This window comes from Xenopus laevis, chromosome 9_10L (assembly GCF_017654675.1).
Source record: "Xenopus laevis strain J_2021 chromosome 9_10L, Xenopus_laevis_v10.1, whole genome shotgun sequence".
NCBI lineage: Eukaryota > Metazoa > Chordata > Amphibia > Anura > Pipidae > Xenopus > Xenopus laevis.
The window spans coordinates 47,645,698-47,783,708 of record NC_054387.1 but is presented as its reverse complement, the minus strand read 5'-3'; the positions used below and the strand labels follow the sequence as shown (position 1 = coordinate 47,783,708).

At 41.6% G+C, this 138,011-nt stretch overlaps 3 protein-coding genes across 4 annotated transcripts; 2 read left to right on the top strand and 1 right to left on the bottom strand.

Moving 5' to 3' along the window:
• Positions 1–16,443: 16,443 nt before the first annotated feature.
• ubald2.L (UBA-like domain containing 2 L homeolog) lies at positions 16,444–27,045 on the bottom strand. The gene is given in 3 exon segments (NM_001091759.1): positions 16,444–18,068; positions 20,278–20,340; positions 26,841–27,045. Coding segments are annotated over 3 exon segments (501 nt in total). The 5' UTR covers positions 26,961–27,045; the 3' UTR covers positions 16,444–17,750.
• Positions 27,046–43,444: 16,399 nt separating this feature from the next.
• On the top strand, positions 43,445–87,468 carry rnf157.L (ring finger protein 157 L homeolog). Of its 2 annotated transcripts, XM_018235350.2 has the most exons (20): positions 43,447–43,991; positions 44,755–44,915; positions 52,098–52,216; positions 61,333–61,421; positions 62,719–62,865; positions 64,576–64,693; positions 64,845–64,911; positions 67,385–67,428; positions 68,596–68,643; positions 68,726–68,797; positions 69,327–69,486; positions 72,737–72,849; positions 73,782–74,002; positions 75,281–75,386; positions 75,815–75,926; positions 78,431–78,624; positions 78,969–79,034; positions 80,149–80,194; positions 80,628–80,726; positions 84,929–87,468. In XM_018235350.2, the coding sequence occupies exons 2-20, from the start codon at positions 44,828–44,830 to the stop codon at positions 85,042–85,044; spliced, it is 2,025 nt and encodes a 674-aa protein (XP_018090839.1). In that variant the 5' UTR covers positions 43,447–43,991; positions 44,755–44,827; the 3' UTR covers positions 85,045–87,468. The 2 variants fall into 2 exon arrangements, with proteins under 2 accessions (XP_041432097.1, XP_018090839.1); XM_041576163.1 differs by lacking the exon at positions 80,628–80,726 and having other exon boundaries at positions 43,445–43,991.
• Positions 87,469–99,826: 12,358 nt separating this feature from the next.
• On the top strand, positions 99,827–105,020 carry foxj1.L (forkhead box J1 L homeolog). The gene is given in 3 exon segments (NM_001090175.1): positions 99,827–99,923; positions 101,321–101,858; positions 103,685–105,020. Coding segments are annotated over 2 exon segments (1,320 nt in total). The 5' UTR covers positions 99,827–99,923; positions 101,321–101,351; the 3' UTR covers positions 104,498–105,020.
• The last annotated feature ends 32,991 nt before the right edge of the window (positions 105,021–138,011 follow it).

Sequence of the window (138,011 nt, the reverse complement as noted above, 5' to 3'; positions counted from 1 at the left end):
CCCAACACTTCACCCAGGTAAAATGTAACAGACACATTGGGGGTCATTTATCAACACTGGGCACATTTGCCCATGGGCAGTAACCCATGGCAACCAATCAGATTGCTGCATTCATTGTTCTACTTGCAGCTGGCTTTTAAAAGCTAATCGCTGATTGGTTGCTATAGGTAACTGCCCGAGGGCAAATTTGCCCAGTGTTGATAAATGAGCCCCATTGTTTTTAATCAGATAATGCCCTACATAATGCAGGTCAGTTTATTTTCTTTAGGAATCAGTTTTCAATGAAACTGGGGTATTTATCACTTTATCCAAGAATTACATTCATCCAGATTACAATCCAGAGCCACCATCCAACAAGCTGTGCTGTATGGTTCACAGACAAACCTATGTTGGGCTTTGGTTAACCAATAGGGCTACTTAAAGTAACAGGAACACCAACAAATGAAAGAGTCTTAAAGTAATGAAAAGATAATGTACTGGTGTCCTGAAATGGTACAACGTGTGTGTTTGCTTCAAAAACACTAATATACTTTATATAAACAAGCGGCTCTGTAGCCATGGGGGCAGCTATTCAAAGCTGAAAAAAGGAGAAAAGCACAGGACACACAGCAGATAACAGAAAAGCTCTGTAGTATATCATGGCATTCTTCAGAACTTATGTTATCTACTGTGTATCCTGTGCTTGAATGGCTGCCCCCATGGTTACACAGCAGCTTGTTTATATAAACTATAGTTATGTTTCTATAGCAAACACACCTGTTGTACCAGCACAAAGCAACAGTACATTATATTTTCATTACTTTAAGACACTTTCATTTTTTGGTGTTACTGTTCCTTTAAAGGGGTGGTTCACCTTTAAATGAACTTTTAGTATGGCCAATTCTAAGCAACTTTTCAATTGGTCTTCATTATTTATTTTTTTATAGTTTTCTTCTTCTGATTCTTTCAAGCTTTCAAATGTCACTGACCTGAAGGCTACAAATGTACTGTTACTTTTTATTACTCCTCTTTCAATTCAGGCCTCTCCTTTTTATATTCCAGTCTCTTGTTCAACTCAATGCATGGTTGCTATCATAATTTGGAGCCTAGCAACCAGATTGCTTGAGTTGTAAACTGGAAAGCTGCTGCTAAAAAAGCAAAATCACTTAAAACCATAAATAATAGAAAATGAAAACCAATTGCAAATGATCTCAGAATATCACGCTCTACATCACACTAATAGTTAACTCAAAGATGAACAACCCCTTTAAGGACTGGCCTATGTTGGGAGTAACTCAATGATTAAGTTACAGTCTATCCTTTCCATCATTTGAATATTTACAGACCGAGCTCTGTGCAGCAGCCTCCTGATGAACAAAAAACTCCCTTCACTTTCTGGTAAGGCCCATTGGGTCTGTGATACAGGACATGCCTAAATCAGAACCATTGGGAGGTATGAAGTTGATGGTGTGATCCCTGAAATGATCTTGGAAATGTTCCAAAATCTTGTAAAACAAACACAAACCTAAGGTGGACATATATACGAGTTAATAAAAGCTGCTATGGGTATGGGATCTGTTATCAGGAAAACCACTATCCTGAAATGTCCAAACTACGGAAAGGCTATCTCTCCATTTTAGCCAAATAATCCAATTTGTTTAAAAATGATTTCCTTTTTCTCTGTAATAATAATAAAACAGTCCCTTGTACTTGACCCAAACTAAGATATAATTAATCCTCATTGGAAGCAAAACCAGCCTATTGGGTTTATTTCATGTTTACGTGATTTTCTAGTAGAATTAAGGTATGAAGAACCAAATTACAGAAAGATCCCTTATCCGGAAACCCCCAGGTCCCAAGCATGCTGGATATGGGTTCCATACCGCAGTCCTTCCAGACCGCTGCAACTTATTGGCCTGTATATGGGGCGCAGATGTGCCCCCCTGGATGATCAGCCTGATTTAGCCTAGCATATGGGCCGGCAGATCTGCTCAGTTGACAAGATTTTGCCATGAACAGCCCATTTAGTAATCTCTATAGAGAAACTTGCTGTAGAAATTGCATTGATGCATCTTAAAGACACACGTAAGCACCACAAATCCATTAGCTGATTGATTCATTATATTGTGACTGGTTGTGGATAGTGGGTGTCTTTGTTTTGCCAGGCGAATGTTGCTAGTGTAACGATTTAATACAGTATATCTCGGAGCCACCTGGCAAGCACTAGTCAGAAGTAGAAAACATAATGCCATATGCCTAGTGCCCAGTAGAAAAGCCCTCTTCCATTCACTGGGCACAGTGTAGTAGGTTGAACTCGTTTCTTGGTCAATCACCCACGGGATGAGTTTTTGTTTTATTTTGACACATTAAAGAGGAACAAGTGAATGACAGCAGGGGAAATGTGGGGGTGTTCTTCATCAGCAGTGAGAGTTTACATTTTGGCTCCTATTGAGAAAATATGAGATGAAAGGGATGCACCGAATCCACTATTTTGGATTCGGCCGAATTCCCGAATCCTTTGTGAAAGATTCGGCCGAATACCAAACCGAATCCGAACCCTAATTTGCATATTCAAATTAGGAGTGGGAAGGGGAAAAAAATTTACTTGCTTGTTTTGTGACGAAAAGTCCCGTGATTTCCCTCCCCACCCCTAATTTGCATATGCAAATTAGGATTCGGATTTGGTTCGGCCGGGCAGAAGGATTCGGATGTATATATGGTTATCTGCTCATTGCAGAATGAATTACACACTTTAAAGAGATACTGTACACCAGTGTCGGACTGGTATGCCAGGGGCCCACCAGAAAACCTAAGACCATGGGCCCACTTTACAAATGATTACTCCTCCTCTCCTTACACAACCTTTTATATTTATTATATTCTTCCATTATTATGCAGTATATTAGTATTTTTCCCATAAAGAAATAGGGAATGACCTTGAAATAGACTAAATGGTTAGAAGCAGGAGGGCCCACTGACACCTGGGCCCACCGGGAGTTTTCCTGGTATCCCTGTGGGCCAGTCCGACACTGCTGTACACCTGTTTCCAGCATATTTCTGTTTGGTACAAGGAGTTTGTCTATGCTGGCTCAAATTCATGGTATCTCTCTTCACTAGGTATGGGGAGCCCAGGGAATTATGCTCTCTGTAAAGCTTTGCCTTAAAGTGGACCTGTCACCCAAACACAAAAATCTGTATAATAAAAGTCCTTTTCAAATTAAACATGAAATCCAATTTCTAATTTTTTATTAAAGCATTCACAGCTGTTGTAAGCTCATTTATAAATCTCAGCTGTCAATCAAATATTGTCTGTCCCTCCTCTATGCCTGAGGTATAGAGGCGGGGCAGACAATTACTTTCACTTTCCATTCAGCCCTTACTAAATGTCACTGCTCTCCCCACATTCCCCCTTTCTCTTCACCACGTAATTATGTAATTATGGGGATGGACATCAGGTCCCCTATTCTGGTGCACAAACACGATTCTGAGATGATGCAAGTCTTGTCTTAAAGTGGACCTGTCACCGAAAAAAATTATTCAAAATCTTATTTTATCACATTAGTCAAGCAAAATGAACTTTAATTACACTATATAAATTATTTGAATCTTGTTTCCATCAGTCTGGGAAGTCATAATTATAACAAGCAATGTGGGGAGAGCAGTGACATGTAGGAAGTGCTGAATGGAAAGTGAAAGTAATTGTCTGCCCCGCCTCTATGCCTAGGCATAGAGGCGGGGCAGACAATATTTGATTGACAGCTAAGATGTTTAAATGAGTTTACAACAGCTATGAATGCTTTAATAAAAAATAGAAATTGGATTTCATGTTTAATTTGAAAAAGACTTTTATTATACAGATTTTTGTGTCTGGGTGACGGGTCCACTTTAATAACAGTGTCCACAAAATGGCTCCTGTCTGCTTGCTATAATTATGAATTCCCAGACTGAAGGAAACAAGATTCAAATAATTTATATAGTGTAATTAAAGTTTATTTTGATTGGCTAATGTGAATCATTTTTTTGAGTGACAGATCCCCTTTAAGTGATGCCATGTCTCTGATTTTGGGTCGAGTCCATGGCATATTGAAATAGGATTCTAAACAAAAGAGGATACTAGGAGGCCATTGGGTTCTATGGGGTGTTAAAGCAGTGCTAAATTCTAACACTAGACCAAATCACCAAGCACCAGGAATTTACCATCATTGTGTTAAAGGGGGGGAAGTGTAGCTTAGAATATCAGACAGTGTCAGACACAAAAAGGCCCTCTGCTCCCCCTTCCTGAGCCGCACCGCCACCCCCCCGGCCCCCCCACGACTATCTTCTTTTTCTTTCAGCTGCACTGGAGGCCAGGGAGGGAAGTTGGAAGTCACTTCTGGCTTCTGCGCAAGGACTGGGTCTAGGTCGTGGGGCCCACCAGGTTTTTTCCCAGTGTCCTGCCGGCCCAGTCTGACACTGATATCAGAACAGAGATATTTTTAAATCATGTAACAGTCTTTGTTAATTGTGCCTGTCTCTACCTACAACAGTCTTGTGGATTTACAGTTCTACATACCTCCCAACTGTCCCATTTTAGAGGGACAGTCCCTCTTTTGACAGCTCAACCTGCAGTTCCTCGTTTGTTCTGAAAAGTCCTGTTTTTCTCTGCGCTGAACAGCCAGAAAAAGAAACAAAGAGAGCCCAGAACAGCCAGAGCAGGAGATAAGAAACTTTTGTAACAATTTCGAGATAAGGAAATAAAGGAAATAAGGAAAAGTACGGTAATTGTAACAATATTAGATAACAGGTCCCATGGGAAATATTAGACTCACAGCTTAAAGGGCAATTCACCTTTATTAGCAAAACTGTAATAACTGAAAAAAAAACACAGAAATTTGCTCAAACTTTCATAACCTGGCAAAATTTTGTAAAATCAACATGGTTATTAGGGGGTGTGCCCACACAAATGGGCGTGGTCAAAATAAATGTTGCCGCGCTACGCATGCCAACTTTTTTGTCCCTCTTTTTTATCTACAAAATGTTGGGAGGTATGATATACAGTAACAGTGCATAGGCAAAAGAGTTGTTCTAAAGTTTGCCAAAGATCTGTGACTGTCTCTCTTCATGAAATCTTACATCATGGGGGTGACACAGCAAGAGGAAATTGTGATTGTGAAATGTGTGTGTCAGTTGTGCAAACAAGGCAAATCGATTGATAAACAAATGACGGTATAAAAACAAGAACGTTGCCATAGAGGGCTTTGTTGCCAATTTTTTATCTGCTTGTTGCGAGATGAGCCCCACAAAACAGTGAATTCATACTGTTAGCCTGTCTGTGTGTATGAGAAGCTATTTTCCCAAGGAGCGGCTGGGAACACATCAGACCTCTTATACAGATCCCTTCAAGCGTGAGCGTGTGTTTGCACCAGTATTATGTGCGTGTGATGCACATGTAGGACTTTATGTATCATGGTGCTGGTGGGGAACGTTGGAAGTTGTCGTTTTTTGTAACAAGTGGCATAACAACATTTTAAATGTCCTTAAAGGGGAACTATCATGAAAATTAAAATTTAATATAAGCGTCATCATTCTGAAATAAGAAACTTTCTTAATATAATCAATTAAAAATTCTGTACTGAAATAATCAAGTTTATCTTCACCATTCATCTTTCAGCATCTGTTTCTCTTCATTCTGTATTTTTGCAGGAGTTGGGTGTCAGATAATCATTGACAGTTAGATCCAATATATCTTATAGGGGGGCTCCTTTTGCCTAGAAGATGTATTAGAGCTCATTCTATTAAAATTCGCCAACATCATGGGGCAAATTTACTATCCTCCGAAGATTCGCCAGCGACAGCTTCGCTCACATCGCAACACTTCGCCAGGCGTAGATTCGCCAGGATAACGCTAATTCACTAAAATCCGAAGTTGTGTCCAGGGCACCGAACGCTAGCGAAATTGCAATAGCATTACTGCGCCAAGCGAATAAAACTTGCGCTAGTGTTGCCTAATTTGCATACAAAGGGAAGTTAAAGTTGAATGGACGTATATGTTGCAGCAAATACATTACACTACACAAGCCCAGGGAGCTTAATATAATAAAATAGAGTAGTTATATTGTACTACACATGAGCCCAGTGTATAGTTTATGTGCCATATGTTAGGAAATGTAGGGGGGAAGCCAGTTACCCCAAAAAAAAATGTATGCTCTTTTGCAGCCTATCACCCTGAAAAAAGGAAATTACGCTAGCGTTTTTTGGGACTTAGAAAAATTTTCAACTATTTTTTGAGGAAGTCCAATCTACCCTATTGCACTTCGCCTGGTCTGAGGTGGCGAAGGCAAGTCTGGCGCAAGAGGTAACGTTCAGTAAAATCCGCATCTAAGTGAAATTGCGTAGTTAAGTCCATTCACCAGAGCGCAAATTCGCTAGACTTAGGGAGCGAAGTACCGCTACAGTCTATCTCCTTTGCTAGCGAAGTTACGCCTGCGCCCGTTAGTAAATCGGCGAAGTACCGAAATGACGTCATGCTGGCGAATTTTCGCCCGCTTTAGTCACTTCGTCCTTTAGTAAATTTGCCACCCTGTCTCTCTACAAGCAGAATTTGTGCAAAAGGCAGTTATTTTGTTAGATTTGTTTGTACTGGAATCAGTTATTTGAAGTGAGCTCTAATTCATCTGCTAGGAAAGGAGCCCCCCCTATACGATATATTGGATCTAACTGTCAATGAACTCCAACGCTTGCATGAAGACAGAATTAAGAGAAACAGATGCTGAGAGAGGCATAGTGAATATAAATTTGATTATTTCAGAAATGATGCAGATTATTTAATTGATTGTATTTACAAAGTTTCTTATTTCAGTATGCCGAAGCTTATCTAAAATTTTCATTGTCGCGATAGTTCCCCTTTAATATAAAGATTTTGTCTATTAAAGGTATTATACAGTATTGTACAGTAACACCAAAAAATGTAAGTGTAAAGGAATGACAATATAATGCCCTGCACTGGTAAAACTGCTGTGTTTGCTTCAGAAACACTACTATTGTTTATAAAATCAAGCTGCTGTGTAGCAATGGGAGCAGCCATTCATTCATTTTTATATTTCAAAATTGAATATAAAAAAATCTGTTTGCTCTTTTGAGAAATGGATTTCAGTGCAGAAGTCTGCTGGAGCAGCACTATTAACTGATGCGTTTTGAAAAAAACATGTTTTCCGATGACAGGATCCCTTTAAGGAGTTGGCAAGAGCAAAGCTGTTATGCTGGGGGCAATATTGGCTACTGATTGGGCCACTCTTAAGGCTACAACTGATGGGCTATTATACAGGGTCAAAGCTTTTATTTCACCAACCGATTTACAAGGGCATTTTGTGCTATTGTATGAAAATCGCATGTACAATTCACTTTGTAATCTGTATTTAGGACAATTTTTTGTTAAATGTAAACGTATTTTCATGTACAAATTAAGACAGAGTCTGAGAATATTGTTTGAGATAGAGAGGAGCACACAAGGGCATGATAAGATCACGCTAAGAGCATACAAAGACTGTGTTCCCGTCACGTGAGCCTTTGATAGAAATTCTGCATCATGGACGAAATGTCGGTGTCCAGGAAGCAGCTGATTAATGACTTGCTGTCCTACCTGGTAACAGGCGGCTAATGCACGGATATGGCTGCAAGCAAGGCTCATATGGGCAAAACTAAATCTCTCTAAGAACTCATATTGCCTCCTCCACTCCACTCAATCACTTTGGGGTACATTTATCAAAGCGTGAAGTTAAAGATCGTCACAGTAAGATTCCGCCACTCTCCATTCATTTCTATGAGATTTTTAAAAGAGTATTTATCAATGGAGTGAAAACATGAACATGAAAGTGAAAGTTCATCCTTTGATAAATACGCCTTTCAAAGTCCCATAGAAATGAATGGAGAGTGGCGGAATCTCACTCTAGAAGACTGTGACGATCTCTATCTTCACTCTTTGATAAGTATTAGGGATGCACCAAATCCACTATTTTGGTTTTGGCCGAACCCCCGAATCCTTCACGAAAGATTCAGTAGAATAACTAACTGAATCCTAATTGTGACAATGAATCACCCAATTTCCCTCCCCGTCCCTAATTTGCATACGCAAATTAGGATTCGTATTCAGTTCAGCCAGGCAGAAGGATTCAGCCAAATCCTGCTGAAAAAGGCCGAATCCCGAACTGAATCCTGGATTCGGTACATCCCTAATAAATATACCCCATTGCCTTGCATAACGTAACCCCACAACAGTTAATATTCCTGGTATAAACTGGGTAATCCAGCCACCGGTAACATTTGACTGTGACCACAAATATACTAAAAAAGGAAATTCTATGTCAAAACTGTTCTTTTGGGACTAGGGATTAATCAAATCCAGGATTCGGGATTCGGCGCTTTTCAGCAGGATTCGGATTAGGCCAAGTGAACCGAATCCAAATCCTAATTTGCATATGCAAATTACGGTTGTCACAAAACAAGGAAGTAAAAAATGTTTTGCCCTTCCCACCCCTAATTTGCATATGCAAATTAGGATTTGGTTCAGTATTCGTCTGAATCTTTCGCAAAGGATTCGGGGGTTCGGCCAAATCCAAAATAGTGGATTCAGTGCATCCCTAGTATGAACGAACATTATGGCAGCTCCCTCCAAAATACATACATATAAATATACAGAGAAGGAATGTTCTTGGCACACATGATTATATGGCAGCACCCACAACCGAAACAAAACCCTGCAGTACTTTCCCTTGGAGCAGGGGTCCCCAACCTTTTTCACCCATGAGCGACATTCAGATTTAAAAAGAGTTGGGGAGCAACACAAGCACGGAAAATTTTCCTGGGTGGTGCCAAATATGGGCTGTGATTAGCTATTGGTAGCCCCTATGTGGACTGACAGTATACAGTAGTCTCTGTTTGGCAGTACATCTGGTTTTTAAGCATCCAAAACTTGCCTCCAAGCCTGGAATTTAAAAATAAGCAGCTGCTTTGAGGCTACTGAGAGCAACATCCAAGGGGTTGGAGCAGGGCCGCCATTAGAAATCACGGGGCCCCGTACAACAAAATTTTTGGGGCCCCCTGGGCCCCGCCCACACTGACGACCAAGCTCCACCCCATATCCCGCCCACTCCACATCGCAGTTAAAAGACCACACAGACATCAGCGCTAAAAAAGTAACCCCCCCACACAAGTTGTAAAAAGCTATTGATGGTCAGGGCCCCCTTATAAAAAATTGGGGCCCCAAAAAAAAAAAAATATTTTTTTTTTTTTTTTAAAAACATTGGTGGCAGGGGCCCCTTATAAGTTAAAAAAAACTTGGGGCCCCAACAAAATTTTTTTAAAAAAACTAAAAAATAAACAAACATTGGTGGCAGGGGCCCCCTTATAAGTTAAAAACAAATTGGGGCCCCAAAAAAAATTTGAAAAAAAAAAAAAATTTTTTTGAAAAAAAAACCATTGGCGGCAGGGGCCCCCTTATAAGTTAAAAACAAATTGGGGCCCCAAAAAAAATTTTGAAAAAAAAATTTTTTTTTGAAAAAAAAAAAAAAACTGGTGGCAGGGGCCCCCTTACAAGTTAAAAAAATTAAAAAAATTTTAAATTTAAAAAAAAAACAAAAAAAACAATGGTGGCAAGGGACCCCTTACGAGTTAAAAAAAAAAATTGGGGCCCCAAAAAAAAAGTTTTAAAAAAAAGATTGGAGGCAGGGGCCTATAGAATATTAAAATAATACATTGGTGGCCAGGGGATTAAAAAAAAAAAAAAACACAAACTGGTGTTCAGTAGAATTGAACTCATGGCTTCAGTACTTCCACTTCGCCTCCTTTCGTGACTTCGGGTCTTTTCACTGCTTCAGGACTTCAATTTCGGCTGTTTTCGTGATTTCGGGTCTTTGCGCTGCTTCAGGACTTCGGCTTCGGCTGTTTTCGTGACTTCGGTTCTTTTCGGCGCTTCGTGACATCGGCTTTTTCCGTGACTTCGGGTCTTTTCGGCGCATCGGCTTCGGCTTTTCGGCACTTCCACATTCGGCACGCAAGAGGCAAGACGTACGGCTCGGGCGCTCGTAAGGGGGGCCCGGATCTTCAAAAAATGCAGCGCTGCCGGGCCCCCCTTCATGCCCGGGCCCGGTACGCTTGTCCCCCCTGTCCCCCCCTGATGGCGGCCCTGGGTTGGAGAGCAACATGTTGCTCACGAGCTACTGGTTGGGGATCACTGCCTTAGAGTAACACTGGTCAGCTATCTCTTATCAGCAAGGATATGTTTACCAAGAAAGCAAGTGGTTTATTTGCACGTGTTTTCCAGGAAGGGTCGGAAGCCAAGCGAGTAATACCGTTGGCCTGAAATACACGTACAGGTGCTGAGCAGTGTTTGAAGGTTGAGGCCATCTGTCCCAGCCTGGCCAAATATTGAGAATCTGTTCCACACACACAGGGTTCAGCTCAGGTACAAGTACTGGAGTCTGCAAAGGCCACAGGGTTCACACTTAATATGTGTTTCTTCTACTATAGCTCCAGCCCTGATTATTTGTAATACATTTCTACTCAATACAGTTTCCAATAATTTTTTTATGAAACAGCTACAATAAGCCAAAGTCCTGCAAATTGTACTGTCTCAATGGATGAAATTTTTTGTTGAAATATGGTTTTAAGCGTTGTGCCTTTATGGTCACCGAGCCCCTCAGTGACTTCTAATATAGTTAGAATTTACATTAAGGGAGTATATTATCTCTTATAATACATGAGTGGTACTCAGTTCCCTGTATAACTCAGCCTGCAGCCTTGTGTCTTTATATAGTCACAGAACTACTCAGTGACTTCTAATATCCTTATAATTTACAGTAGGGGTACATTATCCCTTATAATACATGAGTGATACTCAGAGTTCCCTGTATAACTCAGCCTGCAGCCTTGTGCCTTTATATGGTCACAGAACCCCTCAGTGACTTCTAATATCCTTATAATTTACAGTAGGGGTACATTATCCCTTATAATACATGAGTGATACTCAGAGTTCCCTGTATAACTCAGCCTGCAGCCTTGTGCCTTTATATGGCCACAGAACCCCTCAGTGACTTCTAATATCCTTACACATATACATATTTTATAACAGGAGATTTCCTTTTTAAAGTTGTGAATTATGAAGATTTTATTAAACAATTGATTTTCTTATTGTAAGGAAATTACAACAATAATACCTGCTAGTTTATCATAAGTGCAATGAATAAGGCTTTTTGCCTCTTGTTTTAATCTTTATTACGTTTTTAGCTGAACAGCGAAACTGAATTAACTCCAAGCTTGGTCTTTGTGATTGCCAGTATACAAAACATTTCCCTCACCCTGTTCTAGTTTCATAGCAGAAAGTCCATTATGCAGGGTAAGCTCTGGTGACCTAATTATCTGCCTCACAAGGACCAACATGGACTAACTTGTATTTCCCTCTTTGTTCCGTTTAGCTCAAGAAATACAAATCATAGATTTTTTTGTGACCAAATCAATAGGCAAAAGTTATATTCAGCACAAGGCATAATTACTGCACTCATGTTGAACAAAGGGGTATATTGCCCCTTTAATATCTTTTATTACTAGGCAGGTGAATAATGTGTGTTCAGGTTGGACTGAAGGAGACATGTTGCTTTAAAGGAGAAGGAAAGCTACCGAAGCAATTTATTGCCAATAGATTAGCCGCAATAGTACAAGTTAGAACACTATATTTATGCTGCAGAACGCTTTACCATACCTGAGTAAACAGCTCTAGAAATGCTCTCTGTTTGTTTAGGATAGCAGCTGTCATATTAGCTTGGTGTGACATCACTTCCTGCCTGAGTCTCTCCCTGCTCACTCATAGCTCTGGGCTCAGAGGGAGAGAAGAGCAAAGGGAGCATGCTCAAGCCCATGCCCCGGAGGTTTCAGCTGAAAGAAGGAAGTCTGATAGAGAAGCCCATGTGTACACAATAGTAGGAAAGAAATGCTGTGGACTCAGAGCAGCATTATTTTGAAGGTTCACTGGTGTATTTATATAGACCTTTCTAATAAAGCTTACTTTGTTTTAACCTTTCCTTCTCCTTTAAGGCTGACAGAACACATGGCATACTGAAATACAGACACCCAAACCAGCTGCTGCTGCTTTCCATTCACTCAATAGGAAATGAGTATCAGTGCTGGTAAAGTCCATAGGGCATTTTTGGTCATTAACAGTGATTTTCCCATGTAAGTGAACAGGACCCAGCAGGGCAGAATTTGAGTGCTGCTCCACTGGCTGAGATATAAGGGCCAAGCATATACCACATAAATCCCATATCTTGAAAGGAGACAATAGAGGAAGATGACGGTGGTAGGACTGTGCAAAGGAAAGATTGCATCCTACAGATGCCCTCTGCATAGTAAGCTTGCAATGTGGCTGTGATTATAGTATTATGATTAAGAGTAAAAGAGCTTACAGGTAGCAGCAGAGTGTCCCTTAGGAACATTGTGAGCTCTCTCTCTCTCCCTGTTTATGTTTAGCTCTGTCAGCAAGACACACAGGAGCATATGGCTGACTTACTCGAGAGAGCAGGTGGAGAGGCCAGGATGAGTAGATCGAAGGACTGGACAATAGTGATGTGTGGGCCGGCCCAACACCCGTGGGACCCGCCAACCTCAGCACTTCCTTTGCGGGTGGGTTCAGGTTGAGACCTTACACTGCCAGCTTTCCGCTTCTATTTTTATAGGCGTACTCTAGCCATGACACACTCCTTTTTTTTAAAGTAATTGGTGGGAAGGGGGCTATAAATATATATGAGGAGGCAGGTGCGGGTGGTCGGGTGCGGGTCACAAAAATCCTGATCAGATTGCTGGCACTGAGATACTGCAAACTGTAGAACAACATCCAGAACCTCCATGTCTGACATAGGTACTACTAAAGGATAGGATATTCAGATTAGCACATGGGTATAGGGCCAATGGCACAATAAATGGGGCTGCACCCCACACATTGGTACTCGCTTGTAACAACCATTACAAACGTCCAGGAGCAAGAGAGAAAGCAGCCACTCTACCTTGAGGTGGGAAGATCATTGTGGTCATTTATGGAAAAGCAGAATTTGCCGACATCACATTTTGGAGATTTTGTAATCTCCAAAATGCTATCAGCCAATTGGAAACTATATTCTATGCTGGTGCATTTTAAGCCTTAGCATTGCAGGCCTGGGGCACGTTTTCTAATTACCAGATAACTTTGCTACCTTAGGATTCTTCTTTATTGGATAAGGGGCATCACTTTTACAAAGGAAGATCGCATAACTCTGAAGAGCAATATACAAAGTTGGCAGCAGTTCCCTTGATTAGGGACTCTGCCGATTCAAAGGTGAGTGAAGAGGATAGTGTAAGCTAATTGCAGAAATATCTTGCCTAGTTACAGAACAAATTGAGCAAATATAAAACACAGAATGGATGACCACAGATGGACCCTGCTCAGACAGAGGGGAAGTTGAGTATATATAGGGATTGCTTCATTCGGATTAAGTCACCACAGATATACCCAGTCCAAAAGGAGCAAGGTGGTTGGCACAACCAGAAACAAGTAACCACAGATGAATACCTCTCTAAATAGGAAACATTGGATAGAGAAGAAGTGTAGTTACCCATTCTGTATCTAAAGCTCATAAGAGGCCAAGGTGAATGGTACGGGGGCAGATCTTCCCTGATAAAGGCCTGTGGTTGCCTTGGGTTGGTATAGAAGCTCAAAACATAATGTACAACATTTCTAGCTACATCTTTAGTTAAGCTTTAATTCTCCTTTAAGATTGGTATGTATTAACAACTCAATATAACTCCACGGGGAGCTGTTTCCAGGGAATTTAAGGACAATCACAGACGGACATTTTGTTGCCCAGGATTAATCTCAGCTACAGCAGGCAACAAAATGTCCCTGGTTTCTTCCACCAGAAACATGTGCCAGGGGAACATACGTGGAATGGCTACTTTCGAAGTACCCACATTTCCCCATGAGGCAACTTTGCACTGCATACTGTAGGTTTCCTTGGTGGTGATTCGCAGGTTAGCCAGGAGTACGGAAACAAGGGATGTTTTGTCACCCACTGTAGCCAAGATTAATCTTGGGCAATAAATATCCCGTAGGTTCTGGGCTACTAAAAAACACAAAGCAACTAAACCTGAGTTCGTGTCACACAGGGTGATTTCAAGCACACAAGTGGTAACAAAATGCTCATCATCACCCACCCTTTTGGGGCAAAACCCCTCCCGGCCTACCTTCCCCCGGGCAAATGCCCCTAACTTGTTAGTCACCCCTCCATGCAGGTCCGCTCTTGCAGAGTTCACAGGCGCCATCTTCGTCCGAAAGCTCTTCTTCCTGTACTGATGTGATGGTGTTTGGCTGCGCATGCGCAGTAGGAGGCATTTGCCGGTTGGATCTACTGCGCATGCGCCCAAATTTCACAAAGTTTCCGATTTCTTTTTTTGGAAACTTCGTGACTTTCGGCGCATGCGCAGTAGATCCAACTGGCAAATGCCTCCTACTGCGCATGCGCCACCAAATACAGGAAGAAGAGCAATTGGAAAATGGTGCCCGTGAACTCAGCAAGAGAGGACCTGCATGGAGGGGTGACTAACAAGTTAGAGGCATTTGCCCGGGGGGGGGGGGAGGTAGGCCGGGGGAAGGAGGGCCTACCGGGGGAGGGGTTTTGCCGAAAGGGTTTCCTTCATCTTTAAAGTAAATGAGGGTTTGCCCTGATAGGAAAGCCCAGCTCTGGATGAGTCTGCAGCCACCCACTTGCGGTTACATTCTTGGAATCTCATGGATAGTGGAAGTTGTTGCTACACAAACAGTCCAAGACCTGCACCCCTCACTGTGTATTTTAAATGTCTACTGACTTCTTAACGCACTTTTTTGAACTTATAAATGTAGACGTGATAACTGGGTTAGAAAAGGGTTTTTTTTTTTATTATTTGTATTCCTTTAAATTAAAAACAACATGAACTTTTTCAGAAACTGGGCAATAAACCTGGTACTACCCTGAGGAGGAAGGGGCATAGGCTTCCTATAATTTTGTCCAATTGTTGCATGCTAAATTCCCTCCCAGGTGGCTGTTGCCCCCACAGGATAGTGGCTTTTTAATGGGTCTTGTACATTAACCGATTATAATCTTACAAAAGCTACCTCTGTGCCTAGGCTCTAGTTAAACTTGCCCTTGCCACTCAGATCACTAAACTTCTGACTAGAGCGCTTATGTCCTAGGCTCCCAATGCCCTTCTCTAAAGGAACAGCCTAGCCTCTAAAACGCTTTCTGTGGCTATTATGAAAGTCAGCGAGTGTCTATCTTAAATTACTGGATGAGCGGAGACACTGGCTTCCTATAATCTGAAACCAGACAGCCGATGCTTGCCCTACATACTGCAAATCCTCACTACTGACTGCATCCACAGCCAATCCTAATAATTAGGTTTGTACCTTTAATTAAAAGGTCATTGCCAGTTTGCTATTATCTGACTTACAGTATAAAAATACAAGCTCTAGTCACCCCTCTTTCCCTAGTTCAACTTCTGACTCTCCCCCCTGTGTCTCCCGTGAAGCACTTTCCTTTTCCAGAACACACAAGGCAGGTCAATACTGTCCCACAGCTCTTACTGCACTAAAACTACCAGCTTCCTGGATAACTCAAGAAAGATTCTGGGAATTGTAGTTTAACAAGCTGCAGAACTACAGCAGACATCTCAGATAAAGGCCTTGGCCAAACTGGATTTTAACATCAGTAGCATTTATATCAACAATGCGAACAAGGCCTTAAACCATAGACAGACAACCATCGGGCTTCAGCCAGGGATGGGATTGGTGGTTTTATATATACAGGTATGGGACCTGTTATCCAGAATGCTCAGGAACCGGGGGCTTTCCGGATAATGGATCTTTCCATAATTTGGATCTTCATACCTTAAGCCTGCTAGAAAATCATGTAAACATTAAATATTCCCAATAGACTGGGTTTGCTTCCAATGAGGATTAAATATAGCTTTGTTTGGATCAAGTACAAGGTATCGTTTTATTACTACAGAGAAAAAGGAAATCATTTTTCAAAATTGGGATTATTTGGATAAAATGGAGTCTATGGGAAATACCTTTCCGTAATTTAAAGCTTTCTGGATAACAGGTTTCCGGATAATGGATCCTATACCGGTTTATATATAAGTGTTGGTAAAACTGCAGGTTGCTGACTTCAAGGGACCCATAACGGACTAATGTAATAATCATTTTTAAGAACTCACAGCAGTCCCTCAATTGATTTCAGCCCAAATAACAATTGCAAAAAAGCTGTTTTTGACTCTTGCTTCCCATTCCTCTTCTCCAGCATGTTTATCTCAAGATCCTTCCAGAACTTCCTCAGTTAACAGAAAGTCCAGTTGTGGGTAATGCAAAGCTTAGTGTTAGGGATTAGAAGAATAAAAAAAAGAAAGAAAAAAAAGAAAAAACTGCTGGGGACAAATGAAATGTTTGTGAGTTTAATACAGGGGTCAAACAAGTTTGCGCGTTTTACAGCAGGTAAAGAAAACAGGTCAAGCAAATTCCCCCATCGGCTGTCATTTTGAATGATTTTGTACATTGTACAGTTCTTGCACAACAGACTGGTAGGGTCAGATGTGGGCAGCGTGATTAGAGACTCGGTCCAATGAAATACAAACCCAAACAAAGCTTGGCATATAAAAAGCCCACTGATTGGTGAAATGAACAAATGGCAATTTTATTGCTGTGAAACTCAGAAACACTGGTGTTGAAGGCAGAAGGAGTGACTGCCCAAGGTTGTGCCGCTTTACTAACACTTATCAGATGCTACCGAAGAGAGGTAGCCTATGTTATGGTTACATCTGAAAAGCATAGCCCCTTCAACACCAAGAAAAAGGCCTCTGTGTCCCCGGCCTCCATCCGCAGCATGGTCTTGGGGGCACAACCTCGACACAATATGAAGGATTTGCATTATGTCTGTCCTTGGTGTCCGATCACAGCTCCAAGTAGTTGGAGGTCCAAATGGACATTGGAGAGTGCATCCTTAGTAACAGTCCCAAGCCTTCATTTATTCTTACTGCGTTGGATTCCATTTTCATGCTCGAGAGAATCCATATTTGAACGCCCAATAAGCTTACAGGATTCCTCACTTGAAATAATTTCTTTTTGAAGCCAATGTCAGTCTTTCTTTCTGTAGGTCAACATGGTGGAATGGTGTAGCAAATATCTGGGTGCCCAATAAGTCTCTAAATTATAATTCTGATCTGCAAGACTGGAATATAATCAAATCGCTCCTCTATTAGAGGAAGGAGGTAGGGCATGTGAGAAGGCAGGAGGGATAAGCCAAGTGAGAGACATACCCCACCTCTTAAAGGTTTGACTAACTCCCTTCTGGAACTCCTTTAAGATACTGAACGTATTACATCCTCTAAGCCTGCAAAAGCTTAGGAAGAAAAAAACAAAACAAAAACAGGGTTTACCCTCCCATCTCCGGCACCTTACATAAATTCTTATCTTTATATATTATACTTATATATTAAAAAAAAGCCAAGGAAGAGAACAATCAAATCTCTTGCCCCTTCCCCTTTTTTCTCCGGCCTTGGAGAAAAGAAAAAAAAAATCAAACAACCTCTTGTTTATAAAATAAAACAAAAAGACTGTGGGGAAAAAAAAGAAAAAATGAAGTCAGTTCAGAAAACTGCAGGGGGAGTGGCACAAAAAGGAGGGATCAAAGCACAAGCTAATTCCCTCCTTTTGGCCCTCCATGTTGTTTCTGTGCCCAGTCTTATCTCTGCCCGTCCATAGCAGCCATGGCTTTTTGAGGACCCCCAGTGGGTTGGGAGTTGGGAGGCCACACAGGTTGAGGGTGGTGGTGGTGGTGATGGAGGTGTGTGGTGGGAGAGGCTGGAGGAAGCCAGACAGGTTGCTGGTTGGGTGGTGAGGAGGCCCAATAGGGATTGAAGTTGCCTGGTGGGGAGCAGGCGTTGGAGGCGGCAGGGCTGCTGCTGTTCTGCAGACTCTCTGAGGTGCGCAGTTTAGAAAACATGGCTAAAGCGTCTGGGAAATTGGGCGGAGTGGCTGGTGTGTTGCTTGGGGTACACATCTGAAAGCAGGTACAAAAGACACAGTTAAAGAAGTACTAGACTGATGAAGGTACAGAATAAGCTTATATTTTTCAACAGCAAACACACAAGAGCTTTGTAAGTCCCTTTAGCCCAATGTCAGGAGGTTGACACCCCATGGTGTATACAAACTGCATTATGCATGTCTATGGTTCCCACTAGAGAAAAGCATAACCCAGTCTTGCATGTGAACCCAGCTGCCAGTAGCTGCCTGCTTGCTGGTCACTAGGGAGACACTACATATCTGCAAGTCAATCAGTTGCATGAGCAACTGCCTGCAAATAAAGCTGCTCCCGATGAACCAATCACTGAAAGCTTGCAGTGACATCAGCAGCCAGCTATTCCAATTATTCAGACCCAATTTGCCTTAAGCCATTGCAACCTACTGTCTCACCGATGGCCATGTAATATATGGTACTTTGTGTGGACTTTCTAAGATTGAAGCAAATAACCACTGCAGCAAATTATCACCTTCTGCCAAAGGGCAGTATCTGTCAAACATCTTGTGCCAACAACCTCTTTAACAGGGTCCAGCTTCTTTGTTGGTAACTATGTTTTTGCATCTCAGCAGCACTGCTGTGAAGTGACAATACCCAAGCTATTTCAGTCTTTTGGTTTATTATAGGACAGGTGCAGCACCAAAACTGGATGCACCCCCAAGCTGCTTCTCGTCTGCACCTTCCCGACTTGTTTTTCAGATACTGTGAGGGAGCAAAGGTTGTTGTGAGGCAAATGTGGAAACACCAACAGGCGGAGCCAATCAAAGGTCAACAGAGGAAACAGAGAAACTGGACTAACATACTCCCTGCCATGCAGCCTGACCCCTACTTTTAAATATGCTATTTAAAGGACAAGGTAAAGCAAATGTTTTAGGCACCCCTTTACTAGCCATGGAAAAAATGCTGCAAGTGAACATACTGTGGGTGCCTAACGTATGGAAACAGCACCCATCCCTGGTAAATTTGTCTCATTGTCCTTTAACATATTGTTTTCTATCCTTTGGCAAAGTCTGCTCTAAATGAAACTATGAATAAAAGCTGAAGCATATTATCTATACTGCATTAAAATCCTGGGGTACAGGACACCATCTGCAAGAATTGTATGCATGCTCTCCAGGTACTTCAGTTTTCTCCCACCCTCCGAAAAACATACCCGCAGGTTAAATGGCTACTGATCACACCGAACCTTTGGTTTGTAAATGTGACAGGGACATTAGCTTGCAAGTTCCTTTGGGGCAGGGACTGATGGGAATGATGTACATACAAATGCAAAAGATTGGGCGCCAGCTGTCAAATTCCATATTTAGTTAACGAGTGAGAAGTAGAGCACAGTTCTACCATGTAATTTAGCAAGGGGTGCCCCAATCTTTGCATTGAGCTGAAAAATCTCTGTATAGCACTGTGGTAGCCACAATGGCTGTTACTTCTCCAAAAAGACAGATATGGTTGAAAGCTGGAGCTACAATTGCAGCTGGTGATAATAGAAAAATGCAGCTCGCCACTGGTTTAAACGTTGTAGTTGTAACCAGGAAACTGAGGCTCCGGCTGGTGTAAACTGGAAACCACAGTTTCAATAGCCGTTACACAAGGTTATGCAAGCAAAGCCATATTATAACAATAGCTAGAGATCTAAACATAGCCACTGAGTTAATACAGGGAAATAATGATGTTTAATTAGAACTTTAGGCATACGCAGACAGGTGGAGGGATGCTGCCTGTGTTATAAGGAATACTAAATGATGCTTAATGTTAGTTACAGGTTAATATCAAACTGAGATGGCACGATTACACAGTGTTGCGGTTATTCCTAGATGACAATTATCAAGGCTAGAATAAAGAAAAAACAGTGATATCTTGCACCTACACACAAACAAGCACATACGGTCTCCCGTACACTGCATCCCAGCCGCCCACCTTTCATCTTCCCCTCAGCTTCCTGGAAGCCATTTTATTGCTGTGGCTAAACACTCAGCCCCTGCTGTGTTTACAAGCGCTGCCTGGCCTCATGGTGTCACCCTCTTGCTGATCTGTATTACACATTCCTGCCAGTGGAGACAGTCACACAAACCACACCAGTGCACACTGAAGGCACTATTCAATTCTAAGCCTGGAAAATGTTTTAACCATTTCCACCCCTGCCATGGAATGTGAATGGATGCAGGAGTAAGAAAGCAGGCCAGATAGTACTCACCATGTGTGTGTGATGCTGGGCGCTTGGGACATTGGACTCCTGGAAAAAGGCGCTAAGAGCAGTCTGTGGAAAAAAAGAAAGTACATTGGTTGGTGGGTATTAAAACTCTTACTGCTTCTGGTCATACCCTAATTCAGTACTGTAAAACCTCTGTGGTATCGAGGGCCTGAATTTTTCTGGCCTATGTGGTGGAGGGCCGATAATGGTACCACACCCACTTTAAATCACACCCATGTTACCACAAGATGTTTTAAGACCATGTCCACATTAATGTTGTTAGCACACCAAAAAACCTAATGGTTGGTGCTCACTGCAGGAATATCAATCATCGTATGTGAAACAAGTTTATTTAGTCATATTTAGACAATACCATACCATATGCCTCATCCTCCTCCTCTGTGGATAACGCAGCAACTCATATCCCATGATTAAACACTTATCAAGTATTTCCAAATGCTATTAACCCCCCACCTGGTTCACCTCCCATAGGCAGAGTATGGCACAAGCAGGGAGCAAAGGGCAGGCAGAGTATGGCACACCCAAGTAGAATAGGGCAGGCAGAGTATGGTACTCATATGGAGCATAGGGAAGGCAGAGTATGGCACACCCAAGGAGAATAGGACAGGCAGAGTATGGCACACACAGGGAGCATAGGGCAGGCAGAATATGGCTCACACACAGAGCATAGGGCAGGAAGAATATGGCACACACAGGGAGCATAGAGCAGGCACAGTATGGCACACACAGAGAGCATAGGGCAGGCAGAATATGGCACACACAGGGAGCATAGGGCATTCACAGTATGGCACACACAGGGAGCATAGGGCAGGCAGAGTATGGCACACACAGGGAGCGTAGGGAAAGCGGAATACAGCAGGAGAGAGGGGAAACCTATCATGACCATTCTAAGGTGAACAGTTCATACTGAGCTACATACAGTGACACAGTGATGGTGCCCCTCCAGCAGTTTGTATGAGGTGTGAACAGGTGAACAATGTGGGCACTGTCACTCTCCGTCTTAGTGGTGAACAGTGCTGGGCTTTAGGGATGTGAATAATAGAGGTGTCACGGGTGTGAACATTAGAGGAGATTACTGTCTGAATTTGAGGTGTAAACAATGCAGGGGTCAGTTAATCTCAGCACTGATACCTTTTAAAGATTACATGTGGTAAACAGTCAGCAGGCAGACTAAGGGCACCACCTGGCTGACCACCGAGTGAATACCCTAGCATCATGTGCCATTGCCTAAGCTTGAACCAGCCAGTGTATTTATGTGGTGGTCGGCTTTCTTTAAAAAACACTGCATGGACTGTGCTGAAAAATGCGGCAAAGATCTGCGCGTGTGCCCGTGTCGTTACATGTGGGGGGGCCACAGGCCGGATGCAGCCCGCATTCATAGCACTGACCTAAATGGAAGATGGGGGCTAATTTACTAAAAGAGGGGCTAAATTGCCTCAAAGTTGACACTTGCAGCAACCAATTCGTTTTTATCAGAGTACATATGAGAGAAGCTGCCATATTGTTTTCCTTAGACAGTACAGTATGAGGGCATAGCTTATTGTGTGTCCAGAACATTCATTCTTTGTATATCTGTATGTATGCATGCAAGATGCAGCTGCCATCTTGTTTGCACTGTACAGTATCAGGGTATAGCTTACAATGTGCACAGAACATTCCGTCCCAGCATCTTTGTGCAGAGAACATTTTTGCTCAAAATGCATTCAAGCATTTACACAAAGGTGTGTCTGCTAGTCTGCTCACCTCAGCTCAAACATTGACATTCATAGCCTTTAGCAGAAAAGCTTCACTTATATCGGACTACTGGGGTCAAAGGTAAAACAATCAATATAGTGGCTCAAACATAGAATAAAAATAGATTATTCCAAGTACAGATTAAGCTATGCCTATGTAAAGAAATACAGTAACAATTAAAAAGGGTATGTTATACAGTGCTGCCAAGTCAGTTTTACGCAGCTAATTGAAGGTGACAATGCCTAGGTCTGCATGTAACAGCTGATTGCGCATAGAACGGGACACACACATACATGTAATAATGATACATTTGCCCCTCGGCACAGATTCAATTCTGTACATACACAGAGAATAAGAGACTGGAATATAAATAGGAGATGGACTGAATACAAGGATGAGTAATAAAAAGTAGCAATAACAATACATGTGTAGCCTTACAGATCATTTGTTTTTTTTAGATGGGGTCGGTGACCCCCATTTGAAAGCTAGAAAAAATCAGAAGGTGGCAAATAATTAAAAAAATAAAAAATAATGAAGACCAAATTAAAAATTACTTAGAATTGACCATTCTATAACATACTAAAATTTAACTCAAAGGTGAACCAACCCTTTAAAGAGAAAATAAGACCAATCAATGGAACTAAATAAGCAACAGCTTATCACAATTGTGTTACAACGGCTCTACTTAATATGTAAATACATCACTGTATCTAGGAATATTGCTGCAACATAAAGAGCCCTGAAACAACAGTAGGAGAGAAAGAGGAGCTGTGGGTTGGAGTGGGACCATGTATCTGGGTGCTGCAGAACAAGGCGGGGACTAATCTGTCAACAATAACAAAAGGGTGGTGTGTCTGCGGGCATGAGGAATAATGAAGGGGGGCAGGTTAACCTATACACTGCCAGATGGGGAGACAACATACTGCAGGAGGGGACAAAGACAAGCATGTGAAGTGTGTATGTTAACAGAGAGCAGCAGCAGAATGTGCCTCTCTGGATAATAGAGAGAGCTGCACTGCAGGGAACAACACAACATTTTTTATTTGAGCAAGGAATGGTTAGCCCACCCTAAACTGTAAGGGGTTTCACATTTATGTCAGCCTTTTAATCTGTGTTTGGTCTTAATTCCCTTGAAGGGCAGCTACTTAACTGAAATGATCAATATACTACACGCAGAATATATAAAAGATACTAATTCTCATAATATAAGATTATAGACCATAAAGTGGCACCTCTATTCTGCTATGACATAACCCCCACGATTGGCCTGGATGGTTATATTCTGGGCTCAGAACACTCTGCACATATACGTGGGAGATACAATTACTGTGTTTATAAATAGACACGTGGGCTTCATAACACTCACCCATCCCCCACACCCTCCTCTATAGGATCTTCAGAAAAGACACAGTCGGAACCTGCTGTACACCCCAAAACAAAGGGACCCCTTTACATCTCTAGGGAAAAAACACTGCTATTTGTCTAAAAAAAAAGGCCCTGATGTTATTATATAGAGACCCCTCCAGCTGGAAATCTGTTAATGTGCCTTCTGAGGAAAGAACTGGGGCCTGATACATACATGGCACACGCGTCACGCATACAAAGAATATGTAGAGACAAGTTCACTGGTCTGTCTCATGCACTCTGTATAATGCTACTGTTTGTATCAGCATTTCTGATCACGTGGGTCTGTATATCTGGCCCCCACCATGCAGCAAAGTCACCCAGTTTCTTTAAAAAATCCTATTGTTTCCTTCTTAATATGTTTAAGATATATGTTTTAATATGTTTGTTTGTGTTAGAGAAGATAAGATAAATAACATTGCTTAAATACATACTATGGCTGTATTCACACGTTATGGTACAGAGATGATGATCATATATACGTGTGTATATATATATATATATATATATATATATATATATATATATATATATATATATATATATATATATATATATATATATATATATATATATATATATATATATATATATATATATATATTATACCCAATTTAAAGGCTGAAAATACAGTGGCGTGTATGCAAAACAATGTTTCAGAAGAATGTTAAAAATGTTGCAAATATGGCAGGGTACACTACCATCTGTTGTCAGAGGTGGTCTTCAAAGCAGCTGTATTATCCCACCGCATCTCAAAGGAAAACATCAGATTTTTATTTATAGCCTAACAATTATATATGTTTTGGTTTTTTTTTTTTTTTATGACTTTAACATTTAAAAAAGTTGAATATAAATATATTTTTAACTGTACCATACAATACAAAACAGAGGGACTGAGGTGGCCCTGAACTGGATAGACGTTATAAAGGGGGGTCTAATTGAAACTAAACAAATCAGCTTGTTCTTAGGCATAGGGTGGTGTGCGCTTGCAAATCAGCTCTGAAATATCATAGATGCAAGAAGCAGCTTTACGTCTCTTTAAATCTGTGTTTGCAGTCTAAGCCTAAACAAAAGGACAGTGTGTCTAGATAGTTAATACCATGATAACTGTGTATTTACATAAACACTGTGCCATACAAAAAATGCGTGTGTGTGTATATCAACACACTGCTCTCAGGCTGGTTACACAGCTACTAGTGCGACAGTACAAGTACAGATATAGATGAGATATATATATATATATATATATATATATATATATATATATATATATATATATATATATATATATATAGATATATATTTACAGAAAATAAAATATCATACAGATATTATAGTGGAGGGGGAAGAAACATTGGGGAGTGTACAATACCGGCATGCCTAAAGGGGGGGGGACAACTCAAACTGCCTGCTGGTTAAACAAACAAAGGCAATCGCAAAAGAGCTTTATATATCTATAGCTCTTCCTATATATACAGACTCACACCAGAGCCATCACTATGCGTCTGTGTGTGTGTATATACAGCTATATTTATGCACACGCACTGATTTGTAAAGACAGCCATGTGTCTGTGTGTGTGCGCACACAATAAGCAATTATATTAAATGGATTGTAGCATATAATTAGTAGATACAAATAGCATTGCAACAAGAAATTACATAAGTCCGTGAGCAGACATTGAAAATAAAGTGGACTAGAACTGTGTGATGTGTTTGGGTTCAACCCTCCAAGCTGTATTTTTAGGTTTCACTGTGTATACCCTTCTTCTGCTGTACAGAACATCAAAATATAATGTATGAAGAGAGGAATACATTACCATTATTACCGTGTATTTATAAAGCACCAAAATATTCCAGGGCGCTGTACACTTAATGGGTGTATACATTGAATGCACAGATTTACATACAAAGCGATCAATAACTGATACAAGAATTGACCTGCCCAAAAGAGCTCTTAATTTAAAAACATTAGAAAGGCCATCATTTATAACTCCTATATAAGAGCAAACCCCTTTGTACTTATGTGCATGCCCTGCTATTATGGAAGAGGCATCAGAAGATGCACTACAAATACATATAAAGCACAGTGCATCAGTGCAGGATACAAGTTTCTGCAGGATAATGAAATATACGTATAAAATAGTATAATACTTGCAGTGCCACAAAGCCTTACATTGGAATTATTCAGTAGTGATGTGTATTGTAGGTGAGGCCTAGGTGTTGCCTCTGAGGAACAGTTGAGGCCTCACAAGGATAATATACGTAGGCACATTGTAAACACTCTATAAATACTAGCTATTACTGGGCCCCACAGCAAATTATTTTTCAGGTCCCCAAAATGTTTAGAGGTTGACAAATATTTATTGAAAGTGTAAATGAATTAGGGACTCATGGGGCTCCTGAGCCCCCCCTGCAACCACAGGGTCTGCTTCCTCTGTAGTTACTCCCCTGAAGTAGAGTATGCTATAGAGTCGGCCGTGCCTAACTGGAGTTCTGCTAAGAGGGGCGTGCAGAAGCAGTCTCTAAACGCTCTCTATTATTTCGCAATCTCTTATTGCCGAGACACCGTTATGGAACATGTGTTTAGTAAATAAAAGAAATATATTATTAAAGAGGATCTCCACCCAAAATCTGCTTTTTGCACAATGAAAGAAAAAGTAACCCGAAGCAGCAGTATACTATAGATTTGTTAAAAACCTTTTCTGGATTCGAAGTAATGTGTAAAATCTAATGGCAACTGAAACGTAAACAATGATGCACAAAACCAGAAGGAGAATGGACTTTTGATACACTGTTTCAAGCATCAGATCCAGGGAAGGGAAAGGGATAAACACATACTGTTTTAATAGCAATTATTGTAAAAAATAAAATAAAAAAAACACTGAAATTAATATATATTAGGAAGTTCTTCATAATCACATTTTCTTCTAGTTATACAAAGAGTATTTGGGTAGTGGTTGCCCTTTAGGAAGTGTGTGCTGTGGTTGAGGCCCAGTAGATGTTCTGGTGATTCTGGTGGGGATGAGCCAATAATAATGCTGTGTGCAGGCAGTAGGCAGATTGTAATGTACAGTAGAAATGTGCTCGTGTGTTTCTTGGGATCACTGAGCTGCACATTAAAGGGCAGGCAGGTTACAAAGAGAGGCAGGCGATGAACTGGAGCTAAATAAGAATCCAAGCAGGTTAAGCCTTATTAGGAATGAATAAAATTGCAAGCATGGCTTTTATAGTGAGTGTAGAGAGACTGCTGGGAATTGTAGTGCAAGTGCAGAAGACTATGGGCTCCTGAGTGACAGTGGTGCATTGCCATCCCACGCAGCACAGTGCGCCTGTGCCATGAGACAGTGTGTTTATATATATATGTTTCTACATCTCTAAATGGAACACTGTGAGTGTCTGTCTCTTACCTCGAACTGCCAGTGCGCCGCCTGTAGTAGCTGCTTTGCCTGGTCCGCCGCACAACCGGCCGCTAGTACGAACTGGTTAATCATAACCTGGTGCCGCAGATCCTCCATGTTCACCGACATCCCGGTTCACCCCGCGCCGCACTCCCCTCCCTCCAGACCGCCTGCCTGCCTGCCTCGCTATGTCCTCCGCCACCTGACCCAGTACGTCACTCACAGCAAGGGCAGGGCCTGGAAACACATCGCATGCTCCTATTCGACAAGTAAAACGCCGCTCATTCTTGCTATTCTCCGTCATCGGTCACCCCATTGGCCTTAGCGCCTTGTTTTGGCTGTAGGTGCGCTGTGATTGGTAGTTTGATTTAGCACGATTACTCCCGCCTACTTTGATGTTTTGGATGACGCTCGTTGGCTGAAAGCTTGTGTTGACGAGCGCAGACACCGGCAGAGCGATCGCTGATTGGCTTGGGAATGGAAAGTGTGCTTGAACGCAGCCGATTGGCCCCTTTCGGCGAGTTTGAACGCAAGTCTCTAAGGCTTCGTTATCTGTGATTGGTTACTAAGTACCCGTATGTAATAACAGGGAAATGTGGCCAAGTTCATTGAGGACTTTGTCAAGAGAGAGGCGTGAGCGCCTCATGTATACAAACAGGCAACTACAGAGACTACAAGGCCTGATTCAGGTTTATATTCGTATTTACAGAATTCTCTGCATGGCCGTGTGTTTGATATGCAGCAAGAGCAGGACCACAGATAGGCCTGTATATAAAGAGCAGGACCACACATAGGCCTGTACATAAAGAGCAGGACCACACATATGCCTGTTTATAAAGAGCAGGACCACACATAGGCCTGTATATAAAGAGCAGGACCACAGATAGAACCAACAGTGAACTAGTACTAGTGTACTAGTGTAAGACAGAGCTAGAGACCTGCACACGTTTATACAGAGAGCAGGGTCAGAGACAGGCATGCAGATACATAGGGGTATATTTATCAAAGAGTGAAGTTAATAGTGAAGTTCCACCACTAGAGTGAAATTCAGGCACTCTCCATTCATTTCTATGGGATTTTTATAGGTGTATTTATCAAAGGGTGAACTTTCACTTCACCCATTGATAAATACGCCTTTCAAAATCCCATAGAAATGAATTGAGAGCTGCGGAATTTCACTCTAGTGGCGGAACTTCAATCTTTGATAAATTTGCCCATAATGATCAGACCAAGAGACAGTCCTGTATAGATCAGACAAATTACATAGACAGCAGAACTACAGGCATGCGAGTATAGGGTTGTCTACATTCCAAACACTTGTTCAGTTCAGTTGTTTTCAGATTGTGCCCCTGAAATAAAGACTTTTTCCAATTACTTTCCATTATTTATTTTTTACTGTTTTTGCAAAATTTAAGTTTAAAGTTGAATGTTCGTGTCTCTGGTGTTTGAGTCTGGCAGCTCAGTAATTCAGGTGCAGACTCTGAACTGTTACAATTTTGCAGCATTTAGTTGATACATTTCTCAGCAGCATCTCTGCAGTATTAGCAAGTATTAGTATCAATTCTAACAGCTGCCTGTAATGAAACCCAGGGATTCTGCTCAGCAGGGACAAAGATAAGAAATGTATTAATTAAATGTATCAATTTAGAACAGTTTACAGGGGCAGCGACACCCCTCACAGAGCTGCTTTAGAAGGTGAAAAATTACACTTTACACTTCAATATTAGAAAAACGGTGACACATAGAAAATAGAAACTAATTGGTATATGTCCTAATTTCTATCTGAAAACAACTAGTTGTTTGAAGGTGAACAACCCCTTTAAGAGCAGGTCTAGAGGCAGGCCTGCAGATACATAGAGTGCTGGATCTGGTATAAGCATGTACATACAACCACTGGGAGACCTGTTCATGTACATACAGGCCTGCAGATACATAAAGAGCATGGCCAGAGACAAGCTTGTATGTACAGAGGGAGCATAGCCAGAGATAAGCATGTGTGTAGAGATGAAGCATGGCCAGAGACAAACCTGTGTGTAGAGAGGGAGCATGGGGAGAGACAAACCTGTGTGTAGAGAAGGAGCATGGGGAGAGACAAACCTGTGTGTAGAGAAGGAGCATGGGGAGAGACAAACCTGTGTGTAGAGAGCAGGCCCGGACTGGCAATCTGTGGGTTCTGGCAAATGCCAGAGGGGCTGCTGTATGGCTCCATAGATACAAGATACAAGCCTGTATGTATAGAGAGAGCATGGCCAGAGACAAACCTGTAGGTACAGAGGGAGCATGGGCAGAGACAAGCCTGTATGTACAGATGGAACGGGGCCAGAGACAAACCTGTATGTACAGAGGGAGGGGCCAGAGACAAGCCTAAATATACAAAGGGGACATTCATATATATATAGGCCTCTACATAGCAGGATTATAGACAGGTCTGTATATATATACAGAGCAGGGTCAGAGACATACATGTATGTTGTAGAGAGTACGGTCAGAGACAGGCATTAGATTAGAGACAGGTCTGTAAACACATAGAAAACAGGGCCATACACAGGCATGAATATATATATATATATATATATATATATATATATATATATATATATATATATATATATATATATTTATGAGAGAGAGAGAACAGAGTCTGAGACAGACATGTATATACATATAAACAGGGCCAGAGACAGGCCTCTACATAGCAGGATTAGAAACAGGTTGGTATATACATAGAGAACAAGGCTATAAATAGGCCTGTATATACATAGAGAGCAGGGTCCAAGACAGACTTGTATATATATATATATATATATATATATATATATATATATATAGAAAGCAGGGCCAGAGACAGGTTTGTATATACAGTGAGAACAAAGCCATAGACATACCTTTATTAACATAAATAGCAGGACTAGTGACAGGTCTGTATATAGACAGAGAGAACAGAAACAGAGATCCCCTACATAGCAAGAGAGCAGAACCAGAGACAGATGTATACACAGATGGAGCAGTGCCAAAGACACACCTGTATATAGAGAGGGAGGAGGTAGAGACAATTGTGTATATATAAAGAGAGCAGGGCCAGGTATACCATTGTATATACACTGAGACCAGAGGCAGAGAATGCTTGCATAAATGAATTAAAGAGAGAGAGAGAGAATTGCTTGGGACATGGAGATAGTCATGTATAAAATGTTCAACCAGGACGCATGATGCTGGGAAACAAAGATTATGATAATACTATTACTCAAGTAAACATGGATTTAAAAAGCAAAACACAGACACCATCTTATATATCATCAAATCACTTTGCCAATGGCACCAACTAAATGCTCTGTGTCTGATATAAAAACAGGGATGCTTTTCATGTTATAGACCGTTATAGACTGCAGGCAGGGGGAATGGAGGGCGGTAGATGGGAGTATTGTTTGTGGTGGTACATAGTTATTGTCATGTAACCACACACATATCAATAAACAGAACTAAACTAAGGAAGAATTACTAGAGGCAAAGGTTGAACTTGCTGGATGTGTCTTTATTTAACTTGACTGAATATGTAGATACACAAGACTCTATGCAGAACAACCAGTGTCGTATATAAAAATAAGGAAATTCTACTTATAAAAAGTTACATTTTCCCTTTAATGGCACCATACTGTATCTCCTCTTCTAAAAGCAGCATTTCCTTTGCTTCAATGGCTGTGGCTACTACTACTCTAGCCCCCTTCTCCACTTCCTATGCTCTATTAAACAGGAAGCCAATAGTGTGATAGCAAATAAGCACATATTTTTAAAATGTCCTCTGCTTTTTTTTATGAGACTTCTGCCAAGGGGCAGATTTATCAAAGGTGAAAATTAGAATATAAAATTTTTTTGTGTATTTCGACTAGAGAATAGTCCAAATTTGATTCAAATTTGAAAAAAATTTGAAAATTCGAATTTTGAAATTTATCATGTACTCTCTCTCTCTTTAAAAATTCAACCATTCGCCTTCTAAAATCTGTTGAATTGCTGTTTTAGCCTATGGGGGACCTCCTAGAACCAGTTTGGAGTCAGTGACCATCTGATGAACAATTGAAACAAACACAGTTTAGGTTAGGGAGTTCTTCACTAATTTCCAGTGGATGCTTTGGTTTATTATTAAATTTAATAACAGGATAAAGCCTGTTGTTGAATTGATTTTGCCTAGTCAGAGGTATACTCATTCCTTTTTATTAGGAAATATCCAAAAAGCACTTTATAATCAATATTTTCAGTAAAAATATAATCCGGTCAAATTTAGGTAAAGTGTAAAGTAAAGGAATGCCTAATTAGTTATTATAAACAGTCAAGGAGCAAGTTCACTCAACACTGCTTATTAACAATTGATTGATGGTTTGAGAAAAAAGGCAGCATCAAACTGGGGGGCCTACCAGGACTGCTGCCTCAGAGGCACCACACCCCCATGGGGCCCCAGCTGCAAAGCCCCCTCCATCCCATCCACAACCCCCTCCACCCCCTGGAACATAACTTTTTCAACTCACAACTGCAACTAGGGCCAGGAAGGAGTAGTAACAATGGTTAGCAACAAAGGCAGGGAGCAGGTCTGGGCCGGCGGGGCCCACTGGGTTTTTTCCCCTATGTCTTGCCAGCCCAGTCCGACCCTGAAGAAAGGTAAAGTCTTCAGCACATATAAATACAATAGTTGCTAATACTCTAGAGATGCTTCTGAGAAATGTATCAATAGCAGTTCAGAGTCTGCATTACAATTACTGAGCTGTCAAATTCAAACATTCAACTTTAAACTTCGTTTTTGGAAAAACAGTCAAAAAATAATAATGGAAAGTAATTAGAAAATGTCATTATTTCTGGGGAACAAACTAAAAACAACTGAATTGAAAATAGTGTTTTAAAGGTGAACAACCTTTAGTAACTTTGTAACTACTAAAATCCCCTGTTTTTGAAAGTATATCCACCTGTATAAAACTAAATTACAAGTGAAACTGGGGACCAGGGAATGTGCATTGATCAAACCCCTCTTTTTTGTATGTTTGTAGCTCATTTGGCCAGATCAGTCGCACTTCCACTGCATTTTATGTAACCTTGGAGTGCTCCCACAAGCCTTTCTTTTTGTGTCTACATCATTTTGGGCATCACATTGGGGATATTATATTATATATTATATTTTGACATGCCTCCTGACTACACATGATTTTTAGATGCAAAAAATAAATAAATAAATAACTAAGAACGCTATATATATGTGATCACTTGATGTCCCAGTGATAGGCTCAATGGCTGTACATGCTTAGTGCAAGGAATCCCAGTATCTACAATGTACAGGGATCAGCTGCCAGAGTGTAGGTTTCAGAATGCATGTGACAGCGAGGCTGTTAGAGACATTATCCAGTCTGCTGTGAGTTTAGTGGGTGGAGAGGAAAAGGGGCCATAGAAAGAGGTGGCTGCCGGAAGTTGGAAGTCACAATAGCTGGAGGGCTAACTGTTAAAATGCCTTTATTACAATAGCCACTGAGAGACAGAAAGAGACAAATTCACGCATGACAGTCATATCTTTGAGGCCAGAGGTCACAGTTGCTAAATCTTCAGCAATGCTCAGGTTTTCTTGTGTTCATTAAAGGGGAACTTCACCAAACACTTTTGTATAATGAAAATACATGTCATTTTTCCTATCAATATAACTGCCACTGAAAGCAGTTTGTTTCTGCTCCCCAGATTCTAACATTTGAAATCATGTAGTAGAAAGCAGTTCTATGCCAGGTTTGTTAAGCTGTTTCTATTATATTGTTTCAGAAGTCCAGAGTATATTCAATAAATTGTTTCAGGAGTCCAGTATACACATTCATTACACATTTTAATTGTCCCAGTGAAAATGTATAATAATTGTGGAAATACTGGAAAGTTGTTTGAAATTACATTTCTGGTTGTTTAAAACTTGTCCTTACTGAGAGAAGAAGGGCTCCTTGTAATTCTCATGACAAGGTTTCATTTGATTCCATGTCGCAAAACCAAGTGAAACACAAAATGTACCTAGCAGTTTATCATCTATTTACCCGAAAACGACACAGACCCTCTCTGACCAATCAGATTGCACCTTTGTGGCATTTATATTGTTTTAGCTCAATAAGGGGATCTATCATATGCTGTAGTAACATAAACAGAGCCTTACAGTCTTCCTGCTAAATTTTTACTACCAAATCCAAAAGGGAGTTGTTGTTTAAAGGAGTGATTCACCTTAACTTAACTTTATGTATAGTATATGGTTTTGAATTATTAGTCTTCTTCTTCTTCTGACTTTTTACAGCTTTCAAATGGGGGTCACTGACCCCATCTAAGAAACATATGCTCTGTAAGGCTAAAAATGTATTGTTATTGCTTTTTATTACTTATTTTTCAGAAACTCCCCTATTCATATTCCAGTCTCTAATCCAAAATAATGCATGGTTGCTGGGGTCAGCCAGATTGCTGCAATTGCAAACTGGAATGCCGATGAATAAAAAGCTAAATAACTCAAAAACCACAAACAATCAAAAATGAAAACCAATAGCAAATTGTCTCAGAATATCAATTTCTAACTCATACTAAAAGTTAATTTAAAGGTGAACAACCTCTTTCACAGCTGATGGGCTATAGATATGCAAATCCTACTTTATGTAAATAAAGTCTGTTTTGCCCTGGAGATAAATATAACCCTTATTCTAACCAGAGAATAGAAATGATCAGCATTCCATACTGTCCCCTAAAGACTGCACCAAAAGCACCTTTCTCAGTATAGAGCAGGGGTCCCCAACCTTTTTTGGCTCAGGGACCAAAGAAAAGAAGGGGTCGGAGGGGGGTCGGTAGGGTTCGGTGAAGGGGCCGGCATTCAATTTGGTGTGCCGGTGTCCAATTCGGCGTGCCGGCATAATTGTTCAGCGGCCCACTTCAGGACTGTCCACGGCCCGGTTCTGGGCTGCAGCCCGGCGGTTGGGGACCCCTGGTATAGGGGAAAAGAAGATTCTACCCCCTCTAAGTTTCCAGACTTGCAGAAGGCAAGAACTTCAGGGCCACCGGGAACAAGGCCACCAGTCAGCCCATAAGAAAAGATGGAAAAAAATGCTTCTTTTATAGAACTGAGCTAGTGGGTGGAACAGAGATTTCCCACCTCCTTTCAAGTCAATATTGCTTATATTTTCCTTTCTTCAATGTGTTCCCTTCCAGAGCAATGGCATTCGGCAGGGGAATTTTTCACTCCTGAGCAGAACCTGCTTGTGCTTTATTGGCAACTCTACATTATTGGGGTCTGTCCGGGCCCCTGAGGCCGCTAATTAATACACGAGTCTCAGACGAACAGACAGATCGAGATTGTGAGGCCGCATAGCGGCCGAGGCTGGGTGTCTCTTTCTGAGAAGCCAGAGAACACATCCTTTGTGTGGAAGGCTGACTCACTTCCTCTCTCATTGTTTAGATTGGGGAATGTTTGCAGAGCTGGTAATGTATACATGGCTGTACGCAGGATACAGGCCAGGGTAACTAGCATGTGCCTTGTCTCCAGAGCTGACAATCCAAAAGCCTACAGGTTAGCATTCTTTGTGCTTGCTGCCCTCCAGCTGCAGAACAGTGGTTTGGTCTGGCAGCAGATAGGTTAAAACATACAGATGGTGGAATGTGGGCATTAGGGGCAAAAAAAAAACCTTTGGAGGGGAACGGTGCCCACAGGAACCCATACCCGCCACCTTCCCACATTACCTGCTTGCTCTCAGGCAGGAGAGGGGATCAGGGAGTGAGGATTTCTATACAATAAAGAAAGCAGACCTATAGTTATGCCAGTATTCAGATGGCCTTGGGCATCTGTATCTCTCGCCTCAGCTCTGTTATATATACACATGCAATCACCTCTGGTGCACTACGAAAAACAACAAAGCAATTGCCTGGGTGCTGGTTGTAAACCATGTCATATTTCCTTCAAAAGGATATATATATATATATATATATATATATATATATATATATATATATATATATATATATATATATAGACACATACAAGATTCCTCTGCACTCAACCCATTATCAATATATTTAAGACAGAGACATTTTGTGCATACTGCTACTGAAAAATGCCTTACCCTTTAAACAAAACAGGGATTGTTTGTCCATATATTGCAATATATTTAAGCTGGCCAACTACGTCAAAGTCATCCCATATCTGGCCAGTCCTATGCTCAATTTTCATCTGATTCATTAAGAATTCTATGGTTTAATTATACATTTTATAAAAGGGACGAATACGTTTTACCTGCAACTTACTAGCTGCTTTCAAAGTAAAACTCCCAAACTTGGCTGCCCTTTTATTAGACACCAGTGGGATCACCTGACTATCGTTGGAGGGGGTGGGAGCTACAACATAGAGCTGGTCACTGCTCTTGTAGAACTATAACAAACAAGGGAAAGTTGTGCTCACCACTAGTTTTTAAAAACATTAGGCGGGGGTGCAATGAGGGTGTGAAAACAATCCCTGTTTTGTTTAAAGGGTAAGGCATTTTTCAGTAGCAGTATGCACAAAATGTCTCTGTCTTAAATATATTGATAATGGGTTGAGTGCAGAGGAATCTTGTATGTGTCTATATGTATTTCGTGGTCACACCCTCATTGCACCCCCGCCTAATGTTTTTAAAAACTAGTGGTGAGCACAACTTTCCCTTGTTTGTTATAGTTCTACAAGAGCAGTGACCAGCTCTATGTTGTAGCTCCCACCCCCTCCAACTATAGTCAGGTGATCCCACTGGTGTCTAATAAAAGGGCAGCCAAGTTTGGGAGTTTTACTTTGAAAGCAGCTAGTAAGTTGCAGGTAAAACGTATTCGTCCCTTTTATAAAATGTATAATTAAACCATAGAATTCTTAATGAATCAGATGAAAATTGAGCATAGGACTGGCCAGATATGGGATGACTTTGACGTAGTTGGCCAGCTTAAATATATTGCAATATATGGACAAACAATCCCTGTTTTGTTTAAAGGGTAAGGCATTTTTCAGTAGCAGTATGCACAAAATGTCTCTGTCTTAAATATATTGATAATGGGTTGAGTGCAGAGGAATCTTGTATGTGTCTATATGTATTTCGTGGTCACACCCTCATTGCACCCCCGCCTAATGATTTTAAAAACTAGTGGTGAGCACAACTTTCCCTTGTTTGTTATAGTTCTACAAGAGCAGTGACCAGCTCTATGTTGTAGCTCCCACCCCCTCCAACTATAGTCAGGTGATCCCACTGGTGTCTAATAAAAGGGCAGCCAAGTTTGGGAGTTTTACTTTGAAAGCAGCTAGTAAGTTGCAGGTAAAACGTATTCGTCCCTTTTATAAAATGTATAATGAAACCATAGAATTCTTAATGAATCAAATGAAAATTGAGCATAGGACTGGCCAGATATGGGATGACTTTGACGTAGTTGGCCAGCTTAAATATATTGCAATATATGGACAAACAATCCCTGTTTTGTTTAAAGGGTAAGGCATTTTTCAGTAGCAGTATGCACAAAATGTCTCTGTCTTAAATATATTGATAATGGGTTGAGTGCAGAGGAATCTTGTATTTGTCTATATGTATTTTGTGGTCACACCCTCATTGCACCCCCGCCTAATGATTTTAAAAACTAGTGGTGAGCACAACTTTCCCTTGTTTGTTATAGTTCTACAAGAGCAGTGACCAGCTCTATGTTGTAGCTCCCACCCCCTCCAACTATAGTCAGGTGATCCCACTGGTGTCTAATAAAAGGGCAGCCAAGTTTGGGAGTTTTACTTTGAAAGCAGCTAGTAAGTTGCAGGTAAAACGTATTCGTCCCTTTTATAAAATGTATAATGAAACCATAGAATTCTTAATGAATCAAATGAAAATTGAGCATAGGACTGGCCAGATATGGGATGACTTTGACGTAGTTGGCCAGCTTAAATATATTGCAATATATGGACAAACAATCCCTGTTTTGTTTAAAGGGTAAGGCATTTTTCAGTAGCAGTATGCACAAAATGTCTCTGTCTTAAATATATTGATAATGGGTTGAGTGCAGAGGAATCTTGTATTTGTCTATATATATATATATATATATATATATATATATATATATATATATATATATACACACACACACACACACCTATTGTACAGCACTGCAGATGTTGGTGCTTTATAAATATTGTGTTAATAATTTCAATTAAGGAGCAAATTTACTGCAAAATGCATACTGTTGTGTCTTATGCTGGTGGAAAAACAGTGATGTGTGGCATTAGCCTTAGGACCAATGGCATAAATACATAGGAAGCAGACCCAGTGGCTGGTGCTTACTCAGCTTTTACAGCTGGGGGGAGATGGGGGACTGGAAAAAAAATTGCAGAGGAAGCCCAGGCCCCCAAAGTTGCGCCACTGCTTAGGGCTGTTGTTAGAAATAAAAGACAGATGGAAACCGTAATTAATTCAGCGACAGACCTCCATTTATATTTTAATTACCATGACAGTTTAATTATTAAAAGCAGTACAGTAGTAAAAGATGGGGAAAGTCTATCTGTTGGTAATGGGTATAGCCCCCGGCATTTCTTAGCATACCTCACATTAGACCATCCCCTGGGATATATATATAGTGGGAAGATTAGATTTTATAATGGTAGGCAAGTGAGGTTCTTATGCAGAGACAGGACACAAAAAAAGCAGGGAAAATAGGATATTACTTTTACTTCAATAACAAAACATCATCTACAGGGTGTTTGTCTTTAAATGGCAATATGGCGTCAAAAATATAACAGTCTCTCACACTTGCAATTGTAGTCTTCCTAACCATCCAGGGCGTCTCCCAGATTCTGGGCCCCCACAAGGTTATCACCCTGTTACTCACAGTTCATAGATAACTGCTCTCTATCAGTCAGGCCACACAACCTATTTCCAAGTCAGCTTCACTACTGTATTTTCTCCAAACATGGCCTTTCTCCAAACATGTCCTTTCTCCAGGCACAGTCACAGGTTCCTTGGCACTCACGTTCTCTCACAAGCTCAGGCTCAGGTACTCTAGTCTCTCTTTGACAGACACGATTTGTGTCTCAGGCTTCTTGGGCCCCTTGGGTCCTCTCTCAGGCTTCCTCTCACACATTAGGAACAACCTGGACCGTGTTTGTCCTCCAAACACACAGGGGCCCATTTACTTAGCTTGAGTGAACGAATAGAATAAAAAATACTTCGAATCTCGAAAGTTTTTTTGGCTACTTCGACCATCGAATTGGCTACGTCGACCTTTGACTACGACTTTGAATCGAACAATTCGAACTAAAAATCGTTCGACTATTTGACCATTCGATAGTCGAAGTACTGTCTCTTTAAAAAAAACTTTGACCTCCTACTTCGCCATCTAAAAGCTACCGAGCATCAATGTTAGCCTATGGGGAAGGTCCCCATAGGCTTTCTAGCAAATATCTGATCGAAGGAATTTCGTTCGATCGAACGATTATTCCTTCGATCGAACGAATAGCGGTAAATCCTTCGTCATCGATATTCGAATATCCTTATAATTTACAGTAGGGGGTACATTATCCCTTATAATGCATAAGTGATACTCAGAGTTCCCTGTATAACTCAGCCTGCAGCCTTGTGCCTTTATATGGTCACAGAACCCCTCAGTGACTTCTAATATCCTTATAATTTACAGTAGGGGGTACATTATCCCTTATAATACATGAGTGATACTCAGAGTTCCCTGTATAACTCAGCCTGCAGCCTTGTGTCTTTATTTGGTCACAAAACCCCTCAGTGACTTCTAATATCCTTATAATTTACAGTAGGATGTACATTATGCCATATAATATTATTAATTACATGTATTTATAATACATGAGTGATATTCAGAGTTCCCTTTATACCTCAGCCTGCAGCCTTGTGTCTTTATATGGTCACAGAACCCCCCAGTGACTTTTAATATCCTTATTATTTATAGTAGGTGATACATTATCCCTTATAATACATGAGTGATACTCAGAGTTCCCTCTCCTGTATAAGTCAGCCTGAGCTCCTGTCAGTGCTAGTGGGGCAAGCAGTGAATGGAATCCAGACACAGCAGCTGAATAAGTAGTAGCATTGAGATTTTAACCACATTTTCATGTACTTTGTCAGGGGATTTGGTATAAAGCTTTATGATAGACCTCTAGTGGTCAAAACCAGAAACAACATATTTTTAAGACTACAACACGTGGCAGCTCAGTGTTTTGTTAAAAAAGGGAAGGAGTAGGCTTTTTGTAGAAATATAATGTTATTTCCACATAATGTGATATGTAAACCATAAAACATCTGACTGATGACACAAAGCCACAGTAGGGGGCGACAAGTTATTGGTGCTTTCCATCAGACTATATGCTTCAGCCTATACAGTTCATTTTATTATTAACATGTATTTATATAGCGCCAACATATTGCGTAGCACTGTCTTTCTGAAACTTTATTTTTCTATTAATGTTCAGTGAAATCTATAGGCAACGTGTATTCCGCACAGGGTTCCTTATTTATATCATATTTACATATATATTTGTATTTAATCTATCGGTGGTAGGTGCCTATAGTGCTTCACAAAGTAAGCCCCTCCACAGACTCCTGGAAGTAATAGTGCCCTTCAGTGGTTTACTGCCACACCCCCATTCCCAAAACATTTGAGAACACAACGGGGCAGATTTACTAAACTCGAGTGAAGAATTCGAAAAAAATTAGAATTTCGAAGTATTTTTTTGGGTACTTCCACCATCGAATTGGTCAAGCTAGATCAAATCCGATCAAATCGAATGATTCGAAGTAAAAATCATTCGACTATTCGATAATTGAAGTACTGTCTCTTTAAAAAATACTTCGACTACATACTTCGCCAAAGTTTTTTTGGGTCGAGTAAAAATCCTTCGATCGGTCACTTAAAATCGTTCGATTTGAAGGATTTTATCGTTCGATCGAAGGATTTTTATTCGATCGTTCTATCAAAGTATTGCCCTAAAATCCTTCGAATTTGATATTCGAATTCGAAGGATTTTACTTCTTGATTTTACTACCCTTGATAAATCTGCCCCAACATGTTCTGACCTAAAGCAGGTGCAACTGCTAGTAAAACCCATGCTAGTAAGCCCAAACTCCATACAGATCCTGTTCTTAACAACTTTTCAATTGGTCATTATTTTTAGATAGTTATAGTTTTTTAATTTCTTGTCCGACTCTTTCCAGCTTTGACAAGGGGGGGGGGGTCACTGACCAAAGCAGCCAAAAACTTTTGTTCTGGGTGGCTGCAATTGTATTGTTATTGGTACTTGTACAGGTGCAGTTATTTGTCCCTGCCTTTAGCCAAGGCAATGTTTTCTCTTGATCTGCCTCTTCACACAATCAAATGCCCCATCAGTAGATTATTCCAGTTGTACCTGGGTACCTTCCCCATAAAAGTGATAGTATGGATAGACCAAATTACATTACATAAAGTTGAAGGCTTTTAAGTGCAGTTTTGAAGGTGGTCTCCATGTCTGTGTCCTTGCTTTCAAATATCCAATTCCACAAGGGAGAAGGGGCTCAGCCAGGGCCACCATCAGGCCCCGTAGAACATTTTCTGGGTCCCCTCTACGAGTAATTTCGGCAGTGGCTTTGGCTCCTACTTCGGCACGGCTCAGCTTAGAGTTGCCACTTTTGCCGGTGGCTAAACCAGGACAATGGGGAGGGGGGGCAGATAGCATTGGGGTGGAACAATGATCTTGGGTGGGCATGATGACATCAGAGGCAGGCACAATGATGTTGTGGAGTTATGATGCTGGGTCAGGGCTATTACATCACTTATATTTAAATGGATGGATTTATTCCAGTTTCCACAATGTTTTAAATGGGACAGAAAGTTTTGAACGGACAGCCCTTTGACAAACTGGGGTGGGCATGATGACATCAGAGGCAGGCACAATGATGACGTGGAGCTATGATGCTGGGTCAGGGTTATTACATCACTTACATGCAAATGTTTGAATTTCTCTCCAGTTTTCACAATGTTTTAAATGGAACTGAAAGTTTTGAACAGACAGCCCTTTGACAAACTGAGATGTCCAGTTGAAACCCTACCTCAATCTATTTTGCCTGATGAGTAAGACAAATCCTTTAACTAAAGGTATGGGATCTATTATACAGAAATCAGTTATCCAGAAAGCTCTAAAATACAGCAATGCTCATTTAGAAAAAGTATTTATTTTTGATTGATTTCCTTATTTCTGTTTCTTTAATAACAAGAAATTAACTGCACTTCATAATAACTAAGCCATGTCAAGGTGAGTGATCTTGGTATTTAATTGGTTTTTATTTCGCCAGATTAATGTTCGGGTTTGACAAGGCTGAAAACCGAAAATAAAGTTGAGACCTGAACAGGCCTTAGAAAAACCGAACAGGTGGCAACCCTAGCTCAGCTCCTATTTTGGAGGTGGCTTGACGACAGAAGGGGGCCTGGCTAATCCAGGAAACACAGCATGGCCGGGCCCCCCATAACAGAACCACCGGGCCCGGAACAATTGTACCCCCAGTGCCCCCCTGATGTCGGCCCTGGGCGCAGCTATGGAACAAGCAATTTCTGTGGGGATTGAGTTAGTGGGGATTGTGCAAGCAGGGTGGGGCGTAATATTACCTTGTTGATTTGTAACTCCCAGCCTCACACCGAGATGTTTGGAGTTGGAGTTTAACAATCCTGGATGGCAGCAGGTTGTAAATTTCTACGCAAACCTACCCTCTGAGAAATGCTGTCCAGCAATGTTCCCTCTAATTTTTCACTGGCTTTATGTGCAAAAAAAAAAATCGATTTCGTGCAACTTTTAAGCCCAGCGTTCAAATGCGTGCACAACATGAGGGAAACTTTTATGATCAAGTTTTATGCACAGAACCACACACACAATCTGAAATACTGACTAAACTATTATTTCTATAACGGTAAAGAAATATAAAGATCAATGAATAAATACAAGTAGGGATCTGTTATCTGAAAACCCATTATACAGAAAGCTCCAAATTACAGAATGGCTGTCTCCCGTAGACTCCATTATAATCAAATAATGCAAATTTCTTAGTAGACTTTAGGTGTGGATCCAAAGTATAGAAAGACCCCTTATCCGGAAAACCCCAGCTCCCAGGCATTCTGGATACTATGCCCTATATCTGTACTTTTAAACAAAGCACATCATTGCTGTACATGAATACATATAGTTGTATAGCATATGGCCTATACTAGTTTGCCTTTGCTTGTTCTTCATCACAAATGCATTACAAATTTGACAGTTGCATAAGAACAGCTGTGACTCAATACTTTATTGAGTCACAGCTGTTGTTATTGTTAAGTCAGAGTTTGGAACAGGGAGTCATTTTGTTATTATATAATTACGGATATGAATTATGTATTAGAACATCACTTACACAGCTATATATATATTTTGATTAGTATGGATTTCAATTTATTTGGGATGGTTATTGAGGAAACGGCACTTTATTAAGATTTTAATGCAATGGTTGGAGTGTTTGTGTATTAATTGTAACATTACCATTGTACTGATGTGTTTTTCAAGTGAATATTAAAATTGTGGGGAAATGAGATGCTATATTGAACTTAAAGGGGTTGTTCACCTTTGAGTTAACTTGTAGTATGATGTAGAGATTGATCTTCTTAGACAATTTGCAATTGGTCTTCATTTTTTATTATGAGGTTTTTGAGTTATTTCGTTTTTTATTCAGCAGCTTTCCAGTTTGCAATGTGACATCTGGTTGCCAGGGTCCAAATTACCCTAGCAACCATGCATTGATTTGAATCAGAGACTGAAATATGAAAAGGAGAGGGGCCTAAATAGAAAGATGTGTAATAAAAAGTAACAATAACAATACATTTGTAGCCTTATTTTGCATTTAGATGGTCGGCTACGCCCATTTGAAAGCTGGAAAGAGTCAGAAGAAAAAGGCAAATAATTATAAAGTATAAAAAATAAATCATGAAACGCAGTTGAAAAGTTGCTTAGAACTGGGCATTCTATAAACTTACTAAAAGTGAATTCAAAGGTGAACCTTCCCTTTAATGTCGATATGTACTAAAGGCAAGGTGTCCTAATTAGAGATACTAGGTGATTGTCTTTATAGGAATTCAGTTTGGGTTTGGACCTTTTAAGTGAGGCTATTATGCCACTTTAAAGACCAGGGGCAATCCAGAATCTCAGATGTGAAATGTAATAAAACTGACCTGGTGCAGCCTACAAGTAAGTATATGTAGCAGTGGTTAGTGGCAAGCAGGAAGTGCGGAGTCCTGTGGGCAAGCTCTAATGAATGCACACTCTGTATTTTCTCTGGAAACGAATCTGCTGTCTGCCATCCCGCCCACTAATCTTCCTCATGCACCGCCCACAAGTCTTCCTCATGCACCGCCCACTATGCGCCGCCCACTAGTCTTCCTCATGCACCGCCCACTATAACCCGCCCACTAGTCTTCCTCATGCGCCGCCCACTAGTCTTCCTCATGCACCGCCCACAATGTTTCCAAATGGAAGTGCCGAGCTGCCCCCGGTTAATTGACTGATTACATCACCAATGGACGTGCTGGGAGGGGGAGGGTCTCATCATCCCTCAAGCAGCCGGGACTTTCCGTTTCACAGCGTTTTGCTGTAGCTCTGTGCAGAAACAGTCTGTGTGCTGGATACACTTATATCCACTGTATTTGTACCTGAGCGCTGGGCCAAAAGACTTTTATACGCACATCACTAATGTCATCCTGGATGTATCACCACCCACGCAAACCGCACTAAATCTCCAGAGAATAGTCCCTACACTTCCTCTGAAGATGCCCTAAAATGCGTTCCGTAATCCCCAGCCTTCTCATACTGCGCTATGTCGTGGTCCCTTTTTCCCAAAATCTATTCTATTCCAATGTATCACATCTAAAGAAATCCCTCCCCCGTGCCCTTCAGTGGATTCGTCCTCTGGCTGGGACTTAAAACACGTGCTTCCCAGGTGAGGGGAGGTGGTTGTCAGGACAACCATAACACCGCCCCTTCACTGCATTGGGCTGCGGCTTTTGGGAAGGAGGAGCCTTGTCAAGCTTGAGTGACGTCACGTCTGTGCGTTCTGCAGCTGCTTGGAGAGCTGGGCAGTGGGTACAGGAGTCGAGAGAGGCCCGGGGCAGGTACGTGGAAGAACTGTGGTTCCGGGGAGCGGGATGGTTAGTAACGTGGGATTCTACCTCTGCCGGGCTCTTAGTGTGAATGGCAATACATAGTGACAGCTGCCGTGTATAAGATCGTAGTAGGGAGGAGCGGTCATTACAGGAGGGGATTATTGTCTGTGCTGGGGGTGGGGGGACTTCTAATGCTTCTGTGTATAGACTGCTGATTATGAGAAATTCCCAAAGCCACTGCAAGTGCCATTGTTTAGGGGTGAAAACTAGTATATGTCTATAGGAGGGGCAGTATGGGAGGTCAATATTCTCTGTGCCAGGGGTAGTGTAAGTGCCAGTGTAAATGCCAGTGCAGGACTGACTGGGGGACTATATCCAATGCCATGGGAAGTAAAGGCTGTGTAAGGACAGTGTAAATGATAATGCAGGGGTGACAGGTCACATGGTTGTGTGTATAATATTGGGGAGGGTGGGAGTAAATGCCAGTGTACATGCCAATAAGAATGCCAGGCCTAGTGTATAATATGGGGTGTCCGTATGGGAGGTGAATAGGAGGATGTCCCTGGTAGAGGGGGACAATATTTGGAGCCATGCTTTTTAGGTGCCAGGCCTAGTGTATAGGATGGGGTGTCAGCATGGGAGACAAATGGTTTGATGTTACTGGTATGGGGGGTCATTATTTGAGCCATGCTCTTTAGCTGGCAGGTGCCATGGAGTTTTTTCCGTAAACAGTTATTGTGTCTCAGGAGAGCCATATATTTCCTCATTGCAGTGAGTGGCAGAAGGAGAGATGGCAAATTGGCATTAATTGTGAATTACCCGTGTTGGAACAAAGGACCTTGAAGATGGGGGCACTGACAAGTCGGCAGCATGCTGGAGTGGAAGAAGTGGACATGCCATGCAGTTCCCTCTACAGATACCCGCCCAAGTCTGGTGAGTGGCTTTTAAGAGAAGGCAGTGGGGTCCCATGTCCCTGTCCATACATTGGCCTTTTATGTATAACGCGTGAATGGAAATATGTGTGTCACTGCCATGCTAGTTGTCTATTCCCTTTCTGCAGATCTTTGTGCCAAGCTGTGCATGACATTACTGCCCATGTATGCGCTATTTATTGTCTGTACAAGCCAAATGTCAGGGACATGTGCCATGCTGTGTGTGACATCTCTTTGCTGTTCACCCTCTGACATTTATGTGGCATCTCTTTTTGCCACAAATGAAAGCCTAACAATTTGCATCAATTTGTATTGACCCTGCCCCAGTGGAGCTTACACTCTTAGTCCCTGTCGCATACTCAAGGGTCCATTGCATTAGTAGCCATATTGAAGTGTGGGATTAAATCCCTCATAGACATGGGAAGAACATATCCAAATAGGCCTTTGCTTAGAATCTCAGGACTGCAGAGATGCACGGCAGCATTGTGTTGCCCAATGTAAACATTCTGTGCTATGCCTAATGCTCTAACTACTGTTAACTGTCTTTCTGTTGAGGTTCCTTAAGGCTCTGTCCTGGGACCTTTATTATTCTCCCTCTATACTTCCTCCCTCGGCAAATTAATCAGCTCGTATGGTTACCACTACCACCTCTATGCTGACAATACTCAGATCTATCTCTTATCTATTGATCTCAACCCAGAACTCCTAACTCACGTCTCCTCCTGCCTGTCCGCTATCTCTACCTGAATGTTGCAACGCTACCGTAAATTAAACCTCTCTAAAACTGAAATGGTTCTCTTTCCTCCAGCTAACACCAGTAACATCCAGAAAGTATCCATCATAGCTAACAATTCCACTATCACCCCCTCTCCCCAGGGCCTTGGGGTTATCCTAGATTCTGCCCTGTCATTAACTCCTCATATCCAGTCACTTATTAAAGGGGACCTGTCACCCTAAGAAATAATTTCAAATTCTTTTCTATCATGTTAGTTGAGCAAAATAAACTTTACTTACACTGTATTTATTATTTAAATTTTGTTTCCTTCTGTCTTGGAATTATACAATCACAGCAAGCAGGCAGCAGCCATTTTGTGGACACGGTTATTAAGGGAAATTGTGTATCACCCCAAAATCTTGTGTATGCACCAGAATGGGGGACCTAATGTCCATGTGCAGTGCCGTACACAATTATAGAGCCTGAGGAGGGAAGGGGGAATGTGAGGAGAGCAGTGACATGTAGGAAGTGCTGAATGGAAAGTGAAAGTAATTGACTGCCCCTCCTCTATGCCACGGGCATAGAGGCGGGACAGGTAATATTTGATTGACAGCTTAGATATTTAAACAACTTAATAACAGGTATGGATGTTTTAATGAAACATTTTTTAGGGGTTTCATATTTAATTTGCAAATTACTTTCATTATGCAGCTTTTTATGTGTAGGTGACAGGTCCACTTTAAATCATGTCACTTCCACCTAAGGAACATATCCAAAATACGATCATTTATCACCCAAGATGCTGCCAAAATTTTTATTCACTCTCGTCATATCACATCTAGACTACTGTAACTCTCTTTTAATTGGCCTTCCCCTCCAGAGACTGTCACCTCTCCAGTCCATAATGAACACTGCTGCTCATACACCTCAACAACCGCTCCTCCTCTGCCTCGCCATTCTGTCAATCCCTGCACTGGCTTCCACTACCTCTCAGAATTAAATTCAAATTAATGACCCTGACATTCAAAGCACTTCATAACTCTGCCCCACCCTTCATCTATGAACTCATATCTATATACTCACCCAACCGCTTATTACACTACTCTACTGACCTGCTACTCAACTCTTCTCTCATAACCTCCTCACATGCTCGCATTCAAGACTTTGCAAGGGCTGCACCCCTCCTCTGGAACTCTCTCCCACGGTCTGTCTGACTTTCTCCCAACCTTTCTGCTTTCAAGAAATCTCTTAAAACGCACTTCTTTTGAGAAGCCTACCCTCACTCTGCTTAACTACCAAAGGCAACACCGCATACAGTACCACATTTCTCACCCACTTAATTCGATCTTGCCCACTCCCACACCATGTGTATTACTCCCTTCCCGTTAGAGTGTAAGCTCTTTCTGCATATGGCTTTCCTCACCTTTTGTACTGGTATTGATTGTGATGTATGTAACTCCATATGTTCTATGTATATAATTCATGTGATTTAGTTGTATAATCATATTACTTTACAGTGCTACGCAATATGTTGGCGCTATATAAATACATGATAATAATACTGTCTTTGTGTCTCAATATGTGGCTACAGCTTAGGGGCACGGTATGTAACAATTCAGCTGAATGCTGAGTGTCTGTGCTATATATCTGTCCCACACTCCTTTCTGCTTTACTACCATGACTGGTATAGCTTATAGTATGTGCAATTTGCAGACTCTTCAATAAGAATGGGTTGGGCAGCTGACTGGTTAGATCACACTTACTCCCAAAGGTTTTAGGGAAGAATTATGTGGCCAGTAACTTCTCTATTAATTTAACAATGGCATCAATCATCATTTTTACTGTCCACCCTACAGATAGATACATTGCCACAGAGATGCACAATCACACAGAGATTGTGTTTAGCTTGTGTGTGTGCCAATACTGTCCAGCACATGCATCGATTGGTGAGAAGAGGGCACTGGTACCCATCTCTTCCATGATTGGCTCATGCACAGACACACTTATTGGTGAGAGTAAGGGGTGAGCAGATATCCAGAGCCTAGGGAAGCACCAGACCTAAATACAGCCCTGGCTTAGAGGTTTTTCATAGGGGATTATGTACCCCCCTGTTGTAAAATATAAGCATATTATAAGTCATCAAGGATTTCCATAACCACAAGGGCACAGAACTTGGAACATCTAAGTATTATTTCCCAAAATACTCCACTTTCCGTAAGTGATACCATCAAGGATTTCCATGACCGTATAAAAGCACGAGGCTGAGTGCTTTTATACAGGTCATGGACTTCCGAGGTGAATAATATCCTCATATTTTTCCTCGTGTTTATTTATGATATTTATTATTATACACAAGTTTAAGGGAGTCACGTTGCAGAAATTACATCACTAAGCACTCATTATAACCGATGAAATCACTATCATTTATAAAAATATAATTTACAGGATATTGATGACTCTTGTGTATTATAAAGTTACACTTCATAGGTTATCTATGGCTGTTGTGCGTAAGGATCTTTACTAACAATACATTACCCCAAATGTATTTAGGCAGAGGCGGCTTTTAAAAGAGAAGGAAAGGCATCGTACACTTGGGGGTGCCAAAAGTTAGGCACGCCCAAGTGATTGTATCAACTTACCTGAAACACCGATCAGCAGAAACTGCACTGGCCCAGGGTTATACCAGTGAGCACCATGGAGAGAACTTCTTCCGTTGTCGTGCGACTGTGCAGGCACAGTAGAGCGAAAAGCTGAACTTTAACTAAAAAGTTGGCTATTTCATTAAACTGTGCATGCGTTTGCCCTGGGAAATTGGAAGAAAGAAGAAGACAGAAGTGGATCGCTCCTTGGTGCTCACTGGTATAGCCCCGGGCCGGTGCAGTTTTCTGCTGATAGTAGCACCGGCCCTGGGTTTCAGGTAAATCAGTACAATCACTTGGGGGTGCCTAACATTTGGCACCCCAAGTGTACAATGCCTTTCCTTCTCTTTTAAGCTTGTTCTGCATGGCACATAGGTACTGAACTGAACGGGTTGGTTTATTATCTTCTATACATAACTGACATGTGCCAAAGCACCACGCTGGAGCTTACCATCTATTTTGTGTGCCACAGGTAAACACAAAGGTCAGTTTTATCAGCATTCTTTGTATTTAGCCTGTAAGATGAATAATGCTTGTGCAAACATGAAAACTCTACACAGATTGTACCCGGGTCAGAATAGAACCAGGGATGTGAGGAAGCAATACTAATCAGTGTGCACATACTCAGTCCCCCCAGTTGGCCAGTAGCGCTCACTTCCACAAATTCTAATTACTGTCACTCAAAAGAGACCCCAATAATCACCAGGTGACTGCAGAAGGTACTCAAAGAAATGGTTATCCACTGCTTCTTTGTCTCTATATAGCAAACGCTAATTCTTCCTTACTGCCTGCCTTCTGCAGCTCAGAGAGCTCATGTGAGGATAAAGAGGTGCTTTATGTATAACCTCATTGTTTAATGTGGAGAGTAGAGCAGAATGCAGCCTTTAACTAGCCAGCAGTTCTTTCTTGCATACAGCGTGACTGCATTAGCTCATTGCATCAACCCTGCAAAGCCTTACACTGGGCAGGAGGTGACTGCAGTGCTGCTGTCGCTTAATCAGTGTCCCCTAAGCATTTGAATCCTGCAGACTGTGGGCAGGCTTGAAACCTTCTAGATTTTTATGTAAAGTGAATGTAGTGTAACTAATGGGTTTCAGTTGATGGATAAAGAGAACGGGTAGTAAAGGGCTTCTGCCTAATGCAGTGTGAAGGGAAGATATAAGCATAGATTTCTGTTTTGCAGGAAACTTTGTATCATATGGGACCCCCAGTAAACACAGTTCCCATAGCAGCCACTGGAACTGTATCATGCCTCGCTGTGCTGGCTATTGCATATTACTGAGACCCAATTTTTCTAATTTACATGGTGGGGGGCCGATAATGGAAGCCAGTGTTAGCCACTCCCTGTTGTTAGACCACACCCACTTTAAACCACACCCATGTTACCGCAAGACCATGTCCACATTAATAGCACACCAAAAAAACACATGGTTGGTGCTCACTGCAGGGATCAGGGCCAGAACTAAGGGTATGCAGAGTAATCATGCTCTCAGCCTTGCACAGTTGCACTGAATTGAAGACACTTTCTATTACTTTGAAAGTGTGAAGCTTTCTGCTGGCACAGCCAGGTACAGATTTGGGCCGGGGGCATATGTTTGCTGTTGCTGCTGGGCGCTGGCACAGGTACATAAATTCTTGGGGGCAATATGATGTGATCAGATTTATTTTTGGCTGCTGCTGGCACAGGTAAAGATTGGGGGCAATATGATGGCTGCTGGGGGGCTGTATGATGGATGGCTGCTGAGCTTGCTGGTACAGGTATGGGAGGGCAGTATGATGGATGGCTACTGGCACAGGTACAGGGGGGGGTAGTATAATAGATGGCTACTGACAGGTACAGAGGGGGCTGTATTATGGATGGCTGCTGGGCTTGCTGGTACAGGTACATGGGGCAGTAATATAAATGAAAAAGTGTTGTACATTTTCTTGCTCTCTTTATTTAAAAACCATCATGGTAAGAAGGTAAATGGTAATGCAGGACAGGGGGCGCTGATTGAAGCTCTTGCCTAGGGTGCCAAACTACCTTGGCCCGGCACCGGCAGGGATGCCACTCATATGCGAAAAAAGTTATATTAAATCCATATGCCTCCTCCTCCCCTGTGTATAATACAGTACCCCAGCATATGATTAAACACCTTAGGGTCCCCTAACAATAATTTTCAAATGCTAATAAACTCCCAGAACAAATACCAGTCTTATGTTCCATAGGGATCATAGGTCAGGCAGAGTATGGCAAACACAGGGTGCAAAGAGCAGGCAAAGTGTGACACACACACAGGGAGCATAGGGAAAACAGAACCGAGCAGGAGACAGGAATCAGGACCAGTCTAATATGTACTACATACAGTGACACAGTGCTGGTGCGACATTAGAATTTCAAATAAGGTGTGAACAGTGTGGGCAGTTTCAGTCTGGGTCTCGGGTGAACAGTACAGGATTTTAGGATGTGAACAATAGAGGTGTCACAAGTGTGAACAATGCAGGGGGATCACAGGTGTGAACAATACAGGGGATTACAGTCTGAATTTGAGGTTTAAACAATGCAGGGGCCAGTTAATCTCTGTAGTGATACCTTTTAAATTTTACATATGGTAAACAGACACAGCAGGCAGACTTTGATGTGGAGGGCCACATAAGGGGGGGTCGCGGGCCGCCAGTTGGACAGCCCTGCTATAGATGAATGAATGGACAGCATTGACGGCTATAGTGAAATTTCACCATGCAAGTCTTTTAGTCAAGAGTGTCGGACCCTACCCCAGTAGAGCACCTACCTCTGCTGATTAATAATGCAAGGACTCTGAAAGCTGCCGGCATGCATAATACATGGTACAGAGGAAGTGTTTGTGCTTTATGAGTGTTTCAGAGTTTTATCACTGGAAATAACTGTTTTGCTGCTGGGGGGAAACAGGTTGGTAACATTAGGGATAAAGGTAATATAGCCGACACCAGCAATAAGCAACATAAACAATAGTATCCTTGAGTTGTAGTTTGGAAATATAGTAGTATTTGTTTCCTCTTGCTCCCAGGTAGGGTAATATCTGTAATGAAAATTAGATTGTAAGCTGCAGTGGGACAGTGACTGATGGGAATCATGTTGCCCTCTTCTCTTCTAAAGCACTGTGCAATATGTAAGGACTATATACTTTACCTAACACAGAGCATAGTTATGGTTACACACAGCCACAGACTACATGTCTTTGCCCCCAGCGCTAGGGATTCCAGCCTACAACACACTATCCAGCCCCATTGTCTCAGTGCATATATCATCCGGTTATCAGGGACATAACATAATGTGCTGCATCTTGGAAACAATTAATTCCCGGGTTAAAACTCCCATTTCTTGTGTTTTAATAGTGTTTTATTTATACACACATGTTATAGTATTCCAACGTTTCTGTCCACTCTGGGACCTTTCTCAAGGATGCCAAAGTTTCGGCCCTCATTGGGGCCTTTATCCTTGGCCCCAATGAGGGCCGAAACGTTGGTTTCACGAGTGACGACTCGCTAAACACATTTTTTGGAGTGCTGGTCCATTCTGAAAATTACATAAAATTACTTTGACCAAGCACCCAATTTCGAACACTGGAGTAAGAGTGCGGTTACGTTTGGATTATATATATATATATATATATATATATATATATATATATATATATATATATATATATATATATATATATATATATATATATATATATATATATATATATATATATATATATATAAAAAATATATATATATATATATATATATTTAAATGCTGGTCTAATGAACTAAACAGGACATTGATTCTTCATTCAAACACTGTTTGTCACTTTGTTGTCCCCAGGAAGTTACTTTGGCAGCCACTTTATAATGGGAGGAGAAAAATTTGAGTCCAGCCATCCTGAGGGCTATTTGTTTGGGGAAAACAGTGACCTGAATTTTCTTGGGAGCCGGCCAGTCACGGTATGTATGCATGTGCTATTTGTGTAATGCAGTCAGGGGCAGCTCACTGCCACCAAATGTTGTGGTGAGACTCTCTGGGGAGCCGCAGGTTGCTCATTCCTGGTGTAAAATGCATTTGGGCTCCTTGTGGTTGCTAGGATATTTTAGTCAAGCAACTTCACAGTCATTTTCCCTTTAAACATTGACTATTAACAGCTGACTCTATCAGTTAAGTTATTGTTTGTTTGATTGTTGCTATTGGATTTTTTGTAACATGACACAATATTTGTGGTGCAGTATTAGTTAAAACCTTGGCACAGTAACTGGCAGCTCTATTTATCCAGCTGTCCGTTCTGTAGGTGGATCATTTTATTTATGCAAAAGGAGAGGGGGAGCTGACTTGACACTTGACTCCAAAGTGCTACCTAAGTGAGGGGTAACCCTGTAGCTGTTGCCAACTATGACTGTCAACAGCCAAATGTTATTTTAATGTAATTTGGATGATGCTGAGCCCACAGCAGATGGAAGGCAGATACTTTGTTGACCCTGAGCAAAGTGGTTTACTGATCATTTTACATACCATTGCAAATCAGCCAGGGACCACTGTGTGTGCGCTCGGCTGTCATTATAAGGGGCAGGTCCCGAAGCAAAATAAATCTAGAGCAACTCTGTGGCTCTTATTCAATTTCAACGGGCACATGGGGTGCTTTGTTGCCCACAGGAAATTGTTCTCCAGGTGGGCAACAACCTAGCCAAATTCACCCTTTTATTGAGACGATTCATCCCAAGTAAAACGTATGAATCATATAACGCAGGAGAAGCTAATTTCACATGATTACACAATTTAGCCTGGGGCCGTTTGTATTATTTTGCACCCTCTAAAGACAGCTCAGGGGCCTGCTGTAATACTGATTGATCTGTGTTTAAGTATTGACACCTTGGACCTGTGAATGTTCCTTGTGCACTGGCTCCTGTCTTTCCAGGCCATGTGTCGGGAGCATGGCAGGATAACAACCCCCTCCTCCTGCAGATCTGAATGCTGCTTACACTTGCATGGCTAATCTTGCACACTCACATACTGCCTAACCCCTCAGTGACCACATACAGAATGGACTCCTATAATCAGCAGTTTCTCCACTGACTGCTCTGGTTAGTTCCTGGTACAGTCTTTTGCTTGTTCCTGTTTACAATGTACTTCTGCCTGCACCTAGCCACTGCTAATTCATCAGGTCTAAGATTTGCTGCCAGTGCGCATCATACACTACTGACCACACTGCCTTGTACTATCCTGACATTAGGCCTGGCTGCTAGTATCTGTGCTTTTTCTCTGTTCTAGTTTGAGGCTATGCAGTAAGTCTGTTGTAGAGAGAGATACCGAACACTCTGCTTAAATTAGGCCAGTTACAGAAGACTGGAGGGCTCAACTCATTAGGATAAAGGAGAGCTGTAGGTGAAATTAATGTAGAATGGAAGGTGCCAACAAGGGCCACCATCAGTAATCATGATGCCCTGAATTACTAAATTAGTAGATCCCCCCCCCACCCCAGGGGGCACCAATTATTAGGTAATTGGTCACATGGGTCCCCTAGTTGGTGACACCTGCCAACAAGTAAAATGGAGTCCTAATTTTAAAAAATGCACAGTGCACGAATGGGGATGTCCCAGAGTCATTGGCCATGCCCCATTATAGCAAAACCCTGCCCATGATCCTTCCAAATCTCACCCACTCCCCCACAAGACACCCTTCTCATCCTGTGAATCACACTTTCCTATGGCCCCCTCTGCCGCAGGGTCCCTATTTGGAATACTCACTGTACCACACTCATAGCAGCCCTGGGTGCTCTTGCTTTGTAAAAAAAAAAAAATGTCTACTACCATACACTTCGAAGTCCTGGTAGATCTGACCAGGGTCAGACTGGGCCTGATACGCTCCCTTTGTTTGACCTGCCTGGTGATTTCACAGGTAATCACAGGTACGCGCTGATTGAGGCAGATTGCAAGTGGCTGCCGAACTGGGGCCCTGAAATTGGCAGGAGTGATTGATTCTGCCATGCTATATGGTCTAGGTCATGGTTGAATGAATGGGTCCAGAGAGACTGACCAAGATCCAGAGGTGACTTCTGATCTGTCGCCCTTTCATTTAAAAACACATTACTATGTTTTTAGCCAGCCTTCATCGTAAACATCTCTCACAATTGGTTACAGTTTCTCTCATTCAATTTTATCCACTGAATTTCATGCAAGTCCCAAACTGTACCTGCATATCATTATTGGGGAAACTTTTAATCAATCTTAGCAGCTTTAACATCTACATGAAAGTATTATATGATTTTCAGTGTGCAGAGTATCAGTAAATATAATTGCTATTGGTAAATTACTATTTGCTCTCCTAATCCTAGAAGCCTACCTTGAAGGTTAAGTATGGTTCGTTTTGGGGCTTATGCTTATATTCTGTCCTGGGTATACATGGAAACAACGGTTTATAGCAAAATTTTGATATAACTATAACCTTATTATTAGCCAAGGAGCCCTGATCAAATGTTGGACCTCACATGGGGCTTAAACTGATAAAAGATAAACCAACCACTGTGTTTAGAGCAAGACTAGCCCAAATAGTTATCTCTGCAGCCGTTTGCTTAACAGCATTGCTAGGCGTTATTATATGGCTCAAGGTGACCTCAATACATTTGAGGATATCAGACACTAACATCTTTAGACAGTGCTTTGTGATATACATTCTCCTCTGTACCAATTTAATTTTTCCTGTGCTTCAGCAATCCCAATGCTAACTCATTCTGTCAGTCTCTCCATAACCAAAGCACATTCACTCCAGCATTTCGAGATGAATTAATCACAGGAGTTCTATAGAAAGCTTATTGTATCCCTCACTCGCATTAATCTCTTCCTTGTTCACATTTGATACTCTCCAAGGGCAGGTAGACATTTGCCTGACCCAATTTTCCCCACTAACATAGTCCCCCATTCAACATGAGTTATCTGTACTAGAAGTTTCATTTTCAAACCTATGACCTGTCCATGTTCTTCATGGTTATAGAAAGCCTAACCCACCATTCTTTCCTGACTCTTGTAATTTCTCTTTTATTGTGTAGCCAGTTGTCCTCTGCAGCACCATGACCTGCTCTTATATTTTATTAAGAGACATTTCCATTTTTCCTTCATTCACCACCACCTGGGGCTCCTTTGGATCATTTTGCATCCCAAGTCACTGGAGCCATCAGAACTCCTAGCCCCAATGTAGACATTCTGAATGCTAACAATTTACAAAAACAAGAAAATCTTGAGTGTTCCAGTGCTAAGTTATAATTTAACACCGTTAAGGACTCTCCTTCAAGCTCAGTTTCACTGATATTAATTTAAACAAAATGCGCCACAGAAGTGCAAACAGCACTCACCAAATGTCACACTAGGTTCAGGTGCCCATGCTGAATGCTAATCCTAAAGCTGGCCATACACTGCCATTTCAATATGTTGTAGAGTGAGTCTGCAGCTGTTTTTGGCCCTTAATGTTCTGAGCAGTCACTACATTTGACACAGTGCTACACTGGTTAAATTAAGGAATGTTGGCCTGGAACATAGTATTTGTACCTGGATAGAGAACTCGCTAAAAGATAGATACAAAGAGTGGTGGTGAATGGAACATTTTCTAATTGGACCAGTGTTGTTAGTGGAGTACCACAGGGCTCTGTACTAGGTCCCTTGCTTTTCAACTTGTTTATTAATGACCTGGAGGTCGGCATTGAAAGTACTGTTTCTATTTTTGCAGATGATACTAAATTGTGCAGAACTATAGGTTCCATGCAGGATGCTGCCACTTTGCAGAGTGATTTGTCTAAATTGGAAAACTGGGCAGCAAACTGGAAAATGAGGTTTAATGTTGATAAATGCAAGGTTATGCACTTTGGCAAAAATAATATAAATGCAAGTTATACACTAAATGGCAGTGTGTTGGGAGTTTCCTTAAATGAGAAGGATCTAGGGTTTTTGTAGATAACAAGTTGTTTAATTCTGGGCAGTGTTATTCTGTGGCTACTAAAGCAAATAAAGTTCTGTCTTGCAAGGGATGAAAACATAATTATGCGTCTTTATAGGTCCCTGGTAAGTAGGTCCCTCACCTGGAGTATGGAGTGCAGTTTTGAACTCCAGTCCTCAAGAGGGATATAAATGAGCTGGAGAGAGTGCAAAGACATGCAACTAAACTGGTTAGAGGAATTGAAGACTTAAAATTATGAGGGTAGACTGTCAAGGTTGGGGTAGTTTTCTCTGGAAAAAGGCGCTAACGAGGGGACATGATTACACTTTACATTAGAGGACACTATAGAAAAATAGCAGGGAACATTTTTACCCATAAAGAGGATCATTGTACCATAGGCCACCCCTTCAGACTACAAGAAAAGAACTTTCATTTGAAGCAACGTAGGTGGTTCTTCACAGTCAGGACAGTGAAGTTGTGGAATGCACTGCCGGGTGATTTTGTGATGGCTGATTCAGTTAATGCCTTTAAGAATGGCTTGGATGATTTCTTGGACAGACATAATATCAAAGGCTATTGTGATACTAAATTCTATAGTTAGTATAGATATGGGTATATATAAATATGGAGGGGTGTATGTATGGATGCTGGGTTGAACTTGATGGACTTTGTCTTTTTTCAACCCGATTTAACTGTGTACATTCCTTGCACCCTATAGCATAGCATCACTCCATGGGAAGCACTCGCTGTCCAGCTGTGTTTTAAAGGGGTTGTTCACCTTTCAATTAACTTTAGCACGATGTAGAGAGTGATATTCAGATATAATTTGCAATTTATTTTCATTTTTTATTATTTGTGTTATTTAGCTTTTTATTCTGCAACTCTCCAGTTTCCAATTACAGCAATCTGGTTGCTAACGTCCAAATTACGCTAACAACCATGCATTGATTTGAATAAGAGACTGGAAATGAATAGGAGAGGGCCTGAATAGAAAGATGAGTAATAAAAAAATAGTAATAACAATAAATGTGTAGCCTTACAGAGCATTTGGTTTTATAGATGGGGTCAGTGACCCCCATTTGAAAGCTGGGAAGAGTCAGAAGAAGAAGACAAATAGTTAAAAAATGATTAAAAAAAAAAAAAATGAAGACCAATTGCAAAGTTGCTTAGAAAGCCATTCTATAACATACTAAGGGTAAGGCCAGACGAGGAGATTCGGGGAGATTTTGTCGCCTGGCGACTTATCGCGACGTCTTTTCAATAGTCGCCCAAAGTTGCCTCAGGCCAGCTACATACAGTGCTAATGCATTTCACTTTTGAACTTATGCCATCATTTACCGAGATTCAGCACACACCCTATTGTCAGAAATTGAAGTGAAGATAGAGCAAAATGGCATAATCCCTATTAATATTACAGGAATATATTGCTCTGTGGTGTGCAGTGATGATCATGATGGCCAGTTGGCTTCCTCACCCTAAACTGTCACTGTCAAGGCTGCACATAGCCAGCCTGCCCACAGAAAGAATCCTATAGAAGGAACTGCCCTATATTTGTTTATAAATGCAATTTTCCTGGGTATATGCTTATTCCTGTATGTGTAGAGCAGTGTGGTACTGTGTTCCATTGAATAATAAAGCAGATATCCGCAAGCATCGCTTTATGTTGCTAATGAGACGCAGCAGTGGGACCTGGCTTCCCTATATTCCAGAAAATTGAAAGCTCATTAATGAAATCAAGTAGCACTTTCTAGTATTTCCTCCCATACATAGTGAGCCACGTATTGATTACATTTTAGTTACATGCATCCTGCTGAATTAATTATTCAAAAAATTATTATGGAAAATTAGGACAGCTGAGGGGACATATCCAGAGAATACTGCACCCCCTATTGTAAAATACAAGGATATTAAAGAAGTTCGATGGCAGTATAAAGGTGCGAGGCTACAGGCCTATTGCTTTTATAAGGGTTATGGATCTCCACGATGACTTCTTATAATATTCAAGTTTCAGTCATTTGACACTAAGCACCAATTATAATAGAGGACATCACTATGTACTTTTTATTTATGGAACAATGTAATCCCTAGTGTAAAATATAAAGATGGTCTGTGCATAGTCTGTTCCATATAATGAAAAGGTCGCTGTACTTTTCTACGGGTCATGGGACTCTGCAGCGACTTCTAAAATACTTATTTTATGGCAAGTTTCAATGAGTCATGTGATATCACTGTGCACTGTATAAAGGGACGTATTTGACAGGTTGTGAATGGCTGCTGTTTATTATAACCCTGTGAGTCCCTTGCTCCAAAAGCTGGAGACCCCTGCACTACAGCAGTCAATATCATTTATTGTACCTCGCTGCTAAAGATGTTAGCACTCTAACTATGCGTGTAGTGGTGTTACAGAATGCATAGGTTTTAATGTTAATGGCATTTCGCACTAAGAGATAAAAATGTTCTGAATGAATGTGGATTACATATATATGACCTCATTATTGTCATTTTGCAGGGCTTTCTGTTATTGTTTTTAATCTGAAAACTCCGACTTGAGACTAAAGGTAGCCAGCCATACACTTTAAGATCTGCTCGTTTGGCATTGTTGCCAGACAAGCGGATCTTTACCCCATATACCCACCAAAGGCCCATACATATCAGCGGCTTAAAAGCCCCATACATATCGGCAGCTTAAATCTGCCCATGTATGGCCACCAGTAACAAAAAAAAAAAAAAAAAAAAAAAAGGGGTAAAAAAAAACACCAAGACACATTTAACTTTAAATATGCAAGTCGACACTTGTGCTCCTCTTCAGAAATGGTGACAGGGTGACAATCCTTTGTGCACGGCTCGATTTCTCCTCCCTGGCTTCTATAGGAGATAGCCAGGGAGGAGAAAATGTGCGCCGCACGATGGATCATCTCTCTGTCGCCGTTTCTGAAGAGGAGCGCAAGCGGAGAATCGGCAAGTTATTTCTTAATAAAGACTTTGCAAATTTTAAAGGAGAATTCAACTTGTGGGGAAAAAAACCTGTACCCCACCCCAGGTAGACCCCTCCTCCTCCCAGGCTAACTACCCCCCCCCCTCCCCGGAAAAATACTCCATACTTACCCCTAGGCGCAGATTCTTCCAGCAGAGTTCCACGCATCCATCCTCCATGTCCTCTGCAAGCCGACTGAGAGATCGGTATTTCTGCGCATGCACAGTTGGCGCAGTTTGCTGGTTTGTGACAACTGCGCATGCGCGGAATTACACGAAAATTGACGATCTCTCAGTCAGCTTACTGAGCGCTGGAAGATGGATGCGTGCAACTCCGCTGGATGCGTGCAAATCTGCGGCGAGGGATAAGTATAGAGTATGGGGCATTTCCCGGGGGGGGGGGTAGTTAGCCTGGGGGGAAGAGGGAGGGAGGTCTACCTGGGGTGGGGGTACCGATTTTTTTCCCCCACAGGTTGAATTTTTTCCTTTAAGTTTAAAAGTGTCTTGGTGGTTTTTTTTTTCCTTACGTACAAACAATATATTTTTAACTTTTGTTTATGTTACTGGTCCTTTAAGTAAGATGGGCTGGCTTGTTTGGATATCCGGAAACCTGTCTGATGAAAACAGCGCTGGGTATTAAATGTGGTATTTCGCTAATGTGCGTTTAACCGGTCCATGTAAACTTATTATTGGGTTGATTGATGTCCAAAGGGTTTGGCCACCATTTATATGGCAGTATTTATTAATTAAATGGGGGGGGGGGCTTTGCTGGTATGAAGCATGTGTCTGACACTAGTTGCTTCCAGTCATTAGGGAGCAGTTAGTGACTTGTACAAAAGCCATTCTGATCTGCTTTCTGTGCTCATATTTTTGGCCTTTTGCCGTCTATCTTTAGATCACTCTCCCCTCGCAATGTAGTCACCTTCAGACTAGTGTGTCTTCTCAGCCGACTCTAATTGAGAAAGACGCAGCACACAGCCTCCCCATCCTTACATGCTCTAATAGCCTAATCCCCGCTCCAGACTCTGCCGCTGCTATTGTCTGCCTGATCTCTAGCTCTCCGCTGAATACACCCACTCGAGATATAACACACCGAGCAGCCAGGGAAAACAAAGGAATATTAGTTCTAATGTTTGTACAGTGGCTTTAGCAATAATGGTAAATATCCATACTGTCCTGTGCACTCTACTGCCCCATTTATCCTTCTTTTATTAAACATTCATTTAATGTCAGTGACAGGTCTATTAGTGCTGAGGAAAATATTGATTTATTTGACAATGTAAGAGATATGTTTAGAATAATGGGTATAAGGGATACTGTGACCATATAAGGGCACAAGGCTGCAGGCTGAGTTATACAGGGATATCGTGTATTATAAGGTATAATGTACCCCTACTTTAAATTATAAGGATATTAGAAGTCACTGAGGGGTTCTGTGGCCATATAAAGGCACAAGGCTGCAGGCTGAGTTATACAGGGGACTCTGAGTATCACTCATGTATTATAAGGGATAATGTACCCCCTACTGTAAATTATAAGGATATTAAAAACAGCGCTGCACAATATGCTGGCTCTCTAAAAATACATGTTGTTATTATTATTATTATTAATAATAATAATAATAATATAATAAAGTCACTGAGGGGTTCATTGATCCAAATAAAGGCACACGACTGCAGGCTGAATTATACAGGGAACTCTGAGTATCACCCATGTATTAAAAGGGATAATGTACCCCCTTCTGTAAATTATAAGGATATTAGAAGTCACTGAGAGGTTCTGTGACCATATAAAGACACAAGGCTGCAGGCTGAGTTATACAGGGAACTCTGAGTATCACTCGTGTATTATAAGGGATAATGTACCCCCTACTGTAAATTATAAGGATATTAGAAGTTACTGAGGGGTTCTATGACTGTATGAAACTATAATGACTACATTGTAGTCATGGAACTATTCCTGCCAAGAATATTGATGATGGGGACATTAATACTCCATAAACCTTTATAAAACAAAGAACTGTGAATGAAAACACCACCTGTGTAAAACTTTTCTATCTGATAACAGCCCCCACAATCTGAGAATGTCTTTATATTGAGATATATATAAGAGAGTTGTAGTTGAATATGATGATGCTTTCAGTTCTGACTGCTTTTTTTTTTTTTCGTCACAGTTTCCATATACAGCCCCTTCCCCACAGGAGCCAGTGAAAACCCTGCGCAGCTTGATCAACATTCGTAAGGACACGCTGCGCCTGGTCAGGTAGGCTTAATATTCGACATTACCATGTGCTCAAAGCATGACACTCTTTATTCTGACCAGCTGTGTATTTCTCTACTTAGATTCTAGCTATCTTTATAACAGAGCATTCTGTCACAGTGACACAGATCCTATCTTATACTCGTTGTAAGCAGCAGTCCTGTCCTGCTTTATGGCTGAGATTCTAGCTATCTTTATAACAGAGCATTCTGTCACAGTGACACAGATCATATCTGATCCCCATTGTAAGCAGCAGTCCTGTCCTGCTTTATAGCTGAGATTCTAGCTATCTTTATAACCGAGCATTCTGTCACAGTGGCACAGATCCTATCTTATACTCGTTGTAAGCAACAGTTCTGTCTTGCTTTATAACAAGCGCTGTCACAGTAGCTTCTTTGTTTGAAAGTCTCAAGTTTTCTGTTGGTTATGTCACTTAGCACATGTAAGGCTTGTGCAGCTGTTTTTACACTGTTGCACAAAACCATCTGTTTTTGCCCCCAACTTATGTTGAATCACAGTAAAAAAAGACATGATAAATCTTTACTCATTTCTTACTTGGAAATGCTCAAGTGCATTTTTCACACACAAGAATCTTGTGAAACAGATTTTGCACATGATTCCCACTGGGCGCAACAAGGCGGTTGTTATAGTATTTTTTTTACTTGGGGAGAAAACACTGATATTACCCTGAAAAGGTAACTGAACTCATGATTGAAACATTGCCAGTAGGTATTTATCCTACAGCTCTGTGTACATTAGTGGTGCTATATAAATATACGCACATACATACATAATGTGCTTTACAGCTGCCTCATAGCCCTAATGAAAACCACTGTTCATCAAAGCTGCACCACTCCCATCAGGGAAGGCCTTAGGCCCTTAGCAGCCTGGGAAAAACAGTGCAATGAAATGAATTTCTTTGAAAAGTAGATTACTAAGTCTGCAAAATGTTCCTGTCTGCCTCAAATACAAGCTGTATCTCTAGTGCATAGTTAGAGGCTGGTATTCAAAAAATCATTGGTTTTACTGTAATCTGTGTGTTTTCAATCTGATATTGGTTGGGAAAGCACCATATACAAGACAATAAGCTTTGTCTGCAGCTTTTATTAATCCTAGTTAGGCCACCTTTGCACTGGTCCAAAGCAAAGGAAGGAACAGCCAAAAAAAACCCCTATCCCTGTGGCAAATGGCGATTTAAAAGAGCTGCTATATGTACAGCGGGATTTAATATGGAAAGTAGCTTTTAGGATTGCTACAGTCTAAGCCAAGTTCTGAGACAAATGTGACTTTCCCATTGCAGGTGCACAGAGGAGCTAAAGAGCACAGGTGTGGAGGGGAGCCGCCCCAAGGTGCATTATAACGTGGAATTCACTTTTGATACCGATGCACCAGTTGCAATCACCATATATTACCAGTCCACTGAGGAGTTCCAGGGAGGCATTGCCAGGTATATTAAAGGAAAATAAGGATGGTGACAAAAGTACATCCATTGTGACTGGAGAAAAGCAGTTTTTAGAATCCACATATAATGGGTTTATGTACTGCAGTTGTAATGAGCATTTTATTGGTGAGATCAAAAAGGGAAGGATGCCTTTCTAACAAGATGTGACATATGTAATTGCGATAAATAATCAATCTAGTTGCCTTTTTTGGAAGGAATGTCTCTGATGACTACATGCAGGGCCGCCATTAGAAATCACGGGGCCCCGTGCAACAAAATTTTTGGGGCCCCCTGGGCCCCGCCCACACTGACGACCAAGCTCCGCCCCATATCCCGCCCACATCGCAGTTAAAAGACCACACAGACATCAGCGCTAAAAAAGTAACCCCCCCCCCCACACAAGTTGTAAAAAGCTATTGATGGTCAGGGCCCCCTTATAAAAAAAATTGGGGCCCCAAAAAAAAAAAATTAAATTTTTTTTTTTTTTAAAAACATTGGTGGCAGGGGCCCCCTGTTAAAAAAAACTTGGGGCCCCAACAAAAAAAATGTAAAAAAAACTAAAAAATAAACAAACATTGGTGGCAGGGGCCCCCTTATAAATTAAAAACAAATTGGGGCCCCAAAAAAAATTTGAAAAAAATTAATTTTTTTTTGAAAAAAAAAAAAAACATTGGCGGCAGGGGCCCCCTTATAAGTTAAAAACAAATTGGGGCCCCAAAAAAAAATTTGGAGAAAAAAAAATTTTTTTGAAAAAAAAAAATGGTGGCAGGGGCCCCTTGCAAGTTAAAAACAAATTGGGGCCCCAAAAAAAATTTTAAAAAAAAATAATTTTTTTTGAAAAAAAAAAAAACTGGTGGCAGGGGCCCCCTTACAAGTTAAAAAAATTTGGGGCCACCAAAAAGAAAATTAATTTTTTTTTTAAAAAAAAAACCCAAAAAAAAACAATGGTGGCAAGGGGCCCCTTACGAGTTAAAAAAAAAATTGGGGCCCCAAAAACAAAAGTTTTAAAAAAAAGATTGGTGGCAGGGGCCTATAGAATATTAAAATAATACATTGGTGGCCAGGGGATTAAAAAAAAAAAAAAACACAAACTGGTGTTCAGTAGAATTGAACTCATGGCTTCAGTACTTCAACTTCGCCTCCTTTCGTGACTTCGGGTCTTTTCACCGCTTCAGGACTTCGGCTTCGGCTGTTTTCGTGACTTCGGGTCTTTGCGCTGCTTCAGGACTTCGGCTTCGGCTGTTTTCGTGACTTCGGGTCTTTTCGGCGCTTCGTGACTTCGGGACTTCGGCTTTTTCCGTGACTTCGGGTCTTTTCGTCGCATCGGCTTCGGCTTTTCGGCACTTCCGCATTCGGCACTGAAGAGGCAAGACGTACGGCTCGGGCGCTCGTAAGGGGGGCCCGGATCTTCAAAAAAATGCAGCGCTGCCGGGCCCCCCTTCATGCCCGGGCCCGGTACGCTTGTCCCCCCTGTCCCCCCCTGATGGCGGCCCTGACTACATGTATCAGTGTTGGTGCATGATAGGAGTAAATGGAGGAGGATTTGGGGCACTTAGATAATGGAGTTTGCTATGGAACATTATGCTGGGATAAATGCCTCCATTTGTCCAGTGTACCTGATAGGCAAGTGTCCAATCTAATTTATTTAAGTCTCAATGAATGCCAGCCCCTGGATGCTAACACTGACCTTACACAATCTGTCTATGCATCCTGCAGCTACCTGCCCAAATCCAGTAACCTACAGTCGGACACCGTGCACTTCAAAAGAGGGGTCAGCCAGCAGTTCTGCTTTCCTTCCCATACAGTGGACCCTGCTGAATGGAGAGAAGAAGAGGTAGGAGACACTGAGCATATTACTTGTTTCCCACAGTGTCTTGGCTTATAATTTGCCAGGGTGAAAATGATGCTAAGTGTATCATTAGCTGTTATTTCAAAATATTTGCTGCTTTATGCTCCACTCACGCACACACCTCTGTGCTTTTCAGCTGACGTTTGATCTAGACAGAGAGGTTTACCCTATGGTGGTCCATGCGGTGGTGGAGGAAGGAGAAGGTGAGAAATGTGTTGTTGCTTGCTATGCTATTTTACACTTTTTGGCGCACTCAAAAACGTGGGGTTATTGGTGACATTTACTGCCCATTTTTACATGTTCTCATTCAGTTGGATTATATAGAAAATCTAAACTCCCCCCCCCAAGAGTCTCACTGTATTGTGTAATACAACCCCACCCATATCTTGTTTCATTATGATGTGATGGATTCTGGGATTTGAAGTCCATCTGCTTTCCAGAGAATCTGTGCATCACCCACTATGGCAGTGATCCCCAACTCACTAACACCTTGCATGTTGCTCTCAGCGGCCTCAAGTCAGGTGCTTATTTTTGGATTCCTGCTTTGGAGGCAAGTTTTGGTTGCATAAAAACAATGTGTATTGTCCAACAGACCCTCCTGTAGGCTGCCAGTCCACATGTGGCCTTGAAATTACCAATCACAGCCCTTATTTGGCACCACCTGGAAGTTTTTTCATGCTTGCGTTGCTCCCCAACTCTTTTTACATTTGAATGTGGCTCACGAGTTAAAAAGGTTTGGGATACACTTCACCATGGAACAAAGTGATGGAGGGGGTTGCATTACGCTCTCAGCATAAGGTTGGCTATAGACTCACAGATAATATTGTACAAAACGAATTTCTCGTACTATATTTGGTGCATGTATGGTGGGAGACGAGCCATCCGATAACGGCAAAAGACTTGGATATCATTCGGCTCGGCGATCAGGCAGGTGGAAAAATTTTGATTGGGCACCTTTAAAGGTACCCGAACATTATTAGTTCTGAATTGTCAAATACAGGTAAAATGCTATTGTTTCGACCTGGATATATGATGATTCAGCTCCACACGTGTGTATTAATACTAACAATCTTTCCTGAAAGATCGTAATTGTAACGTGTATGGCCACCTTAAGTTCAAAATCCACTCAACCCTTTTCCACCTATAGATCTATCTCTCAGAAACGGTACTATGATTAATGCTTGATAAAAAAAAAAAAACAATTACAAAACACAGCTTCCAGATGTACTCTGTCTTTCCCAAAAGGCGACTGCTAGATCTGATGTGCGTTGCTCGACATCTCATCGTTGCCAGCCTTCTAAACCAGAAGTTAGTTTTGGCGGTGGGCAGTGTAACTTCTGCATAATTTATTTCTGTAAAAGCAGGGGAGAGGTGAAGGAATGCACGCACAGATTTACCAGGGGTCTTTGTTAGTTTTTAGATTTATTGGTGACCAGTGTGCTGCTGCAGTCTGTCACTCGCCTGCTCTTACAGAAATAAATGAGGCCAAAGAAGTCGCACTGTGTTTTATAATGGTATTTTTTATAAAACATTGAGCATAGTACAGTTTCTGCAGGATAGATCTGCAGGTAGAAAAGGGTACAGTGGATTGAAATTAACTTGAAAATAATGAATAAGGGGGCCATAAAAACAATAAATGGCTGCTCCTTCTGCAGAACAGTGTTTGCCAATATGTTTAATTAAGTTAAAGTAAATCTTAATTGTGTATAGGCTACATTTTGCTTTTTTTATGCACTTTGATCCTGTAGCTTTCAGACAGATTCTACTAAGCAGTATAATGGGGCCCCTATAAAAATGCTCAATTCATGGCCACACCCATTGCACCCCAACGCAGTCCACTAGTGATGTGCGGGCCGACCCGATACGGGCGGGTTTGGGTCGACCTCACAGTGCTCCTCACGGGCAGGTGCGGGTTGAGCTCTTCTCCTGCTCTCCCTGCCCACCACCTTCAAATGCCAGCATCCGGATTCCAGTTTTATAGTCTCGTGTCTGCTCGCCCCGCCCCTTTTGTGATGTCATTGTGACGCCATCGGTGGGGCGGGCGGGTCTATAAAAGGTCCCCCGGAAGCGGGTGCGGGTTGGAGCAGGGCAAGTTAGGGTCGGGTGCGGGTCAGGGAAACCCTGACCCACACATCACTACCGTCCACGATCTTCCAAACATCAGCACATGCTGCAAGCCCATCCATTTCACAACATGCAGATGGCACCAGTGCATCTCTTGTGGCCCCTGACTGGAGTACCCCCCTGATATTTATAAAATATTAGTCTAGGAACACTGCTCTATCAAAGAAAGCCTAGCACAGCCGTCACTCTGTGGTTATTAATAGTGATGCAGAGACTAATGGCATGGTTATCACACAGTACAGTATTCCCTTGATTGCTTGCTGTGATAAAATGCACGTGCACACCCACGCAGGCAGTGCTGCACAATAAGCCCGGATTGATGTGCGTTTACAGACACAGTATTAAGTGGGTGTCCTGTCTTTGGTTGCAGATCCTGTATTTAGCGAGTCTGTCGGCCCAGTATTTACTCTGTGTTTGTGATTGCTCATAGAGGCACAGTGAAACATGCTTGGGGTGACTATTTTGGAGATGGCAGTGATAGTATCATCTGGCAGGACTGTAGGATGTAATTAGGGCTGGTTTGCTGTCATAACTACAACCTCTTTCTTGCAGAGCATCTTGGACACTCCCATGTACTCATGGCGATATTTGAAAAGGTGAGTGATCACTTTGTGTGCAGCCAATAATCTTATATCTGGCCAGTGGCAGAAAGAAAGGAATGGGATCCATTATTCTGTAAAAAAAAAAAACATTATCCAGAATGCTCTGAATTATGGAAAGCTGTCTCCCATAGACTACATTTTATCCAAATAATACACATTTTTTAAAATGATTTCCCTTTTCTCTGTAATAATAAAGCAGTAGCTTGTACTTGATCAAACTAATATATAATTACTCCTTATTTGAAGCAAATGGTATTTTGCCATCCGGCTGGTATTTTATCAGCATCAGCATGGCCGATAAAAATGATGCTTAATTATTGTTATTAAAGGATAAGTAAACCTTTTGAAATAAGTGAATGTGAAATTGATGAGAGTGCTATTCTACGAACTTTTGCAATTCACATTCATTGTTTATTTTCTTTTTTTTCCCCAGATATCAAGGGAAATCTGTACTGTTAATATGAAGGCATTTTTTTTACAACAGCGCCACCTGCTGGTCAGTTTCTGACCAGTCTGACCACCAAGTAGTCAAGGAAGTTGTCAGGAGAAAGAAAGATCTTCTGCTTAGGAAAGATGTGAGAAAGGTTTCTAATTTTTTTCCTAAGCAAGAAGAACATCAGACCAACTTCTTTCTTTCTCCTGACAACTTACTTGACTACTTGGTGGTCAGAAACTGACCAGCAGGTGGCGCTGTTGTAGGAAAATTTATAGTAACAGTAAATGTATCACTTAATATCTTGGGGAAAAAAAGAAAATAAATAATGAATGTACATTACAAAAGTGCTTAGAATAGCACTCTCATCAATTTTACATGCACTTGTTTTAAAGGTTTACTTATCCTTTAATATGGAGGAAAAGTTATAATATAGGAATGCAGGTATTTTTCCAGACGAGGTGGAAAAACAAAGAGTGAGTGTAGTGGGCATGCATTTGGGGACTGATACCCTATAGGATTTCCAGATCTTGGTATTGCCAAGGAGATTCCATGGCTTCCTAATGGTGCATGAGCAGTGAATTCATGTGAAGTGTTGTCTGCTATGAGCAGCATTGCCACCTTCTGGTTACAGTCATAGACCCATAAGCACAGAGCCTGCACTGATGAGTGACCCAACATTAGTGCCGCTCCGGTGCTCACTTCATTGTTTTTTCTTGTTTTCGCAGCATGCCGATGGCAGTTTTTGTGTGAAACCCTTGAAGCAGAAACAAGTGGTGAGGATTAGGGGTTATCTAAGGATGTCACACTATCCATGGGGGGACAGCTACTGACTTTCCACTCTCTCCCCTCTCACAGGTGGACGGAGTCAGTTACTTACTGCAAGAAATCTACGGTATTGAGAATAAATATAACAGCCAGGACTCCAAGGTGTGTACTTAAGTGGGTTTTATGACTGTGCCAAACCTTAGTGATTTTTGCCCTACATAAGGATGGCAGCTAGACTTTATTTGTTGCACTTCCAGTTGTCCACAGTGGGAACACGCTGCCAACAGTTTTCCGTGTTTGCTTGCGGTGACAAATGGTGTGTAGCCACACCTTGTACACTTAGGGGTTATTTATCAAATTCCAAAATTTTTCTGATAAAAAAGACCAACCAAACTAAAATCCACAAGTTCCTCTTATTTATCAGTTAAAAAAATGGAAAACCATAATTTTTCATGTTTGACTTTTACATGAATTAAGCAGGTTCTAGATGGTGTATTTTCGGATTCAGACTTGGAACAGGCATAATAAATCACGGAATAATTGCATCTTTATTTTTTGGGGGGGGGGTTTCAGCTTTAAACGGACACCACAAAAAAATCACACCTTAATAGACAACCCCCTTAAACTGTGTATGTGCAAATTAGTGGAAGGTCCAATTATATGACATATAATTTACACACTGTATTTTCAGGTAGCTGAAGATGAAGTGAGTGACAACAGTGCGGAATGCGTGGTGTGCTTGTCTGATGTCCGGGACACGCTCATCCTGCCCTGCAGACACCTGTGTTTGTGTAATGCCTGTGCCGACACATTGCGCTACCAGGCCAGTAACTGCCCTATCTGTAGGCTGCGTAAGTTCCAGCAAGTGATATGGATTTTTTCTTTTAATATGCCAGCCAGGGTTACAGTTACATTAAACCTATGAAATATTTTGCATATTTAACATATTGCTATAGGACTTCCTTTTAGAAAGGTAACAAAAAACCTGTACATATAATTGATCATTGATCTGTGCCCTCTGGAATGCACGGTCAATCTGCAATAATCTGCAATAAACTAACAGCAGTCCATGACCTCTTTATAGCTAAATCCCTTCACCTTCTTGCAATCACTGAAACATGGCTCTCCCCCTCAGACACTGCTTCACCTGCTGCCCTCTGCTATGGAGGCTTCTCACTTACTCACACTCCTAGACCGGATGGCCGTCATGGTGGTGGGGTGGGATTTCTTCTCTCCCCCAAATGTAGGTTTCAAAATCTAACTACACTGACTTCTCTCTCCTTCACTTCTTTTGAAGTCCACAGCATACGTTTGTTTTCTCCAATCTCTCTGCGTGTTGCTGTCATATATCGCCCCCCAGGTCCCTACTCCACCTTCTTGGATCACTTTGCTGCCTGGCTTCCATACTTTCTCTCCAGTGAGACACCTGCTCTCATTTTAGGGGACTTCAACATCCCCATTGACAACTCTGCTTCTGCTGCCACCTCTAAACTTCTCTCTCTAACAGCTTCTTTTGGTCTCTCTCAGTGGACCGACTCACCTACCCACATCGAGGGTCATGCTCTCAACCTTATATTCTGCCACTCATGCTGCCCATCCAACTTAATTAACTCTCCCTACCCTCTGTCTGACCATCATCTATTCTCCTTTCAGATACTGCTTTCACCTGCACCTTCACAACCATCTCTCTCTACCCACACGTACAGAAACCTTAATGCCTTTGAACCACAACAATTATCAACAATATCAGCACAATCCATATCTCATATTAATACCCTCTCCTGTCCCAATATGGCAGCTTCTCTCTACAACGATGCCCTTTCAACAGCACTTGACTCCCTTGCACCTTCTACCACCCGTCACAGCCGGCCAGCTAGTCCCCAACCCTGGCACACTAGTGTAACACGGTACCTCAGAAGATGTAGTAGATCAGCTGAGCGACGGTGGAGAAAGTCACGAACTGACCCTGACTTCATCCACTTCAAATTCATGCTCTCCTGCTATAACCGAGCTCTATCATTAGCCAAAGAACAATACTTCTCTTATCTAATATCTACTATGTCCTCCAAACCACAGCAGCTGTTTGCCACATTTAACTCACTCCTATGCCCCCCTCCACCTCCTCCACCTATTAATGTTACCGCCCAAGACCTTGCTCATTTCTTTAATGAAAAAATCGATCTCATTAGGCTGAGCATACCGTCCGACAACAATCTCAGACCAACGTGCAGTCCACTCACATCTACTTTGCACTCCTTCACCCCTGCAACTCTAGATGAAGTTAGCAAACTTCTAGCCAGCTCAAAACCCACCACCTGCTCCCTTGACCCCATACCCTCTCGCCTTCTCCACCCAATCTCGGATACACTCTCTCCTGCACTTACCCACCTATTCAATCTTTCACTCTCTACTGGTACCTTTCCATCATTATACAAACAAGCACTAATCACTCCTATCCTCAAAAAACCTTCCCTTGATCCCAGCTCTCCCACTAACTATCGACCGGTCTCCCTTCTTCCATTCGCATCCAAATTACTAGAAAGGCTTGTATACAAACGCCTGATCCAGCATCTCACTCACAACTCCCTTCTCGACCCATTGCAATCTGGCTTCCGCCCATCACACTCAACTGAAACTGCACTAACCAAAGTAACCAATGATCTTCTATTGGCAAAGTCTAAAGGTCATTATTCCATTCTAATCCTTCTAGATCTCTCTGCAGCCTTTGACACAGTTGACCACACACTCCTCCTTGACATTCTACACTCAGCTGGCATTCGGGACACTGTTCTTTCATGGTTTACATCTTATCTGTCTGACCGTTCCTTTAAAGTTTCCTTCTCTAACTCTACTTCTACTACTTTCCCACTCTCTGTTGGAGTTCCTCAAGGCTCTGTTCTTGGCCCCCTGCTGTTCTCGCTCTATACAACTTCACTAGGAAAACTCATTCAGTCATTTGGACTTCAGTATCACCTTTATGCTGATGACACCCAACTCTACTTGTCTACTCCTGATCTTTCTAATTCTGTCCTTTCCCAAGTCACAGACTGTCTCTCTGCTGTCTCCTCCTGGATGTCACAGCGCCACCTGAAACTGAACCTTTCTAAAACAGAACTCATTATATTTCCTCCAAGATCTTCCCCTGTCCCTCAGATATCACTGACCGTAAACAACACCACCTTTCATTCCACCACACAGGCACGCTGCCTAGGAGTCATCTTAGACTCTCATCTGTCTTTTTCACCACACATTCAAACACTTGCAAAATCTTGCCGTATTCAACTGCGCAACATTGCTCGAATACGACCCTATCTCAGTTCAGAATCAACTAAAACACTGATTCAGTCTCTCATCATCTCCCGCCTTGATTACTGCAACTTACTCCTCACAGGTATTCCAACAAGTCACCTTTCACAACTCCAATCTATTCTAAACGCGGCCTCTAGACTCATTCATCTAGCTCGCCGCTCAACATCAGCTGCTCCCATATGTATGTCCCTTCACTGGCTCCCAATCTCTTCTAGAATCAAATTCAAATTACTTACACTCACATTCAAGGCCCTTAATAAAACCCCTCCCTATATTTCATCTCTAATCTCCAAATACACTCCTTCACGAAACCTACGCTCTGCTTCTGATCTTCGCCTCACTTCTCCTCTGATCACTTCTGCCAATTCTCGTCTACAAGACTTCTCTCAGGCTTCTGCTTTTCTCTGGAACGCTCTGCCACAAGCTGTCAGATTTTCTCCTTCCTTCCAAACTTTCAAGCGCTCCTTAAAGACCCATCTGTTTAAAGAGGCCTATTCGATGTACCTTAATTAATCTGTATCAAAAATGACAAAGTGTTTATACAATCCTAATGTCTCAATTGTACCCTAACCTTTTAGTTTGTAAACCCTATTGTACTCTGTAATCCTTGTCTGTTATCCACCATTTATTCCCTGTTTGCTATAACTGCAGTAAAGCACTGCGTGTCTTGACAGCGCTATATAAATAAATGATGATGATGATGATCTGTAACCCTGTTCTTTGTATCTACAAGTTTCTATTTACTACTCCTTCAGATATCAGTATTAGTAATACTGCCAACCTTAATTCTAGCTTTCCGAGCCCTCCTTCAGATCCGAGCCATGAGAAAGGTCCCTGGTCCACACTCTCCGGCTGGTTTTAGCCCCATTATAGCAGCCCCGACCTCAGACTCAGAGGAGCACACGGTAAGAAAGAACTGTCCGCTATGGATATATAGATGTATGTATGTCACATAAATGGGGTACGAAATAGAAAAGGTATTTTGTGTTTTATAGCATTTTGCAATTGGTAAAAAGTAAATCGCTTTTGTCACAGTGACACAGATCCAAGCAGCAGTCCTGTATTGCTTTATGGCTGAGATTCTAGCTATCTTTATAACAGAGCATTCTGTCACAGTGACACAGATCCTATCTGATACCCATTGTAAGCAGCAGTCCTGTCCTGCTTTATGGCTGAGATTCTATCTATCTTTATAACAGAACATTCTGTCACAGTGATACAGATCCTATCTGATACCCATTGTAAGCAGCAGTCCTGTCCTGCTTTATGGCTGAGATTCTAGCTATCTTTATAACAGAGCATTCTGTCACAGTGATACAGATCCTATCTTATACTCGTTGTAAGCAACAGTTCTGTCTTGCTTTATGGCTGAGATTCTAGCTATCTTTATAACAGAGCATTCTGTCACAGTGACACAGATCCTATCTGATACCCATTGTAAGCAGCAGTCCTGTCCTGCTTTATGGCTGAGATTCTAGCTATCTTTAAAACAGACATTCTGTCACAGTGATACAGATCCTATCTGATACCCATTGTAAGCAGCAGTCCTGTCCTGCTTTATAGCTGAGATTCGAGCTGTCGTTATACCAGCGGGCTAAGAAGATTACCATGGCAAGATTAGGGATGGATAAATCTGCTATGGATGAATAAGGGAGTGTAATTGTTTTGATGTTTATGCATTTGTCATTCAACACTGAGGACTAAATTGAATCTGCTGAAAAAATGTGTCAAAATGCATGAAGTCATTGATTCTTCTTTTACACACTTGCCTTGTGGTGTATTATTTGCCTTACCTTTTGCATGCACACACTATATTTACCAATGATCTATTTTCTAGTCAGAACACGTACCTCCTGGATATGAGGTGGTCTCTCTTCTGGAGGCCCTAAATGGTCCCCTGACTCCATCACCCTCTGTACCCCCACTACGAGCTCTAGGAGAAGCAAGACGCCCTGGAGCTCTGCCATCGTACGGCAGTGACATACATCTCCGAATGCACTCACCATTGCAGCATCTCTGTGGAAGCCAAGCCTTAAAACTGAAGAAGAGCATATCTAGGTAATGCTATAGGCGATAGGGCAGCACTGTTGGAATGGTATGGTCCTATTATGCAACCCTCACTAGTTCATAGTTCTGGCCATGTGTCATTTGTGTTAATAGTAGTTAAAATGAACTCAAAGGGCATGTAAAGGCAAAACAATAAAATCAAATTTTATTTCAAGCAACAGTTTTGTACAAAAGTAATCATACAATATAAGTCGCTTCTTTATCACTTTGTATGTCTTTGTACAACATGCGTGTGCCATAGTCATCATTCAAAATCATATAAAATAATGTTTACTAAAACAAAGAATAAAATAAAATAAGTCAGGTAATTTTTTTTTTACTTTCTTTAATGAAAAACTTATCTACAATATACTTTAATTAAAAAATGTGTACCGTTTTTATAAGAAACCTGACTGTATGCAGTGAAATTTCCTCTTCCCCCTTTACTGCTGTGGATAGGAATTGTCAGACGGTCCCTAACTGCTGGACAGGGAAACCTTTATACTTATGAACAGCAGGGGGAGCCCCCACCTTACTTACCAGCAATGCAGAACTCAAGCAGCTTTGTTTGTTTCCCTGTAGAGCAGACGGCGACTGTGTAGAGATTTGTATTGGATTTTATTTTTGCCTTTACATCCCCTTTCCTGTTTCCAACTCCAGCTGCAGGGACAAAGATCATGGAGCCAGATTTAAACAGATAAACTGGGATTCTATTTGGAGGATTATTTTGCTGCAGCCACTGGTTCTGCAGAGTTGGAGAAAGTTTGTATTAAACAATACAAAAACTATAAAATCCACATTAGATAACATGACAACACAGGACCCAGTGCAGTCTGTATATTCTGATTATTAATCAGTCTTGCTGTATCGGCTTCTGGCAGATATTATTTGACTTGTGCTGTTTTGATATTTATGACGATCCCTAAGCAGCCCAGACCACACTGAGCATGTGCACAGTCTTGGTCTTGCAAAGATGTTTCACAAAGTTACAAGATGGTGACCCCCTGTGGCCAACTTTGAAAGCATAAATCATTTGTTTGATTAGGCTTGTGGTGCAGTAAGTTCATATTTAGTATACAAAATACAGCATTTCTAGCCTTATTCTATAGCCTTCCTTTTAAGTAAAAACTACCATATCTGTGACTTCATAAGTCTATATGTTTCTTATGGTATTATGGGTATTATGCTGTTTTGATGATTATTCAATCAAGGCAAGTTAATATGGCAGCTCCAGCCGTTACACAAGTAAACACAGTAGTTAGACTTGTATGTACTGATTTGTTCCTTCAGGTCCATTTCCCAAAATTCTTCAGTGCTGCAAGAAGATGAGATGGAGAAATCATTCAGTGAAGCGGAAATCCGGACGCCCAGGAAAAAGACATCCCAGCTGGCAGAGGCAAGGAGAGCTGTGAGGCAGAGTGTGTAGTGTTGTGAGAATTGAGAGTGATGCACAGAAAGGCATGACAATATGTAACGAGAAGCAGTAACAATGGAGGGTGAGCAAAGCAGGAGTTGGGGAGAAGACCATTTGATAGGACAGGAGAAAAAGCTTAATATCTGGCAAGACAGGTAGGACAGAGAACGTTTTTAAAGCTGGGTAGGTCATGGCAAGTAGGTCAGATGTGTTGAGAGGTAAAGGCAAGAGACCATTGGCCATATTTTTGTAGTTGTTTGCAAGGGACAGTCTGAGCTGAAGGCAGACGGGTACTTGCAGTTGAATACTAATTTCATCTGGTTTTATAGAAATGTATGTATGTAGTTCACCTCTACATTGCATTATGAGAAAGGTGATGGCTCATACCTATTATCTGCATTGCTACCCAGGAGTGTGGAGTGACCCCAGAAAGTGATAACCTGACTCTGTCTTCCTCTGGGGCCATCGATCAGTCTTCCTGCACGGGAACACCCCTGTCTCCTACAATCACCTCCCCTGAAGGTAAACATTTGTTCTTAACAACATGTAACAAACACTATCCCTCCTGCACAATGAATACAACTCTCTGATCGCTAGATATTAATAACTGGATGTGGTACAGACATATTCTGATTATCTTAAAAGGCCATAACCACCAAAATGTAGCATGGTGGCCTTCACTTTACTAAAATAACATCATAAAGTGCCACTAAAGCCATATAGTAAAAACTATTATTTGCAGGTGGTGGGCAAACAAATATAGTTCTCATATGTACCAGTCCTGTTTTATCCTACTGGTGTGCAGGGAGCCATGACCTCTGTTTATAGGGTCCCACAGCCCTATTGAATCTTAAATGACAACCCCCATGGCTTCATAGTAACTTATTTATATAAACTACAGTAAAGATTGTGGTGTGATATTATACTTGCTCTTTATATAGTAATACAAATAATACTATTCAAAAACATGTCTTAAAAGAGCATATCTGTGGTTCACCTTCAGGTTAACTTTTAGTATGTTCTAGAACGGCCAATTCTGGGCAACTTTTCAATTGGTTTTAATTATCTATTTTTTTTTTATAGTTATTTGTCTTTTTTTCTTCTGTCTCTTTCCAGCTTTTAAATAGGGGCACTGGCCCCATCTAAAAAACAAATGCTCTGTAAGGCTACAAATGTATCGTTATTGCTACTTTTTATTACTCCTCTTTCTATCAAGACGCTCTCTTATTCATATTCCAGTCTCTTATACAAATGAAGGCATGGTTGCTTGGGTAATGTGGACCCTAGCAACCAGATTGTTGGAATTAGAAACTTGAGAGCTGCTGAATAAAAAAGCTAAATAACTAATTGAAAACCAATTGCAAATTGCCTCAGAATATTACTCTCCCTTCCTTTTTTTGCACCTGCTAATTGCGGTGGCAAAATCACCCTGCTTTTATATTCTTTGTATTTGTAGTAAGTACTACTAATAATAGCACTACTAATAATAGGTAAATGAAAATGCTAGAAGCTGATCAATCCAGGGATTTAAAGTGTATATAAGTTTACCGCTTTTTCAGTGGGTTTGGGTGCTCATGCCCCAGACCTTCAGCATAGGGAGAGTAGTTCACTCGGAAATCATCATAATAGGCAGGCATCAATCCAGAAGACCAAGGAGTAGAGTTCAGGAGCCCAACAGGTTCTAAATAGTAAAAATGTTTTTATTTCACATTATATTAAAAAACAGAAAGTGTTTTGTGTCACCAAGGGACACTTAATCATAGGCTAAATTAATATAAACACAACAAAAATAGTTAGAGGAGGATTAACCAATCAGAGGTTGGATGGCGGAGTTTCTACAATCAACCAATAGCATTCTATACATATTCACCTCTATTAGCTATTGAAATGTATCCTAATTAGACATTGTGTAGACATACAAAGTGCTTAATACATGCAAAAATTCTATAATGCAACAATTGTATAAATAAATAGTAGTAATAAAGGTTTCATTAAGTAAAACAAGAGACCTCAAAATCAATGTTTAGTCGAAATGGTTGTCTGGTCCCTAAATAAAAATCCATCTAGCTTCTTTTTTTAATACTTTTTTCAATACTATAAAATTAGGGATGCACCGAATCCAGGATTTGGTTCGGGATTTGGCCTTTTTCAGCAGGATTCGGCTGAATCCTTCTGCCCAGAAGAACCAAATCCTAATTTGCATATGCAAATTAGGGAGGGAAATTGCGTGAATTTTTGTTGCAAAACAAGGAAGTAAAATGGTTTTCCCCTTCCCACCCCTAATTTGCATATGCAAATTCGGATTCGGTTCAGGTGTTCGGCCGAAACCAAAATAGTGGATTTGGTGCATCTCTACTAATAATTGTACTAATAATAATAGTAATACTTTGCTCGGGGAAGACTGGACACAGAAAGTCACCATGTTACTCAATAATAATATTCCATTATCCAGCCCTCTTAAAGTTTAAAGCAATGGGGTGGGTGTCAGCAAAAAGAAATACAATAGAAGAAATAAATACCATATCTTCACTAGATTAGAGTCCCTTAGGTATCCCTGTAGTTCCTATTCTTGAATAAAGATTTATTCTTGTAGGGGAATAAGGCAGCTTTGGGAATACTCCAATGCGGGAGGTAACTCGCATACATTACATACAGAGCAGGTTTGGTGAGCTCCATAACTATGCCCTATCTGTGGTTATGATAGGAGACCCCTGGAAATCCATCCGTCTCCCCAAGCCAATAGCAAACATAGGCACAGTGTTTCCTTCCTTAGTTTTGCTTATTGTTATCTTTTCATCATTTACTGTACAGTTTTGTTTGTACTTTGTATTTGTTAGACATTTCATTTGTACTTTCCCACCTCTTTGCATTGTCACTACTTGCTCTCATTCACTTGTGTATCTCATCCCTTTCTGCCTGCCTCCCCAATCTCTGCCTTCTCTAACTCTTCTGCCTTTCACTCTTGCTGTTCCTTCCTTTCTGTCTCTTTTTCTCTCCAACCCCCCCCCCCCCCGTCTTTTGCGCAGACCCCCTGAGCAGTAGCCTGGCGCAGTCCGTAATGTCCATGGCCTCGTCCCACAGCCAGCAGTCCCAGTTCAGCACTGACACCGTATCTTCCATGTCGGGCTCCTACACAGCTGGGGGAATGGAAGAGGAGGAAGGGGGGGTCACTCCGTCACCTCCAGCAGCTGCAAGTGGATCCCCATCTATGGAGGGAGAGGTAAGATCTGGCAGCAATCTATATGAGCTAAACTAGAAAACTTAGGTGGCAGGCCGTGCCAATTAAATAGAATTGGGACCCATGTTTAATAAAGAAAAAGCTTTCACGTCTGGCCATGCTCTTGATCTACCCAAGCCGTGCCCCATTTTGCCCAAATGCCCCAGGCCAACCCAAACTCAACTTATTGTCTGATAAGACTTATCCCCTTTCCTTTTTGTGACTGTTGTTTGTTTCAATGCCCTTATTATATTGGTTGCCCTGACTTGACTCCCATCTCTCACCCCACATGGCAGCCCTGCCTGGTGCTAAACACACACATTTATGCCTCTCCTTATATGTTGCAGCTGTCACCAGCAGAGTCCCCAGAGCCGCACTTTGTGACCGTCTCTGCTGAGGAAATGGATGCAGAGGTACCACAGACTTTACATATCTGACAGAGAAAATTAAAGGTTGGGGGAGTTGTGTATGTGATTTATGGGGGAACTGATCTACAGCTCCTATTCTTATTATCATCATACTTGTATAGCACCGACGTGCTGCAGCGTTTGAAATGCTATAGAAATGTTTTACAATGTCCAATGCCTAGCGACTTTGCAATTGGTCTTCATTATTTTTATTTAATTGTTTGAGTTATTTGCCTTTTTTTCTGACTCTTTCCATCTTTCAATTGGGCGCCACTGACCCCATCTAAAAACAAATTCTCTGTAAGGCTATTGTTATTGCTACTTTTTATTACTCATCTTTCTATTCAGACCCTCTCCTATTTATATTCCAGTCTCTTATTTAAATCATTGCATGGTTGCTAGGGTCATTTGGACCCCAACAACCAAATTGCTGAAATTGCAAATTGGAGAGCTGCTAATTAAAAAATGGTCTCAGAATATCACTCTCTACATCATACTAAAAAGTTCCTTTAAAGGTGAACAACCCCTTTAAAAAAATGTCAGGTTTAGTCTGTACTTGTCAGAAGGGTGTGTTGGATTAGAGGTTCTGTATACAGGGAAGCTGCCCTCAGGGCTCACCTAATCTGATAAACTATGGAGTACACTGGTCGTAGTAGTTATACTTAAGACGTGCATAAAAGCAGGATTTTCTGATTCTTCCTGCTCTTTAGCTTGTCCTAAAACAACCAGGTTCCCCATGATTTGGCGCATTGAGCAGATGAGCTGAGATAACCCACAATAAGATACTGCATGTTTATACCAGGAATTTGGTTGGTGCTGCTGCCTCTACAAGCGCTTATTGAAATGCTCATCATGGATTCTATTGCCAGAACATTATTGGCGGCCATTTTTAAGCTAGCCATACACAACCAACTTCCCAAATGAGGGGGGCTGGACCAAATCAATCTAGGTCATAGTGACTGGGTTCATTTCTATGGGGCCCATGTCTGTACTCTATGATATGTACATAAAGGGACACAATGGGGAGAAAGGGCAGATGAAATAAGATGAGAACTGCCACCGAAATATCACAGTCATAATTATTTTTAATTTTTTTTCTATTTGCCACTTTCTGTTCCAGGGAAATGTGACAGAGGAAGAATTTGCGTCGCCAGAGGAAGATGATGGTAACACTCAGAATTTAACTTGTTCACTGCTGGACAGAGCTCATATAGACCCCAACTAATTAACGTCTGCACATCATACACTACTGTCTAACCAACCTTGCCAGAAGACACGGGCATTAGGACCATGCAAGGGGATGCGAGATGCATGACCCTCTGGCTGTTCTTAACTGCAGCTACCTGGCCTGGGAGGGCTGTTAGTTTGGTATCTGTGCCATACAGCTTATAAAACCCTTGGCTACCCTATAAAACCTATATATAGTCCTGTCTCCCATGGCACAAAGAGTGCATGCTCCCGCATGGCAGTGGTACTAAGCCAGCTGTGGCAAACCTGCACCCCTCCCTTATTGTGCACACTTAACCCTTTATGTTTTGTTGGGGCTGTCCATTGGCTGCCCCACTCTGCCCGCCTCTAACCTCTCTAACTCTATTGCAGGGCAGAGGACTGGCAGAGAGTGTGACAATAACAATGCTGCTGGTGTCACGCTGAGGGACGTTCTGGACAATGTGCGGGGCTCTGAGGGCTGCCTGGCCGGTGAGTGGCTGCCTTCTGAACATGAACTCTTCACCTCCTCTGTCCATCCTTAGAGTCCAGCCCCTTCCCTAGTGCCACTTTGTGGGTGACACTTGCACTCCAGGTCGGACTCTAGATAATAGCTGCCACTTCCTTTACAACTTTCTTCCACACTGACTTTTTTTCCCCTCTCTTCCTTGTAGTGCCCTTTGAGTGTTGACATTTTCCAGTCTCCAGTAATATGGCACATAAACAGCTTAGGTTCCAAGATTCTTGGCCAATAAATGGGCACATTATACATTCAGTTTCACTGTGTCCTTTTACTACTCCCAAAGCTAGCCACAAGCACCTTACTCCCCAGTACCAGTGATCTTCGTATCCCTCCACTCTCTCTCCCCCTCTATAATTGCATTGTTAAGTGATTCTCCATAAATAGTTCTTAATCACATTGCCATGACTTAAGGTATCTAATATCCAAGCACCTCACAGTTTATTGGGCAGGGGCACTCCAGCTATGGGGCAATGCCACATAGATTACCAGGGGTTGCAAAAAAAGTCACTCCTGGTAACTTTAGGAGCCAAAATTCTATTTTTAATATGGAATTTTGACTCTTCTAGTGAAGAGAGCTCCCCTTGCCCCAATTTCATGCTGTAAGGTTCAGCTATTGCTTCAGCCTCAGGACAGCACAGGGACCTGAAACACCCCTGGTACAGGGTTATGATTCTTTGTATTTTTGTCCTGGGCTGTTTTTTTCCCTTGGAAATATGGTAGGTGACACAGCACTGCATTAATCTCAATGGGCCAGGGAAAGCAGTTTGGTGGTGCAGTTCCTGTAGTGACCAAACTTTGTCAGGTAGCATGTATGATGTACTGGTGCATTGAGATCAATGAAATATACCCCCACCATCCTTTTTCCCCAACCGGGATGTAATTTCACCCCATGGGGCGGCTTGAAAGCAGAAAGTGCACAGAACATGATCACTGTATTTTGTAAGTCTCGGGAAGCTTAGATTTGCTCAGCCCACATACACTTACCCTTGAAAGGACATTTCTTACTTGAAAGTAGATAAATGATCTTCTATGCTATTGCATATTTAATAAATATCAGTTTACCTCTATATTATACCCCTGTATTATTTTGTGCAGTCAAAAGTGCTTCATTGACTATTATGTGCCGGCCTCTCTTTTCCAGGCACTCATTCCACTGATAAGGTACCTTTATTAATAGTAGCAGTCTGGCTGGGGTGCTGGGAATTCTAATTATGCTTCAGTCCTGACCCTTTTTTATTTATTGAGTCTATGTGTCAGAATTTAGTAGATCTAATTTTATTTCCCAGCATTTAGAGTTGTGCAGGATTTGCTCCTATATGTTTGTATCTGGGTAGAATACAGGGAGCAATAAGACTGGACATTACCCCATCTGTATCCCTCATCTTTATTCCCCTTTTGTCACTCACACTTCCTATAGCTGTACATTTCTATTTCTGTCTGTCCCTCCGCTCTCTCTGTATGTCACACACCTGAAGTAAAAGTTCATGTTCACTATGTGTCAGCTGTGCTCACTGCTTTCTGCTCTGCCTGGGCCTGCTACTCTCCTGTCCTTGCTTCCACTCCTGCCCCTTCGCATGCCCCTGCACATCAGGCTGCAGGAAACCCTTGGGGTGCTTTGTGTGCTAACAGGGTGCAAGGCATCTAACCCTGCATGAGACAGCACACACCAAGGCCATCTGTGTAGGTTCTCTTTACAGAACTGTTGGTATAAAGGGCAACCATCATACTTATAAAATATGCACCTAGGCTGTAGAGGATTTTTTGTTTAATATTATTTTATAAAATATTTGTATGTGATCTGAATATTATATTATAAGAACGATATTAAAGGACTGCTGCTTACAATGGGGATCAGATAGGATCTGTGTCACTGTGACAGAATGCTCTGTTATAAAGATAGCTAGAATCTCAGCCATAAAGCAGGACAGGACTGCTGCTTACAATGGGGATCAGATAGGATCTGTGTCACTGTGACAGAATGCTCTGTTATAAATATAGCTAGAATCTCAGCCATAAAGCAGGACAGGACTGCTGCTTACAATGGGGATCAGATAGGATCTGTGTCACTGTGACAGAATGCTCTGTTATAAATATAGCTAGAATCTCGGCCATAAAGCAGGACAGGACTGCTGCTTACAATGAGGATCAGATAGGGTCTATGTCACCAGAGCCGGGCCAACCCAGCCAGGCGCCCTAGGCAACCTGGCTGGGCACGGTGCCGGCTGAGTGTGTGCTCGAGCGCACGTGCGCCAAAAAGTGTGCTTGAGCGCGCATGCGCCAAAGTGCGCTCGAGCGCACATGCACAGAAGCATTATTACCAAAAAATAGTCAGAGCAGGTACGTGCCTGGCCCCCCCCCAGCTTTGCGCCCTAGGCACGTGCCTACTCTGCCTACCCCTAGTTCCGGCCCTGTATGTCACAAAAGAATGCTAGAATCTCGGCCATAAAGCAGGGCAGGACTGCTGCTTTGTGACAGACTGCAACTTTTTCCAAATTTGATAATAGCTAAAGCCAAGTAGTTTCCATTAAACCTAAAAGGGTTCATTTTTTAAAAAAAAGAATGGTTTTTGTTGTTAAAGGGCAAGGCAACATTATTTTCAAGAACTGGGTTACAACCACCCTTCCCATTTGCTGCTCGGACCTGCACAGTCCCATTGCCCATCATAAAGCTTGCAGACATCATGTTGTATTTTGGTAATACACTTGATATTGTGGGCTATGGAAGTATGATCTGGTCCCAGGACAAGTGGGGACTGGGGGGAAACTGTTCCCTCATAGACTGTGCCAAAGTTGCAACACTGTGGGTTATTAAGTTAATCAGTAATATTTTTAGCCACTCATATGGCTGATACTTACTATTTTGCTTGCCTTGTCCTTTTATTGCATTTCATTCTTTGCAGGAGTAATGATATAATTAAGACCGTGGTATGTGTTCAGTGGCTAACTACACTGTTCAGGCCAGGCCCTTTTATTTTTGCCCTGGGACAATATGTTCAGATCAGCCAGATACGGCACACTTTTTTTTGCCCAGATTGAATGGTTCGGCCATTGACCTCTTATTGGATAAAGAGGCAAAGTGATCATGGACTGACCCAACTATTAAGTCACCTGTCATCATCAGGCCCAGATTGGCAAGATGTAGGTTCTGGCAAATGCCAGAGGGGCTGCTGTAAGATGCCATAGACACTCACTATTTATTGGATGGAGGCTTTTTGGGGCACTCTGTACTTGTATTGCCAGGACCTTTTTTGAATCCTAGTCTGGACCTGGTAATCACTGACAGGTGTTGGAAGGGTCATCTCTATATCACATGCTCAAAGTTTTGCAGTGGTTGTTCAAACTACTCAGATCTGCATGGGATTGGACAGCATTAGATTTAGTTTCAGTTGGCTACACATGGGCTTGTTTAATCTGACCATAGACTGAATTTCTTTATTTGAACCGATTAGTCCCTGGGCCCATCAGTATGTCGGATTCATGCCCATGCTGTTCTGGGTTGCTAAGTGACCCACTAGGGGTCATCTATAAGCCTAGTATAGTGCTTTGATGGTTTGGGCCACAGGCTTTGGTTGGAAACAACCATCCATGTATATATCACCTAATACACACTGATGCACTTGTTAACAAGGCCTGAACTAAAAAAGTGTTTTAGTGAAACGTTTGAGGGAAAATTCTACAGACTTGCTGTCTCATGGCAGAGAGCAGGGAAGGCTGTGTTATTGTGCATCAAGTGATTTAGTTGTACAGTATTGTGACACTTTGATGGATCAGCCTTTGTAACATCTCCTACCCAACTCTATGGCTGTGTTGCACAAAGAGGGTACTGCTTAGTCTCCGCATTATACTCATCTGTCTGTTATGTGATGTTTCTACATTACACTTTCCCTCCCTCCCGTCTCTCTTTCAATCCCTTCTTTTCTCCCTCTGTCTTTGTTGTGTCTCTTTAAATTGCCCCTGCAGTGCCTGCTCCGGAACCCCAGCCAGTACCGATCGGAAATTAGGTATGCTGCATTCTAATACCCCCAGAGAATGCTCCACTTTATTTTCTGTACCTTATGGAATATCATTCATTTACCCCCCTTATTTTTTTTCTTTCTACTGTACCAGTTGTCAACTTAACACTTCCTACTGCCATCTATTTCTTTGTAACGTCTCTGCACAATCCCTTGTAGATGTGTGTTACACCAGTGTCCCTGGGCAGCAACGGAGTAATCCATACCATGGGTCGGACAACTGCATCTCGCTGCAGGAGGACAAGCAGAGCCAGATGGATACTGAGTTAGTGTGAATGCCGACCTCTCATTTACTGACAGATTTGCTGCTTACCCTGGGGCCACTTCTCATCATCCACTGAGAGGTTTTGCCATCCCACAGTCACTCAGGATAACTCACAGACTTACTCCTACTCCACCGTCTCACACCTTTCTGGTACTTAGGACTTATTGGAACCTGCTTTGACCTGTGTATATATAAATTGTATCTTCTGCTGGGAAGGGAAGCGTGTTCCACTCCTCCGTTTAATGTTTGTCCTACCCATGATGTACATATTCTGTGTATAAATAGAAAAGGCAGGGGTGGCTCATTATATCTCACTCTATGTTAAGTTGCACTGCCGTTACTATTCCTTCCTCGCAATAGAAAGCTGGCAATGCTGCCATGGGGAAGAAAGATAGGCTTGGCATTATTAGCACTGCTGCACCAGCCAGGATTGCTTGGGTTGCTCTAGTCAGAGAGACTTTATAATTGGCTGTATTAGTGATGGAGAAAGTTGGCACTTGCCTATGGCGTCCTCATTTTAGCTGTATGTGAACAGTTTAGCCAGTAAGGAGCAACGTTATTGTATAAAGACCTCATTGTCTCTTTCAAACAGTTTAGGAGCCCACCCGATTTTCACTTGCACTAATATACAGAGGTTATATAATCCCCCAACATAATTTGCAGCAATGTAGGCTAAGAATAGATCATAGACAATAATATATAGACAAAAGCAAGAGAGCCCCGCGTATTGGAACATACCATAAAAGTACTGCAGTATTACATGTAGAAAGTAGAATTCATAGGAAAATTCTGGGGGAAAAAATACAATTTCTAAAGGGCAATTGTGACCCCCATTTAGGCCCCCAGGCATATCATATACACCATAATAGGAAAAGACATGGTGGGCCACAATACACAATACTGATGGTCCCAGAAAACTTTAAGCTGTAACCTGTAGCTGCTACATATTTTTTTTTAGTTTCCAGTGTGGCAAGCCTCAGGCAGCCACGTGTAGCACCTACAGCTTCCTAACATGCGCTTTGACCAAAGCTAGACAGGAGTGCACTCTTTCTGGCAGTCTGTAGTAGTGAAGTATTCTGCCCAAACCCCCAACTCTGTAAGACCCAGACTGCCCTGCTGGGTGCCGTCTATAAATGCATTTACTTTCACTTTTTACCCTCCTTCTATTCATTCCATTCAGCCTCCAGTCGTTTTCCTGCACAATTGAGCAGAGCCTCACTAACAATGTACAAACTAAAGGACAGGGCACGAGAGAGGCAGAGGTGCCCAGCCACACTTCATTCCTGTGTTTGCATTGCTGTGTAACCACCACACAATAAATGTCATTTTTCTTGTATTTACATGAAATAATCAGCATCCAATACAGTCTGTTCCATGGAATGAGTCAGAATCCTCTGCACATGTTCCTTAGTGCTCAAGACTGTGGGTACCTGCCAATATACACTAGCCAGAACAGCACCTGCCCATATCTATCCTTATATATATCCTGTATTACATATTCTGCTGTTTGTATATGTAATGATCAAGCAGTATACTGTATATAGGGTTGAGTCCAGTCTCCCACTGTACAAACCAAGATTCCCAACAAAAAAACAGCAGTGAATCTCTATACTGACCGTTCTCTTTACCAGTGGTCAAACACAGAGGTCAGTTGTGGATCAAAAACCAATAAGATTGTTCTCTAATGGCCGGTAAGAGCAGTGTAAATCAGATAGAGAAAAAGTTTCTTTTGGAGCCCAAAGAGCAACTTGCTTTTACAAAGTCCATTAAGATTAAATAAACAGAACCACGCCACACACTGACTCTTGAGTGAGGAGAGTGACTGGACATGTGGCAGTAGGAGGACAGCTTTCTAATTTAAGGTTCTCTTCTGAATTTATGGATAAAATATTTCCCTCTGGAACCAAAACTCACTCTGCTTTCTAAGCATAGAGGAAGGAAAGCAGCCTAAAAAGTAGGAAAGTACAGAGAACGTAACTCTTTTCCTGGCTAAGCACTTGGGGTAGACTGGATTCATGTACTGAGGGCAGGGTACGCAGTGTATTTAATCCCATATATAATGTTATGTGATTCAGATCTGTCTGTCATGTATAAGACGTTTTATCCGAGTAGCATCACTTCTAAAAGCAGTGGGATTTTCTCTAGCAATACTAAACAAGTGTGTCTGACCCATCGAGTGGTGGCAGACTATGCCCTGTTTCTTTCTATGCATTTGTTGCAAACACACCAGTGCCCTGTAGAGCGATCCTCCTTTTGGATTCCTTTATTTTTCTTTCATGGAACATGCAATTGCGAACACTGGAGTCCTATTTTTCTAATCCTGACAGAGTTAGGTCTCACATTGTCCCCTCACTTTGATGCAATAATCGAGTGCAGTATGTGTGTAGGGACCCTGCATGCTGCAGCAATGGATGAATAAATTTCTTGGCACACACACAAGTGTCTTGGTCATGGTGTGATCCGGCGCTCAGTTTCAGTCAATTAAAAACTGGCAAAGAGCAGCAGAGGGCGCCAGAGGAAAGATACCAGCATGAGCTGCAGGTTCTCAGAAGCAACTACTTTAGTCGAAATAAGTGAATGCTGCCATTATAAAAATGTGGTTTTGGGGGTAAGCAATGTACAGTCTTGTAGATAGGTCCCAGTGGAATGCACAACTACAGGTGATTAGTTGATGTTCAAATATTCGTTTTTATATACAGGTATGGGACCTGTTATCCAGAATGCTCGGGACCTGCGGTTTTCCGGATAACTGATCTTTCTGTAATTTATATCTGCAACCTTAAAGGAGAATTCATCCCGTTGTTTTAAAAAAACCCTACCCTGGGTAGATCCCCCCCCCCCCGAGCCTACCTGCCCCCCCCAGGGCAAATGCCCCTAATTTTTTACTTACCCCTCCATGCAGATTCTGGCCACGGGAGTTCGCGGGCGCCATCTTCTTTCTTCGGTCTTTTTCGGGAACTTTTGGGCGCATGTGCAGTGGTTTGGGACCATAAATTTACTCCGCCTGCGCCAAAAAGACCGAAGAAAGAAGATGACGTCCGTGAACTCCCGTGAAAAAATCTCCGGAAATTTTCGCGACTTTCAGCGCATGCGCAGTTGATTGGGACCGAAAATTTACTCCAACTGCGAATGCGCCGAAAATGCCGTCAATACACGAAGATTACCGGAGAAGAAAATGACTGCCGTAACCTCCAAGGCCTGAATCTGCCACGAGGGTCGAGTAATATATTAGGGGCATTTGCCCGGGGGGAAGCGAGGGGGATCTACCCAAGGTAGGGGGGAGGGTTTTTTTTTATTACGGGTTAAATTCTCCTTTAAGTCTACTAGAAAATCATGTAAAAACATTTAATAAACTTAATAGGCTGGTTTTGCTTCCAATAAGCATTAAAGGGGTTGTTCACCTTTAAATTAACTTTTCGTATGCTGTAGACAGTTATGTTTTGAGACAATTTGCCATTGGCTTTCATTTTTTTGTGGTTTTTGAGTTATTTGGCTTTTTATTCAGCAGCTCTTCAGTTTGTAATTTCTAGTTTCTAGAGTCCAGATAACCCTAGCAACCATGCATTCATTTTATGAAGTGACTGGAATATGAATAGGAGAGGCCCTGAATGGAAAGATGAATAGTAAAAAGTAGCAATAACAATAAATGTGTAGTTTGACAGAGCATTTGTTTTTTAGATGGGGGTCAGTGACTCCCATTTGAAAGCTGAAAAGAGTCAAAGAGAAGAAAGGGCAAATAATTCAAAAACTATAAAAAGACCAATTGTAAAGTTGTCTAGAATTAGCCATTCTGTTACATACTAAAAGTTAACTTATAGGCAACCCACCCCTTTAATTATATTTGAAGTTGGATAAAGTACAAGGTATTTGGATAAAACGGAGTCTATGGGAGATGGCCTTTCCGTAATTCGGACCTTTCTGGATAGCGGGTTTCCGGATAACTGATCCCATACCTGTAGTAGTTTGCACAATAGTGTGCCTTGGTTTTCCCATTGGGTAACAAAATAATGTAGTTTATATCTGTCACTAATGATTCAACTACAAGCCTGAATGAAAGAGCAAATGGTATGTTATGGGCAATGACACACGCAGGGACATTGTGCTGCAGCGATTAATCTTGGCTACTGCAGGCGACAAAACAATCCTTGTTTCCTCTCCACCGGCTAACAAGCGAATTGCTGCTGGGGAAATACATGTAGCATGATTTTGCTTGAAGTTTCCTCGTGAGGACAGTTTGGTGAGAAATGCAGTAATGGGAATGGACCACATGAACAGAATTTTGATCAAATACATGTACCGTGAGAGTAGCAACCCCCTCCAACAATGATTTAACCAGTCAGCCTTGCGCAAGAAGACATCATTCTTGTAAATCTACGACCCTAATCTGAACAGTCCAAGTTCTTGTTAAGATGACCCAACCCCCCACAGATCATAAATAGCCCACGTAGAATGGGCCACTTGGTTGGTAAGGCTTAATGTTTTCAATATACAGATATGGGATCGGTTATCTGGAAATCCGTTATCCAGACAGCTCCGAATTACAGAAAGGCCGTCTCCCATACACTCGATTTTAACCAAATATTCTGAATTTTAAAAACTATTTCCTTTTTCTCTGTAATAATAAAACAGTAGCTTGTACTTGATCCAAACTAAGATATAATTAATCCTTATTGGAAGCAAAAGCAGCCTATTGGGTTTATTTCATGTTTGCATGATTTTCTAGTAGACTTAAGATCCAAATTATGGGAAGATCCATTATCTGGAAAACCCCAAGTCCTGAGCATTCTGGATAACAGGTACTTTGCCCTTTGTCCAGGTTCCATGCTAGACGCCATTTAACCGTCGGTGTTGGCTTGACCAGTCTAACCAGCTGTACAGGTGCAATGTGAAGCTTGCGTGTCACTATAAATCAATAGCCTCCATTAGTGAGGGACAAGTAGCATTCCTTTGTTGTACCAGGCCTTCAAGTTATACTACAGCACTCAATTCAAAAGCAATGTGATTTATTACTGTGCTTAAGGAGGTACGGTGCCTTAAAAGCAACCTCTGGGTTATACTCTTGGAAGCAGATTGCATCTACATTTACACAACATGGCACAGGGTCCTCCACCCAGGAGCTACAACTTATTAGACTGTTGGTCACCTGGGCGGTAGGCCCTGCCAACAAGTAGAATGGGATCCCAAAAATACTCAGGCGCAGACATAGTCATGGATTCACCCGAACGATGTCCCATTATGCCAAAACTCCCAACCATGATCTACCCAAATCCTGGTCCACCCACAAAACCCAACCCTCTCATAACTGCAAATGTCTCTTGGGGTCCCCCTTTGCCATTGGGGCCCCTCAGTGGAGTAGCCCCTGTACCCCATCATGGGGCCTGGAAGTAAGATCAGGGTACTGCCTTACCACTAAACCATTCTATTAACACGCTAATCTGTTGTGGTTGTTTCCTTAGAGTACCGGAAGTTTTATTTTTTAACAAATATGACTTTACATTTTCCTAGATTTTACCATTTGTGGAAACCATAATAATAATAAACATGATAAAAAAAAACAATATTCCCCTTGCTATATTCTATAATTTACAGCAGTTCTTCAACCTTACATAGTTACATAGTTAAATTGGGTTGAAAAAAGACAAAGTCCATCAAGTCCAACCCCTCCAAATGAAAACCCAGCATCCATACACACACCCCTCCCTACTTTTAATTAAATTCTATATACCCATACCTATACCAACTATAGAGCTTAGTATCACAATAGCCTTTGATATTATGTCTGTCCAAGAAATCATCCAAGCCATTCTTAAAGGCATTAACTGAATCAGCCATCACAACATCACCCGGCAGTGCATTCCACAACCTCACTGTACTGACTGTGAAGAACCCCCTACGTTGCTTCAAATGAAAGTTCTTTTCTTGTAGTCTGAAGGGGTGGCCTCTGGTATGGTGATCCACTTTATGGGTAAAAAGGTCCCCTGCTATTTGTCTATAATGTCCTCTAATGTACTTGTAAAGTGTAATCATGTCCCCTCGCAAGCGCCTTTTTTCCAGAGAAAACAACCCCAACCTTGACAGTCTACCCTCATAATTTAAGTCTTCCGACCCTCTAACCAGTTTAGTTGCACGTCTCTGCACTCTCTCCAGCTCATTTATATCCCTCTTAAGGACTGGAGTCCAAAACTGCACTGCATACTCCAGATGAGGCCTCACCAGGGACCTATAAAGAGGCATAATTATGTTTTCATCCCTTGAGTTAATGCCCTTTTTTATGCAAGACAGAACTTTATTTGCTTTAGTAGCCACAGAATGACACTGCCCAGAATTAGACAACTTGTTATCTACAAAAACCCCTAGATCCTTCTCATTTAAGGAAACTCCCAACACACTGCCATTTAGTGTATAACTTGCATTTATATTATTTTTGCCAAAGTGCATAACCTTGCATTTATCAACATTGAATCTCATTTTCCAGTTTGCTGCCCAGTTTCCCAACTTAGACAAATCACTCTGCAAAGTGGCAGCATCCTGCATGGAACCTATAGTTCTGCACAATTTAGTATCATCTGCAAAAATAGAAACAGAACTTTCAATGCCAACCTCCAGGTCATTAATAGACAAGTTGAAAAGCAAGGGACCTAGTACAGAGCCCTGCGGTACTCCACTAACTACACTGGTCCAATTAGAAAATGTTCCATTTACTACCACTCTTTGTAGTCTATCTTTTAGCCAGTTCTCTACCCAGGTACAAATACTATGTTCTAGGCCAATGCTGGCACACACTCATAGTATTATGATTTGCTATAAAGTCCAGTATCTTATCCTTTATTAACCCTTCAAAAAGCTTTCCTACCACTGATGTCAGACTAACTGGCCTATAGTTTTGAGGCTGAGAACGGGATCCTTTTTTGAATAGAGGCACCACATTAGCAATTTGCCAGTCTCTCGGCACTATGCCAGACCTCGATGCAACCTTGTTGCATGGGTGTCTGCAGAAAATTTTCCAGGGGTGGGGGGCAAGTAAGCTAATTAAATTTACAAATAATTTCTTGGAACCAGCTGGAGAAGTCAGGGTAGTGCAACTGCCTCCTCTTGCCCCTTCTGTGGACACCCATATGCCTTCTGTATACATATAGTGTGTACACCATGCATTTCCCCTATTACCCTTTTCCTCTCTCTGTTTGAGTCTCAGCTGACAGATCCCCTCTAAAAAGGATGTGATAACAGCACAGGGATGACAGTTCCCCTGTCAAAAACAAAGAAAAAAACAAAGCTGTTTACCTATTTTAGAGCAATGTTGTTCTGGGGTCTTTTGATTGCTGCTACTTTTAAAGGTAGATCCCTTTAAGGGTAAGGTCACACTGAGCGTTTTGGGGAGATTTGGTCGCCTGGCAATTAATCGCCTCGTCTTTGCAGCGACCAATCTCCCCGAATGCCTTCCCTCACTCTGCGCTGGCTAAAATGAAAATCGCCAGCGCTAATCACATGCGGCGATTCGTTTTCCTAAGTCACCCGAAGTTGCCTCACGAGGAAAAAAGCAAAAAAAAAAAGCAAAAAGTTTCAGAAATTGCCCACTGAGGGTATATTGTTGCTTTGGAGTTAAAGGGGTGGTTCACCTTTACATTAACTTTTGGTATGTTAGAAAATAGCCAATTCTAAGAAATTTTTTAATTGATCTTCATTATTTATTTTATTATTATTTTATTATTATTCTATTATTATTTATTATATTTTATTATTTTAGCATTAATACATAATTTTTTTTTTATATAGTTTTTTACTTATTTGCCTTCTTCTTCTGACTCTTTCCAGCTTTCAAATCGGGGTCACTGACCCCATCTAAAAAAAAAACAAATGCTCTGTAAGGCAACAAATGTATTGTTATTGCTACTTGCGTGGTTGCTGGAGTATTCTGGACCCTAGCAACCAGATTACTGAAATTCCAAACTGGAGAGCTGCTGAATAAAAAGCGAAATAACTCAAAAATCACAAATAATGAAAAATGTATTAAAAAAATCTTCTCAGAATATTGCTCTCTAAATCATACTAAAAGTTAACTCACAAGTGAACAACTTTATTAATCGCTATATCTTCATTTTCCCCAAATGGCTAAATTGTGTATCACTGGTTTTCCAAACTTTATTGTGCACTGAGAACATGTCATTTGCACACAGCGGCCAGATTTCACACAAAAAAAGACCAAAAGACATGTCCAGCCTGTCACTGCTTTTTTATAATGAAATAATGCACTGCTACTTTTGTGGCCAGGAACAGGGTGTCAACCCATACAGCTTTTAATTTGACAGTAGCAGTGATTTTGATTTCCATCAAACCTGTCCTATCTCCTGTGCCTCAGTTCTCATGTAGGCGTTCCAGGGGTGTATCAACAGAGAGAGAGAGCACCCTAAATAGATGCTATTGGACCAGGACAAGTGAGAATCCACTGGGAGTTCTGACCACTGCTCACAATCAATGTATTTGAGGGTTGGCATCAGGCCGGACTGGCAATCTGTGGGTTCTGGCAAATGCCAGAGGGGCTGCTATAAGGTGCCATAGAAAGTCAGTATTTAGTGAGCTGGTGGGGCTGATTGGGCCTCTGTGTACCTGAAATGGCAGGGCCTATTTTAATTCTCATTCCGGACCTGGTTGGCATGTCTTCTCAGTGCTGATTGGCTCAGCTATCTGGCAGCCATGTCCAATTCTTAGTCAACTGTCATTATGCCAAAGTTCTGCTCTTGATCATTGGTGATGGCCAACAAAGGTTCTGTATCCTTATAATTTATCTTGTAACCGTTCTAAAATGTTCCTCCTAACACAGGGGTACCCTTTAATCTATAATAATCTAGAGTTCTAGACCATATATGTCATGTTATTTCCAATCAAAGTCCCCCCCCCCCGTAATGTAATGTAAAGCTGCCTATACATTCCCAGTCCAGTGATTGCCCTGAAAGTATGAAGACAAATATAAACACATATGGATCCTTATACAGTATCTGTTCAGCCATGGGCCACTTGTTCAGAGTAACATAGGGGTTGACCTGTTTATTGCCACGCCATGGGCACATGGAGTGTAGGCTCCGCTGTACTTTTGTGTATTTGTTTCAGGCTGAGAGATCTGCTCCGTGCCCATGTCAATTGATTTTAATTAGATTGGTCTGTGTATGCTCAGGCCCGGATTTGTGGAAAGGCCACCAACGCCTGGGCCTAGGGTGGCAGGATTTTAGGGGGCAGCATGTTGCCCAACCACACCCACATTGGTTCAAATACACTGGGGATGCGCTGGATATACAATAGCTTTTTAAATCTCCCATGCGCCAATCCCCATTGCTCCAGTCCCAATAAAAATTTGAGAGAATAAAAGGGAGGGGACTGGGGCAACGAACGACAGCAGGCCTAGGGGCGCCCGTTATGTAAATCCAGCCCTGTGTGTGCGCTCACATGCAGCAGAGCAGGAGCAAAAAAGAGGCATCGTTGGGCACAGAAAGGGCACGGAGCAGATGCGCTTCTCTCAGCCTGCAAAAATACACAGGTTGAGAGCAGCGGAGCCTACACTATGTGTGCCCATGGCCTACTACTACATACAGGGGTTTTTGGAGAGAGTATTGGCACCTCATGCACATTGTACATGCCTAATTAACAGGAAAAACCAGACACCTAATAAAACTCCGTTCTGTAAACCTTACTTGGCCGTAAAATTAGATGCATGCCGCAGAACTCACCGGAGTCACTGTAGTCATGCAAAATACATCGAAATAAAATGCAAATGGCCCATTTAACACAGGCACCTGTTTATAAAAGTTTGGGGTGGTCACACTAATTGTATCTATTTATATCATTTATTGACCGATTATGACACCTTTAGCTGGTGTAATTATGAAACATTAATCCTTAATTGTTGGGGTTAAGGGGATTTAGGGAAGATTAAAGGCTCTGGAATTTCGATTCCATGGTCTTGTTGCCACTTTATGGACGAGCTGTGTATACAAGGAAAGAAACACTAGCCAGAGAATGTTTGGGAAAGCCGCACTTCTCCAAGTGAGCAGGGATGGGGTACCTGTGGCTATGCAGATGTTATCAAACTAAAATTCCCAGAAAACCCGTTAAGCATTCTGGGAGTTGTAGTTTATGCTTTACAGTCTACACCTACTTGCATCAACTGTGCAGCAACATTTTTTTGCTCATCTCTACCCTCTACAGTATATTTAGGGGTCAGTTTGTATGAATCCCGGTGAAAGATTCTAGTTGATTCCGTACATGGTGACAGGGTGTTACGCACGCCTCCTCCCCTGTATTGTTTGCTGAATGGAAGGAGAGGGAGCTGTGAAATCACAAACACTTGCACTGACACTGGACAGAGCAGGAAACTGCAACTGCTTTTTTGGGGGGAGCGAAACTCACCTTCTTCCTGTTTCGTCACACCCCCAGCCGTCTATGAATTATTCCCCATTAGGAATTCTATTTCTACATATTAACTCGTGTTCTTCCATACAGGCAAACATCTGTAACAATATTAAACGAATCCTATAAGCAGCACTGTAGAAGCAGGACGGAATGGGCATTTACCCTGCAACCCAAGTCTCAGTTATGGGACTTGGTCTAAAAGTGTCCTTGGGTTTCTTAATAGTATTTTGGCATCTCAGCATCCCCATTCACCTTTAGGATCCGTGTGGGTATGGGAACAGAGCTCGCATGTGAGAGTATGTGGCCTATTGACTAGACATCAGCAGGGGTTGTACTACCAAAGCCTAGAGGGAACAGGGTACTGGAAAAGATTAGTCTGTATATCATATAAAGCAATAAACCAGATATTAATCACTTGTCTGATTGACAATGTTGTCCACAATATTATCTTATATTATATATATCTTATATTATCTTATACTGCACAGTCAGGTACAAATGCAGCAGCTGGAGCAAAGAGTGCAACAACTTCTTGAATACCTCTTTTCTAGCCAATAACAAGATATAAAGAAACACTGGTAATAGCCACCTTCTTATAGTTCCAAGGGCACCTGGGTACAAACATAGAACATATAGAAACAACAGTCACCCTGCTATAGTTTAAGTGATACAAATAAGCACTCACCCCAAATCTCACTCTAACTGACCTTCAGGCTGAACCCCTTAGCTAAAAACAATTTTACAGATATATAGAAACATTGGGGTAACAGTCACCCTGCTATAGTTCCATGGGCACAAATAAACACTCACCCCAAATCTCACCCTAACTGGCCTTCAGGCTGGGCCCCCTTAGCTCATAACATGGTTACAGATATATAGAAACATTGGGGTAACAGTCATCTTGTTATAGTTCCAGGGGTACCCAGGGCACAAATAAGCACTCACCCCAAATTTCACCCTAACTGGTCTTCAGACTGGGCCCCTTAGCTCATAACAAGGTTACAGATATATAGAAACATTGGGGTAACAGTCACCCTGCTATAGTTCCAGGGGTACCCAGGGCACAAATAAGCACTCACCCCAAATCTCACCCTAACTGACCTTCAGGCAGGACCCCCTTAGCTCATAACAATGTTACAGATATATAGAAACATTGGAGTAACAGTCATCCTGTTATAGTTCCAGGGGTACCCTAGACAGCAAATAATCACTCACCCCAAACTCACTCTAACAGTGCCTTTGCCCTAAGAGAATATAGAGGGGAAATATGCTTGTGATATGCTTGTAATAAGATTGACTATATCGATTGTGTTGGAAGACCATGGATTGTAAGCTCCACTGGGGCAGGGACTAATGTGAATGCTATATAACGCTATGCTATATGAGCCTTTTTGTGTGTCTCTTTGTCCTAACAATTTATTGCCTCTCATTTGGAGCTGAGCCATTCCCTGCATCTCTTTTTATAACAGATAGTAGAGGATTTGCCCTTATGAGAAAGCCGTTCTTGGTGAAGTAATTGTCATTATATGGTTCACTTCCTGTAAGCTGCTCCTGGCTTCCTATGTTAAGGCTATCAGATATCAAAGAATATCAGTCTGATAAATCTGTATGTTGCTAGTGCCAAGGAGTCCTGTTACAACTAATGTATTTATGTGAGTCGATGGATACAGTATATGTATGTCCAGCTTTTACAGCAGGGTAGATAGTATAGTTCCAAGAGGACAAAATGTATGTTGCATCAATAAAAGGCCCTAAAGATGGAGGTCCTGAGTAGCAGAATATCAGTCTTTTCTTCTCACCATTCCAGAGCCATTCACTCTCCATATGGGTCCATGAATCCTGTACACCTGTCTCATCCCAATCCTGCAGGTGATCAAAGGGAAAGCAGAAGGAAGAGCTGAGACAGTGTTCAGTACAGCCAGGGGGCATAAAGCCTACAATACACATAAAGGGGCTCTTTTTAAGATGTTAATGCCCTGGGTTTCCAGCACACACAGAGAGGGAACAAGCAGCAGATTCAGCGGGAGATAATGCTAAAAACATGTTTCCTAAATATATCTCTTTTAGCTTTTGGTGGGAAATTCTGCCAGACCCCACCAACAATAGTGCCACAGATATCTACCTGCTGTTCACTTGCCTGTATGTGCGAGTCAGTAAATATGTGGGTATCATCCCTAGCCCCATGGATATTTATCAACTACAACTCTCAGCACCTGCTAAAAGCCTTCAGATACTTGGGCAATTCTGTTCAGGGCGTGGGATAATTCTTTGTACCCTGGGGTGTATTTAGGGAGGCCAAATTGGGGCGACTGTAGGAATGCGGGGAAAAATAGCGTTTAGGGTAAAATGGAGACTATACCACTTTATTTGACTATTGCCACAAATAAAAGTTTCTGCTCGGGGTATTTATAGTTAAACAACTTCAGTAGGTTTATATGGGACACAGTCTGTGATGCCCCACCACTATTAAAGCTGGCCCTGTCTGGACCATAATCCAGTAGCAGATGAGATGGGCAGCTCACCTCCTGCCCCTGAATTCGATTTTCTCCGCAGTAGCGAATGGGTTAAGTGAGTGACTTGCCCACCGTCCTTGTTATGCTAATAAGTGGCAAGTTTGTGGCACTCTGCCAGCCATCTCCACCTCCTCCTCTCTCACACTGCGTTTTGGGGGAACTTTTCAGATCCCAGATTTTTGCGTATGGGAAAAAAAAGGTCCAGTGAATGAGTCTTTTGCTCTTCCATAGTAATGAGGGGCCAAGGTTGTCAGCAAGAGAAAGGGGTAGAGGGGGGGGAGAGCCAGCACATTCAGAATGGATAGCAATATCTGCACCATCACAAACTGTCTTATTGGGGTACATTAACTGTCTCCACATTCTATAAATTGAAAAAAAACCTGCTTCCTCACCTCTTACCTAAACTTAATATCGCTCTAATTTAACGTTGTTGGTGCTGGAAACCCCACTAAAATCAATATAACTATGTCAATGCTGCACTTATCCTATACTAAAAGTAAATTAGCGGAGAAAAACACTTGTCCCATAAAGGCACAATCATTCCCAATTGACCACCCCTATGCCTAAATGGCCCAGCCCTACAAGTATCATACCCTATTGCCTGTAAGTATTTACAGCACAAACCCTATTTTATGTTTTTCAGGGGACCAGAAAAATAGTGTAAAATCCTTAGATGCTACTTATAGCCCTTGTGTCCATGTATAGATAAGAGATAACTCAATAAACCAACAATCCTATGTACAGGCCAGTATAGGAAATATTTATACACCCCTATAATTCTCCCAGTCATAGCTATCACTCCCCTAGCACCCAGAGACATATGCATTAGTACAGGAACATATCATTTAGCCATACAGATATAGTCATTAATCAGTCACTGAAAAGGTGGTATTGTACTGAGCAATACTATAATAAAAGAATATAAACCCCCCACTCACCATGGTGGAACTGCAAACTCCCAATTCCTATATATGTAACTATGTATAGTTTCACCTAAGATAGCCTATCCTCATTATATTCTACATCAGCCGATGTTTAGATATTACAGGTATGGGATCCGTTAACCGGATCTGGAAACCCGTTATCCAGAAAACTCTAAATTACAATTAGGTCATCTACTATAGACTTAATTTTATCCAATTTTTGAAACATTATTTCCTTTTTCTCTGTAATAATAATACCTTGCACTTGATCCAAACTAAGATATACAAGGTATATACAAGATATATATAAGGTATGACGATCCAAATGACAGAAAGATGCGTTATCTGTAAAACCCCAGGTCCCGAGCATTCTGGATAACACACACCTATATATATTGATTTCTGCCAGGGCAGTTGATGAACTGCAAGCTCTGCAGGAAAGCAGTGTACCCTCCAATATAAAGATAAGAAATATAAACGATGTTCCCTGCCATCCAGTGTTTTTAAGCCTAGGAAACAAATACAGTCAGTCATTATATCAGTATACTATATCAGTAAACCCAAAAAGTTTCCTCCCAGTTAAAAAGGATTTTCGGTTTATCCTGTCCCTGAACAAAATACTTCAAAGTTTTAGCAAAGAAGGCAGACACCTTGTCCTGTAGAATGAAACATGCATAAGGAACATTCCAGCCCCCTTTGCACCTTCCTGCCCCCAGTGTATGCACAAATACCATTTATTCCACGCAAAACAATGCCTGACTTGCAACCTGCACTCACAGCAGCCACAGGAATAGTGGGCTGGATGACTGAGTGCTCCATGGTGATGTCCCAGCCAATGGGAGCGCTTAAAGCTGTTTATGGGGGCGGGCTGTTGTCATGGTGCCCAGAGAAGCCTTTCAGAGCCTCTGGTACTTAATGCCTGGCAGCAGGGGGGTAAATAGGAAAAGAGCTGGCAGGGCAATAACTCATCTCCCTACCACCTCTGCTGCAGCTACTGCTGTTCCAGAACCTTCTTGCTTAATTCTGCTGCATCCTGACCCACTGTCTATCAGGTAAATAGGGACTTCTTTCCCTGTACATGCTCCACGCTTTCTTATTACCTTAGAATTGTACTTTTCTTTTGCCTAACCAGCTTTTCTGCAATGTTTTGCTCATTCTGGACACTAATGGATTACTGGAATTGTGGTTAAATTGCAAGCTCTTGTGTCTCAGACATTGGGTTTTCTGTTGTGGAAGCTGACACTTTGGGCTGCCAGCAGCTGGGGCAACCATATATTTCCTAATGACAATGGCATCGGGTTCATGAAAGGGCTCTTAAAGCTGGCACGGCCCCCGGGCACACAAAATGGCTGCTTAACACCATGGGTTTGGCAGCAGTTCATGGTGACTTTGGAAGGGGTTGGAATGTGAGGTGCATTTTAATCATGCCTACCCTAAATAGCTGGCTCACTTACCAGACCCCCCTCTATTCCTCTTGCACAGATCCCTGTCTCTGCCCATTAATTTACTCTGCCCAGCTCATTGGCAGTGCATAAGTAATGCCACACAGCAGCTTTATTCTACTTTAATTACTGAGCTTGACCGTTATCACATATAAGAAGCCATTGCTAATGTAAGAGCAGATTACTGTTAGACAGGGGGTTAAGTAAGGGGTGCATTCCTTTATACGGGTGTATCAGTCACTGATACTGTATATAACAAGATGAATATGCTTTAGGCCAGGTGAAGCCAGACATACATTCCCATGCTGTGGGTATGTGAGACAGTGTTCTTCAGCTAAAGGATAAACCATGCATACTGTTTATTGTTGGCCTGGTGGGGGTCCGAAAAAAGTGGAATTATCTACCCAACCTTGACTTTACGCTTGTGAGAAATGCTAAGATATTAATCTTCCCATGAGATGAGGAATAACTAACTGTTGGAATGTCTCCACGGTCCCGCTTTTGGGAATTAGCCTCCCACTCACAATCCCACTCACAAGAAAGGCTCTGAATCTTAGTCTTGGTCACCTCTATGTGGGAAGTTTCTGTTTTGGGTTTCAAATCAAACATTTTTACACAAATGATTCAAATTTTAAAGTTTTTTTTTTTTTTTTTTTTTTTAAATCTCTTTTTTTAAGCTTCTGTCAAACCAGCACTCATATGTTAACAGTAAAGCCTACCATTAGTGCACAATATGCAGTTTATATCACCTTAAAAAGAAAATGATGTAGGGTTGCATTAGGGAACTGGAAAAAATGTCCCCCTACATTTATAAATACCTTGCTGCCATGCCATGTGCCATCAATAGATAGTTACATCGTATTAAGAAAAGGTCTCTTACGTTAGCACCCTGGGGTGCCTTGGCCTTAACAGAGACAGGTTAAAAGATAAATAATCCAGTGTTTTTTTCTACTCTGATTTACAATATAATTTGATTTCTAACAGACCATTCTCTGATTGCATTATAGGAGCAGTTCTTGGATCCCAAGGGCTTTATTAATGTTTGACCTGCCCACGGTGGCCCCGTTAGACATGGAGGACAGCTGGGTGACTTTCCAGGCCGAGGGAGATCAGGGGCAAGATTCCTTTTCTAGCTCAGTTAACCTGGATGATAGCCTCACCAGCCTGCAGTGGCTACAAGAATTCTCCATACTCAATGCCAACGTGGGTAAGACGCCTTCATCATCTGGGGACTCCCATGGTTACAGGCACCTGTCTGGCGCTCCCTGTTCTCCTCTGGCTGCTGACCCCGCTTGCCTGGGCATGCCACATACTCCAGGAAAACCCATATCCTCATCCACCTCACGGGCATCCCACTTGGGGCTCCAGCCAATGGAGGAGATTGACTACAAAACCAACCCGCATGTAAAGCCCCCTTATTCATATGCCACCCTTATCTGTATGGCAATGCAAGCAAGCAAGAAGACCAAGATCACACTGTCTGCCATTTACAAGTGGATCACGGACAACTTCTGCTACTTCCGGCATGCAGATCCCACCTGGCAGGTATGTATCCTGGAGGAGAAGATGCCATGTTGCAATGTGATTTTACGCAGAGTAGACAATGGTGCAGTGGACCATTATTGGGGATATATTATTAATAGTTATCTAATTGTTAATACTCCCTATAACAATAATATCTATAAACGTGCTGCTTTGCCCATACCCTATGTCTGATGCTGCTTTGCAATAAGTCACACAGTGGTGTCTTTCTGCTTTTCTCTGCCTGTCCCCTGTGTATAATTACTCTGTGGTTCCGTGAATCTTGAGTTACTATTTTGTGCTTCCTACATCCCACAGCATCACAGGGCTCATTAACCCTTGCAGACAGGAGTTCTGCATCCATTCCATCACCATTTTTTTTTTAAAGGTTAACTAATTATCTGTAGCGGAAAGCAGTGGTTAATGTGCAGTGCACCATAGTTCTCCCTTATTGAGGCCCATTGCTGTACATTAGTGTTTTATTTAACTGTGGGTGTCAGTCCCCCGCCCCACTGTTCTGTACTTTCTGTGTGGCCCTGACACCCCATTGTTCATAGTAATGGATGGTAAGTAGGAGGGACCATCTGAGGTTGGTTTATAGGGGAATCTTGTACAGTCAGGTGGGGTGGGGGGTGAGCTTCCTGGAAGGAAAGAAAGAGGCCCTCCCTGCTAGTTTAAAGAACTTGTCTCCAATGACTCTCTTCTGTGATGCTAATTACAGTCTATTTACTGCAGTGACATGTAGTTTATTTATTTATATGTGTCTGTTCAGTAATTTGGGTTAAATATGTGCTTGTGGCACAATTACATTATAAATATGTGTGGTCTGCAGTGCTTTAATTGAGAATGGCTCTCAGACAAAGTTTCCTGGAGGCAGAAAATAAATCCTCTCCCCCCCCCTCTTAGGTCAAGCCTTTGGCGAAGTTTAATTAAACATAAGTGTAGGTGGGGGGGGGGGTTACCCCTGCACAGGTGGTTAGGATGGAAGCTGCTGAGGCAGGAATGATAAATATGTTTAACAGGCCAAGCAATAAGCATTCAGAGGAGAGAGATGAATAGAGAGACTACATGGGAGGGGGGCTCAAAGACGAGCAGAGGAATTTGCCCCCCCCCCTCCCCTTGTTAAACTTTATTAAACAGTAACTAGCGGATCAGGAAGATCCGGGATCCCTGGGGACTTGATGGCAGAAAGGTGGGAGAAATCTTTATTTTAACCCATTTGTGGCCTGCACCATTTCTAAATGTAGAATGCATAATCTACACCCCCAGAATAGACACACATTTCCCATTCTGCCCCTCCTCTGTCCCACCATTCCCGTAAGCTAGGGGATTCTACAAAGGTCGCCCCTCCTTTAGTCTCAATAAAAGAGGCGGCTAAGGGGGAAGTTATTTGAGATCGCTAGGAATTAAAGAGGTCAAAGGAGGATATGTGGCTATAAAGTCAACACAGCAATCTCAGCCCACTGGACCTTCTTTTCTCTACTATTTTATGATTCCAATCTTTTTGTTTTTAGCTTCCAACTCCCCCTTCTACCAATCTGTATCTGAGGCAAGGCTGGGGCAAAGCAAAAAACAAGGATTTATGCCTATCTTGATTCTTCATGTTTTTCTCTACCAGTTTCTCATTTCAAAGATCTCAAGATCTTTCATCTTTTCTCTACCAGTCATCTCATTTCAATATGTATTCCTCATATTTGGAACGATTTACTCCTTTAAATAATTAACATTGCTTGGGTCTCTTTCCAATATGTCTTCCACCTTATAACTTGATAATGATATTTTTTTTTTCAAAGATTTTTGATTTCCAGAATGATAAATAAATCAATATTTCTTTCTTTTTTTCCAACTAGAATTCTATTAGACACAACCTCTCCTTAAATAAGTGTTTCATCAAAGTCCCTCGGGAAAAAGACGAGCCAGGCAAAGGAGGCTTCTGGAAGATTGATCCACAATATGCCGATCGCCTCATGAACGGAGCCATGAAGAAGCGACGACTTCCACCTGTCCAGATCCATCCGGCCTTTGCTAGTGCTCAGGCTGCAGCCTCCAGTAATGGCAACAGAGCTTCTGCCTGGCAGATGAGTGTTAATTCAGAGTCCCACAAACTGCTGAAGGAGTTTGAGGAGATAACAAGTGAGCAAAGCTGGAATGCACTAGGAGAACATGGCTGGAATGCCATAAGTGATGGGAAATCTCACAAGCGCAAGCAGCCATTGCCCAAACGCATGTTTAAGGCTCCACGCCTCTCCAGCTCCCCTATGCTCTCCCAAGAGGAGCAAACGGAATTGGGGTCCTTGAAAGGTGATTTTGACTGGGAAGTTATCTTCGACTCTTCAATCAATGGAGTTAACTTCTCGGCCTTTGAGGACCTAGAAGTCACCCCTCCCCTGAGTCCAGTTTCACGCTCTGTTGACCTCACCGTTCATGGAAAGCACATTGACTGCCCACAGCAGTGGTACCCGATGGGACAGGACCAAGCGGTGGCGCAAAACAGCTTGGATTTTGACGAAACCTTCCTTGCCACCTCCTTCCTCCAGCACCCTTGGGAAGAGAACAGGAATGATTATCTGTCAAACTCTGCCAATATTGAACAGCTTTTTGATCTCAATGATGCATTTCCTGCAGAGCTCAATGACTGGCCTGCCTTGGGTTCCTATATATAACGTTGCCATACTGAACTTACAGAGACACAAATAGACATTTATATAAATAAATAAATATATATTTACTAAAAAGGACATTTATGAACATTTTAAATAAAGGTAAATCCTTTTGCAGAGCAGAGGGTACCGATTCTGGAGTTTACACGGTTTGGGTATAGATAGGGTCTATCCCGCTGAGATTTCCTCCAGTGGCCTGAGCTAACGGGCGGCACATACGCTGGACAGAAGACCATGACGCTTCCTCTGTCCATGATGAAAAGAACAATACTTAAAGAACCTTTTTGTACTTATTTTTCTAGGTGTTACCATTGTATTCTGGGAAGGGTGAGATACAGACAATGTGATATCAGATCAGTCTGATGTATGATCAGTTCTGAAATATGTGCAATGTGCCCTTCCCTTTTCTTTTTCTCTTGCTCTCTCCCGGAGGCTGAAAAATATATCCATTGACTATGTCGATTTTTTAATATTTTTTTACCCAACAGCAGTGGAAATGGGAGACAAAAAAAACGTATTAGGCAAAGAAAAACTAATTAAAAAAATACCTAAATCTAATGTATTACATGTTATTAGGAATACTGTTATTTTTGGTGGGAAATGGTGATTTCTCTTTAATTAAGAAATATATTTCTAAAGCATTTTAACCTGACACAACAAATCTAACTTTATTTAGCCTTCAACTGATATTGCCTTTCTTTCTTCTTTATTACTTCATTATTCAGAAATCACTCATGTAGGATGCTTTTCAGAGTCACATGTGATGTCTCTCTCTCTCTCTCTCTCTCTCTCTCTATATATGCAACATATTTTTTTTGTTGCGAGCATCCACATTGCAATATATGCTGCCCTGGCAACAAAAGTAAGAAAAACAGCTACTCTGTGCAGGTGTCCAGTAGTTTTCTCCTTTGTTTTGCTATCTGCGGAAGGGAATGAGAGTGTGTGAGAATGCATGTGTTTGAATAGAAAAGAAGGCAGCGAACAATACAGATTTTATGACTCTCTTTATCTCCTGCTTGAATGGTTTGAACATTATTGTGCAATTGCAATTGGGGTAGAAGGGTGACTGAAAAGTGGGCAACTGTTCTCGTTGGAATAAAAACAAAAGCACACTTGTAGGCGCTTTAAATTGTGTGCGTACAGCAAATAAATTCATTTTTGTATAAAAAAAAAAAAGAAGTGGTCTGGTCTTGATTTTGTATTTGTGTCTGCTGTAATATTGAGTTGAGTAGTTGTCGAGGGCAAATCATTATTTTAATCATTTTAAATGTTTATATAGTCTCTATTGCACTTACATGGACGAGTGGAGAGGCTGAGATTCAAACTCAATATTTAGGTTACAGTCATATATTATTAGTCTAAAAATGCACAAGAAAGAATTTTTGGTTTGCAGCTAGAATATAAGATCTCACAGTTTGTATGTGGGGTCTGCACATGGCCCAGACCTACAGCTCGAGGTGGAGGTATTCAACCATGCAGAGAACGGCAGGCACTCACTAATCCCAGGGCAGTCAAAGTAAAGGAACTGAACATTTTTATTTTAGGCAAGGAGTGAACAAACACACAGCCTTACGCGTTTCGTGCTTGAAGGCACTTAATCATAGGCTTGCATGGATGAGTGTAGAGGCTGTTATTCTAACGCAATATTTAGGTTACAGTCAGTATAGTTGTGCTTTACAATGATTAAACACCATTTACACTAGACCCTGCCCCAGTGGAATTTATAATCTAAGGCTCTATGACATTCAAACACAACAGGGTCTGTTTTATCAGGAGCCAGTTAACCTAACTGTATATGTTACATAGTAGATAAGGTTAAAAAAAAACACACATTCATCATGTTCAACCTTTTCACCTAAGTGAAACCTGCCTACCTGATAGTTGATTTAGACCAGTGATCCCCAACCAGTGGCTCATCATGAGTAACATGTTGCTCACCAACCCCTTGGATGTTGCTCTCAGTGGCCACAAAGCAGGTACTTATTTTTCAATTCCTGGCTTGGAGGCAAGTTTTGGTTACATAAAAGCCAGGTGTATGGCCAAACAGAGTCTGGAGGCTGCCAATCCACATAGAGTTACAAATAAAGCCAATTGTATTCTTTATTTGGCACCCCCATGAATTTTTTCATGATTGTGTTATTCCCCAACCACTTTAACATTTGCATGTGGCTCACTGGTAATAAAAAAAAGTTTGGGAAAACCCTGATTTAGAGGTAGAGGAAGAAAAAAACATCTGTAGACTCTCCAGTTTGCCTCAGAGGGGAATAAATTCCTTCCTTACTCCCAATGGGCAATGGGACCAGTCCTTGGATTAACCTTGTACTAGAGTAAATTTTTGTAACTTGGTATCTTATCATTTTCTAAAAAGTCACTGATCCCTTTATTAAAATTATCTAATGAATCGTCCAATACAACAGCTTTAGAGAGAGAAGTCCACAAGTTCACAGTTCTCACTGTAAAGAAACCTTTCCACATCTTAAGTAGAACATTATTTTTTTCTGATCGAATGTCCTCTTGTTTGCTGGAAGGACCTACTGGTGAATAAAGAGAGTTCATTTTATGGTCCCCTTCTATATTTATCAAGTAACCCCAACAAATAGTATTCCAGCTGTCTGTACAGGCATGGTGAGTGGTCCTTATCAAAATCTCTAATAAATGTTCAAAAGGGGATAAGAATAGATAAAGACTTATGTTAATCATATGCATTTGTACACTTATATTCTTGTATTGTTTTTTTTTCAGGTGGCAGAATTAAATACATCACATGTCAATGAAAAAATGAATTACATATAGTTACATAGTTAAATTGGGTTGGGTTGAAAAAAACAAAACAAATTCCATTAAGTTCAACCCCTCCAAATGAACCCCAGTGCACTTAAATACACATAGTTATACGGACCTATCTCTACAGATTGCTCTGGCTGGAACTGAACTTAGGAAAAGTGCTGTATAGGTAGCATTTGCCTATATATATATATATGTGTATGGACAACTTCACTGAAACAAATGGGCAGAAATTCTTAACGAAAAACTCCATGTTAGTCTTCTTCTGCTGCCTACATATTGCCCTGCATCCCAATGATCAATTTGTAGTTTATAAATATTCAGCTTGATTTAGCGAATCTCAATAGCGAGAGGGAGAAATCACATCACATACTGATGTTTCTATCTGACGTTTGAGAGAAGGAGAGTGGTCTAAGTGATCTTAATAAAGGAGGTGACAAGCAGAATAGAGGTCAGTCGGGCAAAGGAAGCCACACATTCAGAGGAATGGATAAATGAGGCAACATAAAGGGAAATAACAAGCAGCAAGGTCGGGTCAACTAAAGGGGAAACTACCCCAAAACAAGTGACAAACGCAATAGTAATCAAAATTTAGCCAGAGAGATCTTTCCTATAATCTTTGGGTTTCATGGAGGTTTCAGAGGAAAAGGGTAAGCCTCTCCAGTCACCCCTGAACTATTCAGTGGCGCCAGCTTCTTTCCCAGTATTATCCAGCTTCTGCTGCAGAAAGTTATCTATCCGGCGGCTCTCCAGCTGTTGCTCATAAAGTTTCGAGCTGTGGATCAGTAAAGCTATGGAAGGCTGCTACTTAGGCTCTTTTTGATGTGATTTAATCCTGCATGCAAACTTTATTCATACCTCCCAGCATTTTGGAAATAGAAAGAGGGACAAAAAGACCATGCCCATTTTTGTGGCCACAACCCCCAATTACCAAGTTCATTTTACAAATTTTTATGAAAGTTTGAACATATTTCTGTGTTTTTTATGAGTTATTACAGTTTTGCTAATGAAGGTGAATTGCCCTTTAAGTTGCAAGTCAGTTTCCCCAAAAGACCTGCTTATCTTAAATTGTTACAATTGCTTCTTTGCGTATCTTAAATTGTTACAAATGTATCCAAGTACACCTGACACATATTCTGGGCTCTCTGCCAAAAAAAAAATAAAGTTTCAGAAACATTGTATCTTTTTCTGGCTGTTCAGTGCAGGAGATCAAAGAGTAAGTCGGACCATTTTGGTACTTTGAGCTGTCAAAAAGGGACAGTTGGGAGGTATGACTTTATTATTATTATTAATAACGTACTCACTGTGCAGAAAAGCAGGGGGTGCATATGACTGCAGCACTGCTGCTTATAAAGGATTTCAGATAAGATCCAGGAGTAGCAGTTCAGCCAATACTTAGTGTATTTATCATGTAGGCCATGGTGCACAATACAAGTGTCAGTTTGTTTTAGTCCTGAGGTTTCTACCTATGGGATTTACATATAGTTTCTAAATTATGTTTCTGTCTACTCTGGTTTTAAAAGAAACTTCTGAACACATCCCCCCTAAAAAATATCCCATTTCGCAAGTACTTTTCTATGTGTATAGACCAGGCCTAAATCGGCAAACAAAAGACGCTGCACTGCTTAAGGCCTAAGGGCAATGGCTCTGACCATATAGAAGCAACCAAAATACCTGCTTTCCTCTACAAGCTGCTTTCCATAGCCATGAACTGAAAGAGCTGTGGGTCACCTTAAATAGATGATTTTTGGCCAAAAAGAAGCACCCATCCCCTCGGCCCCCTTTCTACATAGGATCTATTATCCACAACAACTAAAATCCCATAGTTTCTACACAATGGATTTTTCCATTTTTGGGGTCACCGGACTTCCAAACCTTTAAACTGTACAAAGCTAGTACAAGTGTTTTGCCATCAAGAAGGATTGATGCTGGATTAATTAACATCAGTTAAAAGTAATTGTTTTATTACTGCAGCAAATCAAGTAATAGTAATGATATAAAACAATACACTGTGAAAAATGGTAAAATAAGCTCCTGCTTTGAAGCCACTGGGAGCAACATCCAAGGGGTTGGAGAGCAACATGTTACTCATGAGCCACTGGTTGGGGATCACAGATATAAAGGAATAGAAGAATATATAGGTAAATTAACACCTTCAGGACGGACTTAAAACAGAACTAACATAGAGGGAAATACATGGCACATAGTGTAGGTGTGTCTCTCACAAAAGCTTTTTTCCCCATAGTAAATTATAAAGCTTCGTGCTGAGTCACATTTACCGTTAGAGTCTGTCAAGCCCCACAAAATGTTTTGTAACACGAAGAAGCACATAAAAGACAGCAGAGTAAATGATTAACAAGTATTCAACCTGCCAATAAATGTGACTAGATGCTTTGTATCCTTTTATAGCAGGGACTAAGTGGAAATAAGCACCTGCTTAAAGGCTATGAATCTGCAACTAATGCTGCAAGTCACACAGGTGGCAAAATGGGGACACCTTTGTGTAATATATTTATGTAGGTACTACATCCCTAAAAGATCTTATTTCTAACCCCCTGTATTAGAAATTGGTCCTTGTGTGCATGGCAAACGGTTGCAGCTTCAGAGCAATGAGGGGGACGAGCAGCTCCAGCAGTTACAAAACTTTCTGTCTCTTATCCTTTAGGGGGAAGAGTTCCAGACAATAGGAGTTTCGCCAGTGCCTGTTACAGTGTTCTGAGGCTGCAGTCTGGGGGAACTGAAGCTATTCAGAAAGAACTCTGTGTACTTTGAAAGGAACGAAAGGGGAGAGAGAAAGGAATGGGGAGAGAGAGGAATGGGGAGAGAGAGAGGAATGGGGAGAGAGAGAGCAGGAGAGATCAGGAGGGATGAGAATGGCAGGAATATAAATGATATTTAGAAGAAAGATGGTAATAAGGGGGTGGATAGGGGGGAGAGGATATTACACAAGTAAATTGCAGGCACTTGGAGATATGTCAGTGGAGTAGAAGCAGATAAGGAAAGAATGAGTAGAGATGCTTATACATAGGAAGATTGTGCCAGACAAGCAGATATTTGTCAGATTTGGCCACTCAAGTGGCAATATGGTTCTTCTCCAAAAGGCTTGGGTTAAGGTTTGGCAGTTGGTGGCCCTGGGTGAGGCTTATAGTCTCTCAGTCACTGCCAAAACAATAGGAAACATTGATCAGGTGATAGCTCACATGTTAATATGATCATCAGCCAATTAACTGTGCCCCTTAAAATGCCTCTCGTTTGCATCATCCATTGCTCAAACATGTAGTAAAAAGGGCTACTGGCAGTTTGATGAAACTAACTGCAATATGATAGGACACGTCGTGGTGCCATACATGGCCAGATTGTAGGGCAATAGTGGCCAAATCATAGAAACTGCAATATTTGACCCAAAACAAAGCATGCATATATATGTATATATTTACAACAAGGAAGCAGTCAGTGTGGGACTGATCTGGTACTGGGTGTGAAGAAGTTAAAACACTCACAGGCTGCACCCAGATCAGAGCCCAGCTTGGCCTGCCCAGACTTGCCCGTTTCCTCAAAGTGACAAAGCAGAGACTGCCGAGCTGGACCATGGCTATTGTACAGTATCAATAGTCTCTGCTGGCTCTGCGTCACATTCAACTTACTGCCCTAAAATGAGCTCTGCAGTAAGCTTCCCAGCAGCATCATGCAGATCCTTCCTGCACCAATACCCTGCTGTGCTGAGGCTTTAATGCTGAAGAGCAAATATTGATGTTGTGATGCCTTCTATCAGTAACGCAGTTCCTCAAAGCCTTATTAATGATAATATTCAATGCAATACGTAAGAGACTTAACTCCTGAATGGAAATTCCAACCAGACCATTGTACTCAATTGCATTGCATTAAGCCATCTCCAGAGTGACCCATTGTTCTCAAGTGACCCATTGGGTCCTCTGATGATGTTGGAATAGCGGGAGTTGTAGCTTTTGGGGAATGAAAGTTAAAACACTTTTCAGTGTTTTGTTACATGCGTTAGTAATCAATAGTAACAAATATTGCATTTATAGGGTAGAAATTAGGGATGCACCAACTCGGTCCAGCCTTTTTCAGCAGGATACGGATTCAATCAAATCCTGGCCGAACCAAGCCCTTAAAATCATGCAACTTTTTGATGCACAAACAAGTCAGTTGCAATTTTTTTTCTTTGTAACTCTTCCTTAAGGTGGCCATACACATAGAGATCCTCTCTACAAAACAAGCGGCTCTCTCGCCGATATGCCCACATTGAGGTGGGCGATATCGGGCTGATCCGATGGTGGGCCCTAGGGCCCAACAATCGGATCATAATTCTGCCAATACAGGTGGTCGGAAACGGATGAACAGATGCGGCTGTGATCCAACGCGATATTTAACTATGCCCGATCAACATACATCTGGCCGATTTATGGCCAGATATCGATTGGGGAAGCCCGTGAGAGGGCCGCACACACGGGCCAATAAACTGCCGTCTCTGTCTGTCGGCAGTTTTATCGGCCAATGTATGGCCAGCTTTAACCTATTTACATCAATGAAGACACCCCACAAAAAAAAATGGCAAATACCATATGTGTGTCTGTACATCGTTAGTAAATGAGCCTCATTAACTCTTAAAAACATTATACCATGTGCCTGTCTTCCTTATGGTTACTGTAAAAGAAGAGACCTGATGCCCTAAATCTGGCGCTATGCAGAGCCTCACTGCTTATTGTGATACCTCATCTCCTGTGAAGCTTATTGCACCTTTAAAAGCTTTCACTTGTAGCACATTATGGCTGCTGTAACATCTGTAAAGCCTTTCCTGAGTGGCTTATTGCCCCTGTAGCCCAGTCCTACCTTACTGCAGTAAAGCTCACACCCAGGTGCCTAATTGCTGCTCCCAGTGAGATACTACCCTTCTATAAAATGCTTCCTTTCTCTCCATGCCATACACTGTGGGACGGGGGGGGGTCCTGTCTGACATAGATATTGCTCTCCTATCTCCAGCCCAGCTCCCTTCTGCTCACAGCACACAATGACTTGCCATTCACTTGCTAATTATGCTAAATATTTTAAATCAACACAAGTAGAATAAACAGGCTAATCTATCCCTGTTCGGGAATGCTAATCCAGCCCTTTGTCTCCCACTGCTCTCTGTGCTAAGGGACATGATTTTCCCTCCGTCTCCCTAATCTTTCCCTCTCTCATGTTTTTTTCTTTCCCTCCTCCCAAATCTAATCCTTTAGCCTGTGTCTTTCACCAACGCACTGTGGGAAGAGCTTTGAAACTGAGCTCTATAGACTATGATGAAATTATTGTTATAGCAGGGATGTCACTAGAAAATGCCAGGCCCTAACAGCAAAATCATTTTGTGCCCCATTCCCTAAATGTTAACAAATGTGGGCTTGCTCTATCTTGTCTCTGGATGCTGCATGGGGTAAGAATTTATTCTGTTCTTTACTTCCTTCTGAGTCCTCCCACCCACCAATATACACAAAGGGAAATAAACAATTTGACTTTCACTTTAACCGTTCAGGAAAACATATAAGACGAGGTTATTCTGTACAGAGTGCAATGCTTATCTGTATATTACCAACAGCTTTTATGGATCGGAGCTGATATACACTGTACTGATTTCTCTACTGAGATACCAGTCATTTACCAAGATTGAAACCATCCATACACATTGTGCTATCCGCCATGTTCATTTTGGAATGATGGGCTGTGTAATTGGTGGAAAGCACTCGGGAGGGGGGTTAGTTACAGGTGTTCCCATGGCAAAAATTTCTAGCGCTTGACCTGCTAGCCACACAACCTCTGGTTGGCACTTAGCTGTAGTTAGTTGTCTCATTTCTTAAATTGCACCTAAGTACTACTCAGGTTAATTACTAAGCCACTATAGGCTAAAAAGCCTATAGCCTTGGATGTTGCTCCCAGTGGCCTCAAAACTGGCACTTATTTTTTAATTATTGACTTGGAGGCAAGTTTAGTTGCATAAAAACCAGGTGTACTGACAAACAGAACCCTTTGTAGGCTGCCAGTCCACATAGGGGCTACTATTAGTCAGTCACAGCACTTATTTAGTATCCCCGGGAATGTTTTGCTTGTGTTGTTCCCCACTCTTTTTACATTTGAATGTAGCTAACGGGTTAAAAAAATCTGGGTACTCCCCTGAGCTAGAGGGTTGATGGGGGGAAGTTTGTTATGCATTAGAAATGAGGGACACCAGAGCTAGATGGAGAGAAGTCACTAAAGCTCTTTGTTTCTGCACCAATATCCCACTTCTGCTGCACCAACAGTTTGATTCTAATACAAGTATGGGATCTGTTATCTGGGAACCTGTCATCCAGTAAGCTCCCAATTACGGAAAGGTCTTCTCCCATAGACTCCATTTTAACCAAATAATCAAGATTTTTAAAAACGATTTCCTTTATTACCTATGATAATAAAACAGTACCTTGTACCAAATTAAGATATAATTAATCCTTATTGGAAGCAGAACCAGCCTATTGATACACGATTTTCTAGTAGACTTAAGGTGTGAAGATCCAATTTACGGAAATATCCGCTATCTGGAAAACTCCAGGTCCTTGCATTCTGGATAACAGGTTCCATACCTGTATATTTAATATTCCCCAGCAATAGTGCCCTGAGCAGTAAAATAAAGCGGTGCATTACTGGACTGTTGGATTAATGCCATAGAGCACTATCATATGGAGTGTTCTGTGACCACTACTACTGTTATCAATATTCCCTGTGCTCATTGCAGTCAGGTCTGGGAGTCAAAATAGGCCCTGGCATTTTAGGTACACAGAGGCCCAATCAGCTCCCCACCAGCCTACTAAATAATGACTTTCTATGGCATCTTATGGCAGGCCCTCTGGCCAGAACCCATAGATGGCCCAGTCTGGGCATGATTGCAGTTGAAAATTGAAATGGGTATCTCTTGATGATTAAAACCCAAAAAATGCAAAAGTTACTTTTATCCCCAATAACTACTCCTGTGGGGTACCCTGTGCTCGTTTCCATTGATATAAATGGTCATTGACCCTCAGCCAGCAGTGGAAACATTGACTGCCTCTGTAACACTGCCATTAACATGCAAAGCTGAATAAAGCTGGCCATAGACACAAAGATCTGATCGTACCAATTGAGGATTCGTACAATCTTCAGATATGCACGATTTTCGGACCGTGTGAGATCGGTCGTTTGGTCGATCGGACAAGTTAAAAGATTTCTGTCGGCTGCGGGTAATATCTCTGTGTGTATTGCCGATCGGACGATTTTCAGAGGGAGACTGTCACTAGCTTTGGTCGGACATAACTTTCGTACGATTGCTGTCAGGGGCAGAACATCGGCTGATCTGTTCTTTTGTACTTTATTTGATCGGAATGGTTAGTGGCAGGTCGGGAGATGGGCAAGTCCGATCGTACGTTGATTCATACGATAGGATCTTTGCGTCTGTGGCCAGCTTTAGTGTTTTTTTATCTAACTGGGGCAAATAGCTGTATCAGCAGGGAACCTGTCCCGCTGTTAAGCTGGCCATAGACGCAAAGATCCGATCGTACGAATCGTGGATTCGTACGATTTTCGGACCGTGTGTGGAGGGTCCCGACATTTTTCGTCCGTCGGAGATCGGTCGTTTGGTCGATCGGACAGGTTAGAAAATTTCTGTCGGCTGCCGATAATATCTCTGCGTGTATTGCCGATCGGACGATTTTCAGTGGGAGACTGTCACTAGCTTTGGTCGGATATAACTTTCGTACGATTGCTGTCAGGGGCAGAACATCGGCTGATCTGTTCTTTTGTACTTTATTTGATCGGAATGGTTAGTGGCAGGTCGGGAGATGGGCAAGTCCGATCGTACGTTGATTCATACGATAGGATCTTTGCGTCTGTGGCCAGCTTTAGTGTTTTTTTATCTAACTGGGGCAAATAGCCGTATCAGCAGGGAACCTGTCCCGCTGTTAAGCTGGCCATAGACGCAAAGATCCGATCGTACGAATCGTGGGTTCGTACGATTTTCGGACCGTGTGTGGAGAGTCCCGACATTTTTCGTCCGTCGGAGATCGGTCGTTTGGTCGATCGGACAGGTTAGAAAATTTCTGTCGGCTGCCGATAATATCTCTGCGTGTATTGCCGATCGTACGATTTTCAGAGGGAGACTGTCACTAGTGTTGTCAGACATAAGTATCGTACGATTGCCGTCAGGGGCAGAACATTGGGTGATCTGTTCTATTTGATCGGAATGGTAAAGACTTTGATCTGAATGGTTAGTGGAGGTTCGGGAGATGGGAAAGTCCGATCGTACGTTGATTCGTACGATCGGATCTTTGCGTCTATGGCCAGCTTTAGAGAATATTGTAATGTGGAACAGCAATGCTTAGCTCTGTGCAGAACAAAGTGATATCATTGAGACAAGTATTAGGCTTAAGCTGGCTATAGACGCAAAGATCCGATCGTACGAATCGAGGATTCGTGCGATTTTCGAACCTTGTGTGGAGAGTCCCGACATTTTTCGTCCGGCGGAGATCGGTCGTTTGCATCTATGGCCAGCTTTAGTGCCTACTGGACTTATTTAACTAAAGCGCATCATTTATATTGTTGCTTTTTACAGACAATAGGCTGAATACCACAACCCATTTCAAGATGCATGTTAAGGTTTAAGTGTTATCCAGCCTATTAAAAGGGGCAATTCACAAAACACAGCTTTATTAAAATCTGCAACAGAGAAACGGTTATAATTTGATAAATTAGTAGCTGACATTTCTTGGCTATTTTATAAATTGTAAATATGGCCCTGGCCAGAGAGATCTTGAGCAATAAAGGATAAATGAAGAGAGGTAAGTGCCAGGTCCCGTGCCTATGGTTTCCTGGTGGATCCCTGGAAGCCCAGTCCAGCACTGACCCCCTGTAATTAAAAAATAAACTCATTAAGTATGTTCATTTCTTTTGGTGAGGGAACCCCCTGGAAGATTTAGATTCCTTTACTGATCATTACACAAGCTTTTGAGAGGAAAGGTCTCTTCCTCCGGCATGTAACTTGAACATCCAGGTTATAAGTAATGTATGTACAGAAGCGTAGCTGCCCAAGGGCAGGACATTATAATAACAGTTATCCCAACCATCAAGGTGTAAAAGTGACGCATTCGCAAGAGGTGTAACCTCACTTTCCTGGTGTCTTCTGAAAAAAGTTTTTTGGCCCCTCCTAAAGCTGGCCATAGATGCAAAGATCCGATCGTACGAATCATCGTACGATCGGACTTTCCCATCTCCCGACCCGCCAATAACCATTCAGATCAAAGTCTTACCAGTCAGATTAGTTAAAGAACAGATCAGCAATGTTCTGCCCCTGACAGCAATCGTACAATATCTATGTCCAACCAAAGCTAGTGACAGTCTCCCACTGAAAATCGTACGATCGGCAATATATGCAGAGATATTATCGGCAGCCGACAGAAATTTTCTAACCTGTCTGATCGACCGATCTCCGCCAAACGAAAAATGTCGGGACTCTCCACATACACGTTCCGAAAATCGTACGAATCCTCGATTCGTACGATCAGATCTTTGCGTCTATGGCCAGCTTAAAAGTCACATTACTACAACCCCCCTTGCTTCCACAGCCATGAGCAAATGGAACTGATAGCACAGTTGCAGATAGTATGGAGGATGGATATCCTTGTGCTCAGTCTGCTGATGGTGGTTATATCACTGCCATGAGCACTACTGAAAATACCTTCCTCTGTGAATTATCAGTTTAACATTAAATGCAGATCTATCTCCAGATCCAGTTCTAGCACTCAAATCCACACTATCACCAAACTCCCAGCTGCTAGAATGGTAATAAGCCAGGTTCTGGCAAAAAAACACAAACTTTCCGTTATAGGTGACTAGGCCAATAGAATTCAATCTAAGGGCTATGACTGACGGGGAGATTTGACTCCCACAATAAATTTGCACTATTGCCGGAGACAAATCTCCTGAAATTGCTTCTCAGTGGTAAGACCTAGGCATCGCAAAGTTGCCTGAAGTTTCCTCGAGAGGCAGCTTTCAATAGGCAATTTCAATTATTGCTGGTGGATGCATTTTCCTGCAGTAGCACAAATGTATCATGGGCAACAAATCTCCCTGTTGGCCATTACCCTTATAATGAGCATGGAGGAGATGCTCTCATACACATCCAAATCACAAGGAACCTTGAAAAGCATACTTGCATTAAAGAAACCTCTGGGGAAGGATGCGTTTAGCCGATGAAGTGCTAACTAAAGAACAAATAGTGTTGTACCGTTCCTATCTGTGGTGGGGGAGGAAGCTTAGAGGAACTGTGAGTGGCACGCTAGTGAGTAGGTCCTGATAATGCACAATCACAAGATCAGTTTACAGGTGATTACTCATCAGCTTACTGGTGACAGAGAAACCCACACTATCTGAGCCTTGGTAATGTGCAGTGAAGAGATTACATTACAGTAGGAAGCCCTAAAGCTCCCCATAGACGCAAAGATTTTTATTGCCAAACGACCGATTTTACCGAAGTCCGACCAATCCTTCGAAATTATCGTGAAGTTAGTGGGATTTTCTTACGATTTTTCGGCCGACATCTGTCAGGAAATTGATGGGAGGGGGTCCAGTTTTCCTAATGTTTTAAACCACAGGTAATTGAAGAATTTGACAGGTGGCAACCCTAGCTCTGTCTTTATTCTGCCTAATGATTAAGCCTAATACTTTTATTAAAAATATGGAATCTGTTGTACAGAAACCAATCTAAAAAGCTCTGAAATACAGCAATGCCAATTACTTATTTTTGTCTAATTTGCTTTTTCTTTCTGTCATAGTTTTAAGCTCCCCATAGACGCGACGATTCTTCTTGCTGAGCGACCGATTTTAGCGAAGTCCGACCAATCCTTCGAAATTATCATGCGGTTAGTGGGATTCCAACGATCGTACATCTTACGATTTTTCAGCCGACATCTGTCAAGAAATTGATCGGACAGGTCAAAAGATATTTGTCGGTCCCAGTGCAATCTATCTATGTTTGCAGGGCCAAGCAGGCAGCTCCCCTTTGTTTTCCTGGCAAATTGGTCTTTTTAGTTGATGGTCAATTCGTACAATCGTACAATCGTTCCGAGAAAATCGTTTCACGATGAGGATCGGATCTTTTAAAAATCTCAACATCTATGGCCAGCTTTAAACTGTACTTGATGATAACTATGCCATGTTGATATTAATAATCACAGTGCATGTTATAATATTTGGATGTTTTTAATTCATTGGCCAAATTATTGTTCGGTTTTCACAAGGCTGAAAAGTGAACAAATTGAGACCCAAACAGGCCTACGAAAAACCGAACAGTTCGGGTCAAAATACTATGACAGATTGTTTTTCTGTGGGACCAAGTAACCTGTAATTACACAACTAATAGACAGAAAAACCTGTACTTTCCCAGCTGCTCCCTAGACTGCCACATTAAGGCGCTCCCAGCAGATAATGGCTATAAATGTGATTAGCGGCATGCTTCACAGCACCAGATAGAATCTGTGTCCATTTTCACAGGTCACTGTGAGCTGCATCCGTCGTAAGATGACAGTCCTACCTATTCATTAAGGCCTCCCCAGGAGACGAGGGACGTAAACAGATATAAACAATCTTCGTAGCATCGCAGGCCCTCTGTTATTTGTTCGCATATTTTGCTCCCTCAGCTGTGTCTGTCCTGAAAGGGACACAATGAAGTAGACAGGCCTGGGCCTGCCTGATACAGGAGTGCGTGAGGGAGGCTGGACATTGGCCCAGGGAGGCGGCTCTCTGGCCCTTCAGGAATGTCGACTGGCAAGAGACTAATATAATGGACAGGGCTAAGACAGGAGGGGAGCAGGTTCCTGCGTCATTACAGAGTATTGACAAGTGACACGCGCGGTATAATATTATGTGAAGGCAACTGGAAACTTCACTTGTCTTACTGGCTGTCACATTAACTCCTTGCTGCAGGGCCCTTGGCATCAGTTTAACAAAGTCAATGTGCCTTGGGATTCTTTGCATACAGCTGGCACTAAACATCTCCCATGATGCTCCACTTTGTTTACCTTCGCCATACATCTTTCGTGTAATGTTTTCCTGCATCACAGCAAAGCTTGAACTACCTAATCATGCCCAGTTGCAGGCAGCAGGCTACTCGCCACAGGATGAAAGCTCCAAGGAAATTGGGTTCTATTCCGTCCAAAAAAAATTATAAAAACCTAAGGGCAAGGCCAGACGTGGCGTTCTTTTTAAAAAAGAACAGCCAGGCGTAAATACGCATAAACTGCACTACCACTGAAACGAATGGAAAACGCACTATGGCAATTCACACGGCGCTTGCCAAGCTGAAAAAACAGGACGCAGTATTGGTGTTTTTTTTTTAGCAGAAACACCAATACGTCAAGAAACTACCATATAAATAGACTCTATGGGATCTGCACGTTTGAAACTACACTTTACGTAAATAGGCAGCGTATTTTAAATATGGCGTCCAAATTCAATGAGAAGTGCATGTTGGGAAAAGAATCGAATCCTACGTGCTGAAAAACGCATGTTGACGGTCGCATGTGGTTTCAGTGGCGTATTTAAGCCTGGCTGTTCTTTTTTAAAACCGCAACGTAAAAACTTCGGAAAAATGTCACGTCTGGCCTTGCCCTTTAAATCCAATGAAACTCTAAGGCTCATAGGTGCTGATGTGTAAGAGATAAACAGCTTTAAGTGGTTCTTGTGTTCACTGGAATTCAATTTGAGTGATAGGAAGGCATGTCTGGGCAGTGGGGTACAGTACAATTGCATACAGGCGTGCACGTGGCTACGCCCCACAACTAGCCCTTGGATAAGAGCCACGGCAAACACTGCGGTGAGTGTGAACGTGTGCAAAGGCGTGGGTTAGCTGCCTTTAACCTGTTCAGTGGTGAGGCTATTAGAAACAACCAGTAGCTTTTACAGTCACAACTCATATATAATTCATATATAATTCCTTGTCCTGTTTTTTTTCCCACTAGTCATGACTCCCCTTCACATTATCTATGGACCCCTGCAATCATCACTCTTTTACTGAGCCTTCACTTTGCTTTAGGGCAGGGGCACACTAAGCTACTGGGGGAGATTAGTCGCCCAGCGACAAACCGCTTCTTCTTCGGGCGACTAATCTCCCCGAACTGCCTCCCCGCCGAGGAAACTTTGGAAAGCCAAAGTGATCTGAGTGCCATCCCTACGGCGATTTACATTCTAGCCGGGGAGATTAGTCATCTGAAGCAGAAGCAATTTGGTGCTGCGCGACTAATCTCCCGAAATAGCAATGTGTGTCTCTGCCCTTATGCCTGGGGCGCACAAGAGTATTGCCCGCTTCTCTCTGACCCTTACAGAGCTTTTGTTTTTAAATGGGGTCATCGAAAGCTGAAAAAAGTCAGACGAAGAAGGCGAAATAATTTAAAAAACTATAAAAATAAAATATAATGAAGACTAATTGAAAAGTTGCTTAGAATTAGCCATTCAATAACGTACTAAAAGTTAACGTAAAGGTGAACCCATCCCTACTGGCATCTAAACATACAAATGCTGAAAAACACTTTCCCCCCATAATGCCCACTCCTGCCACCAGAGTGAAGAGGGAGAACAATAAGTGCCGATTTGACTGCCGGTTGGTATATACCCTTCAACTCTCTACTCACATTCAAGAGCAACCTAAACATGTATTACAATAGGAATTATAGAAAACTGCATTTATAAAGCAAATAAGCACAGGCACGCCATGCTGCCAGCTCCCATTTCAGTTATAGTGAGATCTTAGGTTTCCGCCTTCAGTTCAGTGCCAAGCTGAGCATGTTGTAATGGGACTTACTGGGGAATTGAGGAGTTAATTTTTAAACTCCCAAACATTAATGGAATGTGTTAGCCAAGGAAGGTCAGAATAGCAGGGACATGGGAGGCAGGGGAAGAGCGTGGGAAGTATATAGTCACAGGGCCACAGATGTGGGGCCCAAGGCACTTATAGAAGCACTGGTGCATCAATTTTTTTCTGATTGAGGGAGCTCCAGATGGGACATTCTTTATGACTAGAAATATGTAGCGAATAAATAAATATTTACATTGGACTTAGAGTTGGCATCTGTCTGGTAATTTACTGGCCCCACTGCTAGAACTGATATTTGATGCCAATGTTATTAATAGGAGAGATAAACATAGGAATACTGGTATTGTTCCATAAAAGTAAACAGCCCCATTTGCTTTTATGTGCATTTTGCTCCAAAGGGGTCCCTCTAGGGCCAGGGGTCCCAGGGCAAAAGCCATCTTCTCTGCACATGGCAAACAGCCATGTGTACAGTATATAGGTATACCTTTCAGATAAGTATAGTACATACAGGTATGTATACCCCATAATCAATGATAATGTGGGCTTCAGGATAAATGTTGGAGCAGAAAGAGTTGTTTGAACCCAAAGGCTAAGTGCATAGGCTCCACTGCTCTCTGCGTATTCTTCTGCTGGTGGGGAGAAGTGGATCTGCTATTTTCTGCAGCTCCAATTTCCACTTGACTGCAGGACATGGAGTGAGCATAGATTGGCCTGAAAACACAAAAGCAGATGTTTTCGGGCCCTTCTCCACTCCACGTACCTGCACTCAAGTGGAAGTTGTACCTTTAAGTGCAGATCAAAGGAGCTGTGGAAGAGAGCTGATCCGCTTCTTTCCGCCTGAAGAAAAAAACGCAGGTTGAGAGCAGAGGAACCAATGCTCCATGTGCCCTTGGCCAAAGAGTCTGGGAACAAGTAGCAGCAAAAAAACCTTCAGCTTTTCATTCTAGACAACTGGAATCACTGCATATATGACACAGCAGGTAGACAATCACTCCTTATCATAGTTGGCTTTTCTGGGTTCGTATGTTATTAAAATGTTTATAAAATCCTTTCTATATAGCAGCATTCACCTCCATCTATGTGGGTAAATGGGTTTTCTACCTAAATCCTCTTTCTTATCAGAGCAACATGTTCTTTAGCAGTAGTGTACAGAGCTGCTAGCTAACAAATAACAAGCTACTCAAGACATATGTTGCCAATATGAGATACATTATGAATACAATTACGATCCCTAATAAAACCTAAAGATAAACTATCAGAAGGCGCTGGTGCTTTGATTTCTACATGTAAACAGTAACAGTAAGCGTACAAATGTCAATGCTTACAGCCTGTTTTTCTACCGGCAAGGGTAGGGCTTTATCAAGTAGTCATGTGCACAGTCACATAATGCTGCCCAATAATTAGTAGACCGCGTCAGTCACCTAGTTTTCAAATTTGTTCCAGTAAGGCACAAGTTGCAATCATGGGGCCTAAAGGCTAGGGCCAGACAAGCAGATCTATCCTCCTTGTCTGGCCCTAGCCTAAGTACTTCCCAGGAGAACCACTGCCCACCTACAGTTGCTCCCTATTCATTTGAATGGGAAATCAATGGTTTATGGTAAACTTTGTAAAGACTGAGCAGGCAGGGACACAAGAGTAAGCAGTTGCAGGAGGGTATAGGGAATTCTACAAGCAAGTGGCCATGCACATGCAGATAAATGCTACTGACTTGGCCCCTTGATATGTCCGGAGTTGTCAGCTTATTGAACCATGTATGGAGCCCGACCAATATCTTATTGTGGGAGGACCGCATTGGAGGGTCCACGAGGTACTCTGCCAGCAGGTCTCCCTACTCCGCATTATGATCCATTCATTTGACTGGGGGACGAACAATCCATTCATCTCAGTTAGGTTCAGCATTATAGTGGTCAAATGATAAAATATCCACTCATTTACTGACTTTTTCAAGTGAGCAGATCTTATAGTATATATTCCCAGCTTAGTTCTCCTAAGAAGATAGCAACTCTCAAAATGCTCATAGTAAAATTACACATTTTGGATTTGGCACAATCCTGCAAAAGATTTAGTGAAAAACCTAACCAAACTTTCAATAGCTATGTGAAAGGCTTTTAGCTGCTGCTTAGTTAACACTGCAGCAAACCACATTAACATCGTTTACCCTCTGGCAAGGTCTGGACTGAGATTCAAAACCGACCCAAACAGCCCCCACCAGCCCAATAAATTGTGACTGTCTATTGCACCAGGCTTTCCAGTCTAATTAAAGGAAAAATAAAGGGAAATAATCAGACTTATACATAGGGTATAGGTTTTCTTTTAACCAGAATGAAATAGACAAGAACAATAAACAAAAGCAAACAGTACTGAAACACCCCGGCTTATGAGCTGCCATTATGAAACAAAATGCCAATCCATTATTTCATTCTTCGTTTTCAGGAAATAGAATTCTTTCTACTAACAATTATAGTTTGTGCGTCTGATATCTGATATATACTAGGCTGATTCATCACACCCCTAGATCCTGCTATGCATTACACAGTTCAGTAAAAATGAAATGTGCAGCATTTTAGTGCAAACTCTCCATTATGGATGCTTAATCTGTGGCCATCTGCCTATTGTACCCCACAACTGTGCCTTAGATCCTCAGTTTCATGGGAGAGTTTGTACTCCAATCTGCTGCTTTAAATCCATAGCAGGTATTTTAGGATAATGTAAGTGGGACATGCGAGGAGACGTGAGTTAATCTAGTCTTGTTTGGGGCTACTGGCAGCTGCAATATAAATAGCAGAACGTCAATGTCTTTGAAAATGCATATATATACATATATGCATGAAACATGGGCACAAGTCTTTGCCAGCATGCTGTTTTCAGTGTGCCCAGAAAAAAAGGATGCACACTTACAACTTGCTGCAGTGTTTTCAGTGTGCCCACACGAGGCTCTATAACCATCTGCAAACTGATTGAGAGCTGCCGATCCCGTTGTCCAGGAGTAAGCCACAGACCAAAATTACAAGGTTTTCCACTCAGAAAATGCCAGGAAACACCAACACAGTGCTGCATAATATTAAAGAAACCAATGTAGAAAGAGTGTGGTATTACACACTTGTGCACTTGCCCATGGTGGCCTACTTTGTACAGTAAAGGTGGTCATAGACACACAGATCCTATTGTATGAATCAAGGATTCGTAAGATTTTCGTATCGTGTGTGGCGTGTGCCGACATCTTTCATCCGGCGGAGATCGGTCGATCAGTCAGGTTTGATTTTGATCCGACCGATCCCGCCAGAGCCCACGGCACATTGTAATCGGATCGTTCGGCCGTACAATCAGATTACCCCCGATATAGCCATGTTTGTTAATGGCATATCGGGGAAAGATCCGCTCGTTTGGCGGATCTTTGCATATATGGCCACCTTAAGGCTAATGCCAGACGTGGCTGATTCCTGCCCAGTGGATAAAAACTTGAATGTCTAAAAGTCTAAACAAATATTACCGACCCGGAAAAGCAAATCACATTCGATTTGAATTCAACTAAACTTGAAGCAAGTTTTTTTTCTCAGAAAAAGTCTTGCATGCCAGGAAGGCTATTAACATCTTCAAATGGGTCACTCTGCAGGTTTTAGGTGGCGAGTAGTCGAATTCGAGTTGTTCCCAGGATCAAGGTATGATAAATCTCAAATTCGAATTTGGATTATCCCGAACTCAAATTTGAGGGTTTTGATAAAAATCCAACTCGAAAATTCAGATTTACAATTCTAACCTTAATACATTTGCCCCTCAAGGTGGCCATAGATGTAGAGAACCGCACGTTTAGCGATGTCGCGATCCGTCAGTATTTTTTAACCTGCCCGATCGAGATAGACATCGATCAGGGAAGCCCGTCGGATAGCCCCATACAGGGGCCAATAAAATGGCGACTCAGTCTGTTGGCAACTTTTATCGCCCCGTGTATTGGGGGCCTTAAGTGTTTGTATGAACTCTTATCTAAAATGGCACTTCCTTGTGTATCTTGCGCCACAGAGATAAATGTGTTACATCTTGAAAGAAAATAACAGATATGTACTGGGACTAAAGGCTGTACGGGACGGGAATCAGAGAGTGGCAAATTTGCGGGCTCATGTGGCGGCAATTTTTCAGTATAAACAATGCAATACATTTGTAATTGCTCTAGGTCAGCCCAGATTTTCCATTTGAATAGCTAATGAATATACCATGAATAGGCCAAGCTAGAAAGGGAACCTATGATTAAGGAGGTGTAATGTATAGCTTTGCTACAGATATGTCAATAACAGTAGGGGCCATGATGTAACCTAATGCCATGGCTCATGGCCAATCCAATGGGCCATGCAAAACATACTACTGTATCACAGGTAAGCGCAGGTGCAATGTCTATATCAAAAGTCCCTGACTCAGAAGCTGGTAGGCCCACAGCTGTGTTCCTTTAAATGTGCATGGGAATATAGTGCCTATTGGGGAGCAGACTGTATAAAGAGTGGTGCCGATGCATGCAAATGCTTCTTTGTGCACCAAACACAGGAACCACATTTGAGATGTGTTTATTGCGCTGGGTCCCTTATAGCTGGAAATATTGAGTTTTACATTGCTGGTTATAAGAAGTACAGTGCAGCCAATTGCTATAAGCCTTGGCCACTCATTAACTGTGATGCCCCGCAGACTTGTTTTGTCAAAAAGATCCTGCCCATCCCTCAAGTGCCTGTATTCAGCTAAACACACAGTATATATAGCTATGATGGGTCACTTGTATGCCATGAACTAAGTGGCCAAATTGAGCAGAGGAGGTCTTGGTGATGTAAACAAGCAAGTGAATATTTACCTGTATGCCCATTCCATAGATGATTACAGTAGGTGATACTTTTGTACATAAGGAACAATCACTTCCCTCCCTGTACACTGTACTTGTAATAGATTTGCGACTCCTGGTCATTGAACAGGGGTTAAGAACAAAGTGTGAAAGGGGACAATGAGGTGATTAGCAGATCGTACTGAAATGAAACTCGCATAATTCCAGCATTATCTGAGTACACGGCTCTTAGTGACATTGTTAAACAGGTAAACAGTTTTCTAGCACACCCCCTCCCAAGCCAAACAAGAGCCAAGGCTTCTTCCAGCCAGGAGGAGAGAAAGGGATTCCTGTTAACTGCCTGCTTACATGACACTTTGTATTGATAATGAGTTTGATGTAGACCTGCTGTGTCTGATTCAGGGCTTCTTTAATATGCGCTGGTGTCAGTGACGCTCTATGTTTCGTATGCCACATGCTGAGGTCACTGGTACTCTCTGATCTTCCTCTTGTAGCATGCGTCAATCACTGATAGTTCGACAATTACATATCTTAACCCTGGAATTAAACAGATGATACATAAGTAGAACTGATAACATACATACATGTTAAGTGGTATGCAGGCAAGCTGGACACCATATTCCTCCTGTTTCCTCTGCTGACTGGTCGGTCACACATATTTCCAATTTGTCCATACAACCAAGGCAATTTGGTAAGTGGTAACCCACTTGCTGGGCCAAATGAAGCTTATCCAAATCTTTGCTCCCCAATGGGGCCAATAATACATGAATGGGCCTTGTTCTGATGAGATCTTTATAACTGTTTGATAGATGTCTGGCAGATTCGCATTTAGATATCAGCAGGACACACCATCACTTTAGTCCCATACACAGTCCAATAAAATGCCCAGTCGGTCTGGATTATGGGTTCTAAGATTGAAGTACGTATAGCCACCTCTAAACATTATCATCACCTATATGTGTGTATGCAATAATGTTTCCTAAGGTAAAATTCCATCTAATATGGCTACAATTAAAGCTGGCCATACATACTAGATCCACTTGTTTGGCGAGGTCACCAAACAAGTGGATCTCTACCCGATATGCCCACCTTGAGGGAACTAGGGCCAAACATTCAGATTACAATGAGGAGAATACGGGCAGTCAGACTGCATCAACAAACAAAGCTGTCCTCGATCTACAGGATTTTTAAACCAGCCCTATCGACTTTCTGGCCCAATAAACTGCCAACTTAATCTGTCGGCATCTTATATCTGCTTGTGTATGGGGCCTTTAGGTGTCCCTTTTACATTTTTGCCCAATAAATGAATATTACATATCTGAATTCATAGATACTGTATCTTGGAAGATACCACAGTGTTGGTGTGTAAGGCAAATATGTTCCAACTCTATTATAGACCCACAACAGCTTATCTATTAGGTACTGCTCTCACAGTTTAAAAGAGCAGAGGAAGTGTCGCTGGACATCTAAGAATGTATTACTCAGTCTAATAATATATAATTTGTACTTCAAGCAACAGCATTTTCCTGGCCCAGGGGCCCATTGTGATGATCCTCTTGCCATGGTGTGGCTGGAATCTATAACAGAGTGCATTCGTCTGCTTTTGTGCTCTGCCATTGTGCACATTTCCCATATCCCTCACATACTCACATTCCTACACACAAAGCCTCTTCCTTGTGCCTGACATAGCATTGTCATAGCCTGTATTTAAAGGCACAAGTGAGTGACAGATAACAGACACACAGCTCATTCTCTTCCTTCCCATTAGCCAACCTAGTATTAATATTATTCCTGTGGCATAAAGGGCAGAGCTGCAGGCCCAGGGATAGGATTAGATCAGTAGGGCAGAGGAGGGTAGAGGGATTTAGAGATTTACACTAGTAAATTGCACATCAACTTGCATATTCAGTAGAGTATAGTTCCTCATTGAAATGCGCTGCATATTTGAGATTAATCCAATTCTTGGACCGCCAAACTGAACCTCCAGATGTGGAAGCCTATTTATCATAGGTCGAATTTTAGTGCTTTTGGAAACCATGATTAAACTATATTCCTCTAAAACCACGAATGCCAGTAAAGTTATTAAAAGATCCGAATACAAAAAGTACGAATGAAAATAGCAGGGGGAAAAAATCCAAAAACCACAAATTATTTTGTGAATGACTAAAAAAAAAAAGTGTGTACGACAATGAACATTTTGATCTCCGAAAACCTCTAAAGCCAAGAACGAAAAGGCAGATCTTTGCACGAAAAGATAGGGAATCTTTCAATGACTTCTACATGAGCATGACGGCTTTTACTTGCCGTACTTTTGTATTCATCGATATAATGGTTTTTACACTTGATAATGAAAAAAAATTGTGGATTATGTCACTATATGAGAAATATGTGCTAAAAAGTACTAACGTTCTATTACCTTTTATAAATTGGCCCCTTAACGTGGTTCCGTGAGAAAAAAGTTCAACTCCCTGGTTTACATCTTTGTAACTGTCACTTGAGGATATTTTTGCATCAGGAAGAAGCCATCATTGGAAAGACATAAATGCAGATTTACCTGGATACCATGGTGTTACTAATGAGAGGGATTACACCAGATCTTTCAGTAGGTGACATACCCCATACAGGGAACTGACACTCCCCCACTAGGAGATCACACCTTGTGTACATAAGTAATGGCTTTGTGAGTGGAGTTTCATGTCACAGCAAGGTGCTAATCACATTAAAGTGACAAGGTACAACTCACCTGACACTTCTGAGCGTGGCTTGGGGAAGTCAAACTCAGCACCTGAAACTCACTCAATAAACAAACTGCCAATAGACAAAATAAAGGGCAAGGTACAAATCAGAGATAGCAATGGTACCAATCGATCTGTGCAGATGCACTCCTTATGCACTAATCTTATTATATTAGTTTTACAACAATATTACATAGTAGCCTTCAAATCATCTGCCTATTGAACCCTAACTCTTATGTAATAAAGTGACACAGTGTTCTATTAAAGTGACTAAAGTGCTTATTGATAAATAAATGGAAATTAATTATAAACTTGTAAATCATGTAATTTATTCTCAACAACCTAAACAGATTTAATTTATGCTTGATTAAATTAATTTATGAAGTGATTGTGTGCCAAAATTAGTAATTCATCCATTAGAATTAATGTAATTGCTCAGATTTCATAGGCGAGTAGGAAAGGGAAATAAATAGAAGGTGGAGAAGTCCCGTAGTAACTGTCTTAATTTTTGCTATCTTCGGGCCTCTTGCACAAGTTAGGGAAGGTAAAAAATTGAGACCACAGTCCCAGAAGCCCTGACTTCTCCAACTTTGTGGGGTCCTGAAGATAGCAAAAAATAAGACTACGGGACTTCTCCACCTTCTATTTATTTCACTTTCCAACTCACCTATAAAATCTGAGCAATTACATTAATTCTAATGGATGAATTACTAATTTTGGCACACAATCACTTTATAAATTAATTTAACCAAGCATAAATTAAATCTACTTAGGTTGTTGAGAATAAATTAAATGATTTACAAGTTTATAATTAATTAATTTCAGTTTATTTATCAATTAGCACTTTAGTCACTTTAGTAGAACACTGTGTCACTTTATTAAATAAGAAGTGGTTTAAAAAAATATTTGTGTTTTAAAAAATCCAGTTAATAAAATTCAATTAATTGATTGCACTAGCACTTTATAGTAATAGAAAATAAGATTTACATTTATTTGCAGTTAATTTAAATAATTGATTAAGAGGGGATATCTTTTTCTTTCAACTAACAATCCGTATTAGACTGAGCCAAGTCAGATCCTTATCTTTAAGCATTCTATAGATACCAGTAGATAGATCCTTTTTCTTTTAACTCCAAGGTTTATTACATGAAAACTATTGAAGTCTATGGTGGAAAAAATGAAATTGATTTGGAGAAGTTTTTTCTCCTCGAATTGAATCGTGTCCATGACTTTTCATGTGATAATCCATGAGATAACTTTTTCTCCCTGAATTGAATCTGGCCCATAGTATTGCAGAACAACCAGTATGTCATCTCCAACTCAAATAAATTAAATAAACACAGATAAATTAGGCTTCCTTCTGAAGAATAAACTATTCCATATATGAATTTAGACGTTACACTTCCTCTCTAAGGTACTTGAGAGATAGGTTTGGAAGTCTATAACTAGTGTAGAAAAGGCTATATTTTGGCCAAGTGTTAATAGTGTGCATTTTCCACCATAATGTACTAAGGATACTGTGGGATGATGTTAAAGCCCCCTAAGCTTCACTATGAGGGGAGGCTGATTGCAACAGCGAGCTGACCTCGTGAGCAGCAGTCCGCTCCTTAGAATAATACAGCCATTATTTCCTTTGGTCTCAGCAGTGGAGGCGAGAGGGTGAGAAAGCCAGTGTCCTGACCTTCTGCAAACAACATTATCCCTTCCCCAGCCCCAATATTGTCAGTCCCTTCAGTTTATTTCCCAAAGCTAAAATTTGGATATCTCAGATACATGAATCATGGGCCAATTATGGATGCTGCTGCCACGCATGTATAGTGAAGCTGATGACATGGTGACTTGAAAGCTTGCATCTCCAGCTCTGTACTGCCACTGAAATAATGTGAATTGGGTACAGGCACAAAGGACTGAATGAACAGCTATCACCCACCCATGATCTTTAGCAGCTCTATGCATGTTACCCACCAGGAGAAGTTCATGCTTGTCACTGTGATACAATGTAGTTTGATCTATGTCCAGCCTTCCTAAAACACACTGAGAGATGTAACAATGGCTGGTATTTAAATGCTTGTACAACTGAAAATATGGTTCAAGTGATGTGAATGTGAATGGGCTTATGTGTAAGCAGAAATATAGGAGTAGTTCTACAGCCATAAAGTAAACTGTCTGGCACACCGCATTTACTCATCGGGCACCCCTAGGCCCGTCACTACTCGTCGCCCCCACCACCCTCCCCTTGACGTGCGTATTTGCAAATTTCCTTCTTCAGGTACAGAACACGGAAGATTGATGAGCGGGAAATTTAAAGGCAAAACAAACCCTTAATAGAAAAAAACCCTACCCCCTACCCTACATAGACCCCCATCCTCCCCAGCCTAGCAAATGCCCCTAACTCTTTACTTACCCCTCAGTGCAGATTCTGTCCATCGGAGTTCACGGACGCCATCTTCAGCCGCTTCGGTAATCTTCGGAATGAGACTGACGCTTCACCAATTTTCGTGAGTTTCATGCGCCAATCTCATTCTGAAGATTACTGAACAGAAGAAGATGGCTGCCAGAAACTATACGGCAGCTTCTTCCCAGAGCATCTCACACCCATTGATAAAGAAAATTTGGAACCAATAATAAGAAAATCTCAGCGATAGGAAAACATATCATGCATGCACATAATGAAGATGTTAACCATATTAAGTTTCACGGCATTGAAAGTGTTAAATTAGGGGTAAGGGGAGGAGATCTACATAAAATGATTGATCAAAGAGAGGTATACTGGATTTTTACCCTCAAACACGTTTTCCATTGGGATTAAATAGTGATTGGAAGGTATTCTGTTTTCTCTGATAAGGATAATGTAAAATAAGATTAATACTATCCACCCTACCTTGAAATGCCATAAACGATGTGTATAAATGTATTGCAGTTTGGCTTGAACTTATATAACCTGTTTGTATACAGAAAAAGGGTTTTTATGTTTAATTTATGTTTTTAATGGACATGGCCATAAAAGGCTAGAGTAACTGCTGACATCACCTCTGATGAAGTGCCAGAACAAGGCATGATATGCGTCAGGTGACAGGAAGTATGTCTCTTGTGAAGCCCTGTCCACTGTATTTAAATGCAACCTGGAATAAAGCTTTTTTGATTTTAAGGAACCGCTGCTCAAATTATTCCTGAACTTCTTTCCCTGAATAAAGAAATGTTCTGGGCACATAATAAGCTATATCCTCATACTGTACTGTCTAAGGGAAACAATATGGCACCTCCTACCCATATGTACAAATACAAATATATAGAGGAGGAATGCTCTGGGCACACAATAAGCTATACCCTCATACTGTACTGTCTAAGGGAAACATCTCGGTTGTAATCAGGGGGAGGAAAGGGTGGATTCCTGTCTGGCCCAGTAAAATTTGAAGGGGAGCCTGGCCATGTTGCTTAAGTTACACAAATTGCGTAAGTTGTGTATGAAGTTACATCAAAACTTTTATATAATTTCCACAAAAGTGCCCTAACTTGCCTAGGAAATAACGTAACTAACACAGAAGTTTGCGTAAGTTACGTATCAAGTAGTGGCGGCAAGGGCAAACTCCACTGACCACCAATGAATTAAAAAACTTAAGGCAAATGACCCCCAATTAATTGACTTATTAGCACAATGTTTATTTTTTCAACTGTTTATATAAACCACTTATTATAGAGCAACATCAGCTGTTTTATATTGGGATCCGTTGACTGACTTATTAGCACATTAATTATTTTTACAATTTCCGTGAATAGTGATGAGGCCCCACAGCAACATAATAGGGCCCTGAAACTAAAAGCATTTTTCATGAACACATATTGCAGATACGGATCAGTCCCACTGGGTCCCCAGCAGTTGCAGGGTCTGTTGCCTCTATGGTTACACCCCTGGATTTCAGTGCAATGATTGCTGGCTCCATTGTGTAAATGTGCCTATACATGCAGGGATCCGCTTGTTTGTCGAGATTGCCAAAGATCGCATCTCTCCCCGACATGCACACCTTGAGGTGGGCAATATCAGGCTTATCATTCCCTAGGGCCCAACGATCGGATCACGACGAGAATACTCTGCCCAATAAGCTGCTGACTTATATCGGCCTGTGTATGGCCAGCTTTACACTTTTGTCCTAGCAAAACCCGCTTACCAGCTAGCTGATCATTTGATTAGCACCCACAATAGCCATGGCCAAAATATGATGGTACTGTCTGCTCGTGCTCACGAGGGGCCCCATGTAAATAACTTATTTGGGCCCCAACGTTTCTAATTGTGGTTCTGGCTCCTTGCAGACCTAGAATGGCAATCTGTAGACTCAGTAAAATGTCAAAGACAAAATTTTGGGAGTTTGGCCTAATCTTGAACTGAATCTAAACCCCAATTTTCACATGCAAATAAGGCTAAGGAAGGCCTAAAAAGAACCACACATAACAGAGAGAAAAAAACGGGACTTCCTTTTTAATGTGACGAAGTGTCACATTACTTTAAGGATTCTGATTTGTTATGGCCTGGTACATACAAGCTACCCAATCATACTGTACTTTCTGTGAGAAACAGTATGGTAGCTACCACTCTATAAGTATAGATATAAATATACAGAGAAAAAATATTATTTGTGCACATCAAAGGAAACTGTATTGTGCTGCCTTCCATAAGTACAGGTACAGCACTGTCCTGTTAATATAGTAAGATATACAGAGATGTTTATTACCAGTAAAATGAGAAAAATAAGCCCAACCCATGACATATACTTTCCATTTAAGAGCCACCTGAAATACAATCAAAGGAAATGTAACATAGTTATGGTCATGACTTGTACAAGTACAGAGGAGATACGAGCACCAAGCAGGTCTGTGAAATGCACATACTAATGTATTGTATGAATTAAATCAAACTCCATGAGACTTCCATTTAACCACTGTATGGTAACTGGTAAAACTAATGGAATTAATGCAATGAACATTCTTTAAACCCCCACTAATATCTAGTAAACTATACCCAGATGACTGTTCTATCCATAAACTATTACCGATATAAAAAGAAAGCTCACAGTGCCCCCTTGTGGTTCCAGTGCATTTTTTTTTTTTTAAATCATACAAATCCTGCAAAAAGTTTCAAGCAGGATCAGTTTTCTAGAAAACCATTATCCAGAAAGCTCCAAATTACAGGAAGGCCATCTCCCATAGACTCCATTTGAATCAAAGAAGTTAAAAAATTTATTAGGATTTTCTTTTTCTCTGAAATATTAAAACAATAGTTTGTACTGGATCCAAGTTTGTGCTTATTACAGATAAAACAATCCTGTTGGGTGTAATTAATGTTTAAATCATTTTTTTAGTAGACCTAAGGTATAAGGATCCAAATTCTGGATAGACCCGTTATCTGGAAATTCCAGGTCCCAAGCATTCTGGATAACAGATCCCATTACCAGTACATTGCTTAATTTGCATACAGTGCCAACTAATTTGGTATAATAAACATTTTTATGTTTATAAACCAATTGGGTCAGATTTACTAAAGGGCAAAATGGCCGTCGCTAGCGAGATTCTGCCAGAAATCCAATCCGCAGGGACATCACCAATTTATTAAGAGGAGTAGAGGACAATTTGCTAGCGAAAGAAACCGTTGTTGTTTATCGCCCTATCACCAGGCAAATTTTTGCTCAGGCGGCGGATCATCACTATGCAAATTCACTAAAGTGCGAATTTTACAGATAGTTACCTATTTCGCCAGAGTTTCCGTTGCCACCTTAGACCTGGCGAACTGATAAAATGATGCTACATCCTCCTCAATCTTATGTCAGTGACATCATATATGTATGCTGAAAAAGTCATAAAAGTTCTAAAAAAACACTAGCATTTTTTCATATTTTAAAGCTAGATTCGAGCTATTCCAAGGTTCGTGGTATAATAAATCTTGAATATTCGAGGTTTGTTGTTTTTTTTAATATGACAATGTGAGTTTTGAGCAAAAAATACAACTCAAAAACTCTAATTTTAGTGGAAAACACAACTCGAACTTAAATAAATCTATCCATATATCTACATGCAGCTGAGTCACTGGTTTCTGCCCTACTGTCACTGCCCATACTCTGCCCAGTCTGTTGATGTAACTGTCCATATCATATAGTTCTAAACATTTCCAATGTAAGAAGACAGCAGAAGCTACTTCAGTGGCCAGATCTTTGAGGAATTGGGTACTTCAGCTGGATGAAGACTTAGAAGCTAAAGTTCCAAGCGAGAACCTTCATAAGTCTCTTCAGAACATCAAATTGGCATCAGATTTCCTCTGTGATTATTCCATTGAAAATCTTAGGTTAGCTGCTAGGATCATGGGGCTTTCTACAGCAGCACGAAGAGCGATATGGCTTAAACCTTTGGAGGCGGATGTCACCTCTAGGAATAATTTATGTAATGGAATTTGAACCAAGGCATCTTTTTGGGAAGCAGCTGGATGAGCTGATGGAGGAACTCTCATATGACAAAGGCAAGAATTTGCCCCAGAATGGACCTAGAGAGCGGTGGAAAGGGTCTTTTTTTTTTTGTAGGCGCAGAGCCTCTCCTAGGTACTGACAAAGGTCTGGTAATAGTTCCCAGGCAAAAAGTGGGGATAGATTCAGAAATACTAAGTCTAATATGCTCTAAGCCCTTTAAGGGGAAAAGTTACTACACCCCCTTTAAGTCATCAGATACATGACGCCAGGGCATCAACGGGAAAGTGTAAAAAAAGACCATTGGGTTCTTCAGGATTTACAAGAAGGTCTCAGAATGGAATTTTTGGAGCTTCCCAACTCAAGGCATCTTCCCACCTCTCAAGAGCGAAACTCTGCAAAGCTTTTTGCAAAGCAGAAAATTATTCTCAAAATTTTCTCAAAAACAATGTTTTGGAAAGGGTTCCACGTCAAGAAGTCCATTCAGGGGTTATTCCATTGTCTTTTTGGTCCCAAAGCAGGATGGCAAGTTCTCAATGGTTGTCGATCTGAGATATCTCTCAATACCTTTATAAGAAAAAATCCTTTCTATAGAGAGTCGGGAGACCTGGATTCTTCCACAGGTCAAGGACCTATTGTATCAAGGGCATTTTCAATACAAGGAAGTAGAGAAGCTTCGGCTGACAGCCTGGAACTTGAGAGGCACTTATTGACCAAGCTTGGTCTTTCAGAGAAAGTGATTAAGACTATGCTCTGAAGCCCTCTAGCAACAGAACCTATGGCAGAATACAAAAGATCTTTAATGGTTGGTGTTTGGATCACTAGGTTGATTGTTCGTCTACTCCGGTTCATATTGTCCTTGATTTTCTTCAGCAAGGTTTTGACAGGGGATTGAAACCAGGAACTCTAAAAGTGCACGTTTTAGCTATTGCAGCTTTTACAGACATTTCTTTTTCAACTAGTCCTTTGGCAAGACATTTATGAAGGCCCTCAATAAACTTCATCCTTCGTTTAAAGATTCAGTTCCTAGTTGGGACTTGATCCTGGTTCTAAATAGACTCTGTGGTCCTCCATTTGAACTTCTAGATTAGATGGATATTAAGCTCCTATCAATAAAAGTAGCCTTCCTTGAAGAGTCCTATTTGCTTTTTTTGGAAGACAGAGTGTTGTTGAGAACAGTTCCTTCATTCCAACCAAAAGTCGCTTTGACTACCAATATTAATCAGGAAATAATCTTGCCTGCCTTTTTTTCCAAACCCAACAACAGAGGAAGAGGAGAGACTTTGGTTGTGGCTAGATGTCTTAAAGGGCACCTTTTGGGTAAAAATGTTATCCCCCAACCAAAGGTGCGGGCTAACAGAGCCCGCATTTCAGTTGGGGATCACAGTTTTTTTGTTTTTTTAAATGCCCTCCGCCAGTGCTATGCTACCGGGAGGGAGCTCCCAATGCGAGCAGCCACGTCCAGTCACTCGCATATGCATAATGAAAAGCTGCCCTGAATTTCTCATTATGTGCATGACGTCACATGTGCATTATGTATGTGAGTGAATGGACATGGCTGCTCGCACCGGGAGCATTAAAAAAAACAAACAAAAAACTACTGTTATCCCCAACCGGAATGCGGGCTCTATTAGCTCGCAACTTTGGTTGGGGATAACATTTTTACCCAACAGGTATTCTTTAAAGGAACAATAACATCAAAAAATGAAATTGTTTTTAAGTAACCCAAATATAATGCAGTGTTGACCTACACTCCTAAAATTGCTCTGTTTGCTTCAGAAACACTACTATAGTTTATATAAATAAGCTGCTGTGTAGCCATGGGGACAGCTGTTCAAAGGAGAAAAGGCTAAGATTACACAGCAGAAAAGCTCTGTAGAACATAATGGTGTTATCTATTATCCACTATTTAACCTGTGCCAACCTTTTTTTTTAAATTTCTGCCATTGCTACACAGCAACTGGTTTCCATAAACTATAGTAGTGTTGCTGAAGCAAACAGATCGGTTTTACCAGTGCAGGGCAACACTACATGATATTTTCCATTTGTTGGTGGTACTGTTTTTAAGTGCTATCTTTCAAAAACAATATCTTTCAGGAAATCACAGTTTACTGGTCTCTTTTGACAAAGGGTTTTAACCCTTTAAGTGCCACAGAACGTAGAATCTACGTTCTGTGGAAAAGTAACTTGAAATGCCACAGAACGTAGATTCTACGTTCTGCAGCACTTCCGGGTTCAGAAGCGGAGGAGCGGCTGTTAGAGCCGCTCGCTCCGTTCCTGCTCGATCCCCTGCCCCTAGACAACGAGCAGAGCAGGGGATCGAGTGGCCCCTGGGGCGCGATCGCCCAGGGGCCCAAAAACAGCAGCAGGCACGTGCTACTTACGTGTCCTGCTGCTGCAGCCTACACCGCGCCGGAGATCTCCGCCCCCACAGCACAGAGACACAGAAGACGTCGCAGATTTCTTCCAGGGCCTCTTCCTGATCGTGTGCAACAGTCTCCAGCGACTTTTTCAGGTTAGTGCAACAATTACACACACAAACACACCAACACACACTTATTACAGTAATACACACTTAGATTCACACTTACACACACTTACACATACATTTTTGGGGATTGGGGGGGTCACTTACACTCACTGCACTTACACACATGTGCACACGCACACACGCGCACATAACATGTAATTTACCATTTGTACACACGCACACGCACATACATGGCATTGTGGCTTTTTTTTTTTTTTCTTATCGCATCGTCTCTTTTTTTGGCTGAAAAAGATGTTTTATTGCCATTACGAATAGCGTATTCGCTAACCGTACTGTGCAATATCTTTTTTATGTTATTTCGGCGATTATATTGCAATT

Coding starts and splice junctions, on each gene's coding strand:
- rnf157.L (XM_018235350.2), top strand. CDS start 44,828: ATGGGGGCACTGACAAGTCGGCAGCATGCTGGAGTGGAAGAAGTGGAC. Junction 75,387..75,814: donor AGACATCCCAGCTGGCAGAG/GCAAGGAGAGCT, acceptor ATTGCTACCCAG/GAGTGTGGAGTGACCCCAGA. Junction 75,927..78,430: donor TACAATCACCTCCCCTGAAG/GTAAACATTTGT, acceptor TCTTTTGCGCAG/ACCCCCTGAGCAGTAGCCTG.